This window comes from Pelecanus crispus, chromosome 5 (assembly GCF_030463565.1).
Source record: "Pelecanus crispus isolate bPelCri1 chromosome 5, bPelCri1.pri, whole genome shotgun sequence".
Taxonomy (NCBI): domain Eukaryota; kingdom Metazoa; phylum Chordata; class Aves; order Pelecaniformes; family Pelecanidae; genus Pelecanus; species Pelecanus crispus.
In genome coordinates this window covers 78,924,000-79,035,512 of record NC_134647.1, presented here as the reverse complement: position 1 = coordinate 79,035,512, position 111,513 = coordinate 78,924,000, and the positions used below count along the sequence as shown (strand labels likewise).

The following is a 111,513-nucleotide window of genomic DNA, read 5'->3' as shown; positions in this document are numbered from 1 at the left end:
CCCAAGCTTATAACTCACTTTGCTGGACCTCAAATATTTCACTGCATCTGGAAGTTAGTAGTATGTCAGATCTCATTTTGTCATGATTTTTTTAATTAAACTTCCAAACTGAGGTAATTCAGAATTACTATACTACTGCTACATTTAGCCCAGCAGTCCTAGTCATGTACATCCTAGTCACCCCCCAGTTCTGTGTCAGGGTGAGATTTAAGAATGCAGAGTGCCAAATGTCATTTTGGGTGCCCCAGAGAATCTTCCCTTGGCTCCATCTACCATGCCAGAAGAGCACGGGTCTCCCACATGGAGAGGTTCCAGGTCCTCCAGGGCATCTAAAATGGTGCTCGATGCTGATGTTTAAGCACCTGACTCTCTCCCTACTGCTTGAAATACACTTCTTCCCCCCCCCCCCCCCCCCCCCCCCCCATTTATATTTAGATAGCATTCTTTGCCTTTGTACCCTGCCTTTCCCTGGGGTTTTAGCTTGAAGCAACTAATTGAGCTGTTCCTCAGTTTCTTCAAGTTTAACAAAAAGCTTTTACACAGCAGCACAAAGCTGAGCTTCAAACACGGAAAACAAGAGAGGAAGGAAATAATTAACATAAATGATAAAATCACAAGATTATATAATTTATGTCATCTTGTGATTATACACCTTGCAACTTTCCAAAACCTCACTCATCTGCTGGTTGCTCGGGCCTCGCCTGCAATCCAGGCGTGCTTCTGATGGCAGGTGCTGCACTTCTTCCTGCTAGTCTGCAGGAAGCTCCTTCTGTAGGTTCTGAACTGTGAGGTAGTGACTGTAGTGGAAGTTGATTGTGCTTAGGTCTTCATAAAAATGAGTAAGGTAAGCTCCTATTTATTTCTCTGTACTAAGGAAGTATCTTTTTGAGATGTTTTTTGGCCCCATTTCTACACTGAAGGTGTATTTCCATTTTCTGTGAAATATTTTGGTAGTTTATATAAAGTCTAGAAAGTGTTTTGACGTTATTGCCATTTTTGCTTCATTTTTTGTATAGTCTAAATATAACCACTTGGTTTTAGTTAGTTTATAGGAGTAGGTTTATATTTAGCCTTACTTCAAAGAAAATTTTCCTTGCAGGTAGGTATTTTATTTTCCTCTTAGTTTTCCCTAGTGCAGGAGTTCAGTAGTTATTACTGGGTTTCTTCAAGATTCAGGCTTTTTGGGTTTTTTTTTTCTAATCTGTATTCAAATTTTTCCCTTTGATTTTTAAAAGGCTTTAATTTCCAATTTGATCCATAGTCAAAACACATGATAACAAATGCATTTCAGTATTTTCAAGACTATTTGAAGTACTTCGCAGATGGCTTATAAGATCATTTCCTGTCTCTGTTTTTCACACGAAATCAGCATCCTATATCATCCTCGGAAAATTACAAAATTGTGCTATTGCTGCTGACAACATTTCACAGATTTCAGAATATAAATCTTCCAATACTGCAATGTCTTTACAGTAATATTGAACACCTGGTGCAAAAAGTTTTCTAGAGAGCAGTGCTTTTGTTTGGCGTTGTTGCTTCATTATTCATATTAGCTCTATGACTTTTAAAGTCAAAATGACTTTCATAAAACCAATTTGGAAGTACTTATATGCTGAAGAGTTCTCTATCTCAGGAGAAGGAATGACTTTTCACGTGGTAGCATTTGTTATTGTTCCATTTTTCAAATCATAATAATTGAAAGATCAAAAGTGATAACCATAGTAGGTCTCTGTGGCAATAATTAATTGCAGATACACAGTGACTGTACTTCAAAACAAATACAGGCAGAAGGAGCATATTGACTGCAGACTTAGAAAAACCCAGTCAAATCTGATTTTTTAAGTTCCAAACTGAGGTAACTCAGAATTACTATACTACTGCTATGTTTAGCCCCGCAGTCCTAGTCATGTACGTCCTAGTCATGTACATCCCAGTCATGTCCCAGTTCCGTGTCGTGGTTTAGAATGCAGAGTTTACCTCCTGCCCATCACCATCTTCTGATTTCCATGGAAATCAGATGGCTCTCAGGCAGGAGTGTTTCTCCGCAGATGCTTTATATGAGTGACCAGGGGACCAAAATCCCAGGTCATGCCCCAAAAGGTAAGTATAGACGTAGCTATGAAGAGCTGTCTAATTTTAGTCATTTAACTGAATCACCTGAAGTGATAAACCTGGTTTACCTGGGCTCCCTGTGTAGGCAGACACTGTCGGAAGATGATTCAGATTGTAGGTGGGCTGCATTGCTCTCTGGTGGAACTCACCAAATTACCTGTGATGAACGTGACCATGTGCAGTTAGCATGGAGAAGCTGCTGTGATGTAAATTCACAGCCAGGCTCACTGAATATTGCCTTCCTTGTGCACATGGGCCGCCAGGGTTCTTTTATCCACATAAGGATCCAACTTCTCCGAGTTGAATAGTCTTAACTGCTGTACAACAAAAGATGGATGTGCTCCACTAATGTTGCTGCATGCAGCTTCCTTTCAGGTGCTGCCCAGGTGATAAACTAATTAAATTCAACACAATAATGTCAGACAATTTCACTAAGCTACTACCAATAGATAAAATACAGAGTAAAATACATAAAAACATTGTTAAAGTCTGAAAGGATCCTTGGTTTTAATTCTGCATAGAGTTGTAACATTAAATGAGTGGCTTGAGTTTGAATCAGTGGGATTGTATAAATAATTCTTTGGGGATACAGCAGAATGCCACAGACTTCAGTCTGGGGATGATTCTATAAAATTTACCTTATAAAAATACTGTTTCCCATAATGGAGTAGTGAAAGAAAATTCAATGTGATGAGAAGTCAGATTTTACTATCTTACTTGTCTGATTCTCTGTAATAAAATACATGCTCATACCTGCTTTTAATTCAACTTCCTTATATACTTCCTTGTCCTGTCACATATATTGGTTTCGAAATATAAACTGAGGTCAACCGTATCTGTGCCTGAAGAAAATGCAATATGCGCTCCAAAACCATGTGCTTCAAAAATTGTTAGCGGAAAAATAAGTATAGTGTTTAAGCATGTTGCCAGACACGTTTGTGTATAAGGTACGTTTATAGCATATAGAATACTGTAAGTGTATTGTGACATCATTTTAATTGTATGCAGCATGTCTCATGAACATTTTAATTATGTAGACTTCATGTCTTTGAAGACTTTAATGGGTTAAACATTACAGTAATTGTTAAAATAATAACGGCGGTTGCGACAAGTCAGACTCCTGTTGTTTGGGTGTATTTTTACTCAGCTGTACCTTCACGTAACAGTTACGTGAGGTATAAAAGTTGGTGCTCTTAAAGGCAGTCAGCATAATGATGAAGAGTGAACAGAAGTCACCATATGGAACCAATATGCACCTGAAAAATAGTTAAAATCAGTCATTTTGTAGAGCACAAATGGTACCTCTCTAAGGCATCGTTATGACAGAATCAGTAGTATCTCTTCTAAAAGAAAAGGTGTCTTGCGTTACCTCTTTATGTCACCCCTTCTGCTTTCTATGCAGAAGCAAGAGAGGAGTACCATGTCAGTTGTTTTGCTGACAGAATTTTTAAATTATATCCTTGAAATGAGACCCATGAATGGCCTGGGTTTGGGTTTTTTTTCCCTAGCTCCTTTGCTTAACAAGGAAATAGGAAAGGAGGTACTAGCCAGGGTAAAATTCACTTCCTGTGGCGGACTAACACCACACTGAATTTATCGAAGGCTTACATGAGAATAAACTGAGGCACATACAGCGTGCTGGTAGTTTGCAGTGATGAAGTTCAGCTTGAAAATAAAATCGGGTAGAAAAAGGGCAGTGGTTTATTGGCTGCCACTGCTCAGCTGAGATCAGGGCCGCCCCGGCTGAACCGTGTTTCTGCAGTTGCTCTTTAGGTTGAACCACGTTTCTGTATTTGTTCTTTAAACCTGTGTGAGATACAATTTTATCCGTCCACGCCCTCGCTTTTCTCCCCGCGCTGTAACTCGTCATCTCTGCGTGCCCTGGATGGGTATTTCAGCCAGGTGGGCTGGGGTAAGGACTGCGCCTCCTGAGGGTCGGGGCCCTGGGGCCCGCTGTCTCCCCTCTGTCTCCCGGCGCTGCCCATCGCTGTTGCTCTTCCCTCTGGTTGTGAAGCGACCGGAGAAGCTGTGCTCCGCTGAACCTGCAGCCCCGCGCTGCACGTCCTCTTCTTAACGAGCGCTCCCAACCCGGACAGTTTGTACCAGTTAGGGAGAGTTGTTTCCCAGTCCGCTTTAGAGCGCTGCCTGCCGCGCCAAACCGCTGCACGCTCATTACGGTGGTGCGGGACGTGCTTTTGAGCGTTCCTGACTCTGTCCTCCTGGGGTTTGTGTTTCCCTGTGCCAGGACCTGAGGGGCACATCAGATTGGGGGTGTGTGAAAATGTTACACATTTTGCAGAAATGCAGTAGGTTGTACTGGGTGGACATGCTTTGCGTAAGGAAGGTGTATGTTCTTTCAAATACAATAAAAGTGCCTGGATACAATGGCAAGGAATTGCTTCCTGTATTTAACATATACCATGTGTAATAATGATGATACGGACTGTCCTTCTGATTGATGCTACGCAGCCATTTCTACATTTTAGATAGCTGAGCATAGGGAAAAATGCAAAACATTTTGTTTTGAAGGCTGTAAGGGTATTTTGTTTATATAAATGAAACAATGTTTCTTTTGTAACTGTGAAACTTCCTATTAAAGGATGCATATAACTTTCAAAATAAAAAGATGCTTGTAACTGTAAATGGCTATGATATATTTGCTGCTCCCCCACCCATTTAGAGGCAAAACCTATTTATGAGGCTTTATTAAGTGCAAATAATTCCCATGGCTTCAGCACAGAAGAAACAGCTGCAGAATATAGTCTGATTTGCATATAAATGACATGATTTCTGCTCAGAAAAGGATATTGAAAAATAGATATTTCTGCAGTGAAAACCTGATAGTCACACATACTAAGGTCAGCTGGTATAACTTTTTTTTTAAGCTGCCGCACAATGATACCTGATCACGCTTCCAGCTAGAGTCAGGCTCTATCACTTGTGCCCACTATGAAATGGTGAATTTCTTCTTTTGAGCTAATTAAGCTATCGTTTGTAGAAATAGATTCCAAAACATTTGTCTCAACAGTTTAAGCACTTAAAATTGCTCAGAATATTTATCAATTCAAGTGGACAACTCCAAACTTGGCACTTGTCCTTATCTTCAGTACTGTGAATTTGTGATGCGAGGGGATTCCTATTGTTTGGATAAGATGGAAGAAGCTCTGCTAACTTGCTTTAGTCATTTCAATAAATGGTAGGACATAACTAAAGCAGACGCAACGATTTTATTTTTACTGTCCCAAATAGTTTCCTCAGGTTATCTTTTCTATTAAAGATAAGTTCTTGCTTCCAAAATTTCTGCCTGACATAGGCCACCACTGACTGGCCAAACCCCAAGTGTTTCAAAGCTAAAGCTATATATGCCATTTTATCTCGCTTGTTCCAGCTCACTGCACAAATTCTCTAAAATACGATATTTATTTCAGTAGAAATTTCAGTTCCAATAAACTCTACATGATTTTAATAATGACCTGTCTTCAGCGCAGTAGCGATCTAATTGCTGAACTCGCGTGTTACGCTGCTCAGCGTGGCTTTGGCACCAATACTCGTACAGAGCTTCAGCACCAAGCGAAGTCGAGCTCTGCAGAACAGACCCCTGCCGCTCCCAGGCGAGCCGGCAGAGCTCCCCCCGATCCTTGAGGAATACCCTTGGGAAGTCAGCTAGTGTGAGAGAAAGCAAGCACAGGGTTCCAATCAACAACTAGCCACCTCCCTCCCCGGAAGGCTGTGACTGCGACTTTGCGATGGGGTGTTTATTTACTGGCGGGCTCCTGCTGCTTCCCAGATACATCCTAACGTAAAGAAAGGTGTCGGAGAGCCAGGCAGGAAGGGCTTTGGAAGAGACCTGCCAAACCTCGGTTTTCAAATCCCTGCTTGGCAAAGGCCTTCCTGAGCTGAACGCCGTTGCCAGAAGCAATAGGTTGTCTGCTCGGAGGGATTGACTGGCCGCAGTGAATTGTCGTTACTCTGAATGCCTCTTGAAGGGAGAGGCTTGATACTGTTTAGTAAAGAAAAAGTTAAAGTAGCACCGCCTAGAAGCTTGGATATGCAAGTCAGAACTTCCTTTTTAGCAATTTCCTTTGGTTTATAAAGGCTGTTAATTTATCTGAATGAAAGTGAGGCAGAAGAGTTAATTACGAGGTTTCTGATTTTTTTTTTTTCCTGGTTATGGTGTAATATTGTAGCTGTTGTAGTCCAGACTTGTTAGGTTACTGGATGCAGGAAATAAACTTCTTTTATCCCAGGGCTCCATTCTTGTGCCTCACATGTTATGCCTAGAGGAGGTTTTTCTGCCTAGCTGGGAAGTTCTACTCAAAGAATAGTCACCCAGCAGCTGGATCATTAACATGCTCAGTATCTCCTCAATTATGAAGAGTTTAAGCTCTGAGGTCAGTTGGGTGGTTTCTAAAAATGATACTGATAGATGTAAAAGGAGCATTCACCGAAGCATCAACACATTATCAATTTTATTTCAAAAGTATGGCAGCAAGAAGTGATTAAGAAAGTGTGGGCAATGAAATAGACCTGCTTATCTTGTGGTATATCACAGAGATGCATTTCAGAGACTGGAGGCTTGCTTAGTGAGGAAAATAACCTGTGTTAGGAAGATAAGAGGTACAAGTGGATCTCTCTCCCTCCCCCTCTCTCGGGTGCGATTGTCTCGGGCAACCATGTTAGCAGAAGCTTAGACGCATTCATAGCTTCTGGAACAGATTTACCCAAATGACAGTGCGTGCTGAGGGTGATAGTAATAACATGGGCGGTGCGTTCTGGAAGAAAATAAAGCTGGCGTCTTGGAATGGTGGAAAATGGCTTCAGAGAAGGATGCGGTTCGATAGAAATTAGTCTCTGTCCGTCGACTTCATAGCAGCCAATCAGAACTGCTCTTTCAGTCAAGCAGTTAATAATATCTCAGCGCTGTAGCTTAAGGGATACAATTTTCAAAATTATTGTAGTGTGGGACCGATAAATTTCAGCACAAAGAAGGCAGTATTCCATATAATTTATTTTAGATTTCCATCTAGGGTATGTTCTGACACTCCACATGAAAGTCAAATTGTCCATGTAAAATGGTTTTCAGGTGATAAGTTGACCCCTGGGGTTTTAGTAAAATAATAGATTCAGAATTCTATCTGACTCTCCAATCTATAAAAGCTAGTTATCAGCTGTTTGAAGGATTTGATAAGAAGGAGGGGGAAAAAAAAGAGCTTTTGTATAGTGACATTTTTCTCATTAATGGGGACAATGTTAGAATCACAGACTCCTTCTGGATTTGGTAGTAAATACTCCGCTGACATGTGTTTTGGGAGGCAGTGCTTCTGTGTGAAGAGTGTATGCGTCTAATCCTCTGTGATATGCATATGGAACGAGGAATATTTCTAATAGACACGTACAGCCCTTCAGAAGAAGGGCATTTATTGTGCCACCATCTGGCCATCATTTTTAAATGCATTCTATCACGGGCGCCTACCTCTGCAGAAGTTTTGCTGGCGAATGACTGTCTTACGGTGCCTAGAGAAACGCTAGAACAGCAACAACATAAACATTTTTCCTGCCAGCATTCTTCAGTATTTAAATGTAGTGCAAACCAAATGGTAACCTGAAAAGAAATGAGGTATTACTTTAAGTCCTTGTCTGAACACTCTTACAGAACCTGCTGTAATTTTTTTTCTAGTTTTGGTGTTTTCTTTAATTGTATTTTCTTGAGAATACTTACAGGTAGTTCATAGTGTACCGCGTGGCTTCACTGTAAGTTTAAGCAGATCCAAAGTTGGGTAGAGGCTTTGTTGCATTTTGTTTTAGTAGATGGGCGTATCCGCATGTACATGCGTATGGAATGCAGCACTAGGAAGTTAACAGGGGGAAAGGTGACAGTAAGATAGGGCTAGTCATAGTGACAGTAGAAGCAGCTTGCCTAATAAAATGCTAAAAGCATGTTTATGTTTAGTGCAGTTGAGTGTCCTTTTGAATTTTGAGCAAAGAAAATACCTCCCGCTTTTTAAAAACAACTGTTAAACAACTCTCAAGAAAACTTGACTTCTCTACAGTCTGTGTAAACAAAAAGGATTGTCTCAGAGAAAAACCCAAGTCCCTCTTCAGTTGTTCCTCTTGTTAACCACTGTCCTGGATTTTCCCTGCTTGTGTCTGCGATGAACATGTAGTTCACTGCAGAAGTACTGCCTGTTATACTCGGTTGCTGGGACTTTTGCAGTGCCCGCTTGCCTCCTGCGTTCTGGGCTACTGGGGGAGGAGGCAGATGTCTCCTCCTCTGAGAGGAACTGAACAGTGCCCAGGGCTGGGGACACCTGGCACTCCCCAGGGGAGTAGAGAAGGGGAATGCAGGGAGCCACCATCTTGTAGGCAGTGTCATGGAGGAGCTGGGATTTTGCTTGCAGGACATAGCCACGCTTTAGAAGTAACAGGAGAGAGTTCCCTAGTGCAGGTGTCTGCGGTGCTCAAATCACCATTTGGAAATTTTCAGATTGGAAGTAAGACTGGAAAGAAAGATTTACCCTGCAGTGACGCGATGGGGACATTAGCTTTCAAGCTTTTCTATTTAATCTAGCTCTCCAACAGATGAGACTTCTCACCATTTAAAGAATAATTCTGTCCTGCCATTCTAGTAACACCTGCTCTTCGAAATCTGGATTCTGTGGGTGTGCTTATCAGAAGGAAAAGCTTCTACCCAAAGACAATTGCTAATTCAGAGATTCCTGCAGATAGGATGAAAAAGAGCTAACTACTCTCAAACCTTGCCTTTTTCTGGTTTTGTTTGGTTGGTTTTAGCTTGTTTGGTTTTAGCTTTACAGAGATAACTGGGTGCTGGTCCTGCAAGTGGGTAAGTTGTAACAGATGCAGGACAGGCCTGTTCACTCGAGTGAACTGCTCACTCAGGTATATATGAGCTCTACTGAGGTCTGCTGGAGCGTGCTGAAAAGCAAAGTGTCTGCCACATTTTTCAAGTGCTTTTCTTCTGGAAGAGCAGATCTGAGGACCAGCAGAGTTGATAAGTGACTCTGACTTCTGCTATTGACTGGATTTAATCTGCATTAACGCTTTCCGAAGTACCTATATATTCTCCTTTAGGTTGTTTGTCACTCTGAGGCTGATTTTAAAATGTGTCATCCAGTTTCAAGGTTTCAGGTGTTAGCACTGAAACATTTATGTATCCATTGAGGTAATTATCAAAACATTTCTATTTGTGGCCCCAGTTAATTGTAGGCCACACACCTTTTGAATACTTGAAGCCCTGTGAGGAATCATTTCCTTTCCTGGGGTGGGATGATATACAGAAGGAAGTGCTTTATCTGTACTCCTCCATACCCTTCGTGTGTTCTGGAAGTGCTAGGCTGAGACAGCGTCAGGTACTGTAGCTGCGTTGTGTTCACTGAAAAACCTGTGACTGCAGCCATAGGTAGAGCTGGTGTCAGCCGTGGGAACGTTGTGATAGAGGCCTGCAAGGAGAGTCGCAGGGCTCTGGATCAGGGAAGGCACACACGGCAGCCACGTGTCCAGCATCAGTCTCCTCAGAGCAGCTTGCTGCGGGACAAGGACAACAATCCATTCCCCCAGCAGGGTAAGATTACTAAGGAAGCCTCTCATAGATGTGTTTTTATGAAAAAGTCCCTCCCAGAACTTTTAATGTGGGAGTGAGGCATCTGGTCTAACACTTTTAATTCAATTCATGTTATAACAAAAAAAAAAAAAAACCAGGAGGAAAAAATACTGGACAAACTATTGACTCCTTCAGAGGCACAGCTTTAGAAATCATCTGTAGCTTACGTGAAGCACTGAGGCTGCTGGAGCAATGTTAAGGACATTCCTCGCCTTTATTGCCTGTTATTTTGCCCCATTTCTCCTATCGACAAACTTTATGCAGATGCCATGTTTTCTGCTGCTAGACAAGGTTGTGCTGACTGGCCAGCCATTTTTGGAAGTTTGAGTGGAACATGCTTGTGAAGACACGGGAACCTAACCAGGAATGAAAGTACTCGCCGAGAATGGAATTCTGTGTTAAGCATGTTCTGGCAGAGAAGCTCATCGATGCTGCTGAGCTGGGCTCCTGCCCTGTGCCACCCAGCTGTTGTGCCAATCCAGTTGTTCTGTAGGGTTGTTGTGTTAAATTAGTTAAAACAAATGTGTGAGTAATCTCCACCCGCTCCACCACCACCCTCCCCCCTTTTCGAGAAGCTTGTCTCTTATCTCTTGGCAACGCTGTTATTCCTAGAAAAAAGCACATGCCTGCAAAGAGCAAAGCGGACTGAAATGTTATCTTTCACGGTTATATTTCACTCATCCTTAAATTGGAAAATAGCCTTTGTTTCATGTATATGACAAGTGAACTACATAGCATTAATAAAACAGAGATCCTAAATCCTGCTTGGAATTGCCATCGGCAGCTATTAATGTCTTTTCAATTGTGTTTTTTATTTGTAGCTTAGTAATAACTCACCAAGACGTAGTTCTGCTTGTTAGCTTTAGAGGAGGTTGAAAGTGCTTGGGATGCTCCAAGATTTCACCCCAGCTTCACAGCCTTCCACATCGCCTTGAAACGGCGCTGGGTCGTGTGTCTGTAGTGAAAGAGCTGGAAAAAAGAGCAGCATTAAATTTACATTTCCAGTCGCCGTGCGGATGGAATGGGAAATGAGCTCTTTGCCACCGAGTGGAATCGGTAATACAATTTCAAGTACTGGCTAACATCTGTAAACATCTGTGCCTTCCCGCAGACTCTGACAAGAGATTTCAGAACGTATTTCTTTAAAGAGGTCACAGAGGAATACAACCCCCAGGATGCACCGCACGCTTAAGTGTTTTAGTATGGCTCTCACACAGGCCTCACACTGGACATTTTACCCCTCGTAATTACGCTCGCAGTCGCCGGCACGTTGAGGGATCGCCCGTCTGCCTCGCCAAAACTAGGCGGGAAGGAGCCATCGCTCACCACGGCGATGCCGCGCCGTTCCCCTCCGCCTGCCACGGGGCTGCCGGGCCCGGCCCGGCCGCACAGACCGCCCGCTCCCCGCCCCGCCGTGCAGCGCCCCGGCGCCGGCCTCGCCGCGGGGGGCCGGGCCCGGAGGGGCCGTACCGCGGGCAGATTTCGGGCTTCGTTACCTCCGGCCTCCCCCCGGCCCCTCAGCCCCGGGGCGGCGGCGCCGGGCCGGGCCTGGCGCAGGCCGCTGTGGCTGCGGCGTCGCCATGGAGACGGGCGGGCTCGGCGGGCGGGGCCCGGGGCGGCAGCCGCCATCTTGCCCGCCGCCCGCCCGCGGGTCGTCGGCGCAGGGCGGGCTCCTCGCCTCAGTCCCGCTGTTGGGTTAAATGAGCCGGCGGCACTGGCCCTCCGCCACGGTGCCGGTAGCACCGGGTGCAAGGTGAGTTTGAGGTATTGCAAAGCTGGTGCCGCAACCGAGCCATGGTGTATTTGGCTGTATTTATCCAAGGACCAAGTCACTGCAGGATGAGGCAGCGGAGCTCTCTGTGGGAAGGGACCCTGGGCCGCCGCCGCTGCCTCCCAGGCCTCTGAGGGACCCGCCGGCTGGGCGCGCAGCTGGCCTCGGGCAGGTTTTTCTGGGCTTAAGCATCCCTAAATCCTGAAAAAGGCACCATCCCACCAATTCAGTCACCAAAGCCTGTGAGAGGCGAGCTGGGAATCAGTTAACGCAGGTGGCTGTTTACCTGAGATGGCTTTTAGCCCTTCTGATAACATTCAGCAACTGCTGCCCAAGTCAGACATCGTGCCAGGGGTCACTCGTACGAAAATGCAATTAAAAAGCAAAGTTGCTAACTATACTACAGCACTGGCAAGAGCTGTAATTTGAAATGGGGAGAAGCCTAAGTAGCAAGATGGATGCTTACCGTGGGCTTGCAAATGTGTTGTAACAAAATGGATTAGCTCATTCAACAAGGGACTGACATGCAGAGGGGAGGTTGACGTACCATCCTCTCGGGATTTTTCCAGACCAGGGAGTCGTGCGACCCACCTCAGAGCTGGAGCGCCCCGATGACTGCTGTGCTTTGTCATTCTCGCCGATCGGGTGCAAACTGAGCCAGCCAGGAGGGGAGGGCCACCATTTTGTAACCTCCTTTCGCAGCCGCTGCATTACACTCGCTGCTGCTGCACAGAGCTGTCTTCGTGTGCATTTCCTCTCTGCGCAGAGCCCATCTGTGGGTCTGCCTGCCCCCGGCTAGCTGATCATCCTTTATCATGTGGAAAAGCAGAGACGGAAAAGCGCCTTTAATGCAGAAATAGGTTATTTAGGTTTTGTTTGGGGTTTGGTTTTGGTTTTTTTTTTTTTTTTTGGTCTCAGAATTTATTATCTCCAGAAAAGGAAACTGCATGCCCAAAGCAGCTGTTGGGCTCACCTCCCTTCCTTACATGTGCAGCCCCAGTTGCATGCTGGTGGGGAGAAGGGAGAAGTGGTAAGACTTTGCCCTGCTCTGTCCTGACCTTGCTGGATTTGGCTCTGCGGCTGGGGGCCGAGCAGCCACTGGTGATGCTCAGCCTGGGGAAGATTTGGGCGCGCCTGCGGTTGCAGGGGGGCTGCTCGCAAACCCTTCCCTACAGGAGAGCTGTGTCGGCACACGGGCTGGTATCTATCTTCACATTCCCTTTCAGAGTTCCTAAGATGTTAACTTTCGAAAGGGAGGTCCCCCTTGTGTATGTCAGTGATTTTGGGTTTTAAACTATTCATGCATGAAAAATGACTGTAGGAACTGTGTACTCCCATGTGTGAATAATGACTACATGGGAACACAGATTACAGCAGTTTTGCACTGAGACTGCTGCAGTTTACATGCTCTCTTTGGGAACGTTATGAAACGTTTTTAAATGCTGGTGCATGTTAATGCATTGATTTCAATCAGTCTTTTTTTTTTTGTCCCTTTTGGATTTGTTCAACTTAACAGCTAGTGCATCTCATGTTTGCTCTAAGATATGCCTAGCAAATTAGGCAAATTAAAAAATGCATGCAAAAATATGGTGCTGTGCACATGTATCAGGTTTGTTATTTATTAATAGACTCCAATTTCCATATGATAGCCTACTTTTTTTTTTTTTAACTTTGGCTCAATGGATAGTTTATGCCAATTACATGTAGTTTAACAGCTTTGAAATCTGTTTTTGCTTTTCTTATGCATAAAGACATGAATTCTGTTTCAGGTTTTAATTAAACTCTACACTGACTTTAAAGATTCTATTGTCCTTTTCATTTAAATAGGATTTTTGTTAGATCTTTAACAAGACCTCAGTGGGGTAATAAATCTAAGCAATTGTCCTTATTAGGAGTAGATTATCCTCAAGAGATGGAAAGTCACAGAAGTAACTAAAACCATTTGTAGAGACTGAACTAAGGCTTTTTCTTCCTAAACATTAAACAGGCTTGCGAATGACTTGCTTGGGTGCTCAAATTAAATTAAATGATATTTTGTTTATTTTTCACATTTTCAGTGTAGGCTATTTGCATTTACTTAAACTTTGAGTTTCATTGAGCAAAATTCACTCCTGGGTAAGGATCTGTACTTTGAGTATACAAGCTGTAAATGAAACCCAGTATATCCTGCAATTTCTTTTCTTGGTAACCCTTGCAACACTTGTAATTTATAGGACCCACTGACCTAGTGAGTGTATTCTTAATTCATGGTATTTGCCACAGTAGATGAGTCCTGGCTGAAGAATGAGTCTTGCCTTTATCCCACACCCCAGCCAAGGAGAAGAACTGCAGAGTATGTAGCAGTGTGCAGCTTGTCCAAAGATCTCCTCAGATGCTGGACTAAAACCGCAAGTTCTTAGTCAGAGAAAACTTGCCACAAACCCAACAGTTCTGCCTGAGTTTGGCCTTCAGGTGTTTACATACTGCTAGGAGGTGAAAAGGGATTTGACTCTAATGGTTCTTTTTGTTTCAGCTGTTTGCTTCATTTGAGGGTATTCTCCATTCTGTAGGTGCTTAGGCCTTGCTTTGTTCCCACTTTTAATCACGGGTTGGCTTCTGACGGGACGTGGCCTCCTTTGCACACACAGTCAAATCCTGAATTTCTGCCGTATGTTTCATTCCCAACTTTGTCATACACATCGTAGTGCAATTTTTTTTTAAGCATCCAGTTTTTCGGAAGCTCCGTTGTGTGGTGCCAGGTTTGAGACACTGGTTTCTAGGACTTAGTTCTACCCAAGGCAGAGATGTTGGGCAGGGGCATCCTCCCAGTAAGACGTGCTGTGAGACAGGCGGGTTTTTTTCACTGGCTGCAGTTCCTGCGCTGGCTGAGCTGCTGCCCTCTGCAGAGCACGCTGCAGGAAGCTGGACTCCAGGGACACAGCTCCACGTGATCCACCCACGTCCGCCTCCACCGGGAAGGAGCCCACAGCCCTGCTCAGCAGATGAAGACAAACCCTTCTTGGTTGCTGCAGCTGCACCAGCTCTCAGCCACCAGGTATTTCATGTCTTGAAGCTCTCCTGTCCGTGGGCTCCTTTGTCCCTGTCCTGCAGGCCTCTGTAGAGCCACGTACTGTCAGCCTCCAGTCCGCCTCTGCTCCCCACATGGTACTCTGCTGTGTTTCTCTCTTAGGAGACTTCACTCAACCCTTCTTGTCTTCTAAGCGACGCTGCAGCGATACTTTGGGACAGCACAAATTACAGTAGAGGAACATAGCTCATAAATATTAATTTCTAATTAGACATTTGCTGCATATTCTAGGCAAAATTGCAGATTTTGAGCCTTCATCTCCCGCTTTCCATATCGTTCAAATGGCAAAGATTTTGGCATGGTAAGTCACAGGAGGGAGGTGGAAAATCTGGTGCAAAGTGAGATTAATGTAGTTCTTCAGCATCATGGCTTCTCTGTGCCCTGAGAGGAAAGCTAGAAAAATAGAAGGTGCTGACAGCAGATAAGTCACCTGTTTGCTGCTCTGCTTTTGGCATAAAGCCGGGGGAGAGTGGGGGGAGGAAATGCACACCCTGGCTTTTAGGCTCGATTGCAACTCTTCCTTCCTCCCAATGCCGTGCATGTTCATTGAGTGGCAAACCTAGGCGGAGTCCTACTGCTGATTTAACTTTTAGTATGATTCAGTGCATAAGATTATGAAGTGGCTGAGAGTGCTCAGCCTTTGGGACAGATTCTGTGGGAATTAGATTCTCCACCCTGTATTGTGTGGCAATTAGACCTGATTTTAGCAATGCCGTATCTCAGACAAAATCCATGGGGCATAGTTTTGCTCTGGATTCTCATGAGGATGTGGGGTTTTCCCTCTGTTTTCTCCAGCAGCAGGGCCAGGAGCTAATCTGTTCTTGGCTCTGCAAGGTGAGATCGAGAGGGCCCAGCTCTGCACCTTGCCAAGGGATATGTCTCTTCCTTCTTCCTTCCGCCCTGTTTCTAGGGACGTATGCTGTAGCCATAGGCAAGTGCTGGGGCTCTGTGCTTGCAATACGCAGGTGACAACGTGTATACAAGAAATGCAGGGCTAGCTGAATGGACTTCCACTGCTTGCTGATGTGCATGATCTGACAATTAAAAGGATCCCTTCTTGCCTTGCACTCTGAAGGAATGTGTGTTGCTTTCCAATGCCAAGTATATACCACAGCATCAAATATGCCTAGATGCTCTGCATGCTGGCCACGCGGTGAGCCAGCAGCATTCTCCCCTGTTCGCAGCAACTTCCCTGGGGGGGAGCGGGCTGCTCGGAAGGTTGGGGGGGTACCTGTGCATCACAGGCGTGAAAAGCTGCCTTCGTTCTGCCCTGAGGCACAAACCTGCTTTCACTCTGTGAAGCAGAGCGGAAAAGCTGGGGTCCAACAGTGGTAGGTGTCCCTGAGTACCTGCAAGGTGAAGGTGGTGTCTGGGTATAAGAAATCCAGTTTGCTTCCCGATGTGAGTAGGGGAGGTTTGGGTGGGGAAGTAATGGGAATGCTAAATGATTGCTGCTAACACTTAGTAAGATGACAGCAAATCTCCTCTATATTAATGTTCGACTTTTGAGACTAGATTGAATCTTACTTTATTAGAAGGTAGGGAGCCTAGAAGTAGCACTTTAATCTTCAACTGGAAAATACAATTTTGAAATCCATTATCTTAGGAATGCAATAATCAAACAGAGTAATAACTGATGTTAAGCCTACTTTGAATGTTATTTAAAGTACTTCTCAGATGGAAACAAAAGTTGATAGGATAGTGTCAGGTTGACTTGGACATCTGCTTTGCTTATGGAGTTGCCCACGTTAGGAGGAGAGGTTGCTCAGCGTGTATTTTCTGGCTGTATGGTTGTTCAGGAACTAGCAAAGGCTAAGAAGTCATTATGTGATTCATAAATATTTCCATTTGCTATTTGTTCCAACAAAAGGCTGTTGGAACTCTATCAGTGTTATTTTACAAGCACAGCTCTGCCTGTGAGGACTTCACCAGGATGGGTACCCAGCGTCCCACATCTTCAGGAATCTTCAGCTTTAGAGAGAAAAGACCTGTTAGTCAGTCTCTCCCCCCTACCGCTGAACTGTTCCGCTTGGCACATTTTTGATCTCCCCTGGTCAATCTGCACCTGATACCATGTATACATGCGTCCTATTGTTCCCCACACTATAACGCTCTCCTGTTTTTCCCAAATGTTGTCACATTTCCTTTCTCCTTCCCGTGTTTTTTATCTCTCTCTGCCCATTTGTATAACGCATCTGCTCTCTCTGTTGTTTTCAGCTTCTAATTTAATACCACTGGTGAATTTCTCAGTCTCTCTGCAGATCATTAAAAAGAGGCTATGTGGGACTGCTTGTAAAAGAAAACGCTGCATTCCCAAGATAGGTTGCGGACTGGTGTGTGTCAGTACTCTTTGTTTTGGAACGTTTAGCTTTGTTTAGTTCTTTAACAGATGCAAAATGATCTCCGGATCTCTCCTTTGCCACTTCACTGTGAGAATACAAGCAACACAAATTCAGAAGTTGCAGGACTTGAAAGGACCTGTGCAGCCCTAGGGAAAGGGCAATTTGCCATGTAAGCAAAACAAAAAACCAAATGAACAAAATCCCAGCCCAGCCACAAAACCAGTCTGTCCCCAGCCTGTGGGCAGGTGAGGGAAGCCCTTTCCTCCTTCCCGCTCTCTGTGCAGTCTGCTTCGACCCACTGTCGTGCTCAGTGGCTGGAGAGTTGGCAGAAACGGATGTGCGCCTGAAATACCGTGACATAGTGAAAGGCCGAGCTGGCACGCCTGTGGTGTAAGGTGAGAGGAGCTCTGCTCTTTGTTGCCATTTTGGTGCTGCTCCTGCGAGAAGCCGGGGGTCACGTGATTGCTTTAATCCAGCAAAAAATCTCTGTGGCTGATGCTGCCAAAAGGAGCGTTTGTGTGCTGTGCTGGGTGGCAGGGTTGGATGAGGGAACAAATCCAACTGCAAGCCACCGCGGCGGCTCATGGGGTCGGCCTGAACGCCGGTCTCGACACAAAGGAGGGGGTTGTCGGGGCAGGAAGGGAAGATGGGCTCCCGCAGCCTGAGCCATGTCACCACGGGGTCAGTGGAGACTGGGGCTCTTGGTGCAGGGGTCTCTCCCCGGTGCCTGGGTTTTGGATGTGGATGGCACTGCTGTGCCTGTGAGGGCCGCGCGTGTCAGGTGATGCCCAGGGTAGGGTAAATCTGTGCCCGGGCGTTAAAGCAGCATTGGACTGATGGACCTTTCCCTTCATTTATGCTTGTGCTCCCTGCTGGAGTTTTTGGCTGGGAATGCTCTCGTTCTCAGCCCTGCGTTAGGCCAGGGGAGACGGTCTCGTAGTTGCGCCTCTGACTGGGTTAAAGGATGGCCTTGGGCAGCAGCAGGATTTCTGAAAGCGCCCTGCAGGCTGCATCTCCTGGCACAGACTCCCTGCACCCTTGGTCCTCCTCGGCTGGCTGTGGAGCAGAAGGCAGCGCAGCATTGCCCGGATGGTAGTTTTAACTCTTTGTTACCTAAAATTCAGTGTCCAAGGAACGCAGCAGTAAATAAACCGCTGGCCTCTTTGTACAGAGCCACATCCTTCATCTTGTCCCTGCTACTAGCGTTAATAAGGTTGTGTGCAAGTCCCCAGGCACAGACGGGGAATTAGGGAGTGCAAAGTGTGCCTCAGGGGACTGGTAGCAGCAGTGAGTGTTTGAGCCTGGATATAATACCCACTGGTGCTGGATGAACTTGCTGTCAGGTAACTCTATATAGATAATGTTTAGCCTCGGTCAACAGCAGGGCTGTAAACTGAAACAAATAATTCAGTCCTGATTACTTTTTCTAGAGGGGATGATGCAGAAGGAAATTGAATTAAAAATTAACCTTGAAATGAGCTCAGGGCTTTTTACCAACCACTTAGAACTTTAAAACATCTGATATTAACAAAAGAACCTATTTAAAATAATGGTAAACTGCCATCTGCTGGTAAAAAAGTAATGCACAGAATGAACAAACAGACTTTTGAAGCCATAAACAATTCTTTTGTATTTGACAAGTTACAGTCAAATATATCCATGACATGGAAGCTGCATTGTATTTATTTTACTGTTTTTTCATCTGCATTTGCATTTTCATATAGAATATGCTAAACAGATGCCTATAACATAACTAACTTTAACGACAGGCGCAGAAAACCAAAGACAATAAGAATAAAGAATGAGGACTAATAAAAGCAGATGAGCGATCAGGATGGTGACAGCCTCCAAATGTGTCCTATTTACATTGCTAATAATGAATCACAAGTACTTCCTTTTTTGATCCCCCCCATAGACCCTCCCGCATGACCAGAATTGTAGCACCGAGAAACATTTCCTGGCTTCTTCAATTTGATTTTTTTTGTGTGTGTGTGTGGTTCCTTAGTCAAGCTTGTAAATAGGAACTGGGTCTTTAATTGTTCCTAATTTAAGTAGGTCATCCTTGCCAATACACAAATCTCTTGTCGTCTTGTAAGCCAGGTCAGCTATTGAAAGGATATGGAAAATACTTATTACACAAATGTGACCAGAGAAAATAATTTAACAAAGGACCACTCCCAAATTATATGGCGTCACACCACTAGTTTCCATAAATCGCAAGTATTAGTGCACTATTGGGGAGAGACTATCAGATTTCATGTTTGTATAGTGCTTACCAGGTAGGTGTGCTGAGCATGACTGGGTCCCTAAGGTGCTGCTGCGCTATAAATAGTGGTATTAGCGTGAATTACCTCCAATGCAAACATCAGGCCACTTGCCTTTTTCATATGCATGCAATTTTCTTTTATGATTGTGGCTATTCCAAACATAGCCCATTGTTTTAGCAAACTGATCTTGTCATAGGAAATGTTTAAAACGGGCAAAGAAAAAATAGGTCAGTTCTTCCTTTGAAATCAGAGAGAAGTGTGTATTTGTAATATTTCCCAGGTTTATTTCCTTGGAGCAGGTTTGGCAGATATGAGGGGAAGTTAAAGATTTATTTTTGGTGCTATGTACCAGATGTCATACCTGCTCTTCTGAGACAGTTGCTTTTATCTCCAGCAGTACCTGCTCTAGTAGCAATGAGAAAAGTGACTTGAATCCCATTTAAAGCATGTAGTGTGCACTGTTCGCATGCCACTAAAGGAAAGGGAAGGCTTGTTTGGGAGACTCAAGGCAGAGTCTTTATGCGTCATCTTAAAGCAAACACGTTTGCATCCCTCTCAGTGGTGTTTTTGCCTCTTTAAAGAAGTGATAAATTAACGTGCCCAAATCCAGGGCTTACGGCCACAGCACAGGCTGAAGGTCCACAAAGATGTCCAGTTTGAAGCGCTGCTGTATTTATGGGGTCTCCGCACGTGGCTCATTTTGTAGCATCCGGGTGGTTCTTTGTAAAGGACCATTTCTGGGGAATCTGTGGTGCTGTGTGTGTACCCTGTTCACACTGGTCTTAACCAAATGCTGCTCAGCATCTTGCCTGATGAGGCCCTGCTTGGTGGCAGAGGAACGTTAAGAGTATAGGGACGAATCCTCAGCTCAGGAAAACACCGCAACTTTTTTTGACTTTTAATCTGTGGAGGATCTAGGCTGTGGTGCATGGTCACAGGGGTACGCACACCCCGCTCTGGGCCCTGCTTACCGAAATGCTCCAATAGCAACACAACATGATCAGAGGGAAGCAGAGCCAGGGGAACAGCGGTGCCCATGGATACCTGTTAACCAGCGGGAGCTGAAGCGCACCGTTGCCATCAAAGACACTACTGTCCTCTGCTTTGCTCGGCAGCGCTTCCATCTCCCTGCTGACGGGACTCTGCCTTCCAGCTGAAGCGTGACTGACGGTTGAAATAACAGTCCCAGTTTACTCCAGGTATGCCACTGACCTGCATGACCTATAGGAAGGATAACGTAAAGGCAATCAAAGCGGCACACTCCTGCAGCCTTTAAGGGCTATAAAAATGGAAACGTGGGAAACAAGCTAGTAGATATGTGGAGGAAAGAAATGAGGATGGGGGTTCACCATTCCCTGCTAATAGGCTAAATCAGGAGTTCAGTGGGACTGAGATTTGACCCTGCAAGAGAAAGGAGATGAATAAGAAACAATGAAAAGATAGAGCTGGTATTTCCTTCATGTTATGCTGGAATCGCTCTGTTCAAAGAGTCTCCCGAACCATGGAGAGCTGGGGCGGGCAGGGGTGAAGAGGTGGGTTATGGTGATGGGAGGGTATTGTCATTACATAAATTGGAGCAGTTCGGGTCTGTTTGACTGTTTAATGGCGTATCCCATTTGTCTTTTCTGAGCTTACTCTGCTGTGGGATGGGGGAAATCGTGCTGACAGCACAACTGGTTGTTTGGCTGTTTCCTTTCTCTGTGTTTCCAGAAAATTAAGCACTGTGTCCTGCCTATGCTATGTTCAAGGTTTGGCAAAGGGCTTTTGATGGGTTTGCCATCCTTTTGGCCAGCGCTCAATCCTGTTTCCTTTTCATACTATCCCTCATGTACTAAAACGGAGTGGTCAGGCTAAGTAACAATAAAGCGATTAGTGGTTTACCAGGGAGCAGGAATACCATTAGTCAGTGGCCAGTTTCTAGCAAAGTGTAGTTCTCAAGATGAATTGAGATCCTTGTCTTTGCACGGTGGACTCAGAAGTGATACCTAGCAGTTAAGTGCTGTTCAGAAAGCAGCAAAACATTCACTGTAAAAATCAAGCAGCATGAAATAGATATTATTTCACTGCCACAGAGAAGGGGGGAATGCTAAAAGCATCATGTGATGGCTGCACAGTTGTTAGTTTCTGTGAATAGAGTGACATTTGGAGACCTGGTATTCATTTGAAAAAAACAATGAAATAAGACTCATGCTATATGCTTGTCAAAGCCAAGCGTAGCAGTCAGCTAATATGCTTATCAGTCAGGCAGTGTATATGGAGATATTGTGCTTTCACACTGTCTGCTGATTGGAATTGGGCCCATGAAGAAGCCAGGTGATTAATCTGCAGGGGTTTATTTTTTCTGAACCGTTAATGTCCTCTGTTTCAGAGCAACAGCCCATGGCTCATTAAGCAGGGAAGATTTGAATGCAAGTGTGAAGGGCAGCACACAAAGATTCTCTACACATCTCTTGTTTGAGCCTTGGAGATTAGAAAAATGAAGTATTGGAGAAAGTTTGTCCTATGCTGGGGCTGAACCAGTACTTTCTGAAAAGCGATGGTACTGTTAGAAAATATTTATGTATATCAGTCAACGGAGATAAAATCTAAAGCCACAAGGCTCTTGCAAGGTGGTAGTGGACACTTGGTACTAGCCCAGAAATGCACAGCTGCCACTTCAGCTGACCTGCTGTGAGAATCATGCTCTTTTTAAGTCTGTTGCTCCATTTCTTTGGTGATTACATCTCTCTCTTGCTGCGTTCTTTCCACCCGTACTGCTTGTGTACTCTGGCATCAGATGCTGAGAAAGCAAATGGGGCTGCTGAGTCCAACTGCCTCAACAGACATGCAACGGGGGAAATAAATACTCACTCTGAAAGATTTTGCAATATTAGATTAATCTTAAGGGGATCATCTTGAGGTTATTAGCCACCGTTTATAGTCTGTGTTGTACCTGTTTGTAAAATTAATTTCTGTCATCAACTGAAATATTTGAAAACATGTTGATTTAGGGAAAAGATTTTTCTGACAGTATGTTGTTATGTAAGCATTAATTAATTTATTAACCCTAATAACTTTCTTGATAAATAGGGAAGTATTTCAACATTGTTTTTACAGGTGGGGAAACTTAAGGCTCAGATGTATAGATGTAGATCTACATATTCTGGTGTCTGCTAACGAGGCATTTGGCCCTGCTCACTGTCACTCAAGCCTTTTCCTCACCTGAATTCCTGGTTGTGGAGCAGCTGTGTCCTACGCAGCTCCTGGCACCTCTCTGATTGCATCCTGTGAGCAGATCCGTGCTGGGAGGGAAGGGTAGCTGTGAGGATGGGTTATGGTGGAAAAGGGGCGAGGAAGATGAGCGAATGACCGTCTTGCTTCAGGCTGTAAGAAAGATGTGCCGAGCTGCCATTTTGAACCTGGCAACCAGGGAAGGAGAGCGGCTGCACGGGAGGGAGCAGACCGAAGCTCTGCGCTTCCGCTCACGCACGTTCAGATCGGACAAGCAAAAACAATAAGCCGATATTGGGAATACAGACTAGAGTTGCAAAATCATGGGCCCAATCTAGTAATTTATTGGCTCCAGGAGCAGGAGACTGTTGTAAACTGTTGCAATTATCGTGGACAACAAGGTCATTGGAAATGGGAGTGCCCAGTATGCCAAAACAAAACAAGCCTCCCCGAAAGACCTCTCGGGCCTATGGTGCAATCGTTCCCTGCTCTATGGGCTGCCCCAAATGTAACTGTTATATTATTAGGTATTTACCCATGATCTGGACGTCCACTGGGCTGTGGAGATACGGTGGCAGTGGGGAAGGGTTGAGGATGCTTGTGAGAAGGGAAAGCAAGCAGGTTTCAAGGGTTTCTGGGCTTTGCTCTCAGCTGAACCTCTACTGTTTTTTTCTTTATTTTTCTCTCCTCTTATGCTTTAAAGTTCTACTATAAACAATTAGAGGAAATTTAGCAATAATACTGCCTGTGGAGGCTAGGAAAGTAAGAATACATTCTACATCACCACTTCCCTTTGTTTGTCTTTTTTGTCTTGTTTATCTTTGATCAGCTGCAGATGAAATAACCAGCTAACTGATTTCACATACAGGGCTGCCACTCATGCTGATGAAACTCTGCTGACATGGGAGTCTGCTCTGTAGCAGTCTAGCAGTATCCATTTCTTATTCCAATACACTGACAGGTCACTCAGGGAGACTAAAAACTCTATTCTGAAGTGGAAAAGAAACTGCAATTTCAATTTTGTTTTGATTTGAAATTTTCCAGCTACCTATCAAGACCAAATCCTTGAACTATTTACTTAGAGTAACTGAAATACCCCTATCTGAAATAGTGGATATGCAAGATTTAGCCATTAAAGAGTTGGGGTAAAATTAAAATCCCCTTCAATAATAACTAAAGTCAGAGAAAATCTTTCAAGAAAATTAAACACTTGATCAAAAAGAGAGAAGGGTTATTGTCGAGAGCATAAAGATTAAACACGAGAGTTGTCTCAGAGAATAACCATCAATGATAAGTAGCAGGCAGTTAATAATATCCCCTCAGGGATCTTCTTGTACTCATGTAGGTTTTTGGACAAATACAATATTACATTTCTTATAGTTAAAGCGTAAAAGAGCTTCATGTCATTCCAGAATAGCAATAAAACTTCAAGGGATTAAGGACAACTGGGGAGGTGGGGAAGGGGGTGACCCAGAAGCTGAAACAGTGGGGAACCAGTGACAGTTCTCTCCAAATAACTCTGCTTTTTAACCCCCAAATTCTGAGACCTGATGTGCCTCTTTTTTTTTTTTTTTATCCACAGCACTGCATTAGTGCTGAGATTTTATATGTGATTGCCCCTCGTTATACAGCAGCTGAAAATGAATGAGAGACCAAATAGACTGAGGGTGTGATTCCACGTTGTAATTAAGAGCTGGTTTAAAGCTTGAACATGCAAATGGTTGAACTGGCAGAAGTAAAGGGATGGTAATCTGCAGCCAGGGGAAGGCGCATAGGGTGGAAAGGATGGGGGCAGGAGGGTTCGGAGAACCTCTCAAGCCAGCTCTGCAGCTGGAGAAACTGTAACATGAAACGGCTCCCTTGATCTCTCATTTTTCTTCTCTATTCTCTCCTCCTTTGTAATTACAATAATACATCTTTTTGTTCCTTAACCACCTTGTGGCCATTGCAAACATTTAAGAATTAATGCAGTTCTCACACATGACGCACATGTTCTGTGTGTCCCCTTGTGTCCCTCCATTTATTCATTTATCATGTACACACAAAATTCCCATAAAATATTAATCTGAAATACAAATCTCTCTTTGCATCCTGGGAGCATTTGCATATAGTAATGTTAACGAGATTATTAATTCTGCATGCACAGTCTGTGGACTGCATGCAGGGCCAAATCTCTCTCAGCAACTATGCTGAAATCAGTGACAGTTTCAGAAACATTATTTTCATATTAAAAATGCTGAGTGGAAAGTGACAGTTTCCTAGAACTGAAGTATTGTCCTTAAAACTCAAACAAGAGGAGTTGAAGCTTAGTTTTCAATTTTTCCTTCTAAGAATTCCTCTGTAATAAAAGGAATTCTATACTGCTCTATATTTCTGCCCAATGGTTCCTAATAGATTAGTAGAGTCTGGAAACAAAGGGATTTCTTTTTCTTTTTTCTTCTTTTTTTTTTTTTTTTTTAACAGTGCTGTGATCCATGGGGAGTCTGAACATTTATTCTGCCTTTCCTCCTTGGTAGGAACAGGAGTAGCTACACTTGTGCCAGTTGGGGCTAGGTTGCCCTGGAAAGAGCAGAACGTGCTGGTGCAGATGGACCAAAAATAATTCAGTGAGGCTGGAGAGAGCATCGTTTTCTCAGGGGCTGACAAAGAGTGAAAACTGTCTGAGCAGCCGCTCCGTGAGATGGAGCGGCCAGGAGGATTCTCCCATGGTGGGGAACGTCTCTGCGCCTCCCTGCTGGCTGCCAGGGTTGGCGGGGTAGGGCCGTCCTGCCTCCCACGGAGGCGAGCCCCAGGGCACCTTGGAGGCCTGCGGAAGCTGGGGGGGGGCTCTGGGGCAGGGACACGTCCCCTGGCCTAGGCTTTACTCTGGAGGGAGGGAGGGAAGAAGGGGAACAATCTTGTCTGAGCCCGACGGTCTGCACCGGCCTGCTTGGGACCCTTCACCTTCCAAGGCAGGCTTAAGGCAAAAAGTAGTACCAGCAATGAAAGATGGGTTCTTCGGTCTGCACCCAAATCCCGCCGGACGCAGAAATACCGGGGCACGTTACGTACACCCCTTCCCCAGGTTCACTTCGCTCCCTAGCAAGCCATTTTGTTCTCGGTGGCGGATTGGTAAAGGGTTGCGTTTCCCTCAGTGAAACCTGCGTCAGTGGAGCTTTCCGAAGGATTTTTACTGGGAAAGGCCCTGCAGCCGAAGTCGGACCTCTCCTTCTGCGGGGACGGGGAGAGGCGGGAGGCGGTTGCCAAAGCGGAGCAGGTCCCTCCTGCCAGGTGCCGCACCCCTGGGGGGAAGCCAGGGCTCTCAGGGGGGAGCACGTAATGGCTCCCCGGTCGCTGCTTCTGGGCCGCACAATGCTCTGTCTGTGCTGTAGTAAAATCAAAGCACTTCTTCGTGTTTCAGGAAACAATGTATTTTCAGTTTGACTTTATTTCTATTCTGATATTCAAATGTAGATGTCTGTAGTTTGTGAAAACGGTCAATGGTTTACTGTCTACAGGAACAATGCCGTTGATCCCTCAACTCCTAACTGTAAAGCATTCATTTGGCTGTACAGCTTTTAAAAATACTATAAATGAAGCATGTGAGACAACCTCCACAGCTGGAGTTAAGCACTTCCACGTGCTTGCTGAATCAGGGACCAAGTTGTTACAAAGATCTTTCAGGACTGACTGGAGATCCATAAGAAATTGTCTTGACTTAACCAAGCCATCGTCTTTCTCTTAATCACTACTACTACATCATCTTTTTTTCTTTCACTTCCTTCTTATTCATGCTTAAATGAGAAACATCTGTTTCCATTTTTCACATTGTTCTGTTATGTGAGTAACGATATCAAACATCTTTTTTTTTTTTTTCCCCTGCACTGTGAAAGAATAAATTAGTGTTAAGTTTTGTGAAGTGCTTTAAAACACTAAAGCAAAACATCTGTTTCAGCTGCAGGTCATTAAGATGAAAAATCCTAGTCTGTGTGCAGTGCAAAACTGCCAAAAAATTTATCAGCCCAAGCACATTTCTTCACCTGTCTTCTACTATAACAACTGAAGATGGTGAAAGGACAGTAAATCTTGTCTTCAGGGATGGAGCAATTAAAAGTGCTCAGTGTTGTAATCCACAGCAGCACCTTGTAGTAATGAATCCTGGTCTGATCTGGAGATGCCTGGAGGTTGCTCCAGTGTTGTAGACTTCAAGCAGAGAGTCTCCTTGACCTCCGCATCTCCCAGCCAGGCGCAGCATTGTGCGGGATTGCCTCATCCCCGTAGATGTTTGTGTTACTGAACTTCAGCTGAAAATCTCCCCCCCCAATCATTTAAGATTTGGAGATTGTTTCCAGGGAAGGTGGCCAGGGTAAAGCTCAACTGGCAAATCTACTTTACAGGTGAACTGAGATGCTCTTTACGTGCCAAAGCCCAAATGTAGATGTCTGTGCTCCTTTGTTGATAATGATCTCCTTTGTAAAGCACTTTGAGGCCTAGAGATGAAAAGCCAACAACTACCTGAGAGCTTGGCTATTAATAAATAAAATAATGAATATTAACAACGAGTGCATTCACTGAATTCTATAGGAAACGCCAGACCTTTCGGGCAGGTCCTGGCAGGCAGGTAATAGCTTACTCCTACAAGAGGCTGGGTCCACCCTCGTTTCCCTCTGTCTTTAATTACAAGGCCCAGATCCTTCCTAAGTGTAAAGGAGGTGTTCAGCATCTGGCAGGAATGGGCTCCAGAACTGGATGGGGCTTTTCTAGCATTTTAAGAGGACATACTTGCTTGTTCTTCCAGTCTGCTAAAGCAGCAGCCAGTGCAGTGTCGAGCAATTCTACTGCACTGTGCTCACACCCTCCCTGGAGCAAAGGAATGGGTTGGTTTGGGGTCTCTAGCAGCCTTATGCACTTTTTAAAAGAAGTATTCTAGCTCCCATGTCATTTAAACCCTGAGGTTTTTGAGACAGGAGACTCTATATACGTGGCTGCACTGAATCTGTTCACCTGCAGCTCTCCCCACCCCCAGCTTATGAGCATGATTTCCTTTTATGCACTGCTCTGTCACAGCTTGGCAAGTTTCCCAAGACAATCCATACCAGAGAGGAGAATATGGCTGCTGAGCGGCGTAGACAGGAGAAACGCCTTATGTAACAGAGTCATTTAAATACTATGAAATGTTGAGACATGCGAGACATAACTGAAAGCAAAATGCAGCCCTTAATCTCTAGCATCAGTTCTCCTGCTTGCCCTCACCATCATCAGCATCTAATAGTCACTGACTGTCTCCATTCATGTCTCCATCTTTTTCAAGAAACCGCCTGTGGCAGAATGTACAAACAGCTTGGCAAGCGGTTTTAGGGGGCAGGCTTTTTATTTATTTTTTTTCTCCTTAATTCCTCATGATCCTCATGAGCATTTCCCCACTAATATGCCTGTGGCATCATTAGGTGTTTAATGAGAGTGACGTTGCCTGAATATTACTGTTTTTATAGCTCATTTTGTTTTGACAAGTCTTCAGTTTTGTGGTAGTTTATAGTGTGCAGACTTCTTCTTACATCTGACTTCTGGAATTTGCAGAAATATTTATCACAGAAGTATTGTCATAAAACCTGAAATAATGAATTGTCAACATTCATTATGTTCAAGTGCAATATATGTTCAACACCACAGTAGTTTAATGACATCAATTAATTATTTTAGTGTATTTTTTTTGTACAACTGAAGCACCAGGAATAGTCCAATAATGGCCACGTCTTGGACAGCAGTTCGGTGCAGTTCTGCAGATGAACAATCCTGTTTGGCTTCTTTTAGCAGCTCCCTGGAAGACCAGCATGGACTCCAGCGGGTCATGGATCACAGTCTTGTTCCCCTTCTTCCTCACATCCAGAATCTTGATCGTTATATGTTGTGCTCAGACAAAAAATGCCAGCATTGTACCTGCAGAAAACAAGGCTGCTAAAATTGTAAGTCTTGAATAGATGCATACAATGTCATTTTACCCTCTGCATGTTGTCTGCATGTTGGCTGTGCTGCACCCATTTCTTTACTGATTAAATTAAATGGATGCAGTTTTTGTGTACAGGCAAGACCATAATTCTTACTTAGAAATACGCCATCTTCATTTACCATGTCATATGCTGAGCAGTGCATTTATTCAACAGCTGTGTCTATGCAAGAAAAATGGTGATATCTTTAACACACCAACTAATGCCCATTAAGTTCTCACTTTTATAATATCTTCCAAGTGATTTTACCTGGTTTAGGATGCCAGTGCACATGGTCTTCTTGCCACAGTGGCAGAACAGATCCAATCCATTCTTTTCTGGCTATGAGCCTTTAAAACAACTAGCTGTTGTCATGAATTTAGCTTGCTTGCCTTTACTAAGATGAGAGTTATTGGGGAGAAGGACAGTGAAGCTACTCTTGCTGCTTCCTTGTGTAATGTCTGTCCTGCATGACAGCAAAGGGGAAGAAGCTGCACCTCCCTGCAGTCCCTTTTCTCCTCCCACCACACCAACACCGCAGCCACAACCATTTTCCTTTTGGGATTCCCCATTGCCGGTTAGATGCTAAAGGCCCCAGAGGTCTATGTCTCTGTTTCCAGCACAGCTGCAGCCAGTGGAGCTGCACAGCCCCGGGAGCAGACGATGTTAACAAAACTCTAATTGTATGCATAGCTACTGTTTCAAATGTTCATATTCTGGCTTGCATCGTCTCTATTTTTATGTCCTTGTTTATATTTAATAGTAGTTACAGTGGTTAACTGGCTTTATTTTGGAAACCTTGACATTTCTCTTGCCAGTACTGAAGCTGTGAAGATCAGAAACAAAGACGTGCCTTTTTACTCTGTTTCTTCTGATAGGTTTTGTCATTTGGCAACTGTTGTTCTATTAGACCTTGCAGAATTTGGACAGGATTCTGATCTCCTACAAAGTGACACGCGCACTTATTAGAATGCAGGAGCAGGTTTGGGGCCTTTTTTCTGATACACCATGCTGGGTGCTATGCATGAGAAATTAGAGTCTGTCTGTTATTATGTGACCAAACAGCTGCAGGAACTTCCAGTGCTTTTAACTAGTAGTAAAATGAAAATTGAAATAATATTCCCATAAAGCAGAATGTGAAGCACAGGCTCTCCTTCTGCAAGTCTCCCAGGCTCTAGAAGAGAATGATCAAATCTGGACCAAGCCAGCCCTCTTACACTTACAGTTCCATTGACGTAAAATAAAAAATAAGGAGAAATTTTTGATTCTTCTGCAAGCTCTTTCATGATCGTTCCTATTTCCATAGTTTTCTTTTCAAACCCTGCCCTCTGTTAAAAAACAAACAAAAAAGAAAATTGTAATTTCTAAATTAAATGAAACACAGGACTTGAGGTTTTTTTAATTCACTGCCTCGAAGGCATATTTTTGAAAACCATACAACCTTTGGAAGAAGGGATCCCATGGTTAGGATGTGTTGCAGTTGACATTGATACATACTGTATTTTATATTAGGTTATTTTTCCTTTTAGGTGCACAGGTAATCACTCACATGGCATTTCCAAATAAGCAGTGGGGAACTCCCCAAGCCATTTAATTCTCCTGCTCATACTGGGAAATGGGATTTGTTCAGTCAGCCTCCCTGCAAGTGAAATATCCTCATCCCACTCGGAACAAAAGAACTGCCAAATGTAGGGAGGCCAGCTAGCTTTGTCCTTCTGTCCAGCAGAAGTGCTCCTGGGGCCACCATTAAGGCTCTATTGCCTGAGCATTGTGTGCCCTCTGGGGCTGCCTGCGAGTGCTCCAGCTAGCATGCTGGGGGGAAATTCCTCAGAAACCTTCTCTGTTCCCCACACCCATATAGTCTGTACCATCTCCACTCCTCAGTGCCTTTCCCGGGAGCACCTCCATACCTGTCCAACAGCGCCATATGGCTTGGCCCTTACACTACAGCTCTGCACCTGTACGCACGCTATACCTGTCCAGACCTGTTCAGCACCATCTGGCCGCGCAGCCCTCTGGTTTACAGCGACGTGCCCTCATCGTCTCCCCAGCCCAGCCCCTTCCACCTGGCCCTGGGCTGCCATCTGCAAACACTTTGGCCTTCTCACAGCCAGTCTTCCTCCACACTTGGGAGGCCACAGCTACACGCCAAGCCTCTTGTTAACCCGGAGGAGGAGCAGCCACCTTCCTTCCCAGAAGGAAGAGTGACACCCTTCTCCGTGTTGTCTGCAAAGCAAAAGGAGAGCACTACAGAGTCTGTTTCTGAAGTGGAGGCCTGAGTGGGTCATCCCGGAATGGACTCGGGGACCAGAGAGGCGCTGGCTATCCCCGGGAAGGGATCCACAGGCTGCTGCAGCAAGATCAGAAGGGTGGTCATCGGTGAGGCTTTTTAGATAAAGGTAGGGGCGTGTAGGTTGCGGGTTGTACGTGGTACAAACGTGCTGATGCCACACGAGTACTAGGAAGGTCTCGCGTGGTATTCTGCTGATGTTGTAGGATAGATGTGCCTCATTTGCTGTGCCACGCAGGTGTGCCTGAGAGACCTGGAGACCTGACACAGCACGTAGGGGCAGCCCTTGGGCAGATACCTTGATTCCCAGCATCTCTACATTCAAGGGTTCTTCCAGTAGCTGTTCCCCCCCAAGCTGTACTTTGTAGTGACCCTTTTCAGCAGGAGAAATATAGAAGGGTCAAAGCTGACATATGCCTGGGGTTAGAAATGGTGGCTCCGTGTCCTGAAGGTTGACCATCATTTCCAGGCCTGCCCTCTTGCTAGCATGAGGTGTCAGCCCCTGAACTACTGCAAAGCGCTATGAGCTCCTCTTGGTGGGTCCCACGCAGCAAAAGCCGTGTGTCCTCTCAGATGGCGTTTCCAGCCTCTCTGCTCTCAGCGTGCCGGAGAGCTGTTTGATCAACACAAGCTTTGACACTCGGGCATCATTAATTTTCCACAGCCTACTACTCGAAACTCCTGAAAGGACGGGCTGTCACTGTTCCTCATAGCCCTTGCTGGCCTGAACTGCCCGCTGCAGTGTCCTGCTGCAGCACAGGAGTGCTGCGTGCCTCGAGCCACCGCTCTTCTTCCTTGGGCCTGGGATTTAAATTCTGCCAGCTCTGTCAGGAAAAAAAAGAATTCTCAATATATAATTATTTCTTTTTAAAGGGTGAGATAAACTATAACGCATTAATGATGGAAGTGATCATATACAATTCATGCTTAGTGAGTACCCATTGTCTTAAATTAATCCTGATAAGCACTGTTTTCCCCAGCATGTGCCATTTTAACAGTCATTGTGAAAAGCTGTGCTTCCTAATGTACTATCGCAAATGTGATGACACCCTCCTCTTTCAGAAAGCATAATTGATAAAATGTGACAAAAACATGGTTATTGCTTACTCGTAAATGGGATACTTTTAAAAGTACTCTCAGTCTTACATTGATTGGGTTAAATGACTTGCTGATTACGATGTCTACATGAAATATTAAACCACCATTATCTGGCTCCTGTTAAGATTCAAAATCAGGATTCTCTTTTGCGCAGAGTAAGTAAAAGCTGTTCTGCTGTTTTAAAGCAGAATATAAACATTGTAACTCAAAGCTGGAGGTATATTTGAATGACAATTCACACATAACTTCTTAAAAAGGAATTTTAATGTGCTTGGGATGGAATTAGAGAGACACATCTGATAGACTAGTAGGTAGATTTGAGTGCTTCCTGAGAGTGCTCAGACATAGCTTCTTTTGCTGAAATCCCCAGAATGAAACTACTCTGCTGACAATTTCTGCTTTTACAGATGCCCCATTTTTACTCTGTGATTTATCTGCATGCTCTAACTAAAAATACACTTCCAAAGACTTACCTGAGTCCATTTCCACACACTGACCTATGAACACATTGTTGGAAACCAGAGCCAAGGGCTGTGAAACTGGGACAAATTTTAAAAGTGAATATGACTGTTCTGCATTTCTTCATTCTTTCTTTTGTCTGAGAAACCTCTACTCAGCATGTATTCCAGGATACTGAAATAACTATTTTACAGTTATTTTAAATATGTAGATTTCTATTACTAGGAAAATTAGTGCTAGAATTTTCTTTCTTTGAGCCTGGTTGAAAGCTCATTAAAGTCTTTGCAGCTATTTCACTGAGCTTATAATGAGACATTTTAAGTTCCTATGAGCTTCACACTAAAAGCAGTAGTAGTATAATGTAAGATCTGCCTGCAAATTCCAAACCCAAGACAGTATTTCCTGAATGGGATAATGGCAAATGAACTGCTGTTCAAAATAATTCAGCTGAGACTTTAGGCGGGATGTGATCTGGAAATACTGGATGAACAAGAGAGAAGCAGAAGTTTTAATATAGCTTTGATCGTTGCACCGAAGATACTTCTTGGCAGACGAGTGGTGATGGATGTGGCTAAGCTGAGGAGCTTGGAGATGCTTCTCCTCTGTTGGCATAGAGAGGGACCGGCAGGGAGGTTGGAAAGGAAAAAGTTATTGGGTAACAAAACTGGCATTGTGATAACCCTAGGTTGTAACTCGCTCTTTCATTTTTGTCAACTTACCATGCCATATACTGGGTCTGTGCAACCACAGAATCCGATAAATAATATTTCAAAACTGCATATTAACTCTAAGACTGTGTAAGACTATCACAGTTTTATACAGTTTTTCCCCCCTCATTTTCAGGATTCAATTACAAAGATGTTTGTTTTCATGCCCTGAAGATATATACTCATCTATACAGTACAATATACTCTAAAAAAGCTTTTGTAGTTTTTTTAAGCTTTATCTCTGATGTGAGCAAACTCAGCTATATTCATAATTAATTGTCTTGATCAAAACCCAACTCCTTACAATTAAGAAACAAACAGAAGGTATGGCATATCAAACAGACTTTCTTCTGCTGTGATCTTACCTAAACACAAAATAAGCTCCTCAGTACTTCCACATTAATAGTAATAATATGCTTTTTTGCCTTCTTTACTTCTTCTTTAAATATTATTACGCATTCCCGTACACAAACCTCTGGTGCTTTACAAACAATAATAAAAATTTACGTAATTGTGTCAAGCATAAGGAGAAGAGGGTGTATGTCCACCTGACTTAAGGAAAGAAATCACAATTGCTGATGTAGGAATTGCCTACTGGGCAGAACAGTAGGAAGCTGTGGGGAAAAGAAGGCAGTTTGAAATCCTGCCTGGCATGCAGTTACACTAATACACTGGCGATGACGTTGACCACTGAGAGATGCTGTTCATTTTTCAAGTGCTGCCAAAACGTATGGCACTTGCTTCTAAAGGCAAAGGTTTTTGGTGAAGATGTCTTCACTCGGACCTTTGTCCTGGATTTGATCTGGCCAGATGACCTTGAAGTACAGAAATGGTGGAGGTTGGCTGCCAAAATCTTTTCCTTTTTGCGAGGGTGTTGAAATGGTGTTCGGCTGAGGGAGGTGTGCTACCCGTGTCCCTCCCTGGGACATGTAGAAGTGACACATTTGGAGATGGAGTGTGCCTGAAATTATTATTGTCACCAGTTCCCCACATGAACACTGCTCAGGTCTCCAATGTATGCTGTAGACGTGGGTGTGACCCGAATGCTAGTCACAGAGGTGGGTGTAGGGAGAAGTGGGGCGTGACGCAAGTAGAAGGACATCGGAACGCGGCACTCGGCAGGTCTAGTGCAGGTCCCCTCCCATCAGTAACGCTTTGCCAGCGTAGGACAGTCACGGCGAGGGTCAGGCATGTGGTCCATAGTGGTAGGAGCTGGACTTTTTTATGCCCTGTCCTCTACAGGGATACGTTAAGGTTACCAGTGTGACACCCAAAACCGGGCACTTGAAATGACTCTCTCTGTCTTCTCTCTGTGTGTCATTTCGGCACTACAATGTGAACTGAATCATCGGACGGGGTTAAGCAGAGCTATGATAATTTATACCTATTATATCTAGGTCCTTTCCATCGTCTGTTGAAGGTCAGTTTATTGCCACAGCTTTCTTCCTCTCCCACTAGATTATAATTCATCAACAGACTCAGGAAGAAATTTGTTATGGTTTTGTTGCTCATAGCGTATTTTCATATATTAATACTTCCTGTGCACGATGCAAATGGCAACCCTCCAAGGCAATACACTGTTGTTTTTTAAGAAGGTCAGTGCTATAATATATGGTGGTATTTTCCTAGACTAATCTGCTTTCTTGCGATCTTTGAATTCTGCGAGACTTGAGCTCGGTAACTCAGACACGAGAAGAGAGAGATGTCAGATCCTCCCGAAGGGAACAAAGAGGTAGGCTTAGCTATCAACTTTTTAATGTGGGGCGAATTAGAGTAACGCAAGAGAAAATAAGCGCAAAGACCAAGGTTAATTAATTACTACTGATAATTAAGCCAGGATTTGTTAATTGATAATGTTTCTTATGGTGGTACCTGAGGAGCAGCCAAGAGCGGAGCCCCGCGCGCCAGGCAGGCAGCTGCCCGTCTCCGAGCCGTGGCAGACGACAATAACACTCCTTAGCGGTGAGACGGACAACGGGAGGCAACTGCGGGAGGCTGGGCGCGGAGCTGCCGCCCTCCTGACAAAAGCTGGTTTGCGATCGCTAGGGCAGGCCTGGCCAAGGGAGCAGCTCTGAGCCGCGGAGACGGAATTTTCGCACGGGTGCCTGCGGACAGAAGCCTGGCATTGGGAAAACAGAGTCTGCCAGTTGCCTCTCATGTCATGTGGGAAATCTTTTCCTGGCTGGGAGATTTAAAACACTTGTAACGGTACGACAGTTCAAAAGGCAACAAATGGTGGCAAGCAGTAATATTTCCCTAGGCAGAGTTTCTAAATATCCTTCCGTTGCAAAATATTTTATTTCAGGCCTACCCTTACCTTGGGATTACTGTTAAGAGAGCCAAAGGTTTTGTTGGTTTATAATTTTACCTACACATTCTTACTGCCCTCTTATTGTTTTACTGGCAATTCTAAAAGTTTAATTGATACCGACAAAGATGACTAGCGTATCTTGATTTATAGCAGAGCCTAAATTTATATTATAAATAACATACATTTCTTGTTCTGTCTGAAAAATAGACAAGACTAGACAATCCTCTTTAATTAACGTTGACAACTCTTTCAAAAGAGCCTGTGAAGCAAGCAAGTCAACAGAACACGAATCAACAGCTCAACCAACAACCAAAAAAGAAAGTTAAGAAAAGTCATTTTTCCTCTTTCAATTTTTACAATGTTGAAATAAATCAAACTGCTCCAATTGATTCTGTTGTTAGTTCTTCTAAAATGCCGATGGAAATAATGTTAATTACCATTTGGTGAAACAACCGGTACATTGAGTTCCTAAATTTGTCGATATTGGTGAAATGAGTATTATACCTTTGTAAGAAAGGCCGAGACATTGGAAACATCTCTGTAGGAGGAAAAGAAAAACTCTGTGGCAAGTTGAGCAGTAACACACAGATCTCTTTCATATCATGTTTCTGGGGCATTTCTTGTTTTTGTAGTTATGAGGGGTCTAAGGGCAAAGACAAGACAAACTTCATAGGTGAAAGATATTTTATTAAAACAACCATCTTAGCTGGGAAAAAAAGGCATTATGTCTTGGGTACTCAAAAACTTCTCTACTTTTTCAATTTATAGTAGTGCATTTAATAAAAGATGCTACTTTCTCCTATAAACCCCATTTTTGTCTGAAATTCAGACATCAAGGATCATTACAATTTTGAAAATGTCATGGAAGACAAAATTTTCTACCAAAGGCTACGGTATAAAGGTGAGATCAAAGTAGTAAATGGAGAGGGGAAATGGATGGGATAAATGCAATGTATCCATTACATGAGTACATTACTATTTTGAAAATCGTACAGGCTTAAATTGTTCTACAACTCAAAACTACATAATTTAATCTTTTATCTGTTGTTTTGGTTGCTATCCACAGGATAAGCAGAATATTTTGTTATTGACAGAAATGTGTCAACTGAAAATGAAATTTTCAAAGAATGATGCATATAGTGGCTATATTTCCATGGTGAAGCTTTTTGCATAGAGTTAATGAAGTGCTTGGGGTCCTAGGGAATAAAAGGTGCTATATAAATGTAAGAAATTATCATTAAAAAGTTTTTCCCTCCAGGCATTTGGGATTTTGCTGTGTGTGTTACGAGGAGGCATTTGCAATCTTCTTGCATTCCAAATGCTTCAGCTTAGACCTGCTCCAACTCTCCCTCTGCAGCTTCAGCTACAAAAAATGTTTATATGAAGAAACACTTTCTAAATTGGTTTCAGTTAATCGTATTTTGCTGCTAACATCAAAGAGCCTGCCTTGGTTTAAGCTTTTTATAACCATTTTGAAGACTAAGAGGAACTAGGTAGCGACCTTCTCTCAAGAGGTTTTCAAATGCTGTTTTCACCGCCATTAGGCCTTGTCTGCATTGGTGGAGAAATAATACAGGACACAGCCAGAATTCCTGGAAACAAAAAGCTGGCTGTGCAATACCTGGCTTAATTTTCAAGAATCGTATCGTATGGTCCTTTACTGGCCACACACATTCCTTCACTGATCTGAGAGTGCCCTGTTGTAGGCTGGTCCTAAAATTTCTATTTCATGCACACATGCAATCTCAGTTTTGCGTCATTTTGTGTATATTTCTCAAGTCTTCTCAATCCAACATGCAACCTTTAAGATCGTCCGCTACTTTTCACATACTGTAAGCACAAGTGGCAAAGCTGGTGGGATGAGAAATCAAAACAAGAGTTCTGACACAACTGGACATCCATCTTTTTGCCGGGCTGCTGTTTTGATGATGCGGTGCCATTATGTATTCCACGAATTCACGCCAAATGTGGATTTTTCTTTGGATCCACAGACTCTGTGGGTCATAAGCATTTTTTAGAGTCCACCTACCACTGCTTATGGAATTGGGCCTTTTAGCTCAAGTAGTAAGTTGAGGCATTAAACAAAGTGCTAGATATCTTTAAACTCTTAATAAAATCATGAGATTTGGCAGCATTAGAACTAAAGTTCAGATTTCCTTATGCTAACCTTTTTACTTGTTCACAAATAGATGTGAAATATAATAAATTGCTGCATCTTCTTCTAGAAGTTAATGCTTTTATAGAATTTGGTGCTTTCCTTCAACTATTAATTGCAGAATTGAAGCAAGAATTGCTGTTGCTTAAACATTATCTGCTAGGGGACAAAATATACATAAGTAAGGGTGATGACCTTAAAATAATTAATACAATACAATTAGTACAATAAAATACACAATATTCAGCGAGAAGCATAGGAGTAGTATTAATATTTGCTTTTTCATGTCTTTATTGTTTGTATTTTGGTAGCATGGAGCACATATGACCAAGAATCTTTGAAGAAATCTGGGCGTTGCATGAGATGCCAATGTTTCTTGTGTTTAAGAGCAGTGGAAAACTGTCCGTACGTGCTCCAAAATATCAGAACTTGATTTTATAAATGTATCTTTTCAGAAAACAAGCTTAATTCTCAGAAGAATAACATTAGCACTCATTAGGGGACCGAGTGCTTTAGGGTACTGTTAATGAAATTCACAGCCTTTTGCCTGTGGGCTATCAGTTTGAATTCAGTCTAACTCAGTGGAGATTAAAAATTGGCCTATTTAATGGCCTTTTAGTCATCTCTAATGAGATGAGTTTGGTGGGTCTCAGTCCCATAACATAAACCATTCACACTGCCTTCTCCTAACTGGCAAGCTCCAGAGAAACCCCTAAATTTAATGGATTCTGGGGAAAATTAATCTCTGGTACCATGAAAAAAAAACCAAAGAAAAGCAAAAGCCTTTATTGACACTAGCTACATGAGTTACGTGAGTTAGTTACATGAGCACTAACAAACACATTATTTTTAAATGTGGAATTTATAGTGATATATGACGTTTTTAAATTAGCAAATCAGCCGAGTGTGTGACATATGTTGCCACACATCTATACAGAATGTAACATGACAAAGACTCCCAAAGGGGATATCTACACCTGTGCATAAGATCACACCAACACATTAAATGTTTAAATGTCCCTGGGATTCAATTCTATCAGAAAAAAATAGGATCAGAACAGCTATCTGGATAGTAACTGCAGTTACAGAAAATGATGCTGAACACAATGACTGCCTAGTCTGTCTCCATTACTTCACAGTGGAGTCAAATGCTTCTCATCTTTTCTTATGGATATTTAACTTAAAAAATATTAAGGAAGTTTCCAGAACCCTCTAGAGAATGTACGCCAGTTTTATTTATCCATATCATGGTGAAACTTTTCCTAATGTCTAACCTAAATTTCTTTCAGTGCACTTTGCAACTGTTGATTTTTGCCCTCTCTGCAGTGAATTTAGTGAACGATGTATTTTTCTCCCCATAGTCTTCTCTAGACTAAAAAATCTCAAGCATTCCTATTTTCAATTAGGGTCGTGACTTTTAAAAAAATTTTTGTTTTTTTTCCTCTTCCCTGTATTCCCTTCTATTGGACTTTTTTGAAAGAACTTTTTCTTGAAATGCAGAGCCCAAATCTGAACATAGTATTACAGCTGAGGCTTTACCAGTATTAAATAGGAGAATTTCTTCGATATGACAGTTCTGTTTACACATCTCTCTCTAGTGCAGCTTTTTTCACAAGTGTGACATTGTTGACGCATGTTCAGTTTGGGATCTGCTCTGATCCCCAGCCCCTTTTCTGAAGACCTGTTGTTTATTCATCTGTTCCCAGTCTTGTAATAGTGCAATTGCTATTTTCCTACTTAAATGTTGAAGTCAGCACTTGTATCGATTCAGCTGCGTCCTATTTCTGCAACCAGTTTGTCAAGAACATTTTGAATTTGTTTCTTGTCCTGCAACATGCTTCCAGCTCTGCCAGTCTGGCATTGTTGGCAAATCCAATCGATGTAAACTGCACTCTGTCATTCACACAATTAGACTTGGTACCAAGCTCGGGACGTACCCACCTCCAAGGAACCACGTTTGCTATATCCTGCTGGTTTTCACAGCGAGGCATTGCTGATGTAGTTTTGCACCACTGCAGAGTCATTTCATTATGGTGCGTCTTTCGCTCGCTCAATTAAGAGTTCTCTGAGATGGTGTCAAAAACCTGACTTAGGCCCTAACAGATCTACCGCTACTCCCATCCAAGGCCCGTTACACTGTCACAGCATGGGACGAGTTTGGCTCGATACGATTTTCCCAACACATCCATGTTGGCTGTAACTCATCACTTCATTAGCTACCATGTACTTAAAGATGCGGGATTATTTGCTTCCATACTTTTCTGGGAATAGAGGCTGGAATGATTGACAGTTCTTGGCTCTACCTATTCCCCCCCCCCCCTTTGAATTGCATGTGATGTGTTTTTCCTTTTCCTCCCTCCTGAAATCTCAGTTGTCTTCGTGAGCTCGCAGTGACGATTGCTCACACCTCTAACGTCGCCTTAATCAACTTCTGACTCGAGTGTGAAATCCTCCAGGCCTAGCAAATCTGGAGGAAAAAAAAAAAATGTGATTTATGGAAGCGGTCTCTGCTTTATGCTTTTACTGTTCTCCCCTGAATCCCTGCCCTTTTTGAACGGGGGTTTGCAACGTGAATCTGAAGAAAACAATGGCACCGAACGCTTGCAGTTTCCCGGTGTCACCTGGCAGCCTTCCCGCCCCCCGGTGCTGCCGACCCCCGGCTCGGCTCCTCTCCCCCTCGGCGCTCCGGTTTCCTGTTCCCTCGCACCGCTCGCCAGCCGCGGCCTGCGGCGGCAGCCTGCCTCTCCCGCCGGCAGGGCAGCGCCTCCGTGCCGCTCCCGCCGCACTTGACCTAGTTTGCCACTTTCTCTGGGACAGCCGCCGCCGAGCAGCCGCGCTCCGGCTGCCCGCTCCCCAGCCGCGCAGCGGGGGCAGGCCAGGCCAGGCCAGGCCGGGCCGGGCGGGCGGGGGGCGAGCCGCGCTGCCGGCAGGCTGCCGCCCGAGGCAAGCCCTTGACGGGCCCCGCCCTCCCGCCGGCGGGGAGGCATTTCCTCCGGGCGCTCGGAGCCCCGCCGGGAGCGCCCCGCTGGGGGCCGGCCCTCAGGGACCGGCGCCGCCTCCCGCCCGGTAACGCTCGCGCACCTGCGGCCGGCGGGAAGCGAGGGGCGCGCACGCGCGCTCCCCCCGGGCCGCGCGGCTCAGCTGCGGGAGGGGGCTGGGGCGCGCGCCGGCGCGGGAAGGCCGCACGCATGCGCGCGCGCGGAGTGGCGGGTGGGGGGAGATCGGGAAGCTTGCGCGGTGACGTCATGACGCCGCGCGCAGGACGTAACCCCGGCGTGACGCACACCCCGGCGAGCCCGTGAGTTTCCCGTTATGCCTTTTTTTTTTTTTTTTTTTTAAGCGCCCTCCCCCTGCCCCCCCCAAACCCGCTCTCCCCCCCCCCCCCACCGCCGGCAGCGGGGAGGGGGCGCGCGGGCGGGGGCGCGCGGGGCGGGGGCGCGCGGGCGGGGGCGGGCGCGCGGAGCCGGCCGCCCTAGCGGCGGTTGGCGGGGAGGGCGGCGCTGCCTCCATCCTGCCGCATCGGGGAACATGGCGGCCGCCTCCGACCTGGTGCGGCACCGCCGCTCGGCCGCAGCCGCCCGCGCCGCGGTAAGTGGCCGGGCCGAGGAGGAGGAGGCGGCGGCGGCGCGGCGGGGAGAGGGCGGGCGAGGCGCTCCCCTCCTCGGCCCTCCTCGCCGTCTCCCTCCGTCCCCGCCGTCGCCCCTCGCCCCCTCCCCGAGCCGGCGAGCGGCCTCCCCGGTGCCCCGGCCGGGCCGGACACAAAGGGCTGTGCCGAGGAGGGTTTTGTTCGGTCACATGAAGCGGCGCAGCCAGTGAGCGCGGAGCTGGGAGGGGGGAGCGGGGCCGCCGCCATTGCCAGGCGCGGAGGAGCTGGGCAGCCCGGTGCCGCCGCGGCGGGGCCTAGGGCGCGGGGAGAGGCGCCCGGGGCCGGGCCGCCAGCAGCGCGGGGCCGCGGGGAGCCAGGTAACGCCTGCCGGGGCAGGAGGATGCCGCCGCTCGCCGGGGCCGGGGTCACCCCGGCGCGGGGGGGGGGGGGGGAGGCTCCGGCAGGCGTCGGTCCCCTCCCGCCGCCCGCCCCGGCGTGCCAAGGCGGCGCGGCGGGTCCTGGCCGGGCCCTGGCCGGGCGGGCGGACCCGCGCCCCGCTCCTCGCCGCCGCTCGCCTCCCCGGTGCGGGTCGCCACGCATGCTGCCCGCCCGGGCAGGGCTGCCTGCTGCTGTCCCGGGCCAGGGACAACGGCGCCATCCCCTCCCTCCCTCCCTCCCTCCCCTTCGCCCCCTTCCTCCTCGGCACGAAGCAGGGCGGCTCTGAAAGGCACCGTGGTGCTACAAAGGGCTGGCAAGCTCCTGGCCCGCCGCCGGGCTGGCCGCTGTGCCCCGTGTACCGGGGGCACCGCCGCTGTCTGCGGTGCGCGGGGCTGCCGGAGCCGAGGTGATGTACAGCAGCGAGGGAAAAGTTAACAGTTCAGGTATCGAAGCCGTGCGTTCGGGCTCCCAGCTGCTTCAGGGTCTGGCGGTTTCTCTGGCAAAGTTTGCGCTGTATCAGGTTGCAGCGATGAGCATCATCTTGACCAGCGTAGTTTCTCTGAAATGCAGAAAGTTTGCTTTCTTCCTGTGGCTTACAGGTAACCTTCAGTCTATTGGAAATACTTCTGTTGGGGTAGTGCGGGCCATAAACTGACAAGTCACGGTGGTAATGAAAAACAAGCGTGCTATACCAAAATAGGATCCCATCAGTGCTGCACAATTCTGGCCCTTTAAGCGAAATCTCATTTGCAGTGATACTCTGATTCCTGCCTCCCCCCCCCCCCCCCCCCCCCTTCTTCTAGCACATAATTTAATTATGAAGATTGTGTCATGGAACTTAGCTTTCAGGCGCATATGGGGAATGAATGTGCACCAGATTTTAGAGTAAGAAGCCATTTCATGTTGTATACATTAATGAATTAACACATGGGACAAACGCTCTCAAGAGGCTGATAAGCATCTCTGGAATTCCACTGCAGAATTGTACCTTTTACTGAAAAGTTTGTGCAAGACGTTATTTTTTTTGTATACAAGTTGCAAAATAATTTTTCATTCAAATTATAAAGCAAAGAGAAGATTCTTCACAGTTAAGAGTGAAACGCTTCAGAGTTTTGGTAACTTAATGTGATTCTTCTGCATAGAATTCTTCACTGCCTGAGTTGTGCAAGGCAGGTGATTTGAGGGCAGAATAAATGGACTGATTAGACAATGCAAAATAGACCTGGAGAAGCTTTTAGTGGGTCACTTAGATGCAGAGAAAATGCAGCAATTTTCTTCTTGGAGAGGAGTTTAAGTAGAGTGCATGGAGGAGCAGTGCAGTGTGACAATCCTATTACACTGACTTATAATCAAAGCTGATGTTGCAAACCTGTCTAATGTAGCTGCAGAGGGATGTGGTGCAGAGTCATACAGGAATTACGACTAGAATCGAAATTAATAATCTTCAAAACAGTGTCTTAAAATAGTTTCTTCTGATGTCTAGCGTTCATTCAAGTTGATTTTTTTAATAAAAAAAAAAATTACCCAAGGAATAGGAGTTTTGTGGAGGAAAAAAAAAAGTTGCTGTCAGTGTCACCAAAGAAACTTTTCTTTTTATAGATGTATTGTTTTCTGTTGTTGTCTCTCATCTGTATGAAATTTTTATATTAAAAAAAAATTATTGGCAAATACCATTGTAACAAAATCGGAGCAAAGGTGTACTGCTCTTGACTTTTTTTGAAGTTTCGTGAAGCCCAGCATCTAGTTTATACTGAGTAGCACTGGAAGAAATGCGGCTAGGAAAATGTGTATGAAACTTCTTGAGTGAATGCTAAAAGAGAATACGACTGTCTTGAAATCTCAACAGGTGACCTGGCTAGTAGGAAAAAAAGGCACTGATCACTTAGAGCATCCTTGTGAGGTTATTTGGTACAGCAACAATTGATTGAAATAGGAGCATCAGCAATTGAATAAACAGGATGTTAAACAATAGTGGCAATGCCTTCCACTTTAAAATAACAGTGTAGGCTGAATTTCAATATGGACACCGAATTCAAGGGCTGTCAGTAGAATTTCTTGTGGAATAGTTTGTGCTTGTACTTGCAAGTATTAGCAGAACCTACTGGCATGTGCACTTTTTTTTTTAATTCAAGCCTTTTGAAGTCACTTCTGGAGCAAACGGAACTGAAAAGGGAATACAATTCTCCATAGTAATAAAGCACGTACGTGCTCACACCCGGTTAGTAATTTCAAATGCTTTCAGACTTTTTACCAACTCTCAAAAGATCTGAGAACTTAAAACTGGAAAAAATACAGCAGTTGTGTCACTTGCTGTGCCATTTCACCTGAAGTCGGTTTGGATTAAACTGCCTTTGAACAGTTGCTGATTGGCTGTGTGTGTGTGGCTAGTCAATAACTCATTTTCCTCATGTTTTTACATTTTCACACAACTTTTTTTGTCTTCAACAAAGTTCAAGTGATGCGGCTATTAGAGGACTGCTTTAAGACACTTGTTTTATTCCCTCTATTATTTTAGTACTAAATGCTCTACTCTAACGTTATGGTTATTTTAAGCCAAATTGAATTAGTTCCCTCTGTGCTCTGGATTGTGACTATACTGTATTATGTATTCAGAGATTGGGAGGAAAATCATTTAATAAAATCAGGTTATATCTGAACAACGTTGCGCTCACTTAAATTGACTTTGAGACTGGTTTAAGTTGGCATAGCCTCCAAAGCCCGATTCCTTCCGATGAAACTAGTGTCCACTCAAGTTCAGAGTGTAAAGAAATCCCTGGTGAAATAAACCAAAACAAGTCTGTCTGTTCTAGAAATATGTTCATTTATCTTCTAGAGCACTCTAAATGTAAGCTGATTTTTGATAATTAACGTTTTTCCTTGCTGCTTTTTTTTGTTTGTTTTTCAGTGTAGATGCAAACTTCATATAGCTACTGGAAAAAGAGCTTAAGTTACCCAAGAAAATTGTGAATGTTGGTTATTCTGGCTGATATGCATAAAGATAACTACTGGGCTGTCTGGGTTAAAGGATTTCAGGTAGTTTGTAGTATCATGAAAAAATACCCTTTTCATGCTAAATTTTAAAAAAAGCACACATACACTTCCATGGCTGTGTACATTGTGCCCCTTAAATCAAGACTTGTGTTGTTTAATAGTTTGCACAAGCTGTGATGGTAGCAAAGCCGTGCCCGTGTTGTTCCCAAGAGTGTAGAAAGGCTTCTCTTTGATAGGCAAGGGCGTGAAATGGTCACTCTGACTTCCCTGGTTACGTAAAACCGGACACAAATACCGTGCATCTCTACAGTACAGTAATAGTGATATACTGCGAGATGTAATTTGATGCTCAAATCACAGCTGTCCATCAAGAAAGACCATGTAATGAGTTTGCATAAACTTCTAATGTGTGTTTCTTCAAAAAATTGAAAAGAGCATGATAGTCACAGGATTAGTCGTGTCACCTAGTATGTGATGGCAGTGTCACGTAATGAGTATTTCATATCGGTACAAAGTCTACCCTCGGTTCTGTGGTATTTACTCATACGTGGTGTTGCTTCATTGAAGGAGAGCATGCTGTTTTTTAAATATAAAAGTAGGAAATAAAATAATCTGAAGAAAAATGAGTATCCAGTTGCTGCATTTCTGTCACTGTTCAACTGTACACAGCAGCTGTTATGTTGATAAAACGTTGCAGCAATGCCTTTACGTTGCCAATGAGGTTAAAGGGAGGGAAGACAGTGGCTTAACAGTGAGTATGCAGTTTTTGGTTTTGGTTACACTAAATATTAACTGACTTAATATTTCTGCACAAACTTGGTAATACAGAGAACTCTCACTCCGGTAAACGTAATTGTGATACTCTTGGTGTGGGAATCGCTGGTTTCAGATGTGACTAAATCCAGCTACTGGAAATGGTAAATCTCTAGTTGACGCCTGTTGATTGATACAGAGTGCTTAATCTTACATATAATCGACTAGTTGAAGGATGATGGGATATTTAGTAATCCAGTATTTCTTGAAACTTAATCCAGAGGATGGGATGTTCGTGCTCAAATCAGAATAAAGGTCAGATTGCTGGGCTTTGGAATATTTCAGGCCTATTGTTAGGGTGTAGTAACTATTTTCAGTATGCTTAGCGTTGCAAGTTAGATACTTATAAAAGCTAGTTACTTATAAAAGCTTTGGAGTTTTGGAGACTGGAGTGCAGTCTTACTCTTTTCTGAGTGAAAGTAGAAAGGTAGAAGTTACAGTCTGAGATATTTGCAATCAGATTTTGTTATAAAGGGACATGATTTCGAATGGTTGTATTTTTTGCTAGCCTTAAATGAGTACTTGATAATGTTCTAGTCTTCACGAAGCAGCTGAAGGGGGGGAAGAATGCCTCTTGAGAAACAGGATGGAAGGAATTGCAGGTGCCTTTTTGATTTGCCCAATTGTAGCTGAAGGCAGGGATCGAGATCATTGTAACTTCCCTGTTTTCTGGGCCAGCTGTTAGCACTCCCTTGTAAAAATACTTTCCACAACAAAGTGGTAGAACACAAGCAAAAGGAAGTGCAAGGTGTATGTTTTGTATCATTTACCTTTATTTACAGGCTTTTACCTGATGCGTCGTTTTTTAGTTTGAGTGAAAGAAAGGAGGAATTCCTTAACAACTGTAATCATTATAATGTTGAAAAGTAGTGATGAATCCCTCCTGCCTGCCTCTTCAAAGAATAATAATTTGGCGCGTTGACAGCATGAGTTGTGCCTTATCCCATCTACCTTCCCAGTTTGGCTCTTTGATAGGGACAGGGATGCGTTTTCCACCCAAGATTTCTTTCCAGCAAAGGCGTACAACACGAGGTCAGGGGACTGCATTTGGAAAACTGTTGCTGATGTCTGCTTCTAAAGCATGGCAGCTCTGAAACTGCTCCTCGCTGCTGCTGGTAGGAAGTGGTAGGTATCTGTTTCTTGTCTGGCTGCAGTTAGTGGGGTGATGGGTGGTGGTTATGGTTTGGGGTTTTTTTTTTTCTTTTTTTTTTTTTTTTTGTTTGGTGTTTTGTTTTGCTGCTCCTCATAGAGTGTTCTGGTTGGTAGGTTGCTTTTTTTTCTAACTTCAGGTTTTGTCTTCTCGAGTGGCTGTCCTCTGAATATTTCTGCTCTTGGCTTCTGATTGCACTCAGCTCTCCTAGGAGCACTATTTGATATAGTTCTTGATGACTACTTTTTGAAAAAGCCCTTAATATTTATAATGTTTGTTGCTGATATCTTTCTTCATCTTCAAATGCAGGCACATACAACAGTTTTGTGGCTGTAGAGTTTCAGAAACTATCTCTAATATTAACTTAATTTTCCACATTTATCTTTTTCAGTCAGAAGAGATAGAAACTTTATAGAATTTACAGCCTAAAATTAGGCTCCCAACCACTAAAACAGTGATTGTAGGTTATTGAAGTGTTTATTGTATTTATGATTATTTTGTTTGCAGATAAACTGTGTATTCTTACAGGTGTTCTTAAGAGCCTTCACCAAAGACCCTAGATTCTGTGTCCCCCTGTGGTAGTTGGTGGGGAGGAGAGAGGAGAATATTTTTTCCTAAAGCTTTTTTGTTGTTGTTACTATAAGTTGGCTTGGTATTAGAAATAATATTTTCAACAGACGATGGCCTTTGCCTGAAAAGTTCCAATATAAATAATTTTTTTTCTTCACCCAGAAGTGCTGCTTTTTGTTGTTTTAATACCATAGTTGTTATGAGTGTATCTTCCGTGAGAAAGTCTTGATTGCATGTGCTATCACAGGGAGTGGGAAGTGACAGTTCTGCAGCTGGCTTCTCCCAGCTCTCTCCCACAGTGAAGTGGGTACTCTGTCCTGTTCTGTTCCTTTTTTTTACACACACACACACACACATATATATATAAAAAAAAATATATTGACATTGGTGAAATCACCTAATCTTTTCTCTTCTTGAGCAACACTTGAAAACTGAGAACCTGTGGCATGTAATGAAAGTAACTGCACTGTATACAAATGACAATGAATGTTAGAACTCTGCGGTTACTTTAAAAACAATTTTGCATCTTCTGGGAAGTTGAAAATATCAGTTAGTGCCCTCTACTCAGGTACTTATTAACAACAACAACAAAAAAGATTACGTTGTGGTAGTTTTCTTCTGGGGAAAAAGGGAGAAGATAAGTTGGGGGGACTTGTGATGGTGGATTAACCTAGGTAAGCTGCGATGAAAAAATTCGGAGGCTTTGGAGCAATTACAGAGTGGCAGTGAGTAGAGTTCGCATGTCTAGTGTGCAGGCTGAACTGAAATGGTGATGAAACTGAGGTGGAAGGGTTGCTTGTGTGGTACCCAAACCAAAGAAGACTGTAGATACTGGCTGTTGCATATTCCTTCTACATCTTTGCTTTGGGGAAACCTCTGAAGGTTTGTTTTGTCTGACTTTTTTTCTTGTGAGTGCTTTGGGATAGTGATTGTCTTTTTCTGTGTCCTTATAACGCCTTGAATGTATTGGACGATAGTGAGCTATGTTGTGATGAGAAGTGATGGACTTGCTGGTGAGCTGCTTTAGCACTGATTCTCACAGACCTTTCCTTTGGTTAGTGTTTTGAAGTAAGGTAGGTACACCGTTAGTAGTCAGTGCCATGTTCCTGTAAATGACAAGCCCCTGTTCCTGGACTTCCTAGGTGGTGAGATTTACTGGCCAAGTACGCTGTGATTCTCACTGCTATCCATGTGGCAGAAAGTGCTGGTGGACGAGAGAGGTCCAGTTCCTTTCCTGGCCTGTGCAAGGGCTGGAGAGGAAGAGGAAGAGCTTGTCCAGAAAAAAAAAATTGTTAGCCAGGTCTACCTCTCCACTGCGATTGTAAGGCTGCTGTGGCTTTTCACAATTTTACCAGCAGTAATGTACATTTACGGGCATAACGTATTTCTGCGCAAGGGAGAGAACCAAAAATAGAAATGATACTTGGGAGAAACCGTTCAGGTTCCTATATAACTGAAGTGTCACACTATTGCTAAAAATACAATACAGGTACTGTGATAATTTATTTTTAGAAATGTCTTTTAGACACTAAAACCAATGATTTGGGAATTTGTCTTCCACTTTTCAGTCCAGTGAAGTTCTAGCAGAAGTGAGCAGAGAAAATGATGCGCAAGGGGTAGTCTAGCAAGGATTTATGTAAAAAAAAAAAAACCCAAAAAATTTTGCAGTGTTATAGTGGGAGGGGTGGTTTTTTGTAATCATTGCGGGAGTTTTGTGTGTTTGTGTGCATAGTTTATGTGTATTCCTTTGCCTATCTATCCAGATACATCTTTATAAACATTTATATAGAGACAAACAATTAAAATATTTTTTACTGTTTTCTAATGTAAGGGTATTGTGTTATGGAACAAGATACAAAGTTCTAAATTAAGGCTATATTTAGGGTAATATGTTGACATTTAGTAAAATTATGAAGACATCCAGGTTTTGTAGTTTCTTCAGAAGTCCGGCAACATCCATTAAGGAATTACAGAGATGGGTTTATAGTTTTGCATAAAAAGTATTGCAGTATCCCAGCAGAACATTTCTTCGTGTCATTTGAAGCATTAATGGTGAGTTGGGTTTTTTGTTTGTTAAGCCATTTAGAAAAAAGTGGGTTTGTTTGACTTCTGTGAAGTGATTGTTTTGATGTTTAGGATGTTGGGTGCTGTTTTAAATGAAGGTCTATTTAATATATTTCAAATAGCTTGGCTTTAGGTCCATCTAGTAAGCTGGTCCTGAAGCATGCTGATGCATACTATTTTCAAAGGATGTAAATATAGAGGAGGGAGGGTTAATTAGTGATCCCTTGTGTTGTGGTTTCCGTGATCTTCTTAAAACAAAGTCGTCTTCCAACTTAGTAATATTAATACTAGGACCCAGGGTGATTTTGTTCAAAGTATTCTCTCTGTCACTTCACTTTCATTCTGCCAAACAGTTTTAACTTTTCTTTCAGTCTTCTAAGTCATCTTCTGGAACGCCATTTTCAGCAGGAGAAACTGCACTGGTTTTTACATTCTTGAGGTTGTCCTTTTTCTTCATGTTTTGTGCTGTAGATTCATTAGCGTTTCTTCCTGACCTTAAAGGAGATTTTAGCATTGAGAAATGAAAACCAAAGCTGTGTGGTGTTAATCAACAGCTTATTTGAAAGAATGCAAAAATATTAAAGTGTTACCTTTTGTTACCAATACTTTTCAGAATTCACACTTTAATAGGACAACCCTATTAGTGTAAAAAAAAAAAACAACTAACCAAACAAAAAAAATACCCTAGAAAACAACAAAAAACCCACCCCAAAATGCCCTTGCTTTTTCTTTAGTCTTGCCTTCAGTACGAATCTGAATGTTTTATGACTGCCTATACTTCATAAAAAATTAAAGACACAAATAATCACATTCTTTTCCTCTAAATATTGTAAATTCCCAGCAATTTTCTGATAGGCTTAAATATAGTTGAGGAATAGCTTTGGTTAGGGTGTTCTGAAGTCTTAATTTTGGAGAAGTTGGTCTGTTCTGTGCAGTAACTTCCTTTGTTTTCTGTTTTATTTGTTCACTGAATTTTCTTTAGTTTTGTGACTCTGGGGATAAAACTAGGTTATTTCTTAAATTTGTAGTATTATCTTACGTATTTCTATACTTCTAACAGTTCTGGAGAGTAGTTCGTGGCTCTTGTTTTCTCTGAAGCTGTTTAAAGTTGATTAAGTAGGAATTGAGTAAGTTCTGAGCATTTTTATCAGAATTGCTCTAATTAAGTATGCTTCTATATGTTGTCCATGTTAAGGAAAAGTCCTCTCTTTCCTTTCATCCATTTAAACCAGAAGTTTTCACATTCATAGATATTCTCTAAGCATTTAGTGTCGATTAGAGTTTCTTCAGTGTTCCAGCTGAAAACAAACATGAAATAAATACTGGAGCTAACCTTGAAAATCTAGCTTGTATGTTTACAAACTTCCTAATGATGAGCTAAGATAGTAGCTCTGGGGCCAGTCAGCGGGCCAATAGTCAACCCTATTTATGGGCCTAAAAGTATGCACAGAACCTCTGTTGACTTAGGTGACTAGGTTTTGGGGACATACTAGTCAATAGCTATGTGCATTTATGAAGCCTCTGCAGGAGGTATTTGGGTGCTGGTTTTGTTTTAACTGTGGGTGTCCCAAGACAATGGCAAAGTTTCCTTTATCTTAGGTGCTCACTTGCATTTGTTTTAAGAAGCGTTGTTATTAGTGCAAATAACATAACCTGTTTACTTGCTAGAAGGAAATATTTCTGTCTCGGGGTTACGTGCTTTTTAAGGTACAAAGGAGGCATGGGAAACATACAGGTTTCTTTGTCTCAGTTAAAAACCTGTCATTTATGCCTGTATTCTGAAATGGAGCCATTATGGGAATGGCTTGTGCCAACTGTGTGTATATTTCTTTTATACTCTTGATTTTATACAGCCTTAGCCCATGCGGATCCGGTTCTTTTGCACTACCCCTGTAATCCAGTGTAAAGCATATGAAACAGGTTAAGAGTTATATATCTTATTCCTTCTGTTTCTTGGGCTACTTTTGAAAGTTTGGTTGAGAAATCTGTTCTGGTCTGGAAAATTGACAAATCAAGCGTATATATTTTTCTTAGCCCCAACCAGATTAGGTGCCTGAGGACAGCCAGTGGGCTGGATACGCACAGGTGAGGATAACCAGCGTGGCATGCTTTTTGGCTGTTGTCTTCTATGAAAATCTTACAACTTCTTTGGGGGCGTACCAGAAGGATGCTTTCCTGTAGCCAGAGCAAGGGTATTCACTGCTGTAGTTCATCATACGATGGAGACATTGGCACTTTTATCATGAGATCGGTATTTCATATGAGTAGCAGCCTATGTCTCGTGACCAAAATGGTGGCGATGACGTGGCCAAATGCATGTGATGTAACAGGTTTTCTGTTTTTTGGTGTGGCGGGTATGTTTCGACCCTTAAATGTATTTGTTAGAATCTGTATGCCTGCCTCAGTTTATTGGTTGTGTATCATTATAGCTAGCTAGTGGACACTAGGCCAGAAGATAGGTATTTGCAGGTGTGACAAGGCAGTAAAATACTGTATACTTTACTACGTTTATGCAAATGAATGGAGGTAAGTCTCTGCATGAAACGCTGCACGCTTACACCTGAAATCCCAGATGTCTTATTACTAAAAAAATACAAGTTGAAAGGACTGAGTTTGTCTATTGGCTGTCATGTGTTTGGAAGAATTAATTCAAATAGTAGGAGAATCAAAGATAGAAAGCTTTTGCCTGATTGATGGCTAAGCAAAAGGAAGTGAACGGTGGAACAAAGTCCACAAGCATTTAAAGGGTTCAAGTTTGAAGAGAGAAGGATTGATGAAGCCCTGACCTTGAAGTGAAGCCTGCCTAGGACCCGCTATACCTTCTTGTGATCTGACATGGAGACTCCATAGAAGGTTTTAACAGTGTAGAAAGTAGACTTAAAGGTATTGCATAACTTGGGTAGAGAGACCTTGCGATAGATCTTGAGAATATCTGCTTCATAGCAAAATGCTTTTCATAGAATAATTTTTGAGCAAAGGCTTAGTAACTTTACAAAACACTTGGAAACTATACTATAGGAAACAGCCCTGTATGGTGATGAATTAAGTGTGTTAGTAATGAACTTTGTGAACGCTGTCTGATTGAACACAGGGCCTGTGAATAGGAGCTTGCTGATGAGACATGGATGTTGTGTCAGAGCTGATCTGTGCTTGTGGTGCTGATACGATGGAGTGTTCCAAATGGTAACTAGTGGTCTCAAACTACATTTCAAAGAGGTGTGTGGAGGCATTTGCCCCAGTTTGCTTGCCAGGTGTGATGGTATAACCTGGGTTGTAAGATGTCTGTTGTTCCTATTTAAAAAAAAAACAACCCACCACGATGACAACAACAAAAAAAAACCCCAACTAATGCAGCTGTCTAGCATAAAGATGTAAAAATAAACCACGATTGGTTTAATTGTCGTGTTACTACAGCTTATCTAGAGTAGGAAGTAGCTTTTTCCTATTTATATAGGTGATGGACAATGTTGGAAGCTTGAAGTGCCACCAAACCAAGAGTGAACACTGAGTAACTCAGTGGGGAATGGATTTTTGCTATTGAAAATGGTTTTTAAAATAAGTTATTAGGGTGATGGTGTTGACAGCTTATCCTAACTTTACTCCTTCACCAAAACCAATCCTCTGTTGTCAAAAAGCAGGCTCCTGCAAAATGAAGGAAAGGCTTTACATTACTGGTTATATATATGTGACTCCCCGAAGTGATCTTTCAGAGATTATAAGTAATGGCATGTATATGAACCCAATTAGAAAGCAAAGTATTTTGTAGCTTCACTTCAAATCTGATAAGCAGGAGTTGAATCCTGTTGTATAAAATATATATGTCTGTTTTATTTGGACAAAACTATTCCAGGAAGAATGTCGGTACTGGAGTTTATTTTTTTCGGTGATTATTTTACATGGTTATTTTCTTCATACTGGAGGATTCATTGTAGTGACAGCTTAGTCCTCTGATAAGCGAGGAGGCTCTTTGGGAGTTAGCAGTGGTGTTTAATGACAGTAATACTCCAGAGCGGCTGCTCTGTCCTCTGCTGGAGGTTACTGTCATAGGGATATCAGAATAAAATCTCAGCCACACCAGTTCAGAGTTCAGCATAAACCTACCTTTGTTTTAAGCTTAAGCCCTTACATATGCGATATTTATTACTAGTTTATAAGCAGAGGTTTACAGATACTTATGGAAATTTAAGTGTGCATGAAATCGCTAGGAAGTCTTTGTTGGATTTTACATTTTCACATGCATAGAAAGTACACTTCCTCTGAAACTGTGAAGAGGAGATTCCCTTCCTGCCATGGTCTACGGGAAGTGTCAGAAATGCTGTCTAGACAGACAACAGCAGGCATTAGAGCTCGTGATCCCAGCATAGCTACCCGTTCAACTGGAACAAACTTGTGAGGAACTGAATTTGGACTTAGGATCCTGTTTTGTAAGGGACTTATGTGCTAATACCTGCTCGCTATTTCCTCCCGTTGCTCTTACAAATGGTTATGTATTTCACTTTCTTATTAGTGCCCTCCCGCCACTGCTTGCTTTCAAACTGTCATGGTAGAAGAAAGGGAGTTTGGTGTTTTTTTTTTTAAATAAAGAGGTGAAAATAGTGTTGTTTATCACTAATTTTGAGCTGTAGGATTTTAGGTTCAACCTTTTTTAAAAACTGCATTGAAGTCTTAAGAAAGCCAGGAAAGTGTTTCAGGTGTTGTCATTTTTAAGACTGCAGAAATGTAGAGGAGGAGTTGGAAACAAATGTGTACGCTAGTTTTGTCTTAAAACAGTTTCCTAAATACAGAAAATTGAGGGCGATGCCGGTCTAGTAAGAAATTGCTTTTGGCTACAGCACCTGCTTTGATTTTGTAATCTGTGGTGGGAGGAAGGGGTTCTCTGGCTGCTGGCAGCGTAAGGACCAAGGCTGTAAGGCTGCTACCTGGAATCTCGTCCTGGGCTGTTCTGGGAGCCTGCGGGTGAAAATGCTGAACCGCATCGCTGCTCTTCTCTTCCGGTGCCCTGCAAACTGGTCAGTCTCCTAAATGTCGGGTTTTTTTAAAAAGTGGACTGCCATACTGTTATATTTTCATTAGTGTAAACTGAGGTTGTGTCGAGTCCAGCGTTAGCGAATGCTGTCGGGTAAGTGCATTGCTCCTCAGAAGACGGTCTAGAGGGAGGTGTCTGCGCTACGTGGCCGGAGAGAAAACTGCTGAGCAGTTTGCCGCCTTTGGGTTTAAACAGAGATTGCAGTAAGGACTGTTGGCTTTGCACTACTGTTAAAGCTGAAAAGAAAATGGCTACCAGAAATCATTGTTGCTACAGTAACAACATGGCTTGACTATTAATGTGCTGCTTTAACTACTAGTAGAAATGTTGTGCGAGATGCTGCTTTTAGGTAAAAGTGTCCTTAACGGGAACAGAGATTTAAAACCATTTAGATATTAATGGATGTCATCAGGCTTCTTGTTTTAAAATACCAATCTATTTATTGGAAAAACTAATTTCTAGTAAATATTTTTTTAAAACCTCATTACTGCTTTTTCTACCCCAAAAAATTGCTTAATGGTTTTAAATTATATTCATAAACATAATGTCCTTACAAAACAACTTGTAGAAAAAAAAACCTAGCACAGAGTATTGATCTCTGCTAATAATTTTCTTTAAAAAAACCCCGATACTATTTCACAAAGTATGTGGTATCTGGTAACATAATTCTGGCTTTCAGAAATTAAGCCCTGAATGTTTTATTTTTTTCATGCAGCAAAGCTTTTGTTTAAGATATTTTTATATTTTGAGTTCAAAATAAAAAAATACGGCCAGCCTAAATCATGTTTGAAGATTTATAAATAAGGATCAGATCAGAGTGGAATCTGCTCAGGGATCTGCATTGTATTTTATTTCATAAGGATGTAAATGTGGTTTTCGTAGAGTAAACTTTTTGCAGGTTTTTTTATTAATAGGGAAGAGTGCAGTTATGCTGAAGAATTTCAGAGGTGTGTAATGCAGTACGTCAGGAGAGGGCTATGTGAAGTGCAGTGAATGTGTGAAGATGAACTGATGCGTTTCTCTGTGTCAGGATTCCACAGGTGGCAGACTCGATGGCAGGCATGGACTGACAACAAACTGGCTGCTCTTCATCAAAGCCCCATATGTGTGAGGCGTCCTGTATACCTATAGCAGATCCCGTTTTTCTGTAGTTTTTTTGTTTTTTGGGGGGTTTTGGTGAAGTTCTCTGTCGGACTTCCCAATTGAAAAGGCACTGGATTCATTCAGTAGAGGTGGAGCTGATAAACTATTCTCTATCTGGGAGACTTACGAAAGATTATTCTGTGGTCATAGGTAAAAATTAAGAAGGCCTTTACTTTAAGTATGCATCTAAAGTATACGGTTGCCTGTGACTTGGAGTGCAAGTATCTGTACTTATAGTATTTCTCAAGTAGCACACATGCTTTATTTATTTTGTACATATGTACTATTTTTATGGTACAATCTTATTTCATACCTTCCTTCTGTATCTTGTACGAAACAGTCTTCTGACTGATTTCAGTGGAATCCGGCCTCATGTACAGGCATATATGCCAAATACATAAAATGCAACTTTCAAGCTGTAGAAAAATGCATAGTATGTAAAGACAGTCATTTGGACAACAGAATGCTGCTGCTTGGTGGTACACAAAAGGCAATGCAGTAATTTGATGTACACAACCTTAACTTGAACTTTTTTTATTCTTATGCTTAGCTTTGCCTCCTTCGTGTTTCTATTAAAATTCTGTGGGTTTTTTAGAAAGGAGAGGGCGACACTACAAATTAAGACTTAACACCACTGTACAGTTTGGTATTTTAAAAATCAACCTTGAAATGCAACAGGCTGTTTTCTTAAAACAAGCACGTGGAAGGTGCTGCTGCAGATGTTTCTAAAATCTTTTTTTTTTTTTTGAGACACAAAATGCATGTTTTTGAATTAAGGCTGTTGGTTCCTTAGAAAAGCACTTCAGTAAAGAACTTTGTGTTTTGGATTTCCGATTACTTGGTTTCAGCTGAGAAAATGGGTGTGCAAACTCGGGCTGGAAATTTCTGAGGGACCACAACCAATTTCTGTGAGGTGGGGAAGATCTCATGTGGCTCTGTTTTCTGGCGTGCATTCCTGTGGTGCTTATAGTCAGAGGGTATGTCACTGTATTTTGGGGTGCTGTATGTAAAGCTTATGATACGGTGAAGGAATGTATAGTAGTTCAGGCTGGAGGAGAGAGTGATTCTGTAGCTGAAGGGTAGCGGCAGTTCCTGCACAGGTAATGTACTGATGAGATTTTGCTGACAGCGTAATGCAAGGAGAAGTGTTCAATGTCAAGGATGATGCCAAGGTTGTGTACGGTGCCATTAGTAGTTTGGAGCGGAATGGAGAGATGATGTCATTCTGTGCTTTAAGCTTTTCCTCTTTGGGAGAAGCTGTTACATTTGAGGTATATAAATGCAGCAAATGAAGAGCTAGCTCATGTGGTCAAGATAAATAGGCTGAAGGGTGACTGGAAATGTCCAGGTGTTTATTATGCAAATGGTATGTTGATTGGTGGCTTAAACTGGCAGAGAAATGATAAAGAAAGAAGGTGAATTATTTCTCTGCAGCTTATTGCTTATGGTAATTCTCATTGTGAAGAATGCCATTCGATTTAGTTGGATATTGATGAACTGTAAACTTACTTAATAAATATCAAGGATACTTAGAATGTTACGACTAACCTCAGCTGAGGGGGAAACTGCATTGATAAGTAACCTTCAGAAACAGTATATTAATATTGTCTCTTAAGGCCCTGAGGTTCTCAGTGTTTTCAGAACTCCATCTTTAAACTGATGCTTCAGTTTAGTGCTTTTGTGGTGCTTTCATTTGTATGTTGACTGGTACATATTTGGTTACTGGATAATGTACACTCAAAGTAAACAGCCCTTACATGATATTCGTTTCCCCTTGCTTCTCTGCAGACACTTTCCATTTTCATTGTGTGCATATTGTGTACATCTTTAAATGCTTGCTTCTTTATCTGTTTAGTGATGGAGAGGAAAAATAACCTTTTTGACCAATATATGTTTTGTTAGTCCAAACCCCAGTCTAGATAGAATATTTTTCCCTCTGATGGCTTTTCCATTTTTTTTATTTACAGAATACAGATTTTTGAAATAATAATTAAATCTGTTGTTTGACTTAATTGATGGTAAAAACACAAATTCTTTTTTGCCATTCAAGCTACTCTCTCTGACTACTTTTTTCCCCGACTGTGATACTCCTATGAATGTTGCATTCATCTACTTGTAATCTTGTTTGGACTGAAACAGCTTCACAGTCTGAGGTATGATGAGTTGTGTTCATTTCCTATGCTGTCATACTTTTCCTTGAAGTGCTTCACCGTCCCATACGGGGTGTTGTCAAAAAGCAAAACTTTCTCCGAGTAGAAAAATGAGATATTTCAACACTTCCACGTGAAAGCCCTACCACAGCTTTGGGAACTGTGCATGTGGCTTTTACTGTGATGAATAGACAAAGGAAGAACTGTAACTCCTTTGAAATATTTTTCAGATAACTCTCAAAATCTAGCAGGAGACTCAAAATGCAGGAGGCAGTCTTCTCTCTTGCAGTCCCTTGCTTGCTCGCTCTTGTTCAGTCACTGCAGAGTCTTTGAAGTCAGAAGCATCTCCAGTAAAAGGACTTAAATTTCATCTCTTCATGTTGTGAAGTGGTTTTGCTCCATTTGACTTCTGGATAATTCAGGCTTCAGTAGGGTACCTGCACTTAAATGTCGCTTTGCATTAACTATTGTAAGAAGCGTGATTGTTATTTTTCCTTTGCAAATTTAATTTCAGTAAATTTGATTGTGTCACTTACAATTCAGTTGGTTAAACTAAGGTTGGAATAGCCTAAGGTTGGAGAGAAGTTTTACAAATTCTCCAAGAGAATTACTTCGGTGATTTTAGAAAACTTGAGTATTTAAATTAATCTACACTGCATGTTAGTTCTAGATATTTGTGGGTACTGAATGTAGCTTATTTTTATACTCTTTAATAGAAATCAAAGAGCGTCAAAGCTCCTTGTGCAAACAGAAGGCAGGAAACTACATTTTGTACAGACAAGGTCATTGTTGACTACTTGTTGGGGAAAATGGCAGTATAGCCTTGTATTTAAAGAGCTTTTCAGCTGTGTTAACTGATTTAGGAGATTCTTGTCAGCTAAGTTTTTTTGCTTTTTCAGTCCTCTTTTGAAATTACTTTATCCTTGGTAATTTTAGCTGGGGCTTCTTCTGGGCTTTTTGTAACAGTCTTTTCTTAGAGTAATCTCTGTTTTCTACTGGCTGGTTTTTTTTCCCTGATTTTCCTTGATTCTTAGGATTATTAGATTTCTGTAAGATTATGGACATTTTCCAGAGCAGCATCAGATGCTAGAAGGAAACTTCACCCTGCCCCCGGCTTTTGAATTTAGCAGATTTTAATGCTGGGACAGCAGTATCCTAATGTAAATGTCACTCTCGACCAACTAATCACATTTTGTAAGTCCCAGAAAGTACTTGAAGTCAAGACTACAGTTGCAAGCCTTTTGCTGTGTTTTTGTGTTAAGCTGGTGAATGGATGGTTTAGCCACAGCTTATACCAACAAACGTAGTTTGGATAGTATAGCTTATGCTGTCCTTTGTTGTTTCTTCTTTCCTTCCCCCACAAGCATAATCAGCTATGGGGGCAAAAGCTAGTTTTGTGTTATGTTGTAACTCTTTAAAAAAAACAAACAACAGAAAAAACCCACAACCAAACAAAAAACCCCACCAAAAAAAACTCACCAAAAAACTTCTCTTTGAATTGTGTTCCTGACTGCAGCCATTCTGGGAGAAGGTGGTGGTTAAAGATCGTTAAGTGTCTTTTCCCAGATAGATGTAGAAATGTCAGTTACCACAGATCTGTTAGGAAATAAGGGCTAAATAGTAGATGAATAGATCAAAACTCATCAGGATTACTACAGATTTTATTTACTCATTGTGCATCTTTGCATTCTAATTTTCCTCAAACTTTTTCCTCAGAGCAGAGCAGAGCATGTTATAGGAGATATTTCATTACAGCAAACAGGGCCCTAATAAGGTAAGTAGAAAGTGAATAAAAGTAAACTTAGTCTTGACATAAAATCCAGCTCTAATGACAAGAGGAGTAGTTGGGCAAGTTTTGTGTAGTAATTTACATTTGAACTCAGATTGTTTCTTACATAAACCTTGTATGTGAGTGGTTATGAGCTTGATGCAAGATTCATGGATAAAATAATTTCTGTTGTCTTTTAGATGTGAAAGTAGTGATCTTAGTTGTGCTTTATGAACCTGAATTTTGAAGTAGCAACTGTAACTTTTGTTTACTTGGGAAAGTAGTATTATGGAAGCTTTTGTAGCTGTTCTCTAGCTAACCAGACAGATTAAAGATTTTAACTAGTCTAGGGTGATTATCTGCAACAATTACTTTACAGCCTGTATATACAGCCTTTTGAATTATTCCCGAAACAGATGCTTTTTGACAATCTCTTTGTGTGTCTCTGTAGCTCAGATACACTTGAGGGGTTGTACTTCTGTCTCTGAGCAGTACCCACAGATGTGACTTTGTCACTGCACACAGGTTGGAGAGCTTCTTCTGCCTGCTTTGGCCTTTCTTGTGTGTTGTGCAAAAAGAAGTATCACTGGTATGCTGCTTTTTTGTTTTGTCACTGGGCAAGGTGATTATTGCTAGCACTGAGCCAGCTTTGGTTTGCATTTACCAATTAGTGAGAAATGCTTGTGCCTTTAAGCACTTTCAGTCCATTTGTGTTTCTTTAGTATCACTGGGGGTACATGTGAGAGATTGCCCATCTCCACCGTTGCAGTTTTCTTCTGCTTCCTGTTCTCTGCCCTTATCAGAACAGGCAGCTGCTTATCTGTGATCAGAAGCCTAACCATTTTACAGCGGTCCTTGTACCTGCTGTTGGCCCCTTTTCACTCTGAATGGTGGGGCCTCAAGGTGAATGCTCTGTAACTACATTTCTGACGTGCTTCCGAGTCCCTTTTGATGCTGTCTGTATTACCTGGTGAGGGAGAGTGGCTTTCATTCTCACTTCCTTTCCTGATAATGAGAATTAAGACAGGAAAATCAGAGCCAAAGCTTTTGTGATTTTGAAATCTTTGCCTTTCCCTAAGGAGTCTTGGAGAACTACCTCTCTTGGATCTGCTGGTAAAGAATTTTAGATGCTCAGTTATTCCAAATGTCAACACCCTTGAAATGAATAGTAGGTGTTAGAGTTTGATTGTTTGTGCTGGAGTGAGAAGAATCTTCCTTGACAGCAGAAGGACCTTTGAGAGGTGAGTGTTGGTTAAGTACTGTAGGTTGGGTTGGTTTAAACAGTGAGAGTCTCGCTGCTATCAGTGCTCTGGGCTAAAATCTGGTGTCTTGACGCAGATTGCACTGCCTTAGTCAAGATGTTTGCATGCCAGTGCACGTACTGTCTTCCATTGCATGGAGCTTTGAACACCAGTGGGTTTGAAATCCCAAAAAGGGGAGTTAATTCTGCAGGACCCTTTGAAGTTTGTAACACAGGGCTGCAGTGGCCAGCCCTTTGGTCCTTCTAGCAGTTTGCTTGCTGATGATCTCTTTGTGAAACTTCTGTCACCTTTCCTTCAGCTGGACAATATCCGAATTATGATGGCCCATCTTCTCTATTCCCTTCACTTCCCCTCTTGTGTCAGATGCAGATATAGAGTAATCCCAGATTTATCCCCAAACTGGTCTGTGAGCTCCTTGTGACCCAGAGAATGCTTACATTCAAGAGTACTCGCATTTCAGTTTTCTCCAAAGAGCGCATTCAGTGAGTACACTACATGCCCTCCAGATAGGCAGCGTGGGGCAAGACTTCCCATTTTATGTCAACATAGTAAATGGATTGGTCTGCAGTAATGTGTTCCCATGAAAAAGCTCTTAGTGTTACGGGCTGTATGGCAGCCTGCTGTATTACCACAGTGATGTACAGTTGTCCGGGCTCAATCCTTTGATGCAAAGGCTCTGTCTGCGCATGAATCACAAACCGTGAAACCTATGTTAAGAACAGTTATTGCGAACGTTTAGCTAATTGCAGTGTTCAGAAGATGCGAGAATTGCTGCAGTGGTGTTGCAAAATCATTTTGCACGGGGGCAGAGTCGTCGATGTAGCTCTTACTTGCAGCGAGAGAAGTGTTACACTGGGATTGACTCTGCCCAGCCAAAGTGCACAGGTTTACTGAGGTATCTGGTTTAGTGCTGATCTTAGTGTTTGATAATGTAAAGCCTGCGTAGACCTTCCTTCCCATTTTTTGAAAGATGTTTTGGCTCTTCATACATGCAGGGTGTATTTTGTGGGCTTTTGTAACTGTAGCTTTACATTTACCTTCTGTAACATACAGTAGGACTCCACTGCTGCTTGAAAATAACGCTTTTGCTTCTCTAGGCACATGAATGTTACTCCAAAACCTGACTAAAAAATTTAGTTTTTTCTGTAATACAACTTATTTGAGAAGTGAGCGTATCTTTTGAATAACATTAATGTACAAAGGCTATAGTTTAATGTGATAATGAGGGAATGATCCTGGGCTAGGGAAAGGATCTTGGAGACTTGTCTTCTCTTGCTTTGTATTGCCCAGCAAGACTTTTTTGAAAGGTCTGTCTTTTCTTACTTTCTGTCTTTGTAATTTAGGCAGGTGGCTTTGAGGCAGTTACAGACTGACTGGGGAACTCGGAATGAAAAAGCTGTGTGTGAACAAATTGAGGGGAGGAGTCTTAGGCAGTATGTGAGGATAGGTATCTCTTTCAGAGTTAATTCTGGTGATGGATACATTAGTTTAGTCTAGATATGAATAACCCTTGCTGTAAAGCTGTATGCTAGCTGTTGTGTCTTTATTAGAAGTAGACCCAGTTCTGCAGAGATGCTGTGCCCAAATCCATTCTTGGTTTTGTGCAGCTTCAGTGACTTTCAGAGTCTCTTTCAAATGTTACATAGTTTGATTCCTCCAACTAGGAAAGGAAAAATTGCCCTGTGTAGTTAGTTCTGTAAAGATCCATAAGCAGAACTGAAAATACAGCATTTAATCTGACATTAATCAGCCTTCATGAAGGCAAAGTTAGTTATGATTTTAAAATGGGCCAGTTAGCCTTAAAAAAAATAATAAACACAACTTTCCTAGGAAAGGCGAGGAATTAGTGAGGCCCAGGTTTAAAACCCTCTAACACTTAATCTCAGATATGTTGTTTGGTTTTGCTAAAAAGATTTTGAAAAAAAGCTTTCATTTGTAACCATTTCCTTTCTGTGCTTCATTCCTCATTCAGGGAACTTAAGATAGCTGACTTGGAAGACACTAGCAGAAAATGCAGCAGAGCTTTTTCTTGCTATGCAACTTTTTTCCCCCTGTTCTGCCCAGTTAGTTTAACAGTGTGTGTATATTTGATACAATTTCTTGGTGGATTTTTTTTTAATTAAAGTACCAACATTATGTTTTTTGAAAGTTACGTGTGTATTTGAGAGAAGACCACTGGAATTTTGATGTTTCTACCCTGAGACAAAACTGATAGAATACATTTGTAGCTGTGAATTTCTCACCTCTGTGCTTTGCCTGTCTTGTCTGATAGTCTAGAACACAAGCAGAAAACAATGACAGCTATACAGTAAGTTCTTGTTTTATTTTGCAGGTTGGTTTTAATGTGGAAGTGGATCTCACAGCTTAATGCAAATCAAACAAACAAAGGTGAGAAGAAGTTTTGGGTTTGTTTGGGTTTGGTTTTTTTTTTTTTACCAAATTCCTTGGATCGTTAGCATATACTGTTAAACACTCAGAAAAAGTGGTCAGTGAAAATGTATTGAAACTTGTATCTTGATTACTGTAATGTATAAACATAACATTAACTTCTATGATACCAAAATAGGAACAAAACACACACAGCCCTAATATTTAAGATTATGATGATAATTATGCTTTTCTTCCATAAACTATTATAGTCAAAAGCTATCAAGGAATTCTGCTAGCTGTTGAGAGCCAAAATTATAAGCACTTCAAATGAATTTCATCCTCTGCATATTACCGACCCGGTTTCAAAGTACTGAAAGTGTACTTTGCGTTGTCAAAGCAGTGTGTTAATCTTGCACTTGTTCTATTAATAAATAACTGTGTGGGAAATTTGACCAGCTACTAGAATAGTGTTTCAAAGTTTTAATAATGAAATTCTGTTGGTCTTTTTTTTTTTTTACCCCCCTTTCCTGTCCTCAGGAACCCTGTTGGGAGCTATTTGAAAGACAAAGTATATGAAGATTTACTGCTGCTACTCATGAGCAGTAGAACTTAGGTGTCCATTTGCAATTGCAAAATGTCCATCTAGGAAAAAAAATTCTCGAACTATGGCATTGCTCCCCCCTCCTCCATTATTTTGAGAAAAAGAATTTAGCTAAGTTCAGATTTTGTTTCTCTTCAAGTTACTAGACATTCTTCTTCAGGAAGACTTTGAACTATAAAATTAATCTCTTCTCCATTAAATTGTGTGAAACATATAACAAAGAGCAATTTGCTTTAATCTGTTTTAGCTTGATTCTTCAGGGGTGTCTTTAGGTAAGGCCCCACAGTTTGGTGAATTCTCTGCTGTGGAGACAGGGCGTGTTGGGCTCATGTACATAGGCTTCCGTAAGAAACAAAAGCTGGCTTCTCAAGTTTCCTGCTTGCTGTTTGACTAATATGCCATCTCAGAATACAGCTGCTTGCGGTAACTTGATATTTTGAAGAGGTGAGAGGGAGATCCTGTTTGCTCAGACGAGCTTGTTCTTCATTTCTAATCTCCGATTAATATGTGGACTTAATGTAGCTTTAAAAATGTAGCATGTGCATTTTAAAATAGACATGACCTGCTTTGTTTGTGTCGTCTGCTCTGCTAAGACTTTTTTAGAGCTACAGAGGATAAGGAATTGGTTGGATGGTCACATCCAGAGGGTAGTGGCCAATGGCTCAGTGTCCAAATGGAGATCGGTGACAAGTGGTGTCCCTCAGGGGTCCATACTGGGACCAGTGCTGTTTAGTACATTCATCAATGGCATAGTGGGATCGAGTGCACCCTCAGCAAGTTTGCAGACAGCACCAAGCTGAGTGGTGCGGTTGACATGCCAGAAGGACGAGATGTCATCCAAAGGGATTTGGACAAGCTGGAGAGGTGGGCCTGTGTGAACCTCATGAGGTTCAGCAAGGCCAAGTGCAAGGTGCTGCACCTGGGACGGGGCAACCCCCAATATCAGTACAGGCTGGGGGATGAAGGGGTTGAGAGCAGCCCTGCGGAGAAGGACTTGGGGGTGCTGGTGGATGAAAAGCTGGACACGAGCCGGCAATGTGCGCTTGCAGCCCAGAAAGCCAACCCCATCCTGGGCTGCATCCCCAGCAGCGTGGGCAGCGGGGCGAGGGAGGGGATTCTGCCCCTCTGCTCCGCTCTGGTGAGACCCCACCTGGAGCCCTGCGCCCAGCTCAGGGCCCTCAGCACAAGAAGGACATGGAGCTGCTGGAGCAGGTCCAGAGGAGGCCACAGAAATGATCCGAGGGCTGGAGCCCCTCTGCTGCGGGGCCAGGCGGGGGGAGCTGGGGGTGCTCAGCCTGGAGAGGAGGGGGCTGCGGGGAGGCCTGAGTGCGGCCTGGCAGTGCTGAGAGGGGCCTGTAGGGAGGGTGGGGGCAAGCTTTTTAGCAAGGCCTGTTGTGACAGGACAAGGAGTAATGGATTTAAACTAAAGAAGAACAGATTTAGACTGGATATAAGGAAGAAATGTTTTACAGTGAAGGTGGTGAGGCACTGGCACAGGTTGCCCAGAGAGGCGGTGGAGGCCCCATCCCTGGAAACATCCCAGGCCAGGCTGGACGGGGCTCTGAGCACCCTGGGCTGGTTAAAGCTGTCCCTGGCACTGCAGGGGCTGGGCTGGGCTGGGTGATCCCTAAAGGTCCCTTCCCACCCAAAGCATTCTGTGATTCTGCTGCTGTCAACTTTAAAATACTGATTTAAAATTACTCTTTTGTTCAGTGTTGTTCCTTTGTATAATGTATAACTGATTCAGGACTTAGATTATGAATTGTCTTCTGAACTATGAACAATTAAAAGTAAGCTGTACTGCTGTAGTATGCATATACTTATGCATAGAGAAATGTTTACTGCCTTAGCCTGACTTTGCAGGTTTCTAGAATGTGCTGCCTTGAGAAAAGGAATAAATGTAACTCTGCCAAAGGAAATACTTTTCTCTATCCGAGGATGAGTGTAAAGCAAGAATCATGGCTAGGGAGGGGACTTGAATTCACAGTAAGAGTTAGATTGTTCCCTGTGCCTTCTAATGCTTTCAGTACTTTAATGCTCACGGTTTATGTTCTGTCTCTTCTTAAATTATGTGTTATCTCATTACTGGTTTAAATACAGAAAATTATTTGAGAAGTCTGTAATCTATAAATAACTGAGTGTGTTCTTTTAGCATGAAATCTTCTGAATGAAGCTCCAAAGACTTTTCATCATAATGGTGGTTAGCTGTGTATAATAGAAAAAAGCTGGTCTCTGAGGAGAAAGCCTGTACTCTTGCATACATAACGAGGACAGAAAAATGTGTAAAAGAATACATGGAAACAGTGTAATGACGTTTGATCGGTATTGTTGTTGCTTGGAGGAGATCTTGAGGTTCTGACAGTTCTGTGAAAATGACAACTGAATAGTCAGTAAATCAAATAAAATATTACGTATTATCAGGGAACAAAACAAAAACTAGAACAAAACAAAAACCAGATCCGGTTATACAAACTTGTGGTGTACCATAGATGCATTGCATTGCAATGTGTATTGCTCCTTGTACTAGTCTACTCCTGTGACTGAAAAATGACATAGCAGAGCTGAAGAAGGTTCAGAGAAGGGCAGCAAGGATGACTGAAAGGCTTCATTTTAAAGAACAACCTGCGTTTCCCAGCTGCCTCTGTCGCCTGTCTCCACTCAGGAGTGTAGTGACTGCAGCATCTTGTAGACTTCTAAACAGTGAACTTAACTCTCACAACTCAGTGCAGACTTGTCCTTTTGTGTAAGCTTATGTCACTTAAAGCAATAACTAAAAATGTGATGTAATGGTTTGCTCAAACGTTTTTCTTGTACTCTTGACCAGAATGCATTTCCTAATGGCTCTGGTAGTGTGCTTTCCATGTAGGTTTTCTTTGAGTAAAGGATTTGGGGGTTTTGTTTTTCTAATTGCAAATCATTTGCTTTCCTAATGCAAATATAAAAGGTATGATAACCTGACTTTTGGAAAGAAAAAAAAAATCTACTGCCAGTTTAAAACACACAGGTGTAAGATACTATTTACAAACAGTGAATGTACTTTATTGGGGTAACCGTAGTCTTTGTTCTTGGGTTTTCTGACTTCCAGACTGCATCTTCTGAGCTCCATAGGAGGACCTGTCTTGTTTTAAATATGGAGGAAAGTTGGGAAAAAATAATCTTGGTCTCAATGTGTTAACAGTATAATGGGTCACACTTCTGTGTAACAGGAAGGGTTACAGAAGGTAGGTGCTTGTGCTGAATTTCCCTGTAACAGTGTGTAGAGTGGGGTGAGATTTTAAGCATTTGAGATACTGGGCAAAACCAGACTTGCTTCCAGAAACTCTTGAATGTATTTAGTATTGCTTTACCTTAAAGTAGAGGATGTAATAAATTAATACCACCACAGATGCTGAAGAAAGATAAGTTAGATACAGAATTCTGCATAGGATAAATTTGAGTATGTGGGATTTGTGTTTCTTTGGCTGAGACAGGAATCTCATACAGTTTCCATCTTATTTATATTAACCTGGTAACATGAAGTTGAGTCTTCTGCCATTAAATCACTTATGGTGATTACTTTTTTAAAAACAAACAAAAAAAACCCCAACACACAAAGCCAACCAAAAAAACCCCAGTTATTAGCGGAGTGACCTTATCTTTTCTTGTCACTTGGAATTATGAGTTTTGTCTGTTTATCTGGTCACATACAGAGTTACACAGCTTTGGGTCTTCTAAAAACTCTTTATTTCATATGTTCATCGGTAATGATGATAACTTTCTCCAAGTTGGCAGAATTTTTTGTTCTTAATCTAAAAAGGTACAAGGTGGGGTTTTTTGGCCTTACCTGGCACTGTTACTTACAATCTTATTAGCTTTTTAACCCTTGATCCCTGAAAGAATATAGAGGATGATGAGAGCCAGTGTGCTGGTAAGGATGAATGAATATCACTAATGTAATTTGATACACTGAGGTTCTAAATTAAATGAGTAAAAGCAGAGTGTTCATTTCAGGTAGTCTTTTTATAATTGGGAAAGATAGCATGCTTTAGGAGTTAAGTCTCTCTACATTAACAGGAGAGACAATCTTAAAATTTGTGATTACTATTAAAATATGTACAGCAAGTAGTTATCATCCAAAAAAGAAAAAAGCATGAAAAATTGCTAGATGTGTTTCAGGTCATGCTGGATAAAAAGAATTTCAACTTTTATTTAATATAGTAAGAAATAAGGTCAGAATTTTTCCAAAGTTGAAAGGTGTTTCATGTCCAAAGACCTGTCTCAATAAAATTGGGTTAAACTGTTTTTAATGTCGACTTTAAGAAAGTTGCACTGTAAATCCGTTGTCCAGCAGCATGTTGTTGTCATGCAAGTTCTCCTCATCTATGATCTGTAGGACAGACACTTCAGGACTAGTTTATGCAGGTAATTAACAAAATAGTTTAATGAACTTGAGAAATATTCCTGTAACAATAGTCAAATATACCTGACTTCTAGAAATCCTTCCCAGTATGGTTGTGATCTTTGCATACTAACAAAAGTACATTGGTGTCGTGGTTTAGCCCCAGCCAGCAGCTCAGCACCACGCAGCCGCTCGCTCACTCCCCTGCCCCGATGGGATGGCGGAGAGGATCGGAGGAGTAAGAGTGAGAAACACTCCTGGGGTGAGATAAGAACAGTTTAATAGTTGAAATAAAGTAAAATAGTAATGATAATAATAACAATAGAATAATGATAATAACAATAATACTATACAAAGCAAGTGATGCACAATGCAATTGCTCACCACCCGCCGACCGATGCCCAGCCAGTTCCCCAGCAGCGATAGCTGCTCCCCAGCCAACCCCCCCCCCAGTTTCTATACTGCCCATGACGCCATATGGTATGGAATAGCCCTTTGGTCAGTTTGGATCCACTCTTCTGGCTGTGCCCCCTCCCAGTTTCTTGTGCGCCTGGCAGAGCATGGGAAGCTGAAAAGTCCTTGACTGGCATAAGCAGTACTGAGCAACAACTAAACCATCAGAGTGTTATCAACATTCTTCTCCTACTAAATCCAAAACACAGCACTATGCCTGCTACTAGGAAGAAAATTAACTCTATCCCAGCCGAAACCAGGACAATTGGATAGCTTATCCAAATAACAAGCTGGATGTTTATACCTTTGGAGATCTTCAGCTTCAGTTACTGAATTCACCTTTCTCTGAAATTTGGGATTACAGTGTTAATAAGTCTTCTGTGGCCATGTAGTTCTAATCATTGGAGATTCGTATAGAGTTACAGAAAACAGCTAATTACTAGAGTCAGTTCGTTGATATGTATTGGATTTGTATTGGAAGAAAGGGTTCTTTACCCAACTGCTCATGAAAGGTGTCTGAACAAAAAGCCTGAATTGTAGGAAGAACCTTTGTATTAAATTGAAAGTCAGTTTTAGATTTAGATATGAAAATTCTGTCGGTTCTGCTTTGATTAATTTTAAATTACTTTGTGTTAGTACACTGTTCCTCATATTTGGCGGCTGGGCGAATGTCTTCAGTTGTGTGTGCTCTACACGTGGGGAATAATTAGATTAGCATACAGAATTTCACCACCACTTGGTGGCAGTACCTGGCTTCAAAAGGACTTGTTTCCGAGCAGATAAAGTGGCTTTGATTCTGTAAAACTATAGGTTAAGGGGGCGTAGATTTATTTTATATTTTCTAAAAGTTAGTGATGTGTTTTAGAAATGAAAATACTTCTTATTTAACCTCCTGGAAGGATTTGCATTTGTATGTCTCTATGGAAAATCTAGCTATCATGTCTAATATGTAATTTAAGAGTATTTCTCGTGTTAATAGTATTCTCTGAAGATGTATTTAATGTTCCCCAGCTGAATTATTTTAGCATTTACTTCTAGCATTTTACTTCAGTTGAGTAGTGTACTTCAAGTAATTTTAGAACGTAAAATTTGCTTCATGGTAGTGTTCTTCATAATATTGTCTTTTGCAGTTAAACAGAGGACTGCCAAAGCTGCTTTTTTGCCTTCTGAAATGTTCTCTGCATTTTCACTTTTCTATTTATTGATATAAAGTTTAGGAAAAGATTCCCCAGTAGATTTTTCTGTCAACAAAGCTAGTAAAAGTATGTGCCCATAGTTATTGCTTCTCAGTTGTGCTGATTCAGCAGTGCACGGGTCCCAGCCTTTTAAACTGGATAATGAAATTGTTGATAAGTGTGAAAGGAGGAACGTGGGGGAGTGGAAGAAGGCAGGAGTTATTTAAATTGGCTTCGCTGCAAAGAAAAGCATAATTCCAATGTATAGCACAGTAATTTGACAGCATACGGCTCCATGGTGAGACTACTTCCTCTTCTCTGCAAGCCAAAATCTTCTGCCATGACAGCAGGTCTCTCATTTTAGTATTATCACCCGTGTAAGGACAGTAGTGGTGAGACTAGAGCCTGGAAGAATGCAGGTACTTTCCCAAGTATGTGCTTTTTGTGAAATGCCTTGCTCACTGTGACTGGAGTTACAACAGAGCATTTCTGGTGGGAGTGGGTTCTATGAGGAGGAGGGATTTTTATTGTATTGCCTGAAAAGCCCACAGTGAGAATCCGGCATCCTTAGGCCCCTCTGAGGTGTGACATATCAAGAAGGCATCTAAGTAAATTGTGACTTAAAAGAGGGATTCATCCTGTGGAAAGTCCTGAATTGTAGAAACCCTAATAGAAAATGAGGTGGGACGTGGGAAATGTATGTTTATAAATTTCAGTGTGGTAATAGTACTTTACTTAGTGAGTGATAATATTATTTTATTTAGTGAGAGAACTCTGGAAAACAGGGACACTGGAAGAGAGATAGAAGGGAGAGGGGCATCAAATTATAGTTTTGCTGTATGTTCGACATAACTTGGGATAAAGAGAATGCACTTTTGCTGTATACCTAATTATTTTTGTGTCATTTTCTTAAGCTGTCAGAGTGATAAATCTGAAGTTAGTGGTTGGAAACTTTTCACTTAAAATACTCTTGTGCCTATAGTGCTGATATTTTGAAATGAAAGGAAAAAAGTGGATAGTCTGAGCATATGGAGCACTCTAAAGAGGAGTAAAGTAAGCAAGAATTGGAATACTGTGTGGCAAAGTGTACTAAAACAGAATCACCAAATAGTTGAGGTTGGAAGGGACCTGTGGAGATCTTGTCTGATCCTCTGCCTTAAGCAGGGTCACCTAGAGCAGCTTGCCCAGGACCATGTCTGAACAGCTTTTGAATGTCTCCAAGGATGGAGGCTCCACAACCTCTCTGAGCAATTTTGTGCCAGTCATTCTCACAGTAAAAAAGTTGTCCTTGTTTTCAGATGGAAACTCAACGTATTTTAGTTTGTATCCATTACTTCTTGTCCTGTCACTGAACACCACTGGAAGGAGTCTGACTCGGTCCCTTTGTACCCTGCCTTCAGATGTTTGTACATGTTGATGAGAACCTACCAAGCTTTCTCTTCTCTAGGCTGAACAGTCCTAACTCTATCAACCTTTCCTCATATGAGATGCTCCGGTCTCTCAGTTGTCCTAGTGGCCCGTTGCTGGGCTGTCTCCAGTAGCTCCATATTTCTTTTGGACTGGGCAGCCCAGAACTGGACACCCTGCTCCAGGTGTAGCCTTACCAGTGCTGAGTGGAGGAGAAGGATCACCTCCCTCAGCGTGCTGGCAGCGCTCCTAACGCAGACCAGGATACTGTTGGCCGCCTTTGCCACAAGGGCACGCTGTTGGCTCCCGTTCAGCTTGCTGTCCAGCGGGACCCGCAAGTACGTCTCTGCAAAGCTGCTTTCCACCGAGCACTGGTGCATGGCGTTATTCATGGTGCAGGACTTCATACTTTCCTTTGTTGAACTTCATGAGGTTTCTGTCAGCTGTTTCTCCAGCCTGTTGAGGTCCATCTGAATGGCAGCACAACCTGCTGTATCAGCCACTCCGCTCAGTCTTTTATCACCAGCAAACTTGCTGAGAGTACCTTCTGCCCCGTCATCCAGGCCATTAATGAAGATGTTGAACAGTGTTGGACCCAGTATTGACCCCAGGATACAGCGCTAGTTACTGGCCACCAACTACACTTTGTACCACTGATCACAACCTTAATTTTTTGGCAGCTTGGTAAATAAAATGTTGTCTCACAACAAGAATAGGAGCAGGGCTTTTATTTACAGACTCTAATAAGGGAAAGCTTTCTTGTTCTGTAATGCTAGTGGTTAATAAAATAGACTATTCATTGTATTGTGTCTAGATAAAAGCAATTGTGGTAGCATACTTAAGGCTTAAGAATATATTTCACTGGAAAACACAGGTAATGGTGATGAAAGAGATGAAAAGTGTTTTCCCAAACATTCGGTTTCTTCGGAGAGAAAAAAGGTGTGAGCATGTGAGACTGACATAAAGGAAAAGAATTTACGCTTGGAAAATTACATAATGGAACAATTTTAGAGAGAAATAGCATGTATTATCACAGAGCATTACATATGTATTTTTCAAAGTTCTGTATCTCTTAATAGAATGCTGCTAGTCATTACCATGTATGTCTGCATTTAGGAAAATTCAGTTTTTGATTGTAGTTCTCATCTTTTGTAGAAACTAATGGCAGTGCGATTCAGACTAGATTGCACTACTGAAAATCCAAACTGGACAAAGAGCTGCAGGAATGTGGAGACTTAAGTACTTGGCTGTCCTCTGTGGACAAGGTTGTGGAGTGCTGGGGGGAGTTCTGGAAGCCTGTGGAGTTGCCAGACAACGTGTGACTGTTCTTAAGTGACCAGATTCAAAGTCTTGGGCTTTTGTACTGGCAAGGCATCTTTTAGGAACACCTAATTCACTTTGAAAAGTCTCTACCAATTAAACCATCTTAAACTGCTGCATTAGCACGCACAACTAGAAGAATATTTTTCAAATGCGTACATCTGATTCTTGTGACGCTTAAATTGTACTGTCATTTATTTTATTGATTTCAGTATTGAATTTTAGCATGATGCACCCCATTGTGACAAACTGGTTTAGTTTCCCAAGCAAATCAATATTAGAGAAATAAGATTAAGAATGGTCGGTGGCAGTAATGGTATTCTCTTCTACGATTTCTGAATTGCTTCCGTTGTGTACTTTTACCTTTCACATGCGAGATGTTAAAATATCAGTCTTAAACATTTTAGACCAGAAATCAAGTTTCTGAAATTCTGACATTTTTAAGGAAACATTGTTTTTTCCTTACTACCTGACGCACAACTTTTGAAGAAATTGTTTCAATAGAAACAAAGTTTCAGGTAAATAAACTTTCTGGAAAAGTGTGCTTCAGGTTTGATGTTCCTGAGTGTAATCTTACTGAAAAGACAGGCTGCTTTTGTGTGATGACTCCTATAATTCAAAGTTTCTCTTTGGTCAACCTTTTCTGCAGAGATGGGACAACTCGGTGAATCTTTCAACAGTATAACAAAAGGTTATACACTGGGTGGCAATAACTTGCTATTTCTTTATGTAGGCATGATACAACTTCTTAGTGTTGTATCAGTAATTTTTCTTGCTGCTTTAAAAATAGTTTTTAATATGGGAGTCCAATTAGCTATGAGAGTTTTCCGATGTTTGTGTTTTCATTTTAACAGCTATGGATCTGAATTGAAGATAACTAGTTTTCAGTGGGACTCCTTAGACTGTAGTTATATTAATAACCATATACTTGTATGTAAAGTAGGTGTGGGAGGGCAGTATTCATGGTGGTGTGCATATTAAACAACAGAAGTTGTTTTTTCTTTAAAAAAAAAAAATCCAGGAATGTTCAGGTGAATTGTTGGTTTCAAAGCTAAGTAAGGCAGTCTACAAATAGTGTGTCTGCTGTGCAGAGGGGAATGTATTTTCAACAACTTAATTTGCAGACGCAAATAGAAGCTGGAGGAAGGTACGGTGAGTCACTGACTCGTCCTCTGGTTGTCAGGCTTTGTGGTTCTCCTTCCATCTGAACGGTGGATCTGGGTAGCTTTTTAAGAAGAGATAAAGTGGAAAACAAGTAACAGGTATTCTTCCAACAATCAAAGTATCGTGATTTTATTGATGTGAGGTATTCATATTGCTAGATAACACCCGAAACTCAGGGGGTGTGAACTGCGTGCATTACTGTGTGGAAGAGGCAAAAATATTGTCAGCTGTCCTCTAAGTAATTTGATTCCCTCCCACCCCCAAGATGTAGCTGGTTTATGCTAATACACTACTAGTTCCTCTGTTACTCTGTAAAAACCTTAATTTTCCAAAGGTTCTTAAACATTTCACATTTGATGGAAACTCTGTGCTTGACGTTTGCTGTGATTAAGTTGTTAAAGGAATAGACTGTGTAATGGGGCAAAATGGAAGGAGACACCTCTTTAGTCCTGTGCCACGATGTACTTAAGCTCTCTCTGGTCTGCTGTTTGTTGCCTAAAATTCTGTGACTTCAGTTCCATCATCTTTAACATAATCTGTCATTTGAGAAAGCTTTATTACAGGATTGCTTGTAGATAAAGCAATAGTTTTGTCAGTTTTATCTACTGACATAACAAAGTCTTGAAGAAGAATCTAAATGGGAACAGTGCAAATCTGAAACACCTTTCCTATCTCTTGAATACTTGAATAATCCCTTGAGTGTCCTGGTTATTCACATACCTGCTTAAAGAACTTGACCTATGCGGAGTTACTTAGCACAGGACAAGTATATTTTTGCCTTCATTACAGCACTGCTGAAAGACACTATATTTCTTCAGTTACTTTAACTAGGCTGATTAAGTCCAATCCATTTAGGAGATGGCTTCTAAGTTGTTGTGCCACTTAATAGTCACTCTGGGCTTTTAGGTAATTGGTTTATATTTATGAGTTTAATGAGAAAGTTGATATCAAAACACATAAAAGCACTTCATGCTTTTGCCAAACTCAACCAAATTAATCAGTCTTAATTTTTCAGCTCCATTGTGTTTTTGAAATCTATTGTAAAGCCTTGTAAAACAACATTTGTTTTTTTTAACAGAAAGTGACCAATCTCTTAACTACAACTGCTAGTAGGCAACAATGTAGTACACTTAGCACTGGAGTGTAAGCTTTAATGAACTAGCATTGCATGAAGGCAATACTCTTAATTTGGTGTGTGACCCTATTACATAGCGAAGGTTGTCATTATGAAATAAGAACTTGGAAATGTCGTAAACCTGCTGGTAATAAATACAATTAATAATGTACATAGAACAATGGAATTAAGTACATTCCTATCAAAAAGAATTAGTAATGAACAGAAAGTGGACAGCATAGATCTGATGACAGGAAGGTTGCAGCTAATCTGAATTACTGAGTGACCTAGGAAGCTTGCTCTCAGAGGGATTACCGAATAATTATGTTAATATGCAATTATCACCTCATTTCTTCTATAGTAACCTCAAGATGTAGTGTAGTAAGGGTGTTATAGCAAGTGCTGATAGTTTGCAAAAATACTGATGTTTAAGATTTTTGAGACAATAAGATTAGCCTAAGGCATTTAAATTACGATCTGTCAGCTTGAAGATAGATCTGACCTTACACTTTTTTAATGCTTAGACTATCTGGCTACAGGCAGTCATCGCTGCAGAACTCATTATGATTTTAAAAACTGGTATTTTATGGAGAAAAACAATACTAAATATTATGTAAATTTTAAAGTACTTAATTAAATAGGGGTGGAATGTGGCTTACGTGGCTAAATAATTGGTTTTCTACTTTTAAATATGAAATAATTTCTGTATAATAAATAGCATATCATGTAAACCAGGAATAAAACTGTTAACTGCATTACAGTCATTCTAGGCTTAACTGAAATTATTGTATTGAATTTGGCCTAGCCTTTTAGATGAAGTGTGTTTCAAAGGTATGCGCCTGGGATTGCGTACGCTTGCGTACGCTTGTTTTTGAGCATTGCCATTTTTACACTTACACATCTCCTAGGTATATTGCACTATGTGCTAAAATAAAAATTACCTCAACTGTATAGTGCTTGCCCTGGTAGAGGATATAACAAGCACTATTTGCAGCAAATTTCAAGTTTGATCTCAGTGTTTAATTTTTCAGATATACTAAGTAAGGATTAATTACTATATATTTGGACAGAATTAATAATTTGTGTATTTCTGATATGGTATAGAGAAGACAATTTTAAAACTGTGATGGAAATATGCAAAGACTGTTGCATAGCCTTGGTTATGTCCTAGTTGTTACAATGATTGATTTTTCTTTTTTCCCCTGAGTGTTTAAATTAGGTAATGTTTCCGTTTGGGTGTTGTGCTTCCTGAATGGTATGAGTTAGATGACAACGTTTCCTCAAAAACGATGGCATTATGTGGAACATTTTCTTACACGTGTCTAGTTACACCTGTCGTTGTTACTGCATAAATTTCTACACATGGAGTAGATAATGTAAATGAAGTATTGCGTCTTGGCTCAGTGTCATCGCGAGACTCTAAATTACTGCAATTTAAAAAGATATTTTATATGTTTTCTTTAATACCATGCTCTTAAAACTGGTAACTTTCTTCTTGTTGTCCTGTGTATAAAATAGCGAATTGTACCACCCTGATAGCTGGAAAAAAATGTGATAATTAGCAGAAAATTATTAAAATGTAACAGCGATATTATTGATACAGTAAGCATTTCGGGCTTGATTCAAAGACTGAAATCTGTAGGGACAGCTGTATTACCATAGAAGACTTCTAGTCAGATCCATATGGAATAGCTCACAATCTCCGTAAATACACAATATGGAAAGGAGTCTCTTACAAGATCGCATAGTGTAATGTTTTGGATATTGTGTATGATAAATCTGAAGAGAGTCTCAGCTTAAGGGTGATTGTATGGTGCCCTAGCCACCTTTTTAACTTAAGCTTTAACACTAATATTTAGCATCAGTATGGTTTTGTATGTAGAGCAGCATGGTTTTGTCTTCATCACGTAAATCTGCGAAAAGTTTTCGGGAGCCATTCCGATAATGAGGATTGCAATCTCCAAGCAGGCACGATATTCTCAGCTTGCCTCCCTGCTGTTCGGGGGGTACCGATGAAGTTGCTTTAAATGGGAAGCGTCTGTTCTTCCTCTGAACCCCTCACACCAGAACAGATGGGTGGAACTTGGAACATGGAAGGTTTTACCTCAGAGGTGGTAACAGTGAAGCCACTCATTAACACTGAATTTACCACTTCGTTAGCAACGTTGCTTCCTGTTGAGAAAAGCTAATACAGGCTCTCAAATTGACTGAGCATACATTTGTCTACCTCTGCAGTAATAAAACGAGGAAAACGCACATCTTTCAGGCAAAATTGGCTTACTAAATTTTTTCTAAACTTTTTGTGAACATTTTTGTACTCTGCTGCCTGATACTGTACGAAGCTTACACTATTCAGTTGTAAACTCGTCGGAGCTGTTGTGCATCCTTGGAGGTTTCACTTCTTTTAATTGACTTTTGCATTACTGATTCTTAGTGCATGTTTGCACTGCCCATTCCGAACTTGTGTACGTGATGTAAAGACTCCTGCTGGGTGGTGCATTATCACCATTTTAGGGTGATAGCTTTGAATGTGATCTGATTTGAAGTCTTTATTATGGTGGAAGGTGCCCCATCTCAAAACAGCAAAGAAATGCAAAAATCTAAGAAATGGGAAGGTGAGAAACTGGGGTGTCTAGTAGAACATTTGCATAAAGGTGTGTTATAGATGAATAATACAATAAAATATTTCATACACTTTAAGCATTTATTATGCGTCTGACACAAGCATTGCTGTATTCCTAAATTGGCTAGCTCAATGATTGAGTAGCAAAGGAAGCGTTTTAATGGCAAAATTTTTTCATTATGTTTCTACTCCAAATGTAGTTACTTCTATCTTCAAAATAGTAAATAAGTCATATTACATTAAGGTTTGTTTTTCACAAACTTAAAGGAGGTTAAAGTATTTATTTTGTCCTTTTGCCTATTTGAAACAAAACAAGCACAGTAAGAGAATGTCCATGAGGCCGTAGCTAGCTTTGAATTGTGTGGATAGCTATCCTAACGTTGAATTGAAAAACTAACAGAAATTCTGGACTCGTTTTAGAGTGTGATGTATGAAGATGAAAGTGGTGTCTTAACCAGCTTGTTTTCTCTCCTTAGGAAAAAAGGATGTCAAGTGTGGTCTTCCTTGATTTCGATGAAGGACCATTGCAGGGAGCCATGGATATTAGTTGTGAGTTATAACATCTTAATTCAAAGAGTCTAGGTAATGACTCCTTTTAACTGAGCTCCATTCAAAATGCTAATGAGTAACTGAAACTAAGTATGTGATGGCAGGAATCAAATCCCCCAAAAGATCAAAGCAAATAGTACTCTTTAAGGGTAAAATATGTGATTTCTGTAAAATATAGATAGATGTTTCAGGCTCCTAGATGGGTGTTTCAATGCCTTATGCTTACTGTGTTCTGAGGATCCGTATAAGAGGTGAACGCTCCTGTTTAGTACACGCTGATTTTCATGTGCAGGCAACTCCTTTGTGCTCACCAAGCATTAGGTGGATGATTCTGTGTATGAATGAAAGTCACGTGTAGAAAGACGTATTAAGTACACAAGGCCTCCCAGAGGGAATTAACATGTAGTAGTTCTCTGTACTAGTAGATACCGTTATTGTCATAGTCTGGATTTGACATGGTGATTTCCTCTGGTAGGTAAATCCTAATTAAATGGTTCTTTCTAGTTGTGGGGTTTTTTTCCACCTTTGAGAAAATACTATTTTATTTGCTTATTTAAAATGGCCTTATAACATAAGCAGGATCTGATTTATTTATTTTAAAGCAAGGAGAGTCCTTTTGTAAGAAGGGAATGGGAAGATACTTAATTTCTTCAGTGAGTTTGATCTTTTGCTATGTCTCTGTCAGTAATCAGATGTTCAAAATCAAAATCAGCTTAGTTGTGTTTCCTCCTTTAATACCGAGCTAAACACTTCTGCAGGCTTCTGTGTAGCATCAGGTCAGTTGTATACAAGCATTTTGAAAAAAGTGATACCTTGAGATATGTAAAGATTATTTTGGTTTCCTGGGTGCTAAAGGGAAATACCTACCAAAAACGCACTGAAATGATTAGCAGATATCTGGGTAGCCTTTACTCCTAACTTGTTTTACTTCTGGGAAACAACAAAAGATGAACTCTGTGTTTATGTTAATGTACACGTAGAATATATTTGCACAGTTTTTGACAATCTCGTTTCCCTCATCTTGCTTGCGTGTAGGTGTTCAGGCTTTTTTGAGCAGGGATACCAGGCAGTGACAAGCTTGCTGTATGGTTATTAATATAGCATAGTAAAAAAGTGTCATTTTTTAAATCGCTTCATTGATTAATTTTAAATATGTCTTGAATATCCTAAATTAAAAAAAATACATTTTTAACAAGTTCAAAACATAATTTTAGATTACAGTGTGAAGAAGGGTGATCCTGAAGAAAAATGTAAATTAAAATTGCCATGATTTATTTCTGTGATTGCCTGATTCTTTTCTTGTTTATTTTTTAGTATAAATGTACTTAATGGACAGACCAGCAATATGGATGATTTAGAGATAAATACTGAAGTCACTGGTGCTAAAGAAGAAGAAATCCTGTGTGATGATAATTTCATATCTGAGGAAGAAGGTGGCATTCCTAAACCACAAGAGAGTGACACGTCATTTCAGAAGAACAATACATTGACTCTGCCTGAGGAGCTATCAAGGGACAGATCTGAAAAAGCCTTAAGTGGAGGCCAGGCTTCTCTATTTATACACACTGGTGCTCCTACTGTTTCTAGCGAAAACTTTATCTTGTCTAGAGGAACTGCTGTTAATGGACCAGTTTCACACTCCACCTCAACTAAGACTTCCATTATGAATAAAGGCAGTGTTTCGTTAACCGCTGGACAGCCTGTAGGTCATCACACAGATTCCTGCTCAACTTTGACAGTGGTTCATGATCTTCAGCTGCCTGCAAAGAGTACAACACAGAAATCAAATCAGCACCAAGTTTTATTTTTGTTACCTGATGTAGCACATGCTAAGAACCTGACTCATTCCATTAAAAATCTACCTACCTCTGCTTCAATTGGTTGTGATTCACAGAAATCAGTAGGAAATAGTGTAGATAGCACTTTAGTAGGCCAAGTAGAAGTTTGTGAGGATGATAAAAATTTACTCGTAAAAGATGATTGTGTCGATACATTAACAGGCATTTCCTCAGGTACAGGTGGTTTTAGATCGGGATGCGATCCCAGCTGGGATCCACAAAAAGAGTTTATACAGTTTCTTATGACAAATGAAGAAACAATAGAGAAATCTCCCATTCACTGTAAAGTAGGCTTAGAAAAAAAGCGAAAAAGGAAAATGGATGTTAGTAAAATCACACGCTATACTGAAGACTGTTTTGGTGATACCAGTTGTATTCCTAGTAAATCAAAACTATTAAGTGTTGACTTCTTAGAGCAGAATGAGGAGCTACAAATAGTAGAGCCGCAAAAATATTCATTGAGTAAAGTAAAGCCTGAATCCACAGATGAAGAGCTGGAAGCTGTTGATGCTATCCAGCAGCTCATTTACAGTCCCACTAGTAACTGTGCAGAAGATACTTCTCCTGTTCACACTAGCACTTTTCTTTCCAATACTTTAAAAAATAAATGTGAACAGAATGATTCTGAGTCGCCATCTACTTTCAGTACTGATGAACCATCATTTTATCCCTGTACAAAGTGCAATGTGAATTTTAGGGAGAAAAAACACCTGCATAGGCATATGATGTACCATTTAGATGGGAACAGTCATTTCCGACATCTCAATGTCCCCAGGCCCTATGCATGTAGGGAATGTGGAAGGACATTTCGAGATCGTAATTCACTTCTTAAACATATGATAATTCACCAGGAAAGAAGGCAGAAACTGATGGAAGAAATCCGTGAGCTGAAAGAACTTCAGGATGAGGGTAGGAGTGCACGGTTACAGTGCCCACAGTGTGTATTTGGTACCAATTGTCCCAAAACGTTTGTGCAGCATGCAAAGACACATGAAAAAGATAAAAGATATTATTGCTGTGAGGAATGCAATTTCATGGCTGTGACAGAAAATGAACTGGAATGCCATCGAGGGATCGCTCATGGAGCAGTAGTCAAATGTTCAATTATCGGTAGCGACATGTCCCAGAGGAAAACACAGAAAAAAGCATCCTTGAAAGATCCGTATTTAGGATCCTCAAAAAAGTCATCGACATATATGTGTAAGATGTGTCCATTTACTACTTCAGCTAGAAGCATTTTAAAAAAACACGTGGAATATTTGCACCCAGCATCATGCATTGATCCCTTTGGTAGCCATCTTAGACTAGAGAAAAGAAAAGGCAGCATAATAGAAGAATCTTTAGATTTTGGGAGCAGGACAAAACAGTTGATCAAACAATCTTCTACTTTTCCAAAGAACTCTGTTTTAAAACAGGACGTAAAAAGATCATTTGGCTCTACTTCACAGTCCAGTAACTTCGCAAAACTTCACAAGAGACCCTACAGGATACAGAAGGCTCGGAAAAGCGTTTCACAGTCATCTGTAAGTGTGTGCAATCTAAATTCTACAAACAAGACCTTTTTGATTAGAAATAGCATTGACCAGAAACCTAAATGTTTTCATCAAGCAGCAAAGCAGAAAGCTAGTGTCAAAACACGTGGTAATTATTTATATAGACACAAATATGAAAACTACAGGATGATTAAAAAATCTAGTGACTCTTATCCTTTGCATTTAAAAAAGGAAGAGTCCAACTCTGTCAGTTCTTTACATTTATTTTCTTCATCAAGTAGTCCCCATAATAATTGTTTTGTCATGGATTCAAATAATCTTGATTGCAAAAGGGCAGAAGGCTGTAAAGATCGTAGGCATGTAGCTGTAAAAAGAGTGGTTAAAGAATCCAAGAGGGAAGGCTCTGTTACAGGAGATGATTTGGATTGCTATCCAGATTTTCTGCATAAAATGACTGTTGTTGTTTTACAGAAACTTAACTCTGCTGAAAAAAAAGACAGCTATGAAACGGAGGATGAAAGTTCATGGGATAATGTTGAACTATGTGATTACACTACACAGTCTGTGGAGGATGAATCTTACAGTGATATTAATCAGGAGCATGTAAACCTATTCCCCATATTCAAAGGTAAAATGGAAGATCATGAAGCTGGTGATAAATCTTCACTTAGTTATGAGCAGAATGATGGCTTTTATTTTGAGTATTACGAAGATGCTGAGGGTACTAGCTTCCTGCATGATTTGCATGATCCTCAGAATTTAGAAAATGTAGGATCAGCATTGCCAAAGCATAATTCAGTTTTCCATTGGACTGATTTGTCGCTGGAAAAGAAGTCCTGCCCATACTGTCCAGCAACCTTTGAAACGGGTGTTGGATTGTCCAATCATGTCAGAGGACATCTTCACAGAGCTGGACTAAGCTATGAAGCCCGTCATGTTGTTTCACCAGAACAGATAGCAACAAGTGACAAAATGCAACATTTTAAAAGGACTGGAACAGGAACTCCTGTTAAACGTGTTAGAAAAGGTAAGTTGGTTTGGTTTGGTTTTCTAATTTGGGTATAAAGTAAAGGGAACAAAGGGATTTATTGAGCACTAAACAAGACTTGCTTTATCTTGTTGTAAAGCCTCTCTTCTGGTCCTTGTGATTTGCTATTGTAACGTTTAACTGTATAAAATTGTCAAAAAACATGAAAATTATTTTCTTTGTAGCGATTGAGAAATCTGAAACTTCCTCTGAGCATACATGTCAGCTCTGTGGAGGCTGGTTCGATACTAAAATTGGATTGTCAAATCACGTGCGAGGACACCTGAAGAGGCTTGGCAAAACCAAGTGGGATGCGCACAAGTCTCCGATCTGTGTTCTGAACGAGATGATGCAAAATGAAGAGAAGTATGAAAAAATTCTGAAGGCTTTGAACAGTCGCCGCATTATTCCCAGACCGTTTGTTGCTCAGAAATTTGCATCAAATGATGACTTTTTATCTCGGAATGTTATACCTCTTGAAGCATACCATAATGGCCTAAAGACTGAAGATACATCTGTGTCTGCATCGGAAGAAGAAGGGCTGAGTTTCCTAAATGAATGTGATGAAACAAAAGCAGTGCTACATGATGAAAAAAAAAATCAGTCACTTACACTGATAGAACTCCTGAAAAATAAGAGGTTAGGAGAAGAAAGGAATGCTGATATTTCTCCTCAAAAGATTCATAATCAAACTGCAAGAAAGAGGTTTGTTCAGAAATGTGTTCTTCCATTAAATGAAGACAGTCCATTGATGTATCAGCCACAAAAAATGGACTTGACTATGCAGTCAGGTAAGATGATGTTTCTAGTTGTCTTGACAACATTTCCAAAGAATCCTTTAATTCGTAGAAAGTGTACAAGCGCAGAGTATTTTATTTGGGATTCTGTTCATTTAATTCTTGTTTTGTTTCCAGAAGACTCTGACTGCGAGAGGTAGCACAGCAAATTTTTCTGACACTTTTTTCCTAAAGTGAAAAAGCGCCTCAGCGGCACTGAGGGGGTTTTGCATGGAACATAGTTCCTGTTCTGCATGTGGCTGGGCATAGAAATTCAAAGCGGACACAAAATGAGCCTCAGTAAGGAAGAAGACACATCCTGCAATAACAAGTTGAAGTGTTCATACATATTTGGTAGACTAACAGTTCTGAAATGTTTGGGCTTGTAACCCGGTTTCTGGGCATTAGAACAGCTGGTTTGGGAATGACTTCATTTGAATCTTTGAGGTTTGTGCAAAGCAGCATTTGCTCAAACTAACAGAACTGTTGATACCATTATAAATACATACTATTCCAAATTGGTGAATCACTGTCAGCTAATTCTGATGGGTTTAGTCAAACATACTCCTACAACATAGATTAATTCTTATTTGTTTCAAAATTGCGGCTGCTCTGAGAAACTGATGCTTGCTTAGGGCCTGTCTATCCTGAGTGAAGACCTGTGCTGGTTCAAGCTTTGTTGAAACACAGTTGTAGCCAGCAGGTTTCTAATGCACAGTCCCTGTCCGATACGGCCCCTCCACTGAGAATTGTGTTAATGAAACAATTCTGTAATCAACTGCCTAGATACTCTGTATACTGATAGAGCAGGTTTTTAGAGTGATGTTTTTAACCTACTTGTCACATAAGAGTTATTTCTAGTCTTGGGGGATTCTTAAAACATCCTTTTTAATGTGTATGTAGAGCTTGCTTTTACCTGTTTCTTGTTTGGACACCACCTTATAATGCTGCAGGATTCATTAGACTGAGGAACAGGATCTTATTTTTATACCCCTGACTTTTTTGGTTCTGTTGGTTTTCTTGTTATTACTCAGTGCAGGTTAGTAAAACTGGCAGTGCCTAGTACTTTTTCACCTATATTCTTGTCTTCCTTTAACCAAATAAAAAGAACAACAATCCAAGGTGCTCAGAAGCTCTTTTAGGGGACTACAAAAGTGTGGCAATCGATTTCTTAACGAAGGTGGCTTTCTAAAATGACATAGTGGAGGTGGAACAGAATTACATTTAATGTCATCTGGACGTCTGTGGTTGTCCTTTAAGACAGGAGATTGCTTAATAAAGGAAGTGTATCTTTGACAGGCTTAATGATTTGAAAAACAATGCTAAAGGAATAGCTTGCCAAACCTGACACTGTGTATTGCTTTCTGTTTAATATTTACCGCTGAATACTAGGTAGCACCTCTTTTGGTTGTGACGAACAACCAGGTAAAAATAAACATACGCTTGCATAGTACTAACCAGTTACGAATAGGACCCTATAATTATCTGTGGCTGAGGTAACAATTTGACAACTAACGCCCTGTGCCAGTTGAGTTAATAAGAAAATATTTAACATCAAGTTGAAATTCTTCTGTTTTTCCTAAAAAGGCAAATATTTCTAATTCTGGTTTTAGTTTTAAAAAGGTTTTTACCAACCAGGTGTTCTTCTTCTGTAACTTGCCTGAAAAAAAGAGCATGTCTTCTGTGGGCTGCTGGAGGATAGGATTCTTTCTTTCCTGCAAACAGAGGCTTTCCAGCTCAGTAGTTTTAGCTTTTTTATTTATTCTTCTAATAATTTATTAGTAGAGAACTTGGAACATTAGTTGATCAAACCAATCTTTGGTAAAATGAGGGGAGAAACATTATGGTGAAGTTGAGCAGGGGATAAGTTATAATTGTTTCTTTGTCTGGTAAGTGAGGAGTTCAGTATTGTGTCACTGTTTTCCTGTGATAAATAGCATGTTGCTTTGTTGATCATTTATTTAGCACAAAGATTTTAGCAAAAAACTTCAAATCATTAACTTTCATTATCGATTGCGCATCTAAAGTAATGAACAGAAAATGCACTGAACAAAATGTTTTGTCTAACAGCTGTTCAGTGGTGTGTTTTACCACCTTTTTCTCCGAGCCTTCAACAGCAGCCTAATTTAGTATTGAGCTCTTCCGTCTTATGGGTAAAACACTTTTAATTACCACTTTGCCAACTAGACTTTTTAAATTCTCTTTATTGGAAATGTTGCAAGCTCTGAAATTTCTCAACAGAATTGTGCTATTCAAATTGCAGGATTGTATTTTGGGATTAGAGCTTCATAATGTGGAGATCTGTAGGAACTTGATAGTAGGTATTAAATGCAGAGTAGCCTAATGGGCTCAAGTTGCCTCCTTTCTGTTCTTTTCAAGTAACATGGTTTGGCTTAAAGCACTACATGGAAAACTAATAATGGTTAACTTGGATCCTTCTAATATACTAAACAATTGCGTCAATGCAGTGAATATATTTTAAACCATCTTTATTGCAGAAAACTTTTTACAACGCTTTGAGAATTTCATTTTTTGAAGAGAGAACTGGATTATAGTTTTCTTTTGAATGATAGGTATGCCTGTGAAGCTTAGAACGTGTGTGCATTGCAATACGACGTTTACAAGTGCTGTTAGCCTGTCCAACCACTTACGCGCTTATGCACGAAAGAAGAGTGCTGGACTTTTGACTGGGACAGGTATGTTTTGTTACAGATGTAAAAGCAAGTCTGTCTATGATACATTTTCCTCATCAGACTGGACAAAAGCATATGTTATTTCAAAATAATTTTGAAGCTTCTGCTGGTAAACAATTTATTTGCCATAAAACTTCAGCAACTTGTAAGAAAAGGTATGTTGCTGTTGTCCACTCTCATGTCTGATTTTCATTCTTACTCATTTATTTTGGATCCAACACTTAAGGTATGTAAGCAAAAGTAAGAGATGGTCGCTTAAATTCATTCTCCTACAATATCACAACTTCCAAACCAGCTAGTTGGCCGTCTAATGAAGTGTTTAAAAGTACCTCAAAAATGAGAGGGGAGAAAAACCTCCCACAAAAAAACCAACAAGTAATTTTTACAATCTAGTACATATAATTACTGAGAATACTGTAGTTAAAATAGGAAAAGCAAGTAATTTTACAGTTTGTGCTATTTCTAACAACATATTGTATGTAGTTGGTTTCATTTCTTGTTTGGCTCACAACCCAAAAACTACCTTGTCTGACATGGAGTGAGTGTAGTACAGCATTTGGCACTTCTATTAATGTGTTTTATTAAAACACACTTAATTTTGAAATTCCTCTAATATTCCATATTTTGACTCATTTCCAGAGGCCTGCAGTTTGCTTGGCTGTAGGCAATTTCTGAGTTTACTTGGATTATTGCTGAGATTAGTGGGACTTAATATGATCAACAGCAAATTGGGGAGCAGCGATGGAATATAGCGGGGAAAACTTGGAGATACAAAGTCTGGAGTATTCAGTAATTAAGAAGGGCAACCATCAGTTTTCTGTGTCAACAAGCACAGACTTTTACATAACGCTTTGGAAAAATGCGTAATCTTTTTTTTTTTTATCTGCAGATGTAATTCATTATGCTAATGCTGACAAAATGAGTTTCAGGCTTTCTCTGCAGAAGGCTAAAAGAAATATTTTTACAAACTGGGCCTGTGGCTGCCAGGTCTTATGTTATACTAAGTTAATGCTGTAACAAAGTAGATTTAGAAGGAAGTCAGCAGGTGTAGTAGTATCCAATGTGTAGGAGTGTATGCCTTTAGTTAGTGATTCTGAAAGTTTTCATATTTACTCGGTAGAAAGGTGATGATAGTGGACTTCATTTACCACTGCTGTGATTTGATGTTAGCCCTGTGGTAAGTTACTTTGCTTAAATACCTACTGGTGAAATATTTTTCAATAGCTATATATTTAAATTGCACGTTGAAATCTTAAAAATAATTCAGTGGAGGAGGCATTGTGGCAAACAGGACAGCACACAGAGATGGGATCCTGGACAAGCTCCTTGCACCTCAGCTTCCCTTTTGCTAAAGCTTAAGGTGCTTTCAGGGGTTTTTGTTCGTTTTCTGTGAGAAATGTATTTTGCTAGCAAAGTGGTAGCATACTCATCAGAACAGTTGCCACTTTCTTTAAAAGAACTGGAAGAAAACTCCTCTGTCTTGTATCGTTGGACCTAGAAGTTTGTTTAAAACTAGGTTAGAAACAAAATGAGGTGAGAAACAAAGCTTAAAAAAAATTCAGGAAAAAAAACTTTAAAATCTTTTGATCTCAGAAGCTGGAGCTGGGCCAAATAAATAGCCTGTACCGTGTGGATAAAGGCCTTTCACTGAAACCAATGACTTAAACATTATGCAACCAATATATATTTGTATTAACTTAGTCATTACCGCTAAAACTGTGGTAACTGCGAAGTTTGTAAACTTTGCTCATTGACTTTTCATTCACGCAAGCTCGATGCGAGGCTTGTAGACCAGAAAATATGCTTTTAAACAGTGGTTTTAGCTGATATACCACTTTATATTTTAAGTTTTGTGAAGAGAATGCAAGGTTTCGTTAGCACACGCTAGTTTTAAACTCTCCTATGAGGGTCGCTCTTGGGGAGATCTCAGTTTTTCTTATTAAAAAATGGTTGCAGTCGAGAGCGATTTTCTTCAGTTTGGCTTCAGCCTGGAACCTGTATGGAGACAATGACGATAGGTTTATACAGGTTCCTTCTTCTGTTTTCAGAAAGCCTTTCTTGTATCTTCTAAAGTAAACATAACTACTGAAAAGGAATCATGTTGGTTGAATTATTTGTCTCAGTTTCTTGCTGTAATTAAAGAATTATGTGTAAACATGAATGCTGTAATTCTTTTATTTGGCAATTGTTATGGGAGCTACCTAGGCATTACTGTTTAGTAAGAGAAATACAGTAATCTCTGCACATCACCAAAGTGAGACCTTTCCTAGCGCTACGTTAGCTTCCGTACTAGTCTTCAGCTCAGTTTTTCAGTTTGTCTGCGTATGTCTTTGGTACTGACTATTATCATACTGCTTTTCTAGCAGATGCCCTGCTTCTTCAGAGTCAGTAATTTGATCGCATTTAGTTAAATCTTACCCCCTTTTTTTTTTCCCCAAATGCAACTTGACAGTTTTAGAAGTATAATAGACATAGTTAAGCATAATGGTAAATTTTGAGAATGGACTCAAGAAAAATGTCCTAGAAGTGAAGCCTTCTAGGCTGTTGGCTGTTCAAAGTTAGTGTTTGTTAAACTGAATTTGTGCCTATAGTTGCGCAGTATGGATCCACTGTATAGCAAATGCCTGTCTGGGTTCATTTGGATAGTTACGTGTTTTGTATTAGTGCTTGCATGGTGGTCTTCAGATGTCTGACTGGAATATTAATTTTTTTTGTTGTTGTTGGTTATGCAGTCCAGTTTTGAACAATGTAATGATTTAATTGCTCATCTTGAGTAGATGCTGATTTCCTTTTATACCTGTTTTGATGAATAGCAGCGCACTAGTGTTTCTCAGAGCATGTGGCAAACTTGGTTCTTTCTTCTGGTTATCTTTAGAGCATTGGACAGACCTATGCAAAATCTTCAAAATGCATCTTGCTCTTCTTGGTACAGTTGTATATCCAACTTCCTTCCTTTTCTTCTCTCTAGGCCTCTCTTCCCCTCTCCCTGCGTGCCCGCCCCCCCCCCCCCCCAAAAAAGTCTCTTGATACTCTCTTGCACCCTGGCTTTTTGCATCTTCTCTTTGTTGATTCTTTTCACATACTCAGTCTCTTCTTACCATCTGTCATCTTCTGGGAATCACTGCTCTCTTCTTTGGTCTTTGCTGCTGTAGATGGAGACTGCTTTTTCAGAGAACAGCAAAATGCAGAGCAAGGAGTCCAGCCTTTGAGCCAACAGTATGACTGAGGTAGCAGGTCATGTGGCCTCTACGCTCCCAAATAACTTCTAATATTGCTTTGTCAAAATGGCAGCTTCAAGAAGTTTACTGTGCAAGCATATGCAGCTACAGCAGGAATCTTGAGATCCACTGGCTTTGTGTGTCTTTATTCTGTGCTGTTACAGCTATAACTGATCAACCGGCACGATGAGCTAATTTTTAGTATCCCATAAAATCCTTCAGGGAGCAAATTACTGGAGCGGTTTTTTTAATGCATTTTACTGTGCAGTAATGATGAGGATAGATAGCAAGTGATTGAATTTGAAAAATTAGTGAATAAATATACAAGAAAGATAATTCGTTATTTTTTACTTTTTAATTGGCAGTGGATTTTAAATGGTTAGTTGGATCAATTTATGCGTGCAATTATTCAACTTGTGTGTTAGCTTACATATGCTGTGACAAAAGTAATGAAGTCTGAATAAAAGACCCAGCTTCAGTCATCCTGAAATGAGAAGTGTTCCATGTTGGGGATCATCAAGGAGCGGACCATGCGAATTAGCATAGATGCACTTTAATTTTGAACCTCAGACCAAATGTCATGGCATGAAGGACCTTTAATTGTGACGTCTCTAATTCATGTTGTCTTAGGCATGCTCATTTTAGCCTCCTGTCTCCATCGGCTTGTAGTCTTTCTTGATAAGGGATCACAGAGGTAAAGAAGGTTTTTTATATGCAGCCTTTTTACTTAGCATATATTTTTCTAAACAGCATGCTCTGAAATTGCACTCGAGTGCCTCAAGGAGATCCCTACGAAGTTTGATTGTCTTTTGTTTTAAAGGGATTGTTTCTCTGTGGTGCTGTATTAGTGGTTTGATGAAGTGGTGTAACGGGTTGTTTACAAAAAGTTTTTGGACTAGCAACTAGGAAACACCAGGTGGCCAAACTTGAAGGAGGCTTCTTCCAAAAAGAATTGGGCATTTATGGAGAATGAAGGATGATAGTTTGGGAGCTGTGGTAGCCACAAAGTAGGCGTTAATGGTAGGTAGTTCCTGCCTCTGGCAATTTGCTGCAATTTCCATGCAGCTTACTAGGGCTAAATTATCCTTCATCTCTTCCCGAAAGTGCTAAAAACATGCTTTCTGAGGAGGTCATACTTTGTTACAGTAAAGGCATTGGAAGAACAGTAACTGAGTTTTGGTCAGAACATGGCTACGCTTTTTCTTATGGGTGAGGCAATGGTGTGACTGACTTGATGCTTGCAAGCACTTTTAAGCATCATATCAACAGAGTACTTCAGTGTGTGCATGTGACTTCATTTAACTTGTTACTCTCTGGATAGACAAAAATGAAATTAATGTGGCAGTTACTGGTACATGTCTCTTAACTGGGGTTGGAATTACAGTGTTGGAATTACGGTTTTCAATCAGCTTTACCCAGATGTTACTCTTTTCTCCACTTATTTTCCGCTTCATTGGAGCAACTTCAAATGTACTTGTACTGCTTTGTGCCCCCTAAAACGTGAAGGAGTATGTTCACTAGGTCAAAAGACAAAAAGAACAAAAAATGGCCCTTGCAGAACAGAGGTTTAGCAGTCTTAGTATTTTCTGTCTTTTGTGACAGCTTCTTGCTTGGGCAAATCTACTTCCAATCTTAGTTGAGTTACTCTGAGAATGCATTGAGTGATCTGAATTTTTTTTCTTGATGTCTTTTACTGTGGTATTTTCTGTTCTTTGTTTTGTAATTTATCTAGAGCCTTCGTCATAAATGGCTCAGAGAAGATGCCCATTCTTTGGTTTTCCTTGTTTTCTCATTGTTCTTGGAAAAGGTACCTTTCAAGGAAGTAGAAACTACCTCTCCTGGTACATTATGGCAGTTTCCGGTTGTGTTGCTGTCTATTTGATTGCACAGTAGTTCAGAGGGTTTGTGGTTTGGTTTTTTTGTTTCTTTTTTCTTTTTTTTTTAAGATTACACACACACACAACCATTAGGTTTCAGGAACTCTTGCAGAAGACCAATTCAGGTCTAGTAAGAAAGTGAAAGCTCTGAAATGCTTGGGATATATGTGAGTAGAATCAAATTTCTTGATGGGAATGAATGTCCTAGGTTTGCCAACATGAAGGAAATAAGAGGGTTCTTGTTTCAAATGCATGTAGGCTTCTCTAGAAGGAGGCTGCTGTTTGCTGCCTTTTTTTTTTTTTTTTTAACTTATGTCAACTGACATCAGCTAACTGACATCAGATGCAACTCATGGATGTGTTTGCATTTGGATAATACTAACTTCTGTTTCCCTCCTTCCCATGACGTTCTGCAAAATCGGGAATGCCAACGCTTTTGCTGTAATAACTGCTTCAGATAAGTCACCCCTCATGCAAATAATTCTCTTCAGAGAACGGATGTCTGGGTTTCAGTATTTTATCTGCTTACATTTCTGGTGATGTTGTTACTGATGTTGCGGTATGTAAAATGTTTATACTACTTGGTAGTTCCTGCAGCCGGAAAGATAGCCTTTTTCTTCCTAATTGTATGAAGAGTATACGCTTTTGATGAGAGCATAAAGCACTAAGAACCCCTTACCTATTCACTTTTCCAGAAGTTATCTTGGCCATTTCTGTCTGTCTCTCCCCCGCCACCTTGGGTTACTGCCTTTATATCCACACTGCTTTCATTGTTGCTATCAGAAAAAATGCTGTTGAGCCTCACCTTCCTAATGATGGCTTGACCCAGGGTCTGAAGGAAGTCTCTTTAGGTTGGTATCTGCTTTCTGCTTGTTTGATTAGTTCTCTGGTACCTTCAAATCTCAAAAATCATTCTAATTTTTTGAGATACTTTAGGAATCTTTAAATCTGGGGATGGATCTGGGAAATGCCTGGTGTATCTACAAGTCAAAAGTTTGGCTATGGGGTAGAAGCTCAAGAGGTGCTCATTTGGAGGACATAAGAAAAATGAAGGGTGCAATGAAGACTGTGTTTTCTTTAAATTAGCATGTTTTGCCTACCAGATGATGTCTTGTGCTTCAGAATACTAAGAGGTTTATTCTTCTGTTTTATGTTACAGGGGTCAAAACTTAGACAAGTGTAACAATTTTTTTTAATTTTACTGTTAAGATGCTTCAGTAGCATAGCATTATGCCTTTTTGGTATCGGGAATACTACTTGTTACTGTCTTTGAGGTTTCTGTGGAGTTTTAGTGTTGGTGTCTTGTGTTTTGGAATAGAGTGTAGCTAGGTATACTTCTCGGTTCAAGCAGTCCCAAACTTCTTGTTTTTTCTTGAGCTTTATCAGCCGTTTTCATCATAACAATATTAACTCAGTTTAATCCCCTTGTCCCCCAACTTTGGCTGCTTCTTAGAATCTCTAGGTTTTCTTACAGATCCCTGTTACATCTGTTTATGGGAGGTACAGACCTCAATGCTAACTGAACCCATTTGCTACGCGTTTCCTGTTCACACACATTATTTTCATACATAGTTTCAAATGTTTAGACTGAATTTAAAAAGTGGCTTTGCCATCCCTGTTGATTGTTCTAATACCAGCTCCCTCTGCCAAGGATTAATACATATTTTTTGTAAGATGCATTAGAATTCAGACAGGAGCGAGGGGGAAGCTTCATTTGAAATTCTTAGAGTAAAAGGACAAACTTCTGGATTATGTTGAAAACAAATGGCAGGTGTTTTATTCAAACTAGAAATTCTTGATTGTATTAGCTGAAAGCTACAACTTTGTGAAGTTGTAACTTGGTTGAACACGAGTGGACTTACGATGGTACTTGAACGTACAAAACAACTTCCAAGATTTCGACAGCGTTTCATGCATGAAAGGGAATTTCCAATGGTGCCTTGCTTGTGTATGATTCTGCAATAGGTTAGTAGGTGCTTGCTGATACTAAAACAACAGTTCAGTGCTGAATGTCAATTATCTAGTCTTCTAAAGAGCAAGCACCGTGCTAAACTAAAAAAAAAAAAGGCTTGATGTGTTTTGCCAGTAAGTTTCTTAGAGGACACTGTAATTGTTTTGGATTTACATTTTAACTAAATGTAGAATAACAAGGAGGTACATGTCTTTTCACTACTGCTATAGGGGATGCTTACTGAATATCTCTGTTTGGTTAACACTTGTTGAAGTATCACTTTCACATATGGAAATTTCTCTCTTCTTAGCTTTAGACTGTAAGCAAAAGAAGTCAAGGTCAAGATCTGGAAGCAAGAAAAAAATGCTGCCATTACCTCATAGTGCTGATGAAGTTTACATACTCAGATGCAGGTACATAGGGTTATTTTAATTGAAAGAACATATTCTTAAGAGCTTGCTAATTTTAGTTGTAAGAAGATTTAAGATTGTATCCTGTAAATCTGTCTGTGATTAAATCGAATAATAAGGGGGTGGGGGAGCAGTTGCCTATTTTCATTAATTTGAACAAGAGGACTTGAATCAGTCATGCTCAGGTATTAGGTTGCCAACTGTTTCTCCAGCTAAAACCAGCTGGAGTTAAACCAGCTAAAACCAGCTAAACCAGCTAAAACCAGTTTCTCCAGCTTATTGGTCATGTGTGCATAATATTCTGTCCTTCAAGAGAAACCTTACGTAAGAACAACAGATTGTTATTGCTAGTGTTAAAAGTGTAAGAGCTTAAGGTGTTTTGTGCTCACAGTTACTATAAATGAACTCAATTACTAAGATTTTCAGCTAAACATGTAGAAACAAACTTCAAGAAGATTAAGCCTTTCCACTTAATGTCTTTATCTAGCTCTACTAAAAAAACTATAAAATATATCTTGATGGAATAATTTTAATATTTGCATAGGTTTTGTGGTCTGGTCTTTCGAGGACCTTTGTCTGTTCAAGAAGACTGGATAAAGCACTTGCAGCGACACATTGTCAACGCAAATCTTCCACGGACTGGAGCTGGCATGGTTGAAGTCACATCACTACTTAAAAAGCCTGCTTCAATTACTGAAACTTCATTTTCTTTACTGATGGCAGAAGCAGCATCATAGAACAAGGAAACAGTTTAAATTTTAATTGGATGTAAATTTGAAATACTTTGTCATTTTTTAAAATAAATTGCTACACTAAATTATGTTTATAAATGCTACAGACAAAAATAGAGGAAGTGGATTACAGTAACATCAAAATAAATTGAATACTTAACAGTTACAGTAAGTAGTCTTTATATTTTATATAGGGTGGAAGATGTGTTTTTAAGGTTTATTACGTTTTTGTCAGTTACTGTGTTCACTATCAATACAAGACCATTACATGTATGGCAGCCATTTTTAAATTGTTGCACATGGGTACTTAAAAGACAGATTTTAATAAAACAAAGAAACCATGTTCTCTTCAGTGTTACCCAAATCAAGGCTCTGTTTATTCCAAAAAGAATTACATAGTAAAATAAGATATTATTATATTTTGTTTGTATGTATGTAGTGTTTTGTATAATACCAAGAACTGCTAATACAATTTACTCAACTTAGGGCATTAAATATCATGTACTTCATAGTTCAAGAGACTGTTTCATTCAAATAGGGCAATTAGTACTATTCTATCTAGGTGTGTAAGTGTTTTTTTTAAATCACATGAGGCTTTTTGTACTAAAAAGTGGAGGGAAACTTGTTTAAACAAATTTCTAAGAGAAATATGTACATAATACTGGAAATCTGTGGTAAGGAAATATTCTTTACTTCAGTTGCATTTCTCACTGACAATAAAGTGGTGCATCCATGCTACCTCCTACTTGTCAACAAAGATGGTATTTACCCTTATGTTTTTGTATCATAGTAGATTCAATCCAACTTTCTTTATTACAAAGCGTCTTTTTGTTAACAAGTTTGTTTCTTTATGATGATTTACTTAAAGTCTGACTTGCTTACAGAAGTTTGCCTCTCTACTATTTTATTTAACACTGTAGAAATGTACTAATAAGCATTGCTCACTACACGGTTAGAGTAGACTTTTCATTTATAATTCTGTTTAAAAGATTGATCATTTTAGAAAATTCGAACACAGATTGAAATGTTTCTACATATGAAGAGAATGTTTACAACTTAAATTTTAGAGCTTGTTTTGGATGTGATTATATGTATGAAAACTGTAACACTATGCTCATGCTAAGGACCTACTTACAGAATTACTGAAATAAATGTGCTGTGAGGATGGAAATATGGTGCAGGTGTCTTGGTCATGCTGAATTGTGTTTGTTCATTTAAACTGTCTTCAGAACATGATTTTTGTTTAAATCGAATCAGATTACAAATCAATTTTGTATGCAAGTAACATTTCATTTTACTCATATAGGGTAACAGATACTGTAGTTAAGCCAAGGATATGCATTGATATTTTCTTTATATGTAAATAAAGTTAAAAGCAGTTAAAACAAGAGGAGTATTTTGGTAGAGTATATACATACCTCACTGCCAGTGAAATTGCTTTCCTATGGTATATCTCCTTACCAGAAAAATCTCTAAATAAAAAGGTTTAAAGAAAATCTAAATGTCTATAATGTGAAGCATTTATTTGCATTGTGTGAATTAAGTTTGTGAAATTGATTTGTCTTGCTTGGGATTAGAATCTTCTCATGATCTTAAGTAAAAGTACATTTACTTGCAATAAACTGACTTGTTCACAGACGCATTACATTTGATTGGTGGAAAATATGAATAAATGTCTGTCTTCCTGTACGTGCGCAGTTCAGAGCTCACACACGAGGCTTGTTAAGGTTCTGATAAAATAGATGGGCTAAAAGTGCACAGCCGTGCAGGACAGGCTCCTGAGACAAGGCCGTCCTAGCCCCGTCAAGGCTATCGTTAAATTAGTGCTATCGGGTGTTTTACTGTACCAGTTGCTACAGATAACTTTAGCTTTATTGTCAAAATCTATTCCCTTTTGGCTTTTTTTTAAACTGGAAAATCTACATCAGTACATTTAAAGGCTGGAGGAAAAAAATACTTTAGAGATTTTAGGAAAGATAACTGGGATGTTGAAGTGTATTGCAGACAAATTATGTGTATGCAGACTAACAAATTTCTAAACTTGTGGATGATTGTGGGATTTTTTTTTTTAATATGCTGTGAAAATGGGAGATTTACAGCAATGTGTTGAAATAGAATAGAGGGAAGTGATCAAATCACCGTGAATGTTTATAATGCTTTAATAGAGTGCTTGTTTACCCTTCTCACCAAAAACAGGTGCTTGTGAGAGCACCCTATTTTGTGGCTATTTAACAGATGAAAAAATCAATTAAGTGCAAATGATATTTATCTAGTATTGTTAAGAATGCTTGTAAGGTGAAGCCATACCGTGCGGAATTCAGCAGTAGCAAAAAAACTCTATTAGGTTCATAATAATAAAAAAACCCTAGTTAATTGTATTTAATTAAACCCCAATAGTGAGCTGCTTTGTGTAACACTAAAATGCAAGGTTGTGCCTGAAGAGCGGGGAGCTCTAGGCCTGCTTAGTTTCCAAAATGAGATGCTTTTCGTTTGGGAGCAGCAGTTTTCAGTGGCAGGCTTTCCGAGTGGGTGCGCTGGAGCCGTGTGCCCTGCTTGCGTCGGATCCTTGACAATATAGTTTGAAATGTATACAGAAGTTCTAGAACTCTTCTGATTATTCAGTTAATTGCATATATGGTTGATTTTTTTTTTTTAAATAATAATAATAGAGAACCCTTAAGCTTTCTTTAGCCTCTAGTCCTCAGGTGGAGCCTATTTGTTTCCTTGGTTTGTGTTGTTTGGAAATACAGATCTTCTGTAGATATCAATTCCCCTTTCTGGAGTTACAGAGATTCTAAATAATCTGATATAATGGAGTTAATTAAATCAGTCACTTTATGAATCTCATGTTTTGAGATGTGTGGCTCGAGAGGCTCTATGGCAGTCTGCGCGAAAGAGCTGGACTTCCAGAACGGCACGTATAAACACGAGTGTTAGTCTGTTCGTGTTGGCTGGATTGCTTCGGGCTAAAGGCTGCAGTGGCCTAGGGATTTTTTTGTTTGCTTGGTTTGGGTTCCTTATCACAATCTTATGTGTTTCTGGAGTTACCTTAGTTTCTGGGAAAGCTCTCTTAAGTGGTAGCCTCTGGAAGGTTACAAAGGAATCTTCAGAATGCTTAGAGGAGCCTGGGAAATTGCAGAATTGTTTTGTGTAAGATGATTGCCTGTATCTCCCAGCCCCAGCGATATTTCCAAATCATCTTAAAAATTTAAAGCTTGTTTGCATTGCTTGAAAAGAGGTTTCTGCTGGAAAGGCGATTTTGAAGTGCCTGTGGTAGTCGCTGCCAGGTGGTAGTGTGTTCAGGCTGTACGCATGGAAAATGGGAGATGGAGGCAAGGAGATAACAAATGTTGGCTCGCAAAGACCCCGTGGCATTTACTCCTGTTTGCCGTATACCACTTCGGATGGATTGTGTGAATTGCGTTAGGTGGACCGCTCCCACAAGCCGAGGCGGGCCGGCTCTGCCGGCAGATCCAACTTCGGCTTCCTCGGGGCTTGCCTCAGCCAGCCGGCGGTGCGGGGAAGCGAGCTGCTGGCTCTTCTCCGTGGGAGCAGCAGCACGGAGCAGGCGGAGGCCGCCGGTGCGGAGGGAGAGCCGGCACCTCGCGTGCCGAAGACGGGCACTGGGACGGTCGGCGTTCGTGTCCTGGCCAGACTGGCCGTGTTGGAGCTATGTGCCTCTTCAAAGTCCTGCCTTTTCAGCCACGCTCAGGGAAATCACCAAGGTCTTTGAGGTAAGTGGATCGCAGGAGGAACGCGAGCCATGAACCGGGGCTCGGAGAAGCGCGTCCACCCAAAGTTCCGAAAGGCCGGCGTCACGGGACTGAGACGGGGAGATCGGTTCCTGCAAAGCTCTTTTGACTCCAGTGCTTTTTCTGGGCCGGCTGTGGCTCTGGATTATCCTGCATGTCAATAGTGCTTTAAAGAGGGGCTGTTCATTAAATCTTCCACCTGATTCCAAAAACCTACAGAAGATAAATGTTGGCTGAACAAATGTGGAAAAATTAACAGCAAATAATAAGTACTTGCTTTTAACTACATGGTAAGGGCTGTGAAAGCAGCCTGTTGAGGTGAGCGCTATGGTTAACAGACTTTCCCACTTTTTATCACAGTAGTTAACGGCCTGGATGCTTAAACACCAGTTTTCTATTCAAAAAAATTGGTTTATATAGTTTTGACTTGGTTTTTTTTTTAAAAAAAAAAAACTTTCTAGGGTGGTACTTACTTAAAAAAGCTGACTGCATTATGATTTCGGGTGTTTCAATCCACCGTGCTTTGTAGGTGCTGTTGCCTGATACATGGGTAGCAATTTTGATGTAATGGAAACATTTTGGCCCTAGAGCCAGGTCTGTAATCTCTCACAATAAAATGTTCCTTTTTAACACCACAGGCTTTTTGGTGTTCTTCCCGTTGTTTCGGAGGCGAGCTGCACGGCGTGCGTCGCTTAAACCGGGGGCTCCCGCGCTACCCTGAATAGTTGCATGGCGAGGCGAAGAGGGCGGGTTTGCTGGCTGCAGCCGCCTGAAAATTCCGAGGTGAGGCAGGGAGAGGGCACTTACATTCCAGTAACGGAGACCGGGAATGAGGGTTGGTGGTGGAGGGAACATCACCAGAGCCAGGGGCCCGAAGCCGAATAACAACGGCTCTCGTCTGCGCGTACCCTCCCACCCCTCGCTCTGCACGATCTCGTTTTGCCGATGCCGCCTTTCCCAGTCGGAAGCGGTTTTTCCCTCCGGCGCTGGCTGCGCCGTGGCTCCCACGTGTACCTGGACCCAGGGTGCTCTGAAAAACCCAACCTACCGCGTGCTCTGCAGCTCCCCCCGGTCTGCTGCTGCAGCGAGAAAGGGCTCATGGCCATACCACGACCGTTCGCACCCACTCTGCCAGAACAGAAATGCAGAGGCTGATCAAATTTAGCGTGAGGTTGGTCAAATTTAGCATAACGGAGTGTTGCGGGTTTTGTTTGTTTTAAACAAGGGCTGCAGTTGGGCGTTCCCTCCACGCTGTCCTGATAGAGCTGATAGCCTGGCGCTGCTCGTTTTCATTTCTAGTTGCACTGTAGGCTGATAAACTTGTATTTAAAAAAGCGAAACAGGAAATCCCTCCAACTTTAGTGCCCTATTCCCCTATTACAATTTGAATATAAGTCGGCTAACAGCCTTTTTGTAAAACCTCTTCGTAATACTCAAGTGCATCAAGTAGAAAACTTGGCTAGAAATAAAAATTGGAATGAACGCATCCCTGTAGGGATGCGCTTCTCCAGGTGGAGGCAAAGTTTGTTATAAAAGCCCTGAAAGCCCTTTCTTGGGCAGGCTCTGCGCACTTTTTTTACAATTAAAACCCAAGCAAACAGCATCCTTAGTAACTGTGAGCCCAGAGACCTCAAAATTACAGCTTTTACTGCCTAGTGGGGGAACAAAGGGTGCCCTGGAGCCCTCTCACGGCTTCCGAAGTGTTTGTACTGCACACGTTGCATAAATCGCAACACTGTTGGGCTTTCCATCCTCTTTTTTTCACTTAAAAGTACACTTTTAACTCATAAGAGCTGAGGTTTACATACCAAGTGATGATGATAATCCCTCTGCTTTTGTGTCGGAGACCTGCAACATGAAATGTGCGTACATGAGGTTTATGGTGAATGTTCCTAAGTATAATCTGTCACTTTTAAAACAATCTGTTTATTGGAAACTTCACATTTAAACATTTGATTATGTATCTTTAAGCCAGCAGCAGCTGTGAATCGTGTTTGTAGCTCTCTGTGAAACTCATCCAAATCCATCCTCACTGCTGTAGCAACAAATGCTGAAGCTCTGAATCCCATTGCGCTCTTTGAAACGGCTTCAGAAAAGAAATGACTGATAAAGCGGAACGCAAGCTAACACCATTAACCTGTGTTTTAACCAAATACGGAATCGTGTGTCACCCAGGTACAAGCCTTGCTGACAAGAAATAATTCTTTCATCTGTCTCTTCCCTGGAAAAAAACAATGGCGTGAAAGTAGGAGAAAGAAAATAGCCTGCTTTGGCTAAAGAAGCGGGGCGGGGGGGAAATCTTTTAAAAACAAACAAAAACCCATAGGTTGAAACAGAAACTGCAAACAGGGGGAGACAGTATAAGCCTGAGGTTGACACTTGTTTTGTAGTCTCTGAAATCCAGCTGATGGCTGCGTTCGCCGTGCCTCCAAATCTTCAGGGGTGCGTCTGGGTTCCTGGCGGAGAGGAGGTTAGGGCAAATATTGTCCTTAGCTGCGCAGCCAAGGAATAAGGTTTAACCCCAAACCGTTACAGAAATAGGCAGTGACAGGGAAAAGAGGTTTTAAATCCAATTTCTTGTGTTGGAAGTCAACTGTGCCCATTCCCTTTGCCGTCTGGAGTATGTTTACTGATGCTTTTCCAGCGCTGCGTAGAAATCCGTAGACACTTGGTCCTGTCGTGAAGGAGCGTGAGCTGCTCTTCCCACGTATGGCCTCAGTCACAAATTTGGTACTGAAATCTGAATTTTCCAGGTTCTGTTCACATAGGGATTGCCATTCGCTGCCTGCAGAAAATTTCTCTTCACTATTTGACACCCATCATTTTAAAACATTCCCTTCTCACTGAAATAACCTCTGCTCCCAAACCCAGTGTTCTCTGACAGCAGCTGACCACAAGTGCTAATAAACGACTGAAGACCCTGACCCAGAATGTGAGTGTTCTTCCAGGATTCCGAACTCATTTCTTCGCCCTCAGGCCCAGGTTCCCATCTGGGGACGGTACTTAGCCGCGTCTCACTGGGCTGCTAACCTGACCGTTTTCATTATCTTCATCCCTAGCTTGGTTTGTTTTCCCTTTCCTCAGTTTTTGCTTATATCTGCATGTGCTTTTTCTTCTCCATTTTTCATCCCCTTGTTCTTTAGGACTTGATTTTACCACTGGCTACCACTGATAAAGCTTTTTTGGGAAAGTCCTATAAGCTAGATCGCTATGAACGCAGGTAGAGTATTGCTTAGTATTCTTCAGAGCATAGCTAATGGCATGATTGCCGATTTATTTTATATGGAGACGGTAGCTGTCTGTACCGAAGTGGTGGGGAGAGAAGGAGATGTTTAGATTGCAGAGTGACTTTGGAAGAGAAATTACACAGAACAAAAATCCCAAGTTACACAGTTGGTACCAACCTGGGATGCTGGAGTTGACTCTGCTGTTGGGAGCTAACTCTTGCCTCATGCGTTCTTACGTAGCGTGAGCCCTTCTGGGAAAGCGAATGTCTTGTACCGTCTTTCTGGTTTGTCTGCATAAAGGTGGGTTGCTGGCTTTTCTTTTTTTACCTTTTTTTTTTTTTTTTTTTTTTTTTAACTCTGACAACCCTTCTGAAACCAGAGAAGTATTTGCAGGTCCAAAGGAGAGCAGCGAAGCTGGTGGAGGGTCTGGAGCACAGGGCTGATGAGGAGCGGCTGAGGGAACTGGGGTTGTTTAGCCTGGAGAAGAGGAGGCTGAGGGGAGACCTTATTGCTCCCTACAACTACCTGCAAGGAGGGTGTAGTGAGGTGGGGGTTGGTCTCTTCTCCCCGGTAACAAGCGATAGGATGAGAGGAAATGGCCTCAAGCTGCATCAGGGGAGGTTTAGATTGGATATTAAGAAAAAATTTCTTCACCAAAAGGGTTGTCAAGCACTGGAACAGGCTGCCCAGAGAGGTGGTGGAGTCCCCATCCCTGGAGGTGTTTAAAAGCCGTGTAGATGTGGTGCGTAGAAATCGCACGGTTTGGTGGTGGGCTTGGCAGTGCTAGGTTAATGGTTGGACTCCATGATCTTAAAGGTCTTTTCCAACCTAAACGATTCGATGATTCTGTTTAGAAAATGGAGCACTTGCTTGAATGATTTTTGTGAACAAGCAGCTGGTTAGGTTCTTTGAGCAAAAGGAAACAGGGATATCAATTAAAAGCTGGTAAAAACATATTGGAGATAAGAATCTCAGCCCATTTACTAGTAAATGATGAATGAGAGAGCTAGCACAAAATTCTTAGGAAATTAAGCCGTGACTTCAGATTTATAAGTGGAAATGCGCCAAGAGTATCTGAGCATCCCCCTGCTGCCAGCAGCAAACAAAATCAGCAACCTGCAGGTTTCTGTAATTTCCTGCGATATGCAGCAGCTGGCAGGGAATTTCATAAAGGGTGGGGAGAAGAGAGGGAAGCCCTGCTTTCCAGTCGCTCCTGCTGTAACGCGCGTTGTGTGCTGGGCTGTGGAAGTTGTGTGATGGTCCAGAGTACGTTTTCATCACATTACCTTAGAATTTGAAAGCAGCAGGTATGTTACACAAGAGTATCTATAGTTTAGATGTGTATAATACTACCGTAGCATTCAGATTTACAGTGAACAGATCTTTTTTTTTTTTTTTCTTTTTTGAAGTAGTAGGTGCTTATCTTGCTCTTGACCTCCAGATTTCAGACATCTTCGCTACCTTAACAGGCTGAAAATGGCAATCCTGGCTCTCTAGTGCTAGGCACTTCGCTAGTGTCCTGGGCTCGGAGAGATCACCGAATGGCCGGTGAGAGCTCCCAGTCCTCAAGCAGTGAAGTCTGATGTTGAATTTAGGTGCTTTATTTCAGCTTTCTGTCTCTGAGGAATTTGACTGAAGCTGGAAAATCTGTTCTGCTGTTATTACTGTGCACAGAGAGAAAGTTCTGACCAGTTTAGGATCAAACGAAAAATTGAGCAGTTACTGAAAATCGAGAAATTGAAAATTGAAAAAAATTACAGAGCTTCAACTGCCTCCTATTCCAGCTGCCAGCAAACGGCAGCACGTGCTGCCCGCAGCCAGCGCTAGTATTTGCTGCTGTTGCATGGAGCTCATTTATCATCCGAGAAAATCTGAGCACTTCCCCTGCTTTTTTTGAGCTTTCCCTGCCTGTATTTTCTGTCTCAGTCCCTTTCCCCTGCCCCTAGGAGAGTGTTAGTGGTGTCGTTTTTAACTAGAAAGGTTCTCGTTAAAAATCTGTGTTAATTCTAGCGGGCTTGCAAAGGTGAGATTTCTTACCCCTCGTTACCCTGCAGATCTGAACTACTTCCCACCCAAAGGTGGTCCCTGCCCACACGGGTTAACAAGGCCCATCTCCAGTTCTGTACCTAGGAATGAAATCAAATGAAGTAATAAGTGTAGCTTTTCACCGCATTGGTATTTTTCCTTGGTTAAGAGGTAAAATGGTTTTGATCTTACTCAACAGGAAGGCTGTGGAAACAGCAAGGCAGTAGGAAATCATCGTGCCGTTGAAGCGTGGGCAGCGCTGGAATTGGAAAATGGAGAATGGCAAAGCCATGGCCAAGGGCATGGTGGTGCTGTGGACCGGTGAAATGCATCTCCTTTAAGATATTCTATTTAAGGGGTTAATAGGTGAAGAATAAGAGATGCAAAATGTAGGATTTTTGAAAAACAAGTGCGGCTGACATCTGACATGGACGAACATATTGATACTTCAAGATCAGGTATTAAATAAGAAAATAGCAAAAGCGATTAAACTATTTCGGGGAGCCTTAACAAGTGTACCTGCTGTTTCTAAGCCTGCATGTAAGCCTGAATATTTTGTTGTCTCTCTTCCACACAAAAAATGCCTTACGCAATAGAACGGGAAATGGAAGATAAAAAGGAGTTATCTCACTGCAGTGTTTTCATTAGGATTGTGCAAAATAAGTCATTTTTTACTTAATAAGCCGTTTTGACTTAATTTTTGACTCCATAAAATAGGAAGGGGAGCGAGCAGTGAAACCCACGTGTGCTGCAGCAAGGCTGGTAATTAGAATGTAGCCAGGCAAAATCACAAGGGTGTATGTAATAAAAGAAAGCTTTAATGTGATTTAAATACCGTGACGGAGTGGCTTTCGGTGACAGCCTGGTCACCCCGTACAGTGCGACATCCTCCTCTGTAGAGACATATTCCTGCAAGAGGCTCCTGCCCCGGCCATCTGGCTCCGGCCGCAGGAGCGCAGCGCGGTGCGGGACACGTAACCCGGTGGGACACGCCAAATTTACTTTAACGTAGGCACAGCTTCTTCTCCTGACAAAAGCTTGAATATGGCCCTAATTCTACCTCGTGTGGGAGTATGGCATTTAAAAGAGATTAAAACCGAAGGCAGAGCGTATTTTGGGCACACGCCTATAAATCTCCTTCACGTGCTTTTATCGCTCGCGAGCGCAGTGGGTAAGGTACGCGCTGGGCAGCGTGGGCTGCGGAGGAGCATTACGCTCTTGCTCAACAAAGTCGGTAAAGGCGTAACACGCATCCGCAGTTCCAGAAGCCCGGCGGTGGCAAGGACGCACGAGCTGGGCTTTCTTTCTCCATAGCTTCCATTTGGCAGAGTACTCCTGCTTTTAAGTCCTCTAAAAAGGCACTGGTTTTCCTGTTGCCTGTATTTTAATTCTATTTTTTTTGGTAGTTGTCTGGTTTCTTCTCATCAGTGTGTGACTAATGGGGGGGTGATTTATTTGCTTCCACTTTTAAATTTCCTGTGCCATCTACTAAATGTTCCCCGAGTCTGGTGTGGGTGCATGTTGCTGTCCTTTAAAGCAAAACAGATTTATTGACTTCACGCTGGTCCTCAAGCAGAGACCATCGCTGACGGCAGGCAGGGCAGCTCCTTCTCCTGGTCCCAGCCCAACCCGCCCTGCGCTCTTCCCAGGAAGCAACTTCTTTGAGAATGGATCTCACTCCCCTCTCTCTGCTTTCCTTGTCAACCCTTGTCTTGGCTCTGATGGGAATTGTGCCCTTACATCTCCCTGCCTGGGATGGTCCCGTGTTTAAAAAATTGGCTTTTTTCCTTTGCGTGCCATAAATGCATAGGCATAAGATTGCCACTATTTGTAAGGCGCTATTTGGGCCACACAGTTTTGCTAGTCAAAATTATTCTGTGAAGTAAACAAGTAACTGGATACTTTATAGACATAACAATTCTATAAACAGTTTCTGTAAGAAGTTAAATATTTTTAATATAAATTAAAATATTTAAATTAAGGTTTGGGTTTTTTTTTCAGAAGGTAGGTGGATTGCAAATTGTTCGCTGTTGTGGTTTAGCCCCAGCCAGCAGCTCAGCACCACGCAGCCGCTCGCTCACTCCCCTGCCCCGATGGGATGGGGGAGAGAATCGGAGGAGTGAGAGTGAGAAACACTCCTGGGGTGAGATAAGAACAGTTTAATAATTGAAATAAAGTAAAATAGTAATGATAATAATAACAATATAATAATGATAATAATGATAATAATATCCAAAGCAAGTGATGCCCAATGCAATTGCTCACCACCCGCCGACTGATGCCCAGCCAGTTCCCAGCAGCGATCGCTTCTCCCCGGCCAACCCCCCCCAGTTTCTATACTGCCCATGACGCCATATGGTATGGAATAGCCCTTTGGTCAGTTTGGATCCACTCTTCTGGCTGTGCCCCCTCCCAGTTTCTTGTGCGCCTGGCAGAGCATGGGAAGCTGAAAAGTCCTTGACTGGCATAAGCAGTACTGAGCAACAACTAAACCATCAGAGTGTTATCAACATTCTTCTCCTACTAAATCCAAAACACAGCACTATGCCTGCTACTAGGAAGAAAATTAACTCTATCCCAGCCGAAACCAGGACATTCGCCCCCATAAAGGACAAACTACAAGGATGAAAGGCACAATTTAAAGGCAAATGAGATACTGGAGTTGCAGAAATCTTAACACTGAACAGAGAGGAATGCCCAAATATGTCTGTAAAGCAGATGTTAGCTGATGCTGGAGCTCTCCAGAAAGATCTTCTCGGCTCTGCTGTGAACACTCAGTACTGAGAACAGTTATTCCAGCCAAATACATTTGACTTGTGTCTTCTGCTTGCTTGTCCTCAGCGCAAACAAGGCAAAAAGAAGAGGAGATGTTTCCTGCCCCGCTTGGGCTGACGCAGCAAAAGCTTTCTCCGTGTGAAATTCCTGAAGGCAACGAGTCTTGGTCACAGATAGTATTCTGATGATGAAGAAATTTGGGAATTGAATTGGTCAGACAGGATCAATGGCCAAAAGACCCAGTGATACCTACAGTAAGGGCTACCTATGGAGTCCCTTGTGCTAAGGCTATGGTGGCAGAGCAGAGACAAGGACCTGAAATTCTCCAGGACTGCTTGCAGAGCAGCAGGTACACCATCTTCTTTGTCCTCCTCTTTTTTGCCCCAAATTCCATTTGTGAAATGAACTGTTCTGGAACAAATGTGGAGCCTGGTGGAGTTTAATGGGTGGCCATGCTGCTGCTTCTGCTGCTCAGAACGTGAGCTTGTTTCACAGAATCATAGAATCGTTTAGGTTGGAAAAGACCTTTAAGATCATCCAGTCCAACCATTAACCTAACACTACCAAGTCCACCACTAAACTAATTAAGTTTATACAGTTATATACAGTTTATACAATTATATACAGTAATAATTAATTTCATTTTTCCTGGCTTGGTGGCTGGATTCTTTTTTAATGAAAGTAAAAATTAGGAATCATTAGGGTTGGAAAGGATCTCTAAGATCATCAGTCCAACCATCAACCCAACACCCCCATGCCCACTAAACCATGTCCCAAAGTGCCACGTCTACACGTTTTTTAAACACCTCCAGGGATGGGGACTCCACCACCTCTCTGGGCAGCCTGTTCCAATGCTTGACCACTCTTTCAGTAAAGAAATTTTTTCTTAATATCCAATCTAAACCTCCCCTGACACAACTTGAGGCCATTTCCTCTCATCCTATCCCTCATTTTAGGTTGTGCTTTTTCCTTTAACCTACATTTCACTGGTTTTATATGTTGATTTTCAAGCATGAGGGATACTCTGAAATGAGTGGCATCAAGAGAGGAATCAGATTAGCTCTTCAAGTTCTACTCTGTGTGATCTGGAGTGAATGAGAGGGCTGACACTGAGTGCGTTAGAGCCGTGTGTCTCAGCTGATGGAGACGCTGGCTTCCTGTCTCACTTCTGTGTGCAACTGCAATGTTCAGTTATTTCTGAACAGTCATCGCGCTGGACGTTACTGCTGCTGTTCCTCAAGAAAGTTGGTGGAGAGCTACTTTTCAGAAGTTTTCTTTATGCTCCAAGAGGATGGAGGCAGGCAGTGATACAAATATCAACTGTGAGAACAAAAAAGGGTAATCTGGAAAGTTGTCAGGGCTGGATAGTCAGTCTCCAGGGCACCGGGTTTCTATTTGTCCTGAGCTGTGTTTAAACATGTCATCAGGATTAAGGGACAAACATCTCTTTTCTATAATATTACATTATAATAACTTACAGACCTCACAGTCCTGTCCAGCACCTGTGTATGACCAGGGTAAGTGAATCACTACGAGATGATGTGGATGCAGTAATTCAGGGGCTGTACCCACCGGTTTCTTTGGGGCAGAGGGTGTACCAGGCAGGCTGGGGCAGGTACGGGCTCTATCTGCAGCATACTGAGCAGCAACTGCAGCAGAACTGGAAAGCAACAGCTGACCACCTATAACTCATTTACTGTGTTCTGCAACGAGCCTTACAGGAAAATTTATGGAGCAGATGGGCAAGAAATGTTCATGGCCTTATGTGCCTGCGACTTTTCGTAAATAGATACAAGTGAATGTTTCTCAGGAATTCCTCACTGAGGCTCTTGGGTCGTGTTAAAACATAAAATGGGCCTGCTGGAGAGGATTCTTGAACCTTGAAATGAAACCATCATGGATGCCGTTAAAAGTAATACTTGTCGCTGTTACAGATGTAGCATTTGTTCACCTGATGCACCTTATAGAAGGTCGGGATGATGTAATTAGAGCATCTGGTGCTCCAAGTGAGACTAAATTAAGAGTGCCCCATATGGGGTTCGGAACAGGGGAGTTCTTAGCAGGGGTTGTCACTAGCCAATGCAAGCGTTAACATTCTGCACTCCACTTCAAAGCAGGGTGCCAGTAGGATCACAGTAATGCATTGCCCGCGATTCTGTGGGTGGACTCCTAGGCCACGATCCTGAATCGCGTCAAAGCTGCGTTTGGGCTAGCTGGTAGAGATGTAGGGGAGCGGGACGAGCGGGGCTTTCCTTCCGTCCTGGATCTGTTCGTGAGGGCGGCTTCTAATGCAGCGCCAGCCCCGCGGCAGGAACGCTGCCCGGCGTTCCCTGGGCCAGGGACGGGCGCAGGCTGGCGAGGGCAGCGGGACGCCGGTAAATCTGCGCCGTGACTCCTCAGCACCCGCGTTGTCCTCTGTCCTGGTTTCGGCTGGGATAGAGTTAATTTTCTTCCTAGCAGCAGGCATAGTGCTGTGTTTTGGATTTAGTAGGAGAAGAATGCTGATAACACTCTGATGGTTTAGTTGTTGCTGAGTACTGCTTATGCCAGTCAAGGACTTTTCAGCTTCCCATGCTCTGCCAGGGGCACAAGAAACTGGGAGGGGGCACAGCCAGAATAGTTGATCCAAACTGCCCCAAGGGCTATTCCATACCATATGATGTCATGGGCAGTATAGAAACTGGGGGGGGGGTTGGCTGGGGAGCAGCGATCGCTGCTGGGGAACTGGCTGGGTATCGGTCGGCGGGTGGTGAGCAATTGCATTGTGCATCACTGGCTTTGTATAGTGTTATTGTTATTATCATTATTGTTATTATTATCATTACTATTTTACTTTATTTCAATTATTAAACTGTTCTTATCTCACCCCAGGAGTGTTTCTCACTCTCACTCCTCCGATTCTCTCCGCCATCCCACCGGGGCAGGGGCAGCGAGCGAGCGGCTGCGTGGTGCTGAGCTGCTGGCTGGGGCTAAACCACGACACCCTCTTACTGGAGAGGACTCAGGAGGAACAGATGGAGGTTTGTGATGGTTTTAGCGTTGCAGACTAGGGAGGACAGCCGTGCTGGGGCTTTGTGCCCGCAGCTGGGTGCACGCCCTCCTTGTGCTGGGCTTTAGGGGGCTGCAGGCTGGGGCTGCATCTCTGGGTTTCAGGGCACCCACGCTGGTGTGGCTTGCTTTAGTGTCTACCACTGCTGTGAACCTTCATTACCAAAAAAAAAAAAAAAAAACCCCAAAACCCTCTTAAGATTCAAAATAACACGAGACCTTGATATTTTTTTGTCTCTTGCACAATTTCAGATTAAAATACCACAGAAGGAAGGCCATTACTTTTTCTGTACCATTTAATATAGTTTTGATTGATACAAAAATGAAGCAATGAGCATATATATACACGCATTTATGCACCCATTCACACATGCACGTGAAATGCCAGTAATTTAGAGCAGCATTTTCCCACTGACCTAAGTGGGTATAAAAATCCCAGATGTTTATTACTTTGGAGATGAAGGTCTAAGGTTGCCTTGGTGGATTGCGGTTCGTGTTATTCCCCAGAACAAGCCGTTCATTCACTGTTTTAATTTCTAATTCCAGTAACTCCGCGGTGTTTTCCCTGTATTTGTGCACGCAGTCAGCTCTGTGATGACTGTGCTTGCAAACGCCCTGCTCCTTCCTCCACCCCTGCCTGTGCCACCTCTTTAGAGTATTAGCTCTTTGCGAAGGGAAGCGTCTCGGGTTTGGATCTGCGTAGCTTTTGGGACTAGGGATTTCATTTGAAGTTTCTTCTTGGGAATACAAATAAATAATAATCAGAGCGATGGTTTGTACTGGGCAACAATAAATGAGCGCCGCGAACGGCGTGCCAGGGTGAGACCGGTTAATAGTTACTGGCGGGGAGGAGGGGGCAGAAGTTGGCAGGGGGATGTTCTCCGCCAGTTCTGTGCCACGATTTAATTCTCGTGTGAGAACAGTATCAGAAGATTTCTTTCATTTAGTGTATTTGAGACTATTAGCTATGAGAAGCGAGATACAGTAAATTACAGAGCGTACAGAGCATATAAGCGTGATGTGAGAATCCTGTTACTGATGTATGAGAAGAAAAGGCCTGAAGCCCTGTTTTATTATTCCGTAAATATGCTGTGCTGGAGGCTCTTAAAGCAAGATGAAAGTAGAGGGGGGTTTTTTAATGTTCATTACAAAGGAGCCCTTCTCACACTTGGACGGGTGAATCCCCTTCTCCGACTGTGACTTCGTGTGGCCACTTGTCTGGAGAGTCCCCAGAGGTCACCCCTAATAAAAGGTTATCAAATACCGAGAAATGACGGACTTCTCGGTAATCAAAGTCTGCTCGTAAGAAGTGCTAGATAATTTATTTACCTTCTAGAAACAATACAGAAAAAATTGAATAAAGGAGGATATTCTTTTCAACAGAAATATGTAGTAGAAAATAATTTTAAATAGCATTGTTAAAATGATGAAGATAATTTTAAAATTGGCAAAAATGTGGCATTGAGGTGCCAAATTTTCCTAATTAAAAAAAAAGGACTTCAGCTGATCTCATTGGTGATAGGAAAATGATGTACAGGGACTACTGTGTGCAAAGCTTCCCTGCAAAGCTATGCATAAGGCTGGACATTTGACGTGTTCAATTCTATACGCAATATTGTACAACTAATTCCTGGGCTAGTGTAAGCTGCTTATGAAACTAATTATGGTTAAAAGGTACAAAAAAGATAACAAGAAAGTAATAAGTTCATATCAGGAAACCCTTCTGAACGTCAATCCTTCCTAACATCACAGGCAATTTACAATACGAGACAAAAATTGATTAGGGGGGTAATTGAAAATTGTAGCAAAGTGCGGTTAGAAAAGTGGGAAGATATTTAGGCTTAGAGAAATATGATATTTAGAGAAATGTATCTATCTGAACTAGACTTTTTTTTTTTCCTTTTTTTTTTTTCCCCCCCTCTTTTTTCTAGCATATTGCTTATTTACTGGGGAAAAGCCCTGGCATTATGATATGTATCTAGGGAGGAGGACTCACGTTCTGCCTTAGGGGATCTACCCAGATCTGGGATCACCTCCGTGATCTGCTTGCGGACGTACCTTAAACATTTTGGCGTAGCCTATCTGAGAGCCACCTAAACCTGCTGAAACTTCTCTCCCTGGCACACGGCACCTCCACACTCGCCGAGCTGCAGGGCAGAGGCAAGGGAGCGATGCCGGACCCCGGGATCTGGGCTGTCCCTGGGCGAGACGGGGCACCCAAACCGCGCGATGCGAAGCGACCTGCCAGAAGGGATGGAGCCGAAAGGAGACAGCAGCGAAGGGTCCCCTCCGGCACCGCGGCGCCAACGCTCTCCTCGGAGATGAGAGATGGAGGTTCAAATCCCTCCAGGCAGAGAAGGGATTGAACATGGATCTCCCACATCCTGGGTCACTGCCCTAATTACTGGGTTAGTGGATAAAAAGGGAATGACAGCAGCTGTGGTGAATCCAACCTCTTATTTCCTTTGTGGTTTTGGTTTTTTTTTTTTTTTTTCTGTTGCGAGTGCCCGAAATGAAACATTTTGGCTGAAACAAAGCACTTCCCTCGCTGCAAAATTTATGGGGTTTGTTTTGTTTCAGCAAAGAAAACTGGAAAATGTTATTTCAGATTGATCTGAACCTGGGTTTTTTGCTCATTTTAGTTTCCTTCAGTTGCTTTACAGCAGAATCAACTATTTGCACAAACCTATTTGTGAATGTTAAAAACCACAATTTGAGCTTTGTCGCAGGACAGTTGCTGACAAAATCTCAGCCCACAGCAGCGCGCTGTGATCCTCCCAGTGACAATAACTCCCAGTAGAGCAGAGCTCGCTGAGGTGGTACGATAGACTCAGACCTGAGAGTAGACAGGTACCCGTACACACTATTGAAATATTGGACACTATAAAATATATATTTATGCTGATTTAGAAACAGTTTAGTAAAAAAGTGGCAGTCTATATTCCATTGATGCCTTTCACTGAAAACAAGGGGGCAGTTGTCCCATAGCGCGTTAATGGTTGGACTGGATGATCTTAAAGGTCTTTTCCAACCTAAACGATTCGATGATTCTCTGGGAGGTGCAGTTAGGTACAAGTCAAGGTGGTCTTTGGCGGGGAAGGATAACAGCTTGGTACAAGCCTTCCAGTACCTCATATTTTTTTTGGCTGACTGTGTTTGGATGCTTTCCTGGTGGCTGGACGAGCCG

At 41.8% G+C, this 111,513-nt stretch overlaps 1 protein-coding gene across 7 annotated transcripts; it reads left to right on the top strand.

The window, feature by feature from the left end:
* Positions 1 to 40,615: 40,615 nt before the first annotated feature.
* Positions 40,616 to 94,995, top strand: ZNF644 (zinc finger protein 644). 7 transcript variants are annotated; one of them, XM_075711254.1, is made up of 9 exons: positions 40,635 to 40,668; positions 62,664 to 62,719; positions 77,413 to 77,518; positions 78,800 to 80,846; positions 81,288 to 81,843; positions 82,029 to 82,634; positions 85,193 to 85,315; positions 92,669 to 92,771; positions 93,313 to 94,995. In XM_075711254.1, the coding sequence occupies exons 4-9, from the start codon at positions 78,831 to 78,833 to the stop codon at positions 93,503 to 93,505; spliced, it is 3,597 nt and encodes a 1,198-aa protein (XP_075567369.1). In that variant the 5' UTR covers positions 40,635 to 40,668; positions 62,664 to 62,719; positions 77,413 to 77,518; positions 78,800 to 78,830; the 3' UTR covers positions 93,506 to 94,995. The 7 variants fall into 7 exon arrangements, with proteins under 7 accessions (XP_075567363.1, XP_075567369.1, XP_075567365.1 ...); XM_075711250.1 differs by lacking the exon at positions 85,193 to 85,315 and having other exon boundaries at positions 77,413 to 77,485; positions 78,800 to 81,843; XM_075711249.1 differs by lacking the exon at positions 85,193 to 85,315 and having other exon boundaries at positions 78,800 to 81,843.
* The last annotated feature ends 16,518 nt before the right edge of the window (positions 94,996 to 111,513 follow it).

Coding starts and splice junctions, on each gene's coding strand:
- ZNF644 (XM_075711248.1), top strand. CDS start 40,616: ATGACGCCGCGCGCAGGACGTAACCCCGGCGTGACGCACACCCCGGCG. Junction 40,669..78,799: donor ACGCACACCCCGGCGAGCCC/GTGAGTTTCCCG, acceptor TTTATTTTTTAG/TATAAATGTACTTAATGGAC. Junction 92,772..93,312: donor GTTTACATACTCAGATGCAG/GTACATAGGGTT, acceptor ATATTTGCATAG/GTTTTGTGGTCTGGTCTTTC.